The 144,179-nt window shown below is 39.9% G+C and overlaps 4 protein-coding genes across 5 annotated transcripts in view; 3 read left to right on the top strand and 1 right to left on the bottom strand.

Moving 5' to 3' along the window:
* LOC140226016 (UDP-glycosyltransferase UGT5-like) overlaps positions 1–6,145 on the top strand; it is a gene marked incomplete at its 5' end in the record, with an annotated part of 7,654 nt that extends 1,509 nt beyond the window's left edge. Inside the window, 1 exon segment of the mRNA XM_072306249.1 lies at positions 5,832–6,145. Coding sequence (XP_072162350.1) covers positions 5,832–6,120 — 289 coding nt within the window.
* A 1,036-nt stretch (positions 6,146–7,181) lies between these two features.
* Positions 7,182–15,463, top strand: LOC109036144 (UDP-glycosyltransferase UGT5). 2 transcript variants are annotated; one of them, XM_019050114.2, is made up of 6 exons: positions 7,182–7,200; positions 8,907–9,218; positions 10,194–10,783; positions 12,465–12,681; positions 13,308–13,527; positions 15,152–15,463. In XM_019050114.2, the coding sequence occupies exons 2-6, from the start codon at positions 8,966–8,968 to the stop codon at positions 15,438–15,440; spliced, it is 1,569 nt and encodes a 522-aa protein (XP_018905659.2). In that variant the 5' UTR covers positions 7,182–7,200; positions 8,907–8,965; the 3' UTR covers positions 15,441–15,463. The 2 variants fall into 2 exon arrangements, with proteins under 2 accessions (XP_018905659.2, XP_018905658.2); XM_019050113.2 differs by lacking the exon at positions 7,182–7,200 and adding an exon at positions 7,207–7,560.
* Positions 15,464–56,677: 41,214 nt separating this feature from the next.
* Positions 56,678–107,607, bottom strand: LOC109036146 (homeobox protein six1b). The gene is made up of 3 exons (XM_019050117.2): positions 106,247–107,607; positions 60,363–60,534; positions 56,678–57,489 (listed from the first exon to the last, which is right to left on the bottom strand). The coding sequence occupies exons 1-3, from the start codon at positions 106,843–106,845 to the stop codon at positions 57,259–57,261; spliced, it is 1,002 nt and encodes a 333-aa protein (XP_018905662.1). The 5' UTR covers positions 106,846–107,607; the 3' UTR covers positions 56,678–57,258.
* A 16,324-nt stretch (positions 107,608–123,931) lies between these two features.
* LOC109036147 (soma ferritin) lies at positions 123,932–127,537 on the top strand. The gene is made up of 3 exons (XM_019050118.2): positions 123,932–124,304; positions 125,454–125,678; positions 127,261–127,537. Exons 1-3 carry the CDS (start codon positions 124,038–124,040, stop codon positions 127,489–127,491), a joined length of 723 nt encoding a protein of 240 aa, XP_018905663.2. The 5' UTR covers positions 123,932–124,037; the 3' UTR covers positions 127,492–127,537.
* Positions 127,538–144,179: the final 16,642 nt, after the last annotated feature.

Genomic DNA, 144,179 nt, shown 5'->3' with positions numbered 1-144,179 from the left:
AGTTTGTCTTGATGTAGAGGTGGACTCTCAGGATAGCGTGGGATACCCCTCCATTTTGGCCTCAACTTGAGAGCTTATTTTGAGCTTGGGAGTTGATTTCAGAGCAAACCAGTGGCACCATCGTGTTTCTCGCGAACTTTTACAGAGGAATCAACAGTCAAATCACAAATTCCTCACTCATGCAATATCTCTGTTACCAAACCATTATGTCTCGATTTGCGGCATTACAAATCATCAGTTGCATTTCATTGTTCAAAAGAGGCGTAATTGGATCGCATTCAGCAAAATGGAACCAGCGCGATTAGGATGTTGTAAAAATATTGCCTCCGCATAATTATCTAAACAAATCTCCTGGAATATCAAATCGTTTTTGCTCCCCACCAAAAAATTATGAATTTCAAAGGTTTTTAAAAGGAAAGAAAAAGTTGCACGATTTTGAAAACACTGTAATTTCACTGGATCCTTTTAGCTGAATCCGATCCAATTAACATTTTTGTTTAACGTATCGTTTGTTTTTCTTCATTTGTTGACGACATTTTCCAGAGGAATTTGTTTCAAAAGGTCGAACAGTATTTTTATGAAAAAATGAAAAACGAGTGAAAAATTTAGACCGAAAAATCTACCGTATTAAAAGTTCCTTGATCCTTGATTAAAGGTTCCTCGTCGCGCTTTGATTGTTAAGTACCGGCAAGGTGCGCGGCTCGCAGCGCATCGTGCTTTTAAAACCACTGAAAAAACCTCTCTCGAGATGATCGTCTGGGGAAACTGGCATGGGATCGTTATACAGCTTTCGCTGTTTCCCGATGAGTTGCATTAACTCCACTAACAGCAAGTTAAGATCATTTACGGATCGACCTACCAAAAATTTCCATACAAAATTCACTGAAAATTCCGCGCTGATCCAGATAGTCAACTGGGAAAATTGGTATGGGATCATGCATTTCCCGTTCACGGAAAAAAATCTTTGGCGCTAATAGCCAGATAGTAGGGGACATTTACCATCTTGGATTCCCAGATTCGACCCCTGAGAACAATTTTGCTACGTGCACAAATGTATGATGGTTAGAAACCTCAAACCGCGATCAGGTAGGCGTTGACAACAAAGATGGTAATTCGCACCAACACTGCCGGGCGGGCGCGCCGTCCTCCGTAGACGTCCCGCACAACGTTGCTGAGATAGCAGATCTTCAAAGATGGTAAACTGACCCATCCGGATGTTTAGTGTATCAATCATGAAAGCAAGGAGAACCTAATATTTTGTGTTTTGATCCATAAAGAGGAGTATTTTCTTGTGAAACGTACAGCTAAAAAAATTGAATACAAACGTGTGCAATGTCGGGGTTCGCAGCTAGGGGATGGTGGAAAAGGGTTAATCGCGTAAATAAATTTCGAAATCGAGTAAAATGAGACTGAACTTATTGAGAGGTGCTGTAGTCATATCCGACCTATCAAATTTTTATGCCTACCGCGGGGATTGAACCGGGGACCTATCTAACCCTAGGCGAAGACCCTAACGATTGAGATATAAAGTATGATGAGAATTTTGACCGAAAAACCTGTACATAGCTTCGATTTGAACGGAAAACCAGGATATTCAATCTACATACTTAGAGTGGTTAATTCATTTTTCCAATTTTTGTATTTCATTTTATTTTGTAACGTTATTTCAATTTTTTACTTTACTTTATTCCGTTACTTCATTTTAAATTTTTTGCTATATTTTTTTCTTTACGTAATATAATTTTTCCTTGATTATTTCATTTTAATTTATTTACTTTATTTTAATTTTTTTCCTTTGTTTCTTTACTTAATTTTAATGTATTTCTTTATTATTTTTTCTTTACTTAATATTATATTTCTTTGCTTATTTATTCTTTATTTCTTCCCTGTATTTTACCGTTACTTACTTAATTTTATTTCTTGCAATTTTTTTATTTTTATACTTTAATTCAGTCACTTAATTTTAATTTTTATACTTCATTAAATATCTCTTCGTTGTTATTTATAACTGCATTTTATTTATCTATTTTTTCTTTTTTTCTTTTTATGTCAAGAATCAATTCAACATTTTCAAACTAAGATTATTTTTATGATTGGCTAAAGTGCTTCTAGCACTTCTAGCATTGGACAAATAAGCCCAGGCTGCTTACTTGAACAAGTGAGATTATGTAGAATAGATAATAAAAAAATTACCCCTCTAAAGTACTGAAGCCTTGACATGGTGTTAAATATAGTGCATGCTTAGCCTACTGGTAAACCTGGGATGTTTAGCTGAACGACAGCATTCAATTGACAAGAAACATTGTTAAAACATTAGTAACAATTGATAAATTCCTGCCATTTCCTTGGAATTTTTAATGTAGAAAAAAATTGATTTTGAAAACTATTATTAGTACCAGGGGCCTTTGGCCGCTACACTGCCGACAACCAATGCGGAAGAAAACAACATACGTAAAAAGTCGTAGAACAACCGTGTTCAAGTTATCTCGGAGATTAATGGATTCAAATACCGTCAATGTTTTATTTTTGATCAATGTTTTTAAAAGAATACACACTGTTATTCTAATGAGTTTCCGCAAATTTTCCTGAGTGATTTAAAATAGATAAAAGAAAATTTGACTTAAAACGCATAATATCCGAAATCTAAGCTCAGATTCGGCTTCCTCGTGAAAAATCGATGCAATTTCATGTATCATATGTCACCATATCATGAAGGAGAGAGATTAACGTAGGCGTGTAGATTCTAACATATCCGTCCGACGTGGCAACATGGGTGATTCGGAGTAGGTCAGCTGATGAGTAAGAAGAAGTTTGTTTTCTCGGAAACAGACGAACCAAATGCTTGGCGCCGGCGTCTGGCGGCGTAGCTCAAACGTTTGAATTCTGTGCCTACTTCCGCATACCGGCCGGCTTTGAAAGAATCTTTACGCCTACAATTACCCTCTTTTCTTTATGCTATGGTAACATATGATACAAGAAATAGCATCGATTTTTCACGAAGAAGCCGAATCTGAGCTTAGATTTTGGGTATGATGCGTTTCAAGTTGAATTTTCTGAATTTGAAAATTTAAGACGGCGGACGTAGCCTAAATTGATACATCGGCTCCCATTCCATCGATTAAATTAGAATTTTTAGTCTAATTTCGGAAATTCAAAAAACCAAGGAGGCGGGAGTGGCCTAAATCGCTATCTCGGTTCCTGCTCGTCGGATTTTCGTAAAACTTGGTGCCAAGGGGAGGGGGGAGGAAAGAAATTTTCAAACACTGCAATCGATATGTCGCAGGCAAATAGTAAAATTAGGCATGTTGTCAAATGCCTAGGCAAATAATCAAATACTATGGGGTATGCCCCCTGACCGCTACGCGGTCCAACCCCCTGAAGGCGCTCCGCGCCATCAATGGGCCGCTTCGCGGCCCTATTTTTACCTCCTATCAGTGTTAGTTTTATTTTTCCCCTCAAAAATTACGATATGAGGTATACATTACTTTTAGAATGAAATAATTTTTGGTTTTGATGAATATTTTAGTTCATTTTAATCCGTTTTTTTTAAATCAGTGAAAAATTTAACATCGTCCGAGTTTCTGAATTGTTGTAATAAATGCCCTTTAATTATCATTAAAACCGAGCGGAGTCAAGAATAATTAATTGCGCGAAGTCATATAGTTTTGCGGCGACCTTACCGTCGCCCGAGCCAGGGACGGGAGAAGGAGTACGCTCCACGAACATATTATTACACGCTTATCAGTCACACAAGGTGGGTTGAATATGAATTCTTGAAAATTTAACAACATACTTTCCCTAATCAGCCCATATCTGATTGCTTTCTTTGGTGACTCAATGTTGGTAAAGCGTAAAAAATTGACGGGGCAGACTACTAACAAAATACTTTAATTGAGTTATCTGAGATGGTGACCTTCATAATCAACAAGTTTATAATTTGCACTAACGCATTCTGTAGTTCAATGAGCCCACTTAACCGAGTAGCATCAACCAAAAACAAGTTAGGTGAAGCGCAAGCGCACTCTTTGGTGCAATGAGTCAACTTGATGGAGCAGTTTACCATCAATTTTGTCTTGGTGAACAGATTTTTAATAGTTAGTAGCAACTAATTGAAAATGATTGATTTCCCTAAAGACGTTGTGGACAATACAATGCCGATGGTTATTCTATCAATTTTTTCATGTATACGGCACCAACTTTTAATTAACAAAACCAAGATGGTTATCCGCGCACAGTCATTTTTTTCCGTGTTGTTCTCCGACCGATTGAATCGACTCCATTACTGCCGTGCTAAGGAGGAGCGCCGTATGTGCATTCAAGAGTTGCCAAAATTCCTGAAATAAAATATTTATTTCCGACGACAGTTATGAATATTTGCTCTTGTTATTATAAAAAAATTTAGATCCGTCCCTACTCTGTCCCTCTTCCGTCCCTATTCCGTCCCTATTCCGTCCCTCCTCCGTCCCTACAACCAGTCCCAGGCGACCATTGTTTGAGACCATCAAACTCGGGTCGCCTGGCCGGGAATCGAACCCGGAACCTCCCGATCGTAGAGCTAGCGCTACAACCACTACACCACAGGAGGTCGACAAACAATCGACAACAGGTCGACAATTTGCCAACGTCTGATGGCATATACTGTGTTTTACCTCAGCACGACAGCTTATTGCTAGTGTTTTTTTTTTTTTTTTATCATTCTCGGATCAAACTTCGGAAAATTTCCATAGGCGAGGAAATATCCCTTGAAAAACCACTGAAAATTCCGCGCTCGAGATGGTCATCTAGAGGAACGGGTAAGGGATCATGCATTTATCAGCACGTCGCTCTTCTTGTTTTCTCATCTTCTCTTCCGATATTATGCAAGGCACTCCAGATACTCGTTGTGTCTTAAAAATAACTTGTTATCATAATTGACATCATTGAATTTTCTAGTGGTGCGAAATTTTAGATTAAAGATCAATAATACTCAAGTGACAAATATATATTCATATCTTCATCGATTTACACTGAAAAAAAAGCAAATTTTACCAAAAGTATGATGGTTACTGTATTGAATCTACTTGCTTTTACTGTAGGATGAAGATTACCAGAAATCTGGTAAAATTTAGCATAGGATAAATGCTATAAGAATTCCGGTATTCGCTAAAATATATAGTCTGTTGGTGATTACCATATTCATATTACTGTAACATAAAACATACCTCAAACCATACTTTTTTTCAGTGCGGCTTCTAGTCGCCCATTTCAATACAAGGATTTATTTAAAAAGACTATATTTTAAATGCTAAATACATCCTTTCAACAAGGTGGAGAAATGGTTCTGGGTCCACACCATTTCGCGGGGATATCAAAGTTCCATAAATTATAATTAGAGTCAAAAATAAATCAATAAAAATAAATAAATTGTGCGGCATGTTAAGCTGGGTTCACTGACGAGTGTGATCTGCTGATGAGGTCTAAAAAGGCTCAAACCGGTATAGATCTAGTCTCGCCGTGACTCCAACTTAATATTCCAATGCAAACTGCCTGAGCTGAATAATCTCCTCCCTTCAGTTTTGCACTGGTACTCATTAGAGTTAAAAAGATTTACTTTTTACTTTAATTATAATTTTTGAAACTTCTTGGCTTTGATTTCCCCGCGAAAAGGTGGGGACCCAGCACCATTTCTCCACCTTGTTCACATACAGTATTCGGGCTACTTCTCAGTGTTTTTTTCTCACATCGGTTTAATTGATGTGAATTTTGAATATAACATCTCACAGCAATGCAATGTCGATTCCACATCTTTTTCTTGGAACTTTCCTGAGTTAAATTGTTTTACTTCTTTCCAGTTTTATGGAGAATGCTAAGCGGATAGCCGAGCTTTACCAGGACGAGCCTCGATCGAGGCTAGATAATGCTGTGTACTGGGTCGAGTACGTGATTCGTCATAAAGGTGCCCATCATTTGAAACCCGCCTCCGTCAAAATCCCTTATCATCAATATTTACTTCTCGATGTCATAGCTTTCTTCATATTGATATTTTGTGCCATCATTTACTCTGGCTACTATGCCATTCGTAAGATTGCATTGTTTCTTGCTGGTACAGAATATAAGCCTGAGGCAAAAAAACAACTTTGAATAAAAATGTTTTTTGACTTAAAAAGTTCAATTCGGTACGCGGATAACACTGCGCCATTTTCGTCCAAAATTGCCTAATATTTCGGTGAAAGTTGATTAAGAAGTAATCAATACAGTAGAGTCTCGATTATTCGCGTCTCGGTTATCCGCGATTCGGATTATTCGCGGTCTGTGGAGCGGACTTTTTTTTTTATTTTTCCTGTTTCTTTTGATTCAAATCCATGATTCAACCTTCCATCAAGAAATTCTTCAAGAAATAAAGTTTAATTTGTTTAACAGGTAACGTTTATTGATTCATAGTTAATAATAATTATATTCTTTTCTAATTCATGGTAAGTGTCTTCTTTGATTCCTTTAAAATACAGTCTTCCCGATGACTTTTTCCAGCCGTCTTGCGTGGATTCGGATTATCCGCGATTTTCGATTATCCGCGGTATTTCCGGTCCCAATTATCGCGGATAATCGAGACTCTACTGTATTTACTTCTCAATGTCATAGCTTTCTTCATATTGATATTTTGTGCGATCATTTACTCTGGATACTAGGTCATTCGTAAGATTGCACTGTTTCTTGATGGTACAGAATATAGGCCAGAGGCAAAAGAACAACTTTGAATAAAAATGTTTTTTGACTTCAAAAGTTCAATTTGGATAACACTGTGCCATTTTTGTCCAAAATTGTCTAATTTTTCGAAGTGGTCGGAATAAAAATTGTGAAATTTCCAGTTAGAGCCTTTCTAGTGGTTTAGAGGGTTAAGGGTTTTCTAGTTCAAACACAATATGCGACGTAGAAGTGTGGTTTCCGTTCTTTCGTACGGAAAAGTACAAATTATGGTGACGGCTAGTGATAGATATTTAGCGATTTAAATGAGTTGAGATCTGGCAAATGTTATTAGCTCATCATGAAGTTTGAAGAAGTATTGATAGTAAAAGTTGGTATCTCATCAGACTTGTCTCTCACACCTCAGTTGTTGTTGATCCAAGCAATCTTATCTGAAAAATAGAAGAAGTTCAGTGAGCAAAACAATGCAATCTCTACTTTCATCTACCAGTATTACTAGGATTTATACTCTTGCCCAACGTGGGTCATTCATGCACCTATTTAAAGCAACTTTAAAGTCCATTAATGCACTTTTCAGCGACATTTTTCTCATGTCCATTAGTCCATATTAGAAATTTTACACTTAATCATGATTTTATAGAATCAGTATTAGTGAAAGGTTCATGTGAGTTTCATCAAACAGACATCGAAACAAAAACATCGATCAAAATCTCAAAACATCTTGGGGTAACTTTTTCTGTGTAGAAATGGAATGTAACGTTTGTGGTGAATATAAAAAGAAACAATGATCATGAGATGATGTGAACAATTTTCAATACTATGAATGGAATCTTGGCCTCAGAATTAAAGTAAAATCGGAAGTAATTAATTCTACCCAGTGTAAGTAAATTTTAAATATTTTTCAAATAAATCCATGAAGATCCTAATTAATAGCGTTGATTTCTTCTCCTTCTCAGTAAAAATAGTGCTTGGCTCAAGCTTGACGATTCTTGAATTTGCCGCCATGAGTTTTTTTTTCATCGTGATTCAAGCGGAGTATCTCTTTGAACAAGAAAAAACTCTTTAGTTAAGCAAACAAGTGCCTTAAATTAAGCAGCATCGCTCTTGATTCGGAAAAAAAGATTCTTGGTGGAAAATGTAAGAATCGCGTTTTTTCAGTGTTCCATAAAATAAAATGGGAGCGGTTTCAGAGACTAAAAATGACACCCATCATAACTGAATCGGTTCCTTTCTGTTAGACGGACGTAAGTACAAAAACTCAGGAGCCCTAGCTTTCTGCGTGATCAGCAAAGCCAGGACTCTTGATTTTTTGGATTTACGCTCGTCTAGCGGAGGCCCACTTAATCATACGATACACTTCCTTTACTATTGAAAACAAACCACAAAAGCATCTCTAGTTATTAAACTCAATTGGAAAAAGAGGAAAGTGAAAATGTCGGATGCATAGCGTCTGTTACGTTGTTTTTGCTTATTTAAATAAACTGCGACACTCGACAACAGCCATTTGTGCCAGTCGTACTTTTTGAGCCACCAGCAGTAAAAAATCGTAGGAAATCCTATGGAACCTTTTGAGAAGTCGTAATGAGCCGTAGAAAGTAAGTTTGCTTTTCATCCTGGTAAAATTTTAAATTTTAAAATTTTATTTTTTTTTGGCCATTTTACCGATGAGCGTCGTTACGGGCTGCTCCATTCTAGTATATTTCTAGAGGAAGTGACAAAATGTAACCACCTCATAAGTTGTATATTACTCATTGTACATTACTCTATAGAACGTATTATAACCTCCTGCAGAGAAAAATGTCTTGACGGTAATCAGCAAGGATAATCAGATTACCTCAAAGTATACCAACACTCGTAAAAAAAAAAAAAAAAAAAAAAAAAAAAAAAAAAAAAAAAAAAACTGTAAACTAATAAATTTGAGGACCGAGTCAAACATTTTCTAAACCTCGGGCTGCATCTAAAATCGCAGTCTAAAAGTGACGCAAATTCATAAATGGGGAGATAATGAAGGGAAGTCACTCGGGTATAATAAAACAAAGCACAGATTGGTGACAAAAAACACCAAATTGTTTGTGTGTTTTTTTTCATAATTTTCAATTTCAAGTGCAATTGTCTGACTGTGATATTACACGAACTCCAAGGTTTAGAAAACATTTGACCCAGTTTTTGTTCATTTTAATTTTATTTTTTTACGATGATACTAGCCAAGATTTTTTCTTTAACAGCGCACTCCGCATCTGCGTGAAACGTGAAATAGAGTTGAGTCCTTCCATTGAACAGAAAGATGAACACTGCAACAGCCCTTTTAGCAGCGATTATCCTTTTAAGCAGTACAGAATTGGCATCGCCTGCAAAGATTCTGCTTCTATATCCGATACCGTATCCGAGTCACTGGAAGGCATTCAAGCCATTATTCGAGGAGCTGGCTAAACGGGGTCATCAAATCACAGCGTACACAACTCTCCCCGGACTTAAATCTTTCAAGAATTTCGAACACATTGCAATCAGTGCAGACACAAGTAAAGTTGATGTGATGGGTAAGTGCTGCTCTCAAAAGTAAAATTTATCCCAAGCCTCAAGTAGTTCCCTTCAAGTAGTTCAAGTAGTTCAAGTAGTAGCCTTTTCCGAAGTTCCTTCCGATATCGTCAGCTTCCAGCCAAAGTATCAAAGGCGCCATGCGACGTTTAAAAATTTCCGCCACCTTTATATCTTTTTACAGAAAAATTTTTCAACGAAGCTGTCCGAAAATTTCATTAAATTTTCATTGTGCTGCCGATAAAATTAAATGAAATTTTCAAACAGATTCAACCAACAATTTCTCTGAAAAAAATAAATTGGCGGACGAAATTTTGAAACGTCGCATGGCGCTTGTAATACTTTGGCCAGAAGGTGACGATACATAGTTCCTAAAGTACTTCAAAGAAGGAAAATAAGATTTTACATGATAAAGCCCAGAGACTCCCTTATTCTTTTTTTTTATAAACAAAATTATGTCTAATTCTTCATTCTGTCGAAGCAACACTTTCTGGAAAAAAAACTGGGGAAGGTAAATACAGCGCCTTTCCGCGTCCAACAAATTGGTGGTCTTCTTAAATTTCTTGCCTTCTTTTAACCTAGCAGGCAATATGGGTCACGAGCGAGCCAGGAGTGCGCGATGTTTACCACGTTACAATGATGGCAGTGTTGCGAACACCCTGTTCATCGATCCTTTTCCATAGATTTAAATTGCAGATCAATCGATATTCGAAATATCGCAAAGCATATCGCGCCACTGAATGATGACTGCCACAAAGCTTGTTCGCAAAACCTCTTATCGATAGGTACCACTAAATAAGCTTTTAAGAGCTCATGTTGCCTACTTCGCTAAGGGAAGGCAAATCATGGTTAGGCTGTCTTTGAAGAGAGGTTTTAATCAGCCTTGATAGCACCAAGGATGAAAACAAATGGGGAACCAAAAGGCAACAGCATTTATGCATATTTCTATCCCTCACTCATTTGCTTACTTTTCACAGGTTTTGACCCTGTCGGATGTAGATCCAAGACACTAATTTCATATCTCTATGGGCTTTGGGGATATTTTTCCGCGATCAATGAGGCGGCTCTGGAATCCAAAGAGCTGCAGGCACTAATGCATTCCGATGAGAAGTTCGACTTACTGATGACAGAGGCCAACTTCATGGAGGAAAGCATTTTAGGGTTTAGCCATAAGTTCAACGTTCCTGTGGTCAGTATGTACCCGATTTTTATCACACCTTGGATGGCGCAACTCGCCGGGATACCCCACTCATACTCCTACATCCCTAGCACTTTGCAACCCTTCACCGACCAAATGAGTTTCTGGCAAAGGACGGTGAATACATTAACTGGTTTGTCCGAAATTCTGTTGGGTCATCTGCATCACTTGCCGAGTCAAGAGAGGATGATGCGCAAACATTTTAAATACCCTGGCTCAGAAAATATACCTCCACTAGGAGAGTTGATCGCTAATATTTCGTTGCATTTAATCGATTCGCATCAAATTATGAGCTTCGTTCGACCATATCCCCCGCATGTTATTGATGTTGCAGGAATGAACACCAAATCGGCTGGGAAACTACCTCAGGTATGTTAACAAGCTCATACGGTTCGGTTCCAGTGGCGTGGCGTGAATGATCGATTATCGATATCTCGCCGTTTGAAGCTATGGTAAAGAATCGATTACTGAGGTGTTCGCTGCGAACAGCCTGATAATCGATCTTTTTTCACAGGTTTGAGTGATGTATCAATCGATATATCGCAAAGCACGCCACGCCACTGTTCGGTTCGGAGTATCGAATGAAAAGTAAGAACTTTTCGAGTTCAAGCAAGAAAGGCAAAAACATGTAAGCTTGCAAAAGATTTTCGAGTTTGGAGTTTTACAACGAGCTGATTCTGAGTATGTTTTTGGTATTTTCCCATTATTTTCAATCTTAAAGAAAAAATATTCGATTTCGCCCGTACGGGTTTAAATGTCATATGCATTTATGCATTTAGAAAAATTTAATTTTTTATTGAAATTTTGTTTTTGTACTGTATGTATATATTTCAAGAAGAGAATGGCTTCGAGATATCTTAAAAGATAAAACGATTTTATGATCAAAACTGATCGAGGAAAAAAAGAACTTAGGCCATTTTTGGATCGACATCAAGTCTGAAAATGGCGTATTCAGCCTTACTGCCAAGTACTTTTGCCATACCTACTTGGATACAAATCGAGACACTTTTATAGTGGCATACTAATTATTTACCAATGTTTTATAGACGTGATGTAAAGTTATTACAAATCTCACTGGATGCGCCGCGTCACCCAACTAATGTCACCGAGACTTTGATCACAATAATTTACCTTCATTTTCAAATGATGCAACAAGTCTTTCTGCGGTATTACTTTTTAGCTTTTATCATTCAGCGTTCATATATAAATCCATGCATGTTGAGCTTTGGCTTCAACAGATCCTAGACCAAATCGCTCAGTCATTTTTTCATGATATCGTGTATTTGTTTTTATTATGACTTAAGATCATGATTTGTCATATCGAAAGTGGGAAACCACGTATCTCCATTGTGGGCATGGTGGTGTTTTGAAATTTCCGGTCCTTTTCTATTTTTCGGAGAAAAACAAGACAACTTTGAAATTTGAACTTTATACAGAATCACCAGAGAAGAAATATGAAGCAGGTTTTCAAAAAATTAGGTATTGTTTAGGTTCCCAAAAGAAAATAAAGTATGTGTCAGGAAGTCTGCAAAGTCGCAAATGGATATACACTTACTCGTTTTGCACTTTAGCCATCGATATTTTTCGTACATGATCAATAAAAAGTTGTGAATAAATTCGCAAAAAGCAACAAATATCGACGGTGTAAGTCGGCAATCACATAACTCGGTTTGCGACGTCGCAGACTTCCTGTCATACTTTATTTTTTAAACGGAAAACTACTCAACGGCAATTCTTTAAAACTGCCGTGATTTTTCTTCTCTGTGTGAGAAAAATTCTCCGAAAGCTTCAAGGAATGATGTAAATTTATGTTCTCCTTTAAAAAATGACATTCAGGCGGAGATTTTCAGACACCGCAAACGAGATATATGATTGCGGACCTACGCCGTCGATATATACCAATTAAAGATTTGCGGTAAAACCTGCTGAAGTATAGCAATGTTTGATTAGAAATCAATACATGATCACATGTTGGTCTTGGAGCGCCACTCAAAATTCACATCGTAAGTCAAAAGTATTTAAAAAAGTATTCTCTTTTTTTTCTTTCAAGGATTTACAAACGTTCTTGGACGATGCAAAAGATGGGTTTATATATGTTTGTTTTGGATCATTCATAAATAAAAAGGCATTTTCACGACGGTTTGAGAATGTGTTGACCGAAACTCTGAGAGGGCTCAAATGGAAAGTCATTATGAAATCCAGTGATGACATTGAAGGAGCACCGCATATAATGACCAGACCTTGGTTGCCGCAGGTGGAAATTTTGTGTAAGTATACTTGTTTTGTATAGTTGTTCGTTGTGTTCGTATTTTGTGTCAAAATTTTAGCACAGTTCCTCATCCACTTAGATAATGGCTATTTCCGTGCTATTAGTATTTCCGTAGTGCGTTCAAACATAATACGCACCAATACTTCACTATCGCCACAATATTTATTCGAGAGATGAACTGGATAGTTTGGTAGAATTCGGAAACCGGATGACATTTTTGAAATATTGTACTAAAAGAGAATTTGCAGGTGTCTGAAAGTTGATGAATTTCGTGTTTAAGTGGAAACTACTGAGTGAACTGAACACGAGGATACTCTTGGATTATGAATTGATCAATTATCGGAAAAGATATGGCAAAATGATCTAATCTGCTAAAATACGTGTGTTTAAATGGGAAATGTCGCCGGATGACGTCACTAGGCGGTGCATTTTTTCACTTTTAAATCGATTTGTAGACTATTTATTGTAGAAACAATTACGAAAAATACTGCGAAATCAGCTCTTTAAGTACTCTCAGACAAAGCAATAAGAAATTTGAATGCACGTTTGAAACTTAAATCGACATTCAATGCGGAATAATTTAGCTGTGCATGAATTAAAAAACTTTACTATCATTGCTTTCAGCGCACCCAAACTGCAAACTGTTCGTTACGCACGGCGGCTTTAACAGTCTGATGGAGGTCATGAGTATAGGAGTTCCCACCCTGGGCTTGCCATTCTTTTCGGATCAGTTCCAAAATGTAGCCTGGTATGAGCATAAAGGAGTTGGCTTGAAGATCGATTACGACACTGCAACGGTCGCTGATCTGACGGAAAAAATCAATAAAATTATTAACACTCCTTCGTAAGTTTACTTTTCACACAGGATTAATCGATTTTAACTCATCATTTGGACCACATTTTGCATTAAGGACTTATATTTCCAGCGCATTCACGAACGCACCTATACTTGCATAGCAAAATTGATAATGATTCCCAATCGCAAAACGCTGACCATCTGAGTTCGCCTTCAGTTTTCCGTATAGGCAACACTCGTGCCTCCCGAGGACCAAGAATATTAGCCATTACGGAAAAAAATTAAATTGCTGATTTAACAATTCAATTGCTAAAAAAAAGTGACTGCAATGTTTCAATGCAGCAAAAATATGCTACTTTAACCACCCTCGTGGTTAAATTAGCTTACAATAGTGGCTAAAGTAGCATTTTTTTTGTTGTGAAATCTACGTTGAAATATTGCAGTAACTTTTTTTTTTTAGCAATTGAATTATAAATCAGCAATTTAATTTTTTTCCACGGGAAATACATGTAATTACCTCACAGCACTGAACCAAGATTTGACTCGTGATTTTGTTGGTAAAAAGTAGATGACGCTCCTCTCGAAATTTCTGGGAACAGTCAAAAAATCTACATGGGCATGCAAATAATATAAAATAAACTTTCCATTTGAAAGCTTGCAAATAATGCCACTCCATATAAGCTTTGACTGAGCCGAAAAACGATGATGTGCACCTACTGCCCACTTGTGGAGACATTCCTTGAAGTTCGCCTGCGCTTCAGCTACTTAGGCAACAAACACAACGAATGGCGCAAGTACAACTTGTGTCTCACTCCATACACACACCGACAAAAAAAGATGCTGATTTGGACGTATTTCTGTCAAACGGAACTATGTGCATTATGACGTGAGCCCTGCTATGCATACATTCTTATGGGTCTCAGGGCTCATGTCTTAATGCACATAGTTCCGTTTGGTAGAAATACGTCCATTTAACATTCTAGATGTTAAAGTGTGCGACAACTAACATACGCTGAATGAACCGCTACAACAGTTACTTAAGCAAAGTCAAGATGTAAAATTAACTGCTGTCGGCGGTTAATTCAGCGTTTTGTGAGTTGTCGCACACTTTTTACATCCAGAATGTTGAATCAGCATTCTTTTTTTTCGGTGCTTTGATGGACCGAAAGGCAATGCGCAAACCTGCTTACTTGTAGCTATTTTCAATTGGAAGTTCACCTTCATTTTTTCTGCGAAAGCAATACATACCAGGGAGCACGAATAGATTTCTACTCGATAAACACATTTTCTTTCTCGCTTCATAGGAACTTTGATGGAACCAACAGACAATGCGTACGCTTACAGTCCATTTGATGTTCGCCTTCAATTTTACTGCATATGCAACAAACATACTAGAACACGCACAGCTGTCTTCTCAAAAACGCTCGTTTAATTCGTGAATCTTGAGCTTTGAATGTACTCAGAAATTAAATTACAAAAATGAGAAATAAATTAAGACTGAGACTAAAAGTGAACATGCTATCATGCATAGATCATAAATTTTAAAAAAATAAAATAATAATAATATATTTACCCCTGTTATTGGACATTATTTGTTTCGTCAGGTTCTTTTAAAATATTTTTACTTTTTCTACCCTGAGAAGTAATAATAAAGTTAACTATTCGATTACAGATTCATGGATAATGCAAAACAAATAGCTAAGCTTTACCACGATGAGCCTCAATCAAGATTAGCCAATGCAGTCTTCTGGGTGGAATATGTAATACGTCACAAAGGCGCTCACCATTTAAAACCGGAATCCGTCAGAATGCCATATTATCAATATCTTCTACTTGACGTAGTAGCATTTTTAGTGGCCGTGCTGTTTCTCGCTACATACATCGCCTATTATCTTGCCCGGAAGTTCTTGCGATCATTTTTAAGTACAAATAATGCATTACATGTAAAAAAACGGAATTAAAAATACAATGTCTTTCATCAAAAGGCATTGAACTTATTTTGCCGCCTTATGAACTAATGCAAGGTCCCTATGTTCAAATGTTTGAAAATCCCCTCTTTTATTTTATTTTTTGAGGGAGCACAAATCAGTATTCCTTGAAATTTTCACAGAGTGTTCTTTGCACAGAGTAGGCAAATCACGGAAATTTTATGACGGAAAATCATTCCACGGAATTGACGTTGAGTTGTTCTCAATTTGAAAAATTTCACCGTCGATACAGGACGAACGCGAACGTAACTCTGCCGTGCTAAGGAAGAACGCCGATATGAACATTCGAGGGTTGCCAAAAATTTTTCCATAAAATGTTCATTTTTGAGGATAATTTTTAATATTTTTCCTTGCAATTTTCAGTAAATTTAGGTGAAATTGCGAACAAAATTTACTGTAAAATTGGAACAAAAATATTCATAAGCTCACCGAGAAGTACGCGTTTTATCAAAGTATATTTGGCATCGCCTGGAGGATCATAGGGTGTTTTTCCTTAGCACGGCAGAACTCGCGGTGTATCTGATGGAGGACGCGCCTTTCGCTTCCGAGGGAGTGTACGAGTGTAAGACGTATGGCCTATCATAACATTTGTGGGCGTTCCCATGAACACAGGTACTTGCGTTGTGTTATTACCCGGCGCACGGCGGCGACAGTCCATTTTTCGATAGTTGCATGCAGATTGCAGTCGCAGTTACAAGTCAACAATACAACAACTGGAGCAGTTGTCTAAAGATTGGCTGGCCCTTTGAAAAGTTTGCAGACACGAATCAACAATACAAAAACTGTAGCAGTTATCTAAAGATTAGCTGTTCCTTAATCCTTCAGTGAGAGGTATGAATTTGTTTGGTATTTAAAGAGTCGTAAGTGCCTCCCTATGAAAATTTTGAAAAATTGATGGATGCCCTTTAAGGCTGCTCCGATTTGAAATTCGGTCGAGCTTGTAAGTTATATGCAAGCTTCACAACTCCACGTACGATCTGTGTAAATAAAACTTTTCAAAGTTTTCGTTTTCCTCATCTAATAAGGCACCGAGGGAAGAAAACTTGCAAAGTTGAGGGTTATTTTCTATCGGCCAGATGCAATGGGGGAGAGATGGATCACCGTTGCTTCCCACTATGAGCTACACCCATAGTCTACACGGAAGCGAATATTCAAATATAAGAGCAAATAATTAATGATTTTATTTCTGCAGTGGAGAATTTGCACGCATATTTTTTATTCCATCATCTGAGAGTACTTAAAGAGCTGATTTCAAAATATTCGTTTGTCTATCAATTGTTTTGTCTATGAAATTCAATGATCAGCCCGCTGGATCCGCCTATATGAGTGAACAACTGGAACACTGAAATTAGGACGCATTTTGTTGAAACGACATTTCTTACAGTGCTGTTGCCGTCCGAGCGGAACCCCAAATAAATTGCGATCTTTGATTATTTAAAGAGTAATAATATTAAAATAAAGCGGAACGTAAAAATTGCGGTCAGTTTGCGGTACCTACCCGACGGGCTAAGTGGGAGTGTCCAGTAGGAGAAGAAGAAAAAGAAGACAAATTCCACTCGGTCCGTAATCATACTCGCTGCCCGGGACCTGGAAATGAACGCTTTATCCGCTAATAAAGTACCTTCCGAGAACAATCTCGTAAGTTTTAAGGTAAACAATCGGGACTTAAATAAAAAACCACCGACAATCATAATTTGACGGTCAGCGAATTAGGAATGAGATAAACTTCTTGTAATAAAACGACAGCGTCGTTGGTGGTAGGCAGAGGCGAATGCGTCAGGTGAATGTTGTTGAAATTTTCCTTTTCACTTCCATTCAGCTGAGCCATAAACCAACACGTTCAAACGGTGTTTGAGTGCTTTGCAATGATTAGGGTTTCCGAGAACCCCGCGAACGGAGACCAGCAACCTATAATGTGGGTCTATGCGTTTTAAATATCGTACCCTCCGTTTCCGCCATAATCATGTCCCCGGCAATTTTCCGCCTCAATGACGATCATTTCGGATTTTCAACGCTTCTACTCAGCAAGCCTGGGGAGAAAGAGCGAGAGAGAGGTAGCATGCTTACTTGCGAGACAAAGAGTAAGCATGGAACAGTATTGAAGTTGCAGAGTAAACTGGCGCAAAGTTTATTTTCCGACGGAGGGTATGGATTCGAGACGAAAAATCCGACGAAAAACCAAAACGTGAACCGATCAACATGAATCGATCGAAACCGATTCGATCGACTAACACGTGAAATGATCGACAAACCCCTGAAATGATCGACAATCCCGTCAGCCGATCGACAAACCCGTGAATCGATCGACAAACCCGAGAATCGATCGGCAAACCCGAGAATCGATCGACAAGCATGCAAGTCGACCGAATAGGTGTTGATGGAATCACGTCGATCGGTTCACGTTTTCGTTTTTTGATCGATTCATGTTGATCGAATCGACACAGGTTTTATTAGTAATTTGTCGATCGAATCGGTGTCGATCGATTCACGTTTTCACTTTTCGATCGATTCATGTCTATCGCATCTACACCCTCCTTTTCGGACGAACTATTCGTACTGATATGCCGGAGTTGAAACACCGTACGAAAACTCGGACGCTTTAAAAGTCTCCGCTCCTGTTTTATTTTTTCAGAGAACAAACCAACATCAATACTTGAAAAATACCAGAGTTTGCTCTGCACGGAGAGGGAAAGCACGGACATTTTTGAGAATTGACGCGGAGCAGTTCTCCATTTAAAAAATAAAATATGACAGGAAGTCTGCAACGTCGCAAATCGAGACGCGTGGTTTGGGAATTACATCATCCTAGTGCTTTTTGTTACACATTAGATGAATTCATTCGATAAAACAAATAATCAGCTATACCCACTAGATAAGGTAGGAATTTAAGCATTCTGAAACATGTTTGTTATTCAGAATATCATACGTAGAACACGATTCATGCATTAAGAATTACTGAAATCAACTCCTAACTAAGATATTGACTTTTTAGTTCTACATTTTCTACGGGAAATTTGAATTGCCCGGTCCCAAGCGACACAATACTCTACGTGAGTCAAATCGCGCACTACAACGGTTTTGGCAGGCTCCTCAATCAAACATTGTTTATTTCCCATCCTTTATTGTTCATAGTGTAAACACTTCGCTATAGCTGAGCCAAAGCGTCAAGATTGAGACTGTCATATTTCCGTATCGCAGAGACTGCCACGGATAACGTTTATTTTGCGATCTAACGTATGTAGACCATTGCGTTTCTATGAGCGGGAGGTTTAAATTCACGTGTCAAGAAACATTTAATATCTTGGTTAGGAGTCAATTTCAACAATTTTCGTCACACGAATCGTTTTTTACGTTAAATTTCGACTAAGAAACATATATCAGAATGCTCGACTTCGTACCTTGTTTAGTGGTTCATTACAAAAACTAACAATAACCAACCGATTAATCAAGGAGCTAATGCTTGGAATACTGCCGTGCTAAGGAAAAACGCCGTATGAACCTTCAGGCGTTGCCAAATTTCGATTGGTCAAAACACGAATTTCCTGGTGAACTTATGAATATTTTTCTTCCAATTTTTCAGACAATATTGTTACTGATTTTACCTAAAGTTTCTGAAAATTTCAAGGACAAATATCCACAGCTTTCTTCAAAAATAAACATTTTATCGAGGGAAATTTGGCAACTCTTGAATGCTCATACGGCGTTCTTCCGTAGCGCGGCAGAAAGTGCGTGCGAGTGTTTGGGTGTTAAGGATACATCTAGATCAGTGGCCTGGCGTCCTTTGCGGTATATCGATGATCGACCATTTAAACCTATGGAAAAGTATCGATACGAAGGGTGTTCGCAGCGAACATCTTAACAATCGATTATTCACCACAGCTCTAAATGGGGGAATATCGATAGATCGCAAAGCACACCACGCCACTGATCTAGATCGCTTACACCGCGATATTGGTGGGTATCGATGTAACGAACAGTCCTCGAAAAGATGATTCGAGGGTGAAGTATCGAAGCGGATCGCAATTATTAACCGCGGTGAGGAGAGGACTTCCGATCTGCCGGGAAGGAAACGTCTTCAAATTTTAATTACAGCGTTTAATTAAAGACTTGTAGAGGCCGTGACGACAACGGTGGGTGGATGAATCGATTTCGTCGGCTATGAAAACGCCAGGTAATAGCGCCGCGCCGCGCGCCGCTGTAGCCACCATACACCCTCATCGCCGATAACCAGCCTAATTTCCGGGTTCGGCCACGCTCCGGAAATGAGCTGGAAAACAATAAAAGCTCCGTAAAATGGCTCCATTTCCTATTTATTGGAACGGCTCGGCAATCAAGATGGATAGATTGTCGATTAAGTCGATTGCCTCCTCATAAACACTCCTGATCATGCTTGCAGTTGCACGTGCTGTATAGGTTAAATCTATATCGACGGTGAAACTACCAAACCACGTATCTCGGTTTGCGACGTCGCAGACTTCCTGTCATACTTTATTTTTTAAATGAAAAACTACTTAACATTCAGTCTTGAAAATTTCTGTGATTTTCCTCTTTGTGCGGAGAAAATTCCGTGAAAATTTCAAGGAATGATATTGATTTGGTCTACTTCGAAAAAATAAAATGCGAGCGTAGATTTTCAAACACCGCAAACGAGATACGTGGTTTGGTAGTTTCACCGTCGATATGCACATGAATCAGTTGTTTTCATAAGGGAACAGGTCCATTTAAATAGCATGAGCCTTGGGTTGCCTAACAGAACATGTTAACGAAGGCTCATCGAGGAATAGAACTATTCCCTTTTGAAAACAACTGATTCACATATCGCTGTTCCTCTGACGTTTGCGTCTTTTTATTTCGACTAGCCTCAGAAGGCATGGAGGCATACGGAAGACAGCGGCTGAATATTGACATTGATAGGCAAAGCTGTGGACAAAGAGGATAAAAGGTAAATAAAGCGATCCTATTCGTGGAAGCTGGTGGTTGCAGTGGATAAAGGAGGTAAGTAATAGACTAGCTAACAGAAATCCACGAGAGACCCTGTAGTCAGTCCACCATTTTGGTCCTTGATTTTATGTAGTGACCATCCGTTTTAACCAATAAGATCGCTCCATGTTCTTCTTCGTCTATCGCTTTGTCTATCAATTTCAATAAGCAGTCCGCAAAGCTCATCTCAAAATGAAGCTTACCCTCGTGTCGGATGAATGACTATATGGACCGCTAAGCAGAAAATGACACACGAATGGAGAAAATCCCAACGCAAGGATCGAATTTCGTTTTGTGTACATAGAAATTTTCCGTTCAGGTAACTGAAGTTGTCGGTGAATAATTGGTGAAAACAATTTTCCAGTACACCCGTAGTAGCGACGACTGTTTAAACAACTTCTGAAAAACTCGTGACTTTTAAAAATATAACTCATAAAAAAACTAGTATGATTTATTTGTTTTTGATACCCAAAATTAAGTGTGCATCACTAAATGTATGCTTTTTCTCGCAGCAAGGAGTCTGTATTGGGGAATATCAGTGCGGTTAAATCACACTCAATTCCCCGCACTAATTTCGAAAATAATCTCTATCTTCATCGACTAACGAGGTTTTTTTTTCAAAGAAAGTAATTTTTTTTCCTTTGAGCCGTGGCTTTTTCTGGAAAATTCCATTTCTCAGAGAACTGGCGCATAATGGAGAACATTTTCATATACAGCAGCAAAAATACTCAGAAGCGTGAATCTGTACCCATGACGTGTGCTTAAAAAGTTTTCTAGCTCTCTATAGCAACGGGGTTGCTTTGGTCAAATGACGTAATCACACCTTTGTACCACATTACAAGGCTCGCCCGATTGTTTTGCCCCTGAAAAGGAGGGTACAAATTGCTTCTCAGATATTAGACGCCACCTGCACCATGCACGCACTTTTTTCTTTTGAAGCCGAAAAGAACCTCAGTTTTATTCCAGATCCTACAGTTTTTCGGAAAATTGAAATGTCATAAAAAAGCGATTTTTCGCTTGAAAAAATTCAACCTGTTTGTCGAATAATCTTGGAGTTGTAGATGAATTATAGAGCACAGAACATCAGAGTCTTGTTTTGCCCTGTTTTTTCCTAAAAAAAAGTTCACTTTTCAAAGCTTGAGCTGTTTGAACGTACCTATGCTAAAGACACTATGTTGCACGAAAACACGTTACACATAGTTCCTCTCAGAATAAATGCGTCATGCGTCCAATTGACCGTAAGAGCAAAGTTTTGGAATTCTGGTATACATCATCCATTAAATGTTCTTTAAACACAATCCATGGAAAATAAAGCAGGCGACTTAGCGCTCATGGTCACTTTGCAACACCTGTGATGAGAAATTAGTTTTGTTCAGCTATTTCCTGGCATGAAGGGATTTTCGATCAACTTTGGCAACAAATTCTACTATATTCATCACCTTCAAAACTTAGCTGGACCTAAAGTAATGAATAAAGAATAAATTTAGATGTTATATCGCCACTTGGAAAATCATTTTGGGCACTTTAAAATATTTTGCGATTTCCGGGCTTCATTCCAGTAGGATTCACGACCCAAGTAGCATTTTCGAACGGGAAAATCGCGATAATTTGAAAGTTAGTTGCGATTTCTTTACGATTTTTTGGCAATAAAATCGTTTGGATCATCAACGTCTGAGCAATTATCCTCGATCTTGTCGCAATTGTATCTCTATAAAATCGCGTACGATAAAATAGAAATTTTATCTCAATTCATCTCAACTTTTTGTTCGATAATATTTCTATAGATAGCCGTTGATAAATTCATAGTCTTATTGCAAATTGATGTAATGAAATCGCAATTTTTCAACTGCTAATATTGCAATAAATTGACGTGGATAAAATCACGATACATTTCCCGCTCAAATCGCAACTCATTCCGATCACTGCTACTTGAGTAGCTAAAAATCGTCATTTTTGCATAACCTCCTGTAAAAAAAAGTCTGAATACGATGCTCCTTTGTTGTTCGAGGATTACAGAAAAATACTGGATACGACCGGGCTCAGATACCCCTACACTGACTCTTTCCACGACTGAAAACGATGGTATTACACGCAACGACCATTATATGTGGAACGCAAGGATAGCATATTAAATAAATAAATGAATACATTTTACGTTGCGTGTTGACTCTTTAGTCGATATGTAGTTGAATACTTTTCCTTTCTCGGTCAGTCCAAGTCGGGTTGGAGTCGGCTCGTTTCACCGGAAGCGCATCGATTATCGATATCTATGCATTTGAAGCTATGGTGAAGAATCGATTATTAAAGTGTTCGTTGGGAACACCCTGTTTATCGATCCTTTTCCATGGGTTTAAATGACAGATGTATCGATTTATCGCAAAGCACGCCGCGCCACTGGCCGGAAGTTGTGCATCGAGCCACGTTAACAACGTGGAAAGTGTAATGGTGAGTAAAACGCTTGCTAAATATGCAACATTCTGTGCAACGTAGACCCGCCCCGGGTCATACAGTAGGCACTTTGAATTTTAGTGGCGTATTAAGTTGGCTTTTATGAAGTTACATCCTCGCAGGTAATGGTGATGTCCCTAGGTATGAATGCCAAAAAACCTATCGTATTAGAATGTCATGGTGCTTGAGCTTTATGGATATGGAAAATGGTATTCTTGCCCACTATCAAGATAATTATTGTAATTATGGGAAGCAGAACAATGTAGGGCTTGATCGCCCTCAGTTTTTCAAGACGGATGAGGGGGTTCACAATTTGCTTGATACTTTTTCGCACGATAAAATATGAAAGAGAATAACATGAGAGGAGGGCAAAAATAAACAAATAAACCAAACTTAGCATGAAAATTCGAACACCAATATTTGATCGCTTCCAAGATGCGTCTTGAAATCCAAAGGCGCAATATACTAATCGGCTCATAATACATTCAATTCTTCTCAGACCCCAGTAGAACGAGGTTTCTGGTGGGAAGCATATTGAAGTCATGAATTTTTTAAAAAGTAGTACTAACCAATTTAGTCCTATCTCTTATTTAAACTTAACTGAAATTTTTCGAAACAATTCTGAATTTTGCCCAGGGACGTTGCGGAGGTGAGGAGGTCCACCCTCAAAATATGAAACTTGATGCGTGGAGAAAAAACACTCAATGTGCATTACTGAGTCAGCGTGGTGAGGAGACATCTCAAACAAAAATGGTTTGAAATTGGGGGTACTTTTCATATGGGAGTATTTGGGAAAATGGATTGATCTAAGGAATGCAATAAGAAGGGAACCAGTGACGAGGCGTGAATAATGGATTATCGATATTTCACCATTTGAAGCAATGGTAAAGAATCGATTATCTAGGTGTTTGTTGCAAACACCTTGTCTATCGATCCTTTTCCATGAGTTTAAATAGCAGATCAATCGATATATCGCAAAGCATGCCACGCCACTGAAGGGAGCGTAACTCAATTTCTGCAAAAAAATGGTTTGATTTTTGGGATGAAATAAGAGAGGAAACATTTCGTTGGGATGTACGCCAAAAAGTTGAGGAATTGCCTCAGAAATACATATGAGACAGTGTTGGAACAGCATCAGCATGCTCCAAAGACATGCTAAATTTTCCGGAGGACGGTCACCTGAACCCGCCTTTCCATTTGTGTGTGAGTGTGGGGGGGGGGGGGGGGGTCCTTTCACCTCCTCTAGGCACTGTACCCTTTCAAGCCTCCCAAATACTACGCCCAAGTGCCGCACAGTGGATCGAGTAAATCGGAGAGGTCGGACAAAATTTGGAAACTTTAATCGCTTATATCTCCGTTTATACAAAATTTTAAGGCTCTAAAAGTGGTTTCATTGGTTTCCTTGTGAAAGTTTCATTCATTATCGCCCCTTAAAATTGAATGTGTGACGAAATAAACATCAAAATTTGCAGTTTTAGTCAAAAATTTCGTGTCTGACTTCTCTTATTGACTCAATCCACTGTGCGACGCCTAGCCAATGCCAATTTGACGAGAATGGAGATGTTACATGTGTGAGGAATTTGCGATTTGACTGTTGATTCTTATGTAAAAAGTTCGCGGGGAACACGATGGTGCCACTGGTTTTCTCTGAAATTTACTCCCAAGCTCAAAAAAGCTCTCAAGTTGAGGCCAAAATGGAGGGGATATCCCACGCTACCCTGAGAGTTCACCTCTACATCAAAACAAACTCTCCATGCAAAGATAGGGAGCAAATACATTAGCAGTGATGCCGTGTTCTCAGTTTTAGAGCCCTCAAATAAAGTGGCAGCCCTGTCAATGTATTTGCTCCCTATCTTTGCATGGAGAGTTTGTTTTGATGTAGAGGTGGACTCTCAGGGTAGCGTGGGATATTCCCTCCATTTTAGCCTCAAGTTGAGAGCTTTTTTTGGGCTTGGGAGTTAATGCCAGAGAAAACAAGTGGCCACATCGTGTTTCTCGCAAACTTTTACATAAGAATCAACAGTCAAATCGCAAATTCCTCACACATGCAACATCTCCATTGGTTCGATTTCCCTCTGAAAAAATAGAAAAGGGAGGGGGAGGTTGAATAACCGCGATCAAATTGCATGATTTTCAAACTTACCCATTGATATCTGATTGCTCAATCTCTTAATTTGACGCTCATGATTGTAATCTCAGTGGCCACATCCGAACGCGAAGATGATATTCTGAAAAGGGAGGGAAAATGCTAATGAGGTCGCGGAGCAGTGACGAAGCGTGAGTCATGGGCCACGATAATATCTCATCTGAAGCTATGGTAAATAATCGATTATTATGGAGGTATACCCTGATAATCGATCCTTTTCCAAAGTTTTCAACGGCAGTCAACCGATCCATCGCAACGCACGCCCCTTTAATCTGCCGGGCTGAGTAAAAACGTCGTACAAGCATTCAAATGTTGCCTAGTTTCCTCTTTGAAAACCTTTATTTTTGAAAAAAGGTTCTGAATATTTTTCATTGAAATTTTCAGACTTTTTAGATCAAATTACGAACGGAATCTTCTGAAAAGTCGGCGGAGAAATAGTCACTAATTTCCCTGAAAATTCGCGATTTGTCGAGAGAAATTTGGCAACGCTTAATGGCTCATACGGCGTTTTCACTTAGAACGACAGTAATGCGAAGGGTTGTCGCGGCCGGCGGTGACACGACGCACCGTGGATCGAGTCAATGGGAGAGGTTGGACAAAATTTGGAAACTTTAAAAGCTCATAACTTTGATAAATCTCAACTTAAAGATTTTAAAAAAGGTTCTATATCCTAGAAGTACCCCATGTAACTTAAAATGTGACGAATTAAACATCAAAATTTGCAGTTTCAGTCAAAAATTTCATAAACATAAAACAGCAGTACGTCCACTTTGTCCTCAAACTTGGAGATTGGCACCACATCATAAAACGGAATTTGATCCCGTTCAACTGTGTTAACGACACGGCGAAATAGATACAAATCAATGCGCTGCCAGGTCAAGAAATTGCCTACCCGTGAAAATTGAAGGCGTTTAGTCAAACGCGGTGGCGGTTTGCTCTTGTTTCAAAGTATCGATTCGAACAGGATGACTTCATTGAAAGAACAATCACCGCACTTGATGAATCCTAGGGTTGCCAAAGAGCAGTAAAAGCGTGTAAGATGCTCCTAAGGTTCGTGCCTTTTGGATGAAATTCATTCTTTAACATCAAAACAAGATTATGTAACATGCACAGCTGATCAACTGGACTGCCATTTGCAATTTGGAACTATAAATTCTGGCCCAGTTTAAAAACAACGTACGTGCCATTAGTTTCCCTATGCACATAGGTGTTCCTTCAGATGAGCCAGAATTTAAGTCCCAAATTGCAAAATGCAGTCCAACCTATGGAAAGGCTCAGATGTAAGAAGACCTCTCTAATGGAGATGTTGCATGTGTGAGGAATTTGCGATTTGACTGTTGATTCTTATGTAAAAGTTCGCGAGAAACACGATGGTGTCACTGGTTTTCTCTGAAATCAACTCCCAAGCTCAAAAAAAAGCTCTCAAGTTGAGGCCAAAATGGAGGGGATATCCCACGCTATCCTGAGAGTCCACCTCTGCATCAAAACAAACTCTCCGTGCAAAGATAGGGAGCAAATACATCGACAGGGCTGCCAATTTATTTGAGGGCTCTAAAACTGAAAATACGGCATCCCTGCTAATGTATTTGCTCCCTATCTTTGCATGGAGAGTTTGTTTGATTAGAGGTGGACTCTCAGGTAGCGTGGATATCCCTCCATTTTGGCCTCAACTTGAGAGCTTTTTTTGAGCTTGGGAGACGATTTCAGAGAAAACCAGTGGCACCATCGTGTTTCTCGCACACTTTTACATAAGAATCAACAGTCAAATCGCAAATCCCTCACACAAGCAACATCTCCATTTACTCGATCCACTGTGCGACGCCAGCCGTTGGCGCAAATAGAGTGGTATAATATCAGTTAGTGAGTGTAAATACAAAGTGATAAGGTAACTTTTTCGCTCCCGAGGGACCACTTGTTTAACAGTAATGGAAGACAACCGAATCCCTGGCGCATGACGGAGGGGTCCGCGTCGAGGTGGGGACTCCGGGTCCCCTCTCCCTCCGCCGACAATATGGCTACATTCAACTCTCCCTCCGCCGCCCCGCGCGGGATATTGTCAAGTGAATGCTTTTCCCAGCCAATCATCATCCCATTCAACTCCGAGCATCGTCTACGCATAAAGCATTTTCCGTTCCGCGCTTTGATGCGCTCTCTCGCGGTTTTGCGCCACGGTGCCCCCCCCCCCCCCCGACCCCGGTGTTCCTGCCCCTCCCCGTACTCGTCCCGCTCCGCCCCTCCCCCTTTCGGGTGCAGTCCCTTTGATTTTTCAGTACCTCCAGATTGCAAACCGACGATCCATCAAAGTCCCATTGTTACACGATCGGCGTTATAGTTTTCGACTCGCGTGGATATGCTCAGGAGGAACGCCGTATGAGCCTTCAGACGTTGCCGAATTTCTCTCGGTAGAATGTGAATTTCCAGGGGAACCTGCGAATTTTCCCCCGACGATTTTTCAGCGGATTTTATTCGCGACCAGATCTAAAGTATTTGAGAATTTCAAGAGAGGGTATTCGTATAACTCTCCTCAAAAATAAACATTTTATCGGAGGAAATTCGGCAACTTTCGAATGTTCATACGACTTTATTCCGCGGCTCGGCAGATGTCCCCTCGCGTGTTTCTGCTCCTTTTGTGATCGGTGCATCCCGCAAGTTTTGCAGTATGACGCGGCAACATAAAAAACCCGCGTTTTTTGGACCTGAAAGATGGGCCATCCTTCATGAATTCCGGAGAGAAGCTCTTAAATCATCTTTCCTTAAAGTGCCAGACAATTAATCTATTTTTGGTGTATCCTATTCTTTATTAGTGGGCTAACGCTCTGTCGGAAGAAGACAGAGTTTGGGGGGTTGAAGGCTTGTAGGCACTAGTACCACCATTTTAGGGGATAGCCCCTAACACTTTTTTCCGTACAAATATCCACGATGAAACTCCCAAAGCATGTGCGTATATCGGTTTTCGGTGTTGCGGTGTTGCTGCCTTCTGTTATGTTTCATTTTGTAAATTGAACATACTCAACGACAATCCTTAAAAACCGCTATGATTTCTCCTCTCTAAGCAAGGAAATTCCCATGAAAACTTCAAAGAATGACAGTGGTTTGTGCGACACCGCAAATGAAATCCGCGGTTTGGGAGTTTTTTTGTGAACATGATGTTAAGAGAAGCGCAAGTATCTAAGGAAATGTATATTGAAAATAGTCGAGCCAGAGATGCACCAATAACTGAATCGGTCTCTGTTGGACGGCCGTAAGTCGAAAAACTCATGAGCCCTGGCGTCCTGCGTGATCAACGAAAGCGAGGGCTCATGAGTTTATGGACTTACGTCTGTCTAACAGAAAGCGATTCGATTGACAGGATGAAAGATTCGAAGTTAAAACAAAAGGGAGAGACATGGATGGACGTGGCGCGAGAGTTGAGTAAAAAGGGTAAGCGAGAAATCGAAATGGGAACGCAGGGACACGGTGACAGTTCGTTGTCGCTCAAGCTCCAAGGTCTGGCGACAAAATGATTTCTGATCAGCTCCAATTTACTGAATTGAACGAGAAATCACATTGCTGGTCGACATTACCATGGGATTAAAACACTTTAAGAGGATTATTGCGGAAGGCATTAGGCATAATTTCCGGTTTTCCTTTCCCCAACCCCGGGCCCCGATGGATGGTGACAAAGATTAAGATCGACCCAACGGACGCAACGAATCGAAAAAGAATAGAAGGAGAGCGTTGGACGTATTATCACCCTCTGTCACTGCCGTGCTTAGGAAAAACGCATATCGACGGTGAAACTACCAAACCACGTATCTCGTTTGCGGTGTTTAAAAATCTACGCTCGCATTTTATTTTTTTGAAGTAGACCAAATCAATATCATTCCTTGAAATTTTCACAGAATTTTCTCCGCACGAAGAAAAAAAATCACAGAAATTTTCAAGACTGGATGTTAAGTAGTTTTTCATTTAAAAAAAAAGTATGACAGGAAGTCTGCGACGTCGCAAACCGAGATACGTGGTTTGGTAGTTTCACCGTCGATATGAACATTTAGGCGTTGCATAAATTTGTATTTTTTTTTCTAAAATCTAAATTTTACGGAACATTTTTTAACGTCTCCCCTCGATTTTTTTCAGAGAATTATTCTACATGCAATTTTCTCTTGCATACCCCTGGAAATTTTAAGGAGAAATATTCATGGTAACTCTTAAAATGTAATATTTTATCAGGGAGATTTGGCAACGCTCGAACGCTCCTAGGCGGTTCCTCCACAGCAAGGCAGATCTACAATGCCGTGCTATGGAAAAACGCCGCATGCACATTCGAGGGTTGTCAAATTTCCTTCGTTAAAATTTTCATTTTTGATAAAAGTAATGAACAATTCTCCTTTCAATTTTCAGGAACTGAAGGTGAACTTGCGAACAAAATTATCTAAAAAAATTGAAGAGAGATATTCTTAAATTTATCAGGAAATTCGTGTTTTATTAAAGGCAATTTGGCGACGCCTGAAGGTTCATACGGCGTTTTTCCTTCACGGCAGCACAGTTCTTCGCCTTACTCACTTTAAACGGTGATTCCCTTGCTAGGCGTAGGGAATGTAGGATTTTTCTGGAAACGGACATTTGGAAGCCGTCCGAGATAAGCCCTCGAGTGCAATATCGCCAGGACGGAAGTACACAGACACCATCATTTATAAAAATAAAGGAGAATTCTCTCAATAAGTGTTATCTTTGATGCACATATTCTTGCATTGGGCCTGTTGCAAGGTGCGAGGATTTGCGAATTGATAACAGATTCTACGGTGGCAAATTTTACGAAAAAACGATGACACTTTTAAAAAATCTTGAAATCACCTCCCAAACTAAAAAAAGCTGTTTCAGGGACCGACCCATTCAAAAAGGTCACTATTACGCGCGAACAGATTCTATACACTCGTGACGTCACAGCACATGGGAAACCTGGTCCCTTTATTAAGCGGCTGGCCATTCCTTATGGAAAAATACATTGTAATGTAAACGATGTAGAGACCAGGTTTGTCAACTGTGACATCACGAGTGTACCGGATCTCTTCCGCGTACGATGTCGTGACCGTTTTGAAAATCCGAATTTGGGGCGTCTTTTAGTTGATTTTTTGGGGGTTTCCGGTAGTCAAAAAACTCCGGGAAAATTCATTTAACATCAGGATTCTTGATGAATTGATGATAAAGGATTAAAGTCGCGTATTGAAGCCGCAAAGCCAAAGCTGAGCTCCATTATATTGTAAAGTTTCAGAATTTTGTTTGAAAATCGCAGTACTTTCAAGACTCTCTGAATTTTCCTTTTTTGTTGTTCTTTCATCTCGAGAACATCAGTCTTTCGCAGAAAATCTTTAAGTTCATTTCGTGACGACTTTAAAACTGCAAATTCACGAATATAGATTCGCGACGCTGCGGATTTTCTGTCATAATGCATTCCTTGAATGGGAAAATATTCAACGACATTCTTCGAAAACTTTCATGATTTTTCTTCCCTCTGTTAAGAATGATCCATGAAAATTTTAAGCGAGAATTTTGGTTTATGCCTCTTTGATGAACTAAAATCGGATCGGAGATCTTCAAACATCGGAATCGAAATAAGTATTTAGTTATAGTTTCACCGACGATATTGAATTTTTCTGTATTTTACAAGTAACAAGAGGCACAAGAATAACCCTTAACATTTTCGCGCCTTGTTTTTCAAAGTTCTGTTTTTTTTGTGCTGTTTAGTGTCTAACCTATCAACACATCTCGCTTTATGAATTGTAAAAACTGGGAATTTTGGGTCTATATTACGTCGGTGCATGACCTTTGCGCAGACTTTTCCTGCCGCTAACTTTTGCGCACAATTCACTATTAGACAACGTTGCACAATACGGAAATTTAGATGGTGTAGAGGGCAAGGTGAAAGGATGACAAAGTAAGTTAAGGAAATTACAATTTAAGTTTCGCCAAAGAGCATTTTTTGAACGAATCAGAGCATTTAATCCATCAGTATGACTAAGCGGTTCGCAAAAAATAGTGTATGTTTTTGGTACAGGCCGAGCCCGCCTATGAGGCTGGGTAGGCAGTGTATCCTTGTGGATGGGTTTGCCTTCATTTGAAGAGGTAGGCAAAGTGATCTCCGATGAGCAGTAATAGTGGTATCTAAATTACGAAAGGCGCTCGTTGAAAACGAGATTCACATTCATGGGTTCACGACGCGTCGTCTTGATTCGAATGAGCCTGCTGCTTTCTCAGGTCAAAGACATTGGATTCCTTTGTCCCGTGGATGCATAAAGTTGGATGAGGTTATGAGAAGTAAGTAGAGGTAAGTAAAACTTATGAAATAGTTACATTTGGTTTCGGATTGGAAATTAAGTGAACGGTCTTCAAACAAAATCAGTTAAAACAGAAAGAGAGGCAAGTACTGCATTAATAAGCATGGATATGACAGATTTTCATAAAAAATCCAACAGGTAGCTGTCGAACAATTTTTTCTTCATGATTTGTTCGAAACGATCGACCAAAAAGTATATCTATTACGCCAAAATGCACATTTAAGCTGTATATCTCCGGTAAGTGTATTCCCAAAAAAATTAGTGGATAAGAAAGAGAGACCCTGAGTAAAAATAATCCAAATATAGATTTTGCTGTTCATTCCAATTGGTGCATAGGTACTTTACGCGTTTCGGTTCGATGATTTCAGTTCTAATGAAATATTTTTAAAATCCTAACTTGGATAGTGGACGATGAACTATACAATCTGTATGCAAAAGAGTTTTTAAATTTCGATTGAGACGAAGGGCTTTTAAAAGGCCCGCAAAAGAACCTCACGTTCCCACGTTGGACGTATTTATACCAAAAGGAACTATGTCGCACGCAATCTCCATGCACATCGGTCCTTTTAGCATAAATACGTTCGTATAAGAAGCATATCATAAGGGGATAACAATCGAGTCAGCGAGGAAAATAAGCAACGGGAGAGCTAATGATGGAAGTTTGAGAGGGGAGAGGGGGGGAGAGAGAGAGAGCGCGCGCAAATAAAATGATGAAAAATATACATATTTATTGTCATAATGTACCTATTATATTTGGGAAAGACAATGTCCTGAGGGAGAGCTGTGTGGTACATTGATGGAGAGTTGCTGATATTATGATAATTTGTCATGCCGGGGTCTCTGGGAGGTGACAATGAAACGTAACACCATCAGATAAAACACCGTGTGTGTCCTTCGAGCCAGTCGTAAGGCTCGTAAGCTGCCCTGCTGACTGCTGAGTTCTCGCTCCGTACTTCCAGCGCCCAGTCCCGCCGGGATGAGCAAGAACGCCACATGCGTATTCCGATGTTGTCAGAATTTTCCTGCCATGATATTTATTCTATATATCAAGTTGTGACTTTTTTTCTCGAAATTTACGAGTACATGCACCATAGATTTAAAGCGTGTGAAATTCTCTGGAAAATTCCAAGGAAAATATGCACACCCTATCCAGATAATCAGTATTTGATCAGAGGAAATTTGGCAACACCCAAAAGTTCATAGGACGTTTTTGCCGAGCATGCTAGTGTCCGAGAGCCCCCACTGGGCCGTTCCGAACATGCCGACACTAGCGCGTTACTCCGAATGAAAACTACACGAGGATGCGTCGTTTTTGCTTAGCCCACCCTCGGTACTGCGCGGCCCCACTCGATTTTTTATTCCCCTCTCGACCGCCAAGCTCGGGCTCCAAGCTTTGAGTCGTGCCCCGTGACGTCACTTCTAAACGCCCGAGTGACGTAGATATTCAAACGCTGATCGGTGGCGATTTTTCATTGCCCTCGAGTGTCATTTTTCATCGGGGTCGTATGGTTTTGCTTTACCGCGATAGCGCTGCGTTCGCTATCGTTCCGTGACAGTACGTGCTTAATACACCCGGGAATCAGTGGCGTGGCGTGAATGGACCACTAGACAAGGTACGAATTTAAGCATTCTGATACATGTTTCTTAACCAGAATTTCACGTAAAACACGATTCGCACAACGAAAATTACTGAAACTCAACTCTTAACGAAGATATTAACGTTTTTATTTCACATTGGTTCGAGGAATTTGAACTGCCCGCTCACAAGAAACTCAAAGCTCTACGTGAGTCAAATCGCGCACTGACAACGGTTTCAGTAAGCTTCTCAATCGAGCAATGTTCATTTCCCACCATGGGTTGTTCAAACTATTAGCAATTTGCTATAGCTGAACCAAAGCGCCAAGATTGAGGTTGCCAAATTTTTATATCGCAGAGACTGTCATGATAACGTTTAGCGCGCGATGTGAATCACGTAGAGCATTGAGTTTTCATGAGCGGGTGGTTTGAATTCACGCATCAAGAATCATTAAATATCTTCGTAAGGAGTTGATTTCGGTAATTTTCGTTGTGCGCATCGTGTTCTACGTGAAATTTTGGTTAAGAAACATGTATCAGAATGCTGAAATTCGTACCTTGTCTAGTGGTCCATTACGATATATCGATTGATATGCCATTTAAACCTATGGAAAAGGATCGATAAATAGGGTGTTCGCAGCGAACACCTTAATAATCGATTCTTTACCATAGGTTTAAATGGCATAACAATCGATGTATCGCAATTCACGCCACGCCACTGACGGGAATGGGTGCGTTTCGGCGGACGACTCAACCATGGGAGGGCATCCCCAGCGTGTAAACTTCGTCTTCTTTTCAAATTCAGTTGATCGGAAAGGAGAACTCCATCTGAGGAGTCACGATTTATGATGCTTCGATTTTAAGTTGAAAACTTGCCAAAACCTAAACTGGTTGAACAGGAACTTTGCAAAATATTGTTGATTTTGAAGGAAATTAATTATGATAATTTTAAAACTGGACATAAAATAAGTACTCTTAAGAGAAAAGAAGAAGCTGCGCGATTTTGAAAACACTGCAATCGCGCTGGTTCCTTTCTGCTAAAAGCGATCCGATTGGAGCCGTCCTCATCAGGAAATCAGGAAATAAGGATCCGATTGACGAACGACAATAAGCACAACTCGCGATGACACTGGTCGGGATGACGCACATCCTCAGGTTTTATTCACACTAAGGAGTCAATGATGAAGTGTGAAATGACCACGAGTGAAGCACAATAGCACAGCGCACGCCCTCGCTTCGGGCCGTAAAATAGCCTCGGTGATTAGGCGCCAAGAGGTATTTGATTTGCTCTCAGCGCGTGCTGCAGGTTGCGGCAAGAGCAGATGATCCTGAGACGGGGTGCGGGTCCCCGAGTGACCAATCTTCCAGTGGCCTTTGGGCGGTTCGGAGAAACCTCCATGGGGTCGGTCGCGACGGTGGCGAGTGGTGACAATCGGAAACATCGATTCGAATGATAGATTAACAGTGGGGCGCATGCGGACACAGCCTCGATCCGCAAAGGATGACAGTTGTTTGTTTAATTCCTCTCGGCGAAAAAGATCCATCTACATCGCTGCATGAGCCCTGGTGGATGTTCTATCCGGCGAGGGATAGGGCTCGTGGCAGAATGAGACTAGGACTCGGCCAGTGGCGTGGCGTGCTTTGCGATATATAGACTGGTATGCCATTTAAACCTATGGTAAAGGATCGATAAACAGGGTGTTCGCAGCGAACACCTTAATAATCGATTCTTTACCATAGGTTTAAATGGCATAACAATCGATATATCGCGAAGCACGCCACGCCACTGGACTCGGCATGATTTTATTTTTTATGACTAGGTACTGATCGTGGTATACTGGCCGGGCTAAGGAGGTTAGGAGCCAGGGGGCGCGGAGCTGCCCGTTCATTAGGCAATCTCGATTCATCGCTCCCGATTCTTCGAGACGCTGAGAGGCTCCATTGATCGAGGCATTTGTCGAGGAATACAAACAGATGCCACCTCGGCCGGGGTCGCGCTATTCACGGCGCGCCCCCTCTTTTGTGCTCGTGCACATTGCACAGGTGCTCCATTCGGTGTAATCCGCTTTTGAAATTAACTTCTCAAGATGATCGTTGTGAACGCTATTATCTGTCACGCTGCGACCACTTGGCTTTTTGAGTTGATGGAAAATTAAACACTCTCGAGGAGCCGATGATAGACATGGGTGCACTGAAAAAAAAGTTACGGACTATATGGATTGCATTTTTCAAAAAGAAACCGCAAGCATTCCAATGTCGCTCAGGGCCGGATTAAGGGGGTGGCCACATGGGCCACGGCCCATGGCGGCAAATCTAGAGGGCGGCAAATTTTGCAATTTTTTTAAATGAAGGTATAAAAAAAATAGAATTTAGAAAAGAAATTACAAACGAGAGAAGGCGACAAAATCTCTCATTTCCTGAGAGTATAGTAATTTTAAATTTTGTCGTCGCTCAGTGAAACAAGAGAAAGCACCTTTAATTAGTCGAGTTAAGAGAGAAACCATACACGCAATTTGGCCTGGAACGGCGCGACTTGGAGAGAAATGATGACGAGGACTTGAGATGAAAAGGAGAAGCCCTCGGCGCGGCGATCGGCATGTAACACATATTAGCGCCTACAAGACTGCATGAATACTTCACGCATTGCATCAAACACAGAGCGGTCATTGCGGTAAGCGTGAAACGGATAGCGCCTACAAGAATGCATGAATACTTCACGTATTGCGTCAAACACAGTGCGTTCAGCAGCGGTCGCGTCGGCGTGAAACTCATAGCGCCTACAAGACTGTCTAAATACTTCACGCATTGCGCCAAACTCGGTGCGGTCTGCGTGGCGCGGCGACGGAAGTTAAAATCATTAATCCACATGTATGTTTGTTCTTTCATAATTTTTTCGTTCATTTCTTATGAAAGGAAGGCCTTGTCCACACAGAGATAGGTTTACGAAACTTAACTTTCGCGCAAAGTTCCGTGAACTTTTGCTAGTATTGTTGACAGGGCTTTCCCGAAAAATGTGTTCAACACGAGTAAACGCGTCTTATGCACCCCTCCTCCGCTGGCACGTTCATTTGATGGTTTTTATTGATGTTTCAAAACGAATGAGAAGGGGGCGGCAAAGTACAGGCGGCCCATGGGCGGCATGTAGATAAATTCGGCCCTGATGTCGCTAAGATTCTTTTTTCACCTTGCGAATAGAAACTGATCATCTAAAAAAGTTTTATTTTTACTTCCTATAATAAATTATGAAATTCAAGACGAAAATCACCTTGGTAAATTTAATTTTTTCCATGATTTCTGTAATTTTTTGCAAATAATTTAAGTTGTTCAATCCTAGCAACATTGGAATGCTCTTGGTTCCTTTTTGCAGAATGCAATCCATATGGACATACTGTCTGTTCCGGGCTCAGAGGCCGAAAATTCCGGGTGCTGGAGCCGTACCTTCGACTGCTTCGGTGCTATACCTGAAACTCTCAGCCTCTGAGATCGGAACGGACGGTATGTCTATATAACCCGTAAGTACGGCCTCCACGGCCGGAGTTTTTTTTAGTGTGTCATTATGGTTAAATTTTAAGGTACAGCAGGTAAATCTCATTCGGAGGAAGTAAGTTCCACTCTCAAAGCGAGTGAAATTTCGAGAAACTCGGAAATTCTCCAAAATGTTGTCCATATTTCGTCATCCCCCTTCCGAAAGAAAGTAACTAGATTTTAATGTTGCCTGATTTTCCCTCGCTAATTGAACTTACCAGGAACACTTTGGAGATTCCTCACTGAAAATTTCGCCGATTTTTTTTCTGATCGGATGCTAAAATCAGAAACATCCAGGACAAAAATTTCACCGGTACAGCCTCGTAAAAATTGAATTGTTTGAGTCAATTTTGCAACTTTGGAATGGAGTTACGTTCCTTCGTGCGAAAAGCGACAACTTGACTACTTGAGAAGTATTTTCCACTATAGACTATAGCATTGTATATTCTCCTGTTGCCCTTTCGAAATTGGCTGATCCCGGAGGATTCCTTCTAACAACACTACAATGTTTTTTCTTTCGTTATCTTGATCCCGTCTTTCCACCCTGGATCAATCACTCTCCCTAAAATATAATATCTCTCAAAATTATTGTAGATCTGTTCGCGCCGCATCCTCTCTAAAGTTTATGAAAATCATAGGTTTTTTTCTGCTGCGTGTTTTTATTCATTGTAGTAATTCTTTGTAATTCCAGTCAGGTTGGCCTAACAGCGGTTCGCGTATCTCACTCAAAGTTAATAAATCTCGGGTTCGAATCTCTGTGGTGGCGACAACGGATCTGGTGAAAACTACAGTTAACTTAACCCTCTCATGCATAGGGTTACTTATTCGTATAACAACGTACTTTTGAGGATCCTAAAAATTGAATCCTTCCTCTGCGGCATGATTTCGAAATTTTCATTCGTTTTTCCTTTCTTGGATTAATGATCCCAAATTTAAATTCTGAAAAACTCCTGGCGATCAGTGCAGTCTTATTCCGCCAGTTACAAAATAGATAGTGCAGGATCTGACTAAAATCAATTCATGCCGTAGGGAGTTAAAAGGATACGGATATTGTTAAGGGGCCGTCCCTGAATTATGTAACGCTCTAAGAGCGAGAGGGAGGGTGAGGAGAGCAACTCCATTTTGTATTTACGTGTTAAAGGATGAAACGTTCACAAAAGCGTCAGATGGGGATAGGGGAGGGGGTCAAAACGCTGAAAAAGTGCGTTACGTAATTTACAGGGACAGTTCCTTACATGAGCTTCGATATGATCATAAATGAACGCATTTATGTCTCACGAAAACCCTATGCACATAATAGTTCCTTTTAGCATAAATACGTCCAAATGTCCAAAAAAAGCTGCAGGAACAACTCGCGCTCATCCGCTGTACCAAAAAAATGGTGCTCAGTGGAAATGTCCAACGGAAAATGTCCAAGAGACAAAATGTCCTGGTTAAAATGTCCAATTGTCATAATGTCCACGACAAAATGTCCAGAAGCTGAAATGGCCAAAATTTAAAGCATTTTAGCTTTTGGACATTTTTTCGTGGACATTATGACAATTGGACATTTTAAATAGGACATTTTGTTTACTGGACATTTTTTGTTGGACATTTCCACCTGTCACCAAAAAAATATATACTAATTTATTTTTAAGGACGGATTTTGGTGTGGTGTTTTTTCCTTATGGGTCGCTGACCGCAGGGGCGGACGACGATGCTATCCGGACCGTTGCGTGCGTCGCGGTGATTCTGAACGAGCGTTTGGTGAAGTTTAAAGGGGTTCCGTGCACAAGATGTCAGTGACGGGTGCCGCTGCTCCGGTGAGGTCCGGGGCCTTCATCCAGCGAGACGCTCCAACCGCCGCACACCGGAACCAGGTATCAGAAGAGCTTGGATATGAAATTTTATAGATTGAAGTTGTAAATTTTTCTCTTTATTCCGTCCTACTTTCAATTTCAAGGAAGGGGCTTGGAGGACAAGGCGCAGAGGTGCAGTTTTTGCTATTTCGAGAGTGTGGAGTGTGTGTTATTCAAGTTTCGAAATTACACGGATCCTTTTGCCGGAGAGAGAGCTCAAACTGACTTTTTGATGCTTAAAAATTGGAATTTGGAAGCGAATTTTTCACCAAATATGCTTTAAGACTGATTTTACTTGAAATCATAAATGTCTTATTTTTTTCAAAAACTGCACTAATGCGCATTGTCCTCCAAGTCCTTCAATGGATGTTGTGGAGGAGGAATTTCACGAAAAAACCAATGGCACTAATTTCAAAAATTTCAATTCCATATTTTCGAAGATATAAGCTTTCAAAGTTTCCGCATCTTGTCGGATTTTTGTCATCGACTTGTCCCATCGAGCGCCGCTGGCCACGGGCGGGAGCGGGGGGAAGGGGGTGATGGGGGGGGGCGGGGGTGAGCGAGGGTGTAGTATGCGAGTCCTGAGTCCTCCTCAGCGACGCGGGTCCATAAAAATACTCGCGGGCCTCATGCCGTGCCAAGCGGGGACTTAGCAGCGATCGCCTCACGCCTCACACGCTCTGCCACGCTAAGGAAAAACGCCGCAAGAGCTTTCGCGAGTTGCCAAATTTCCCGAATAAAACGTGTATTTTTGAGGAAATTCATGCATATTTTCCCTATTGGAATTTCCCGATATTTTATATTAAATTGTGAACAAAATTGGTTGAAAAATTCTAAGGAAAATATCAGCAACTTTTCCAATAAAGTCGGCTTCCTGTGCTGCCGTGCAAAGGAAAAACGCCGGATGAACCATCAGGCGTTGCCAAATTTCCTTTTTATAAAACACGAATTTTCCTGTAAACTCATGAACATTTCCTCTCAAATTTTTCAGACAATTTTGTTCGAAATTTCATCTGAAGTTCCTGAAAATTTCAAGGAGAAATATTCATAACATCACTCAGAAATTAACATTTTATCGGAGGAAATTGGGCAACTCTCGAATGTTCGTACGGCGTTCTTCCTTAGCACGGCAGTGTGGTGCAGTGGTTGTAGCGTTGGCCCTGTAGCCAAGAAGTCTCGGGCTCGATTCCCGGCCAGGCGACCTGAGTTTGATGGTCTCGGACAATGGTCACTTGGGGCTGGTGGTAAGCGTGGGATTAGCCAATAGGGGCTATTTGAAGCTTGTAAAAAGAAAAAGAAAAAAAGTCCTACTTTGTCAAAAGAAATATGGCAATGCTTGAAGGCTCATACGACGTTCTTGCTTAAAACGGCAGCTCTAAGCTCGTCACCGCGTCGACTTCACTCGCAGCTCGCGACCACCCATTCTATTCGATTGCTGGAACTTGAAAACCCGGAGACAGCGTCAGTTTTAGGGCGGAGGAGGCCCCCAAAGATCCTCCCTAAAAGCATGAACCAAGCTACGAAACCACGTATCTACATTTGCGGCGTTGCAGACTTCCGCTCTTCCGCTCATACTTTACTTTTTCTTTGGCAAATTAGTCGACGTAATACCTCGAAAATTTCTTTGATTATTCCTCTCCGTTCGTAGATTATTTGGACGTATTTCTACCAAACAGACCTATGTGGAGGTGAGAAATATGGGGTGTGCTCGTTAGTTCTCTGGCCGTAAGAGTGAATGAGAATAATAAAGCGCCGGTGACGTCAGCGGCGACGATAGAGACTCCGAGCCGCGGATCCGCGTCTTTAACTCATGAACCCTGTCCACAACGCTCTCTTGCCATGTCCGCGGCTCATGAGTTCCGCATTCAGTTGGCACATAGGTCTGTTTGATAGAATGTAAAATCCCGCTTTTCCAATTCTTCAAAAAGAATCACGCCCACTTTTACATTGCTTCTTATGCAGCTTCGACGAGCACACCCCATATTTCTCACCTCCACATAGGTCTGTTTGGTAGAAATACGTCCATTTTACAGTAAATTTCATGCTTTGGGCTTATTTCTGAAGAAATAAAATAGGAGCTGAAATTTGGCAATCGACATGGACGACAGATTGATCCAGACAAGATTTGCACTGAGGCAATGAACCACTAGACAAGTTGCGAATTTAAGCATTATCATATGTATTTTCGGCAGAGGATATATATTATTTTTATTTTTATATTATATTTATTTTTCGGCGCGCTAGGGCGCTCTGCGACCTACCGTACCGCGCCGTAAAAGAGACTTAAAACAAATATACTATTTATTTTCTCATCAAAATTTCACGAGAACACAATTTCTACAACAGATGTTACTGACAGTGTCCCTTGATTATGAGAGCAACAATCCATGTGGACTAACTTACAGATGAACATCCACCAAACACATCGGTTTTTACACAATCGATGTATAATCGATTTATCGAAAGTGCAGTGTCAACGTTTGGTCGATCATCTGACGGAAGGGCGTATCTCTATTTCCACATGAGCCGCGGAGGGCATAAAGTTATACGTAGAACACACTGAAAAAAAAATCTCGGTGTATTTACTAAGAAAAGGGTAAAATTACCAAGAATTCAGGGTTCTATTTGATCCCAGTTTTTTCTTGGAAAAATTACCATTTATGGAATTGGTAATTTTACCGAGAAATCTCGGTAAAATTATTGAACTTTCTCGGTAATTTTACCGGACCTTGGTAAAAACGCCAATACTTTTTATCGACTGTGGTAGTATTACCGAGATAAAATGGCAAAGTTACCGGGAATTGATTACCAATAAAAGTGGTATTCTTACCTGGAAAAAAACAGTAAAATTACAGGTTTTTAGGTAAGCTTACCAGTCTGTCTTGGTAAAATTACCAATAATTGGTAAAAAAAGTGAGATGATAAAGGTACCAACAGACCTTGGTAAAAACGTCGAGAATTTTTTTTCAGTGTTTGACGCACCGTACGCGCCCGGGCGTTGACGACCACAGGCGAGTAAAAATGTCCGGAATGCCGTAACGATGCCAGTATAAGCTGATTTAGTGGCTACGTCATTCGATAAATCGCCTCTAAATTGCGCCGCTCGGAGTGAGCCCGGCAAAACGATCGATACGTAAACAGTTCATTAGCCCTGGTTGGAGCAATCGAATAAATCGAATATCGAATGCCGCAGTCACTGAATCACTGACCGTCTCCAACGTAGTTAAAAATATATCGTCATAAATTGAACATGCTCTTAATCGATCGGCCAAACTTCAATTCAATTTAATAGTAGATACAGTCATCGAAGCTCACATAGATTTTCCCATAGGATTTTTTTAAAATTTCAGATATTCGAGATCAAAGTTTGGGATATGTTCCCTTGTCAAAGGGAGCAGATTTTCGGACCTCCCAAAATTAGAACACATGCCATTTGACAATGAGGGCCCCAGACTGCGTTTTTTCGGTTTTGTTTTTTCGGATGCAATTACCGGTTTAAATGTATTGCCTGAGAGAGATTGATATACACACGTAAATAAAATAAGCCTCCAGCTATCGCCATTTCGAAATGGCGGTTAGTCAAAATTTTGTAAGCAAGTCATCATATCGAGTTCAACCTAGAAAAATACCATTCCGGGAAAGTTGTTGCAAATTCTGTTGATAAAAAATGCAATGTTCCCAGACACATGATTAGGATCATTTAATTAATTTCTTTATCGATTTATTTTTTTAGAGAGAAAATCATTTCTTTGCAAACTAAAATAAGTCTTCATCTAGCTAAATTGCCACCACCTTAAACATTAAGTAGACAGCTTCATTTGCGCCTTTTCTAGAGATACTAGGTATGTACCGCACGAGGCCGCAATCGCATTTAGAGAAAAAAGTTGGGGACTTATAATCTCCCTCAGACGAGTCCCCCCAAAATTTTATAGAGTCCCAAGATTACCACTATTCGATCTTCAATTCAACGAGAGAAAAAAGTTTCGGGAAGGTTTGCGTAGCTTTTGAAAATGCCCAGTATCTGTTACGTTCTCACAACCCTCTTTTCATCTCGCCGAGAGCTTTGCCACCTATTGACCCCTTCTTGATGCCCTAACTTGCAGACGAACGCCTGTTTTTTTTCCTCGCCCCTCCTCTACGCACACACGGACACACCCTCACTCACACACACTCACTTTATCTTCCATAATGAGTGGTCATTAGTCATTGGTGGAGGAAGAAGTGTCTGTGACATAACGGACTTAACAGCGGGCAGCTTACTTGTTCCGCTGCCCATCCGTTTCTTATCATGATTTTGGGTGGGCATGTATCATACACGGTCAAAATTTCTGACAGAGGTGTTGTTGTGTGAATAAATTACCAAAATTCCCGATCCAGAAGTATACGTATTATTGGAAGTGCTGAGTTCAGTTTGATTTGTGGTTGCGGTGGCTTTCGGTGTTTTGGTGGACGAGCCGAAGGAAACTTAATAGTATTTATATCGATTACCGAAAGTGGCAAACCACGTGCCTCCATGGCGGTGTTTCAAAATTTCCGCTCCCGTATTATTTTTTGTTTAATAGAAACAAGCCACTTCATAGCTCGAAATGTATACAGACAAAGAAGGAAGATAAAGGGTTTTTTTTAAGTATTTACGTTGCCAAATTGGACGTATTTATGCTGAATGGAACTATGTTGCTCGCAAATCCTATGGACATAGTTCCTTTTAGCATAAATTTGTTCGATTTTCCGAAGGACAGGAAAAACGTATGACAGATGTCTGGCATATCGCAAAGGTACGTGGTTTCGCATTTTAACCATCGCTGTGCATAAGAACGGAATGTATAACGCTCACATTGATACATCACCACTACCACATTACCAGTATACGACATTATCGAAATTTCATACTACCTAAGGCACATTTGTCCCAGCTGAGCATGTAGGATGAGTGTGGCGCCGCTACATCTTCGAAGATGCAAAATTCGATGTAATTTGATTAAATTAGGGTTGATGAAATTTTTTTTAAAATTTTTACGATGTAATCTGGGAAAGCTATGATACGCCCGAGGTGGCATGAAACGTAAGATAGAAATGAAAGATCGGAAATTTCAGTGCAAAATTTCAAGATATTTTACGAGTCTGTGAAATATTTCATATTTTTCAGGGACTAGACCTAGAGTATGCAACCCGCACTCGAACACACAAAAATAGAAGAAAGTTACAATGTTTACATTTTGCGAAACATGGAAAGGAACCGGCATTTTTCAATAGCTTTCATAAATTTCTGGAATTTCGTGAAATATTTCACGTGAAATTTCAAGATTTTATTTTTCATGAAACTATGCCACCCTAGATACGCCCTGAAAAAGCAAAAACTCAATTTTGAAAGTTTGCAAACAATTAATAGGATCCAAACTTTCTGAGTTATTCCTTGTCGAATACCGTCTATCTATGTTCCAAGTTGCGAGCTGGAAAAAAAATCGAAAGAGAGAAATTATGTACAGAGAATGAAGAGGTAATGACAACATAAAGCGGGTCAATAATTGCACCAAAAATCGCTGCCATTTAACATTAATAGATAATACCCCGTGTCATTGCCTCCTAGATTCGAAGAAATAAAAATAAAAACATGGACAAAACAGTTCATTCTCCAGCTTCCTATTCATGTGCGGGCCGCATGATCTCATGTAGAAAAAAAAGGTGAATCGTGGTATTAAATTTCAAACTGTGAATAGAAAAAAAGAGAGGGAAAAATAACCGAGGAAGAGACGCGATGTCAGGTGTTCCTCGAGATTTTTTTCTCCCTTTCCACCATTATTTTTCAGCTTTTTTATTTTATTTTACTTGATGCGTTCATAAGCTGAGGCATAATAGAACCCTTTCTGGTGTCACGAGAGGGAGCCTTTTATGCGGGCTACCGAATCGCTCTTCTGATACCAGTGGCGTGGCGTGCTTTGCGATGTATCGATCGATCTACCATTTAAACCTATGGAAAAAATCGATTAACAGGGTGCTCGCAACGAACACCTTACTAATCGATTCTTTACCACAGGTTTAAATGGGGAAATATCGATAATCGATCATTCACGCCACGCCACTGTCTGATACTTTGACGGTCCATCCTGCGACGAGGATACCGTTCTGAGTGGCTTATCGGTGGCGGTAGATCTTCCTTCGCAATAGCAGTAGCGCCTCCTTGGGCTCGCAACAAGCTGTATACCCGGCAGAAGTCTAACGAGGCTCTTAAGAGGGTGTTCATTTATAAACGCTTCATCCTTCAAGTGCCCCGCGTTATCATAACTCACAGTGCCTTGAATCTTTTGTGTACCATGGAGAAGAATACACTTCGCCTCTTGACTGGTTGGCCACTTCAGTTTTTTACTCTAATTCCTCGCCGAGCGAAGAATTACATTCCAGGGGCCTGGAGGACAAGGCGCATAAGAGCAGTTTTTGCTATTTCGAGAAATATGTGTTTGAAGTTTTAAAATTACATGGATCCTAATGGCAGAAAGGAAGTTTAAACTCACTTTTTGTAGCTTAAAAATTAGATTTTACCGGTGAATTTTTCGCAGAGTTTATTTCAAACCTATATTAAGTTGAAACCACTAAAAAAATATTTTTTGTGAAAACTGCATTCATGCGCCTTGTCCTCCAAGCCCCTCATTTAATCGTATTTAAGCATAATTATCTTTGGCTCTCTTTCTCCTTTTTTTCTTGATCATCTTCATCGCACGATTGATGCATGTCACTGAGAATAATCAAATGGATTACATTTTGCAATAAGGAACCACTATCTCAGGCTCTTTCATAAAAACGCATATCCGCATAGGGAAACCGATGGCACATATGTTGTTTCTAAAATGAGCTGGAAACAGTAATTCCTAATTGTGAAAACGTACCCAAAACTCCTTCAATTTGGCGTATATGCAACATGGACATCCATCGAGTACGAATGATTGCATCAGGGAGCTGCGTTGCATTCCATGGCCGAGATGATAGCTGAAGTGGTCCATCTTTGTTGTATTCATACTCGCAACGCAAAGGTGCTTCCTATTTCGTGGTTTTATTATCTTATTATTTTAAAATTTAGGACATTTTCATCGAATATATTTTCATTCAGAAAAAAAGTAGGTACTAAGTTTGGGGGTTCCCAGTGCATATCGTGACAAAAACTAGCAAAAGACATCATTGATTCAAACTTCCTGAATTTCAATCACACGGGGTATCTCCTGCATGAACACTCAATTTCACGGTCATTGCAAACCTACTGAGATATTTCACCTCAGAATCGCCGCTGTCTTTCACTGGTAAAAAAAAGTCGCTTGGATCTAGAGTCCAGACTTTTAAAAACATTGACAAGAAAAAATACTCTTGATTCAATCGGACTTTCTGCTCGAATCAAAAAGAAATCTGCTTAAATTAAGAGGCGCAGCTCTTCGATTCAAGAAAAAATCTGATTGAATTAAGAGTATTTTTTCTTGTCAATGTTTTTAAGAGTCTGAACTCTAGATCCAAGCGACTTTTTTTCTCAGTGTTAGATTGAAGTGCCAGCTGGCTGATCATTGAAAGTTAGCCCCTCCCAAAATATGGTACCTTTTTGGCGCTGATATAGACCCGAGTTGTGAACGTTGACTTGTGGGGGTGCCTGCCGGCATCAGCTGGCTGATTATTTAAATTCATAGACAAAGCAATAGACGAGGAAGACAAAGAGAAGATGGAGCGATTCTATCTGTTGAGACACGTAGTTATAGACAAAAGGAGATGAGTAATACATCAAGTAACAGCAACCCACGAGGAAACCTATAGTTAGTTCATCATTTTCCTCATTAGCCCATATAACCATCCGTTTCAACCAATAAGATCGGTCCATTTCTCCTTGGTCCTTTTTGTCTGAAAATGTTAACATCAGCCCAATATTCGGATGAGAGGAGGAGCGGGCAACGGAGGGTGCGGCTTATTTCCGTCATGTCGGAAAATCGACGAGGTCCGGGTGGCAATCGGTTCTATCTATGAAAATGAAAGGCTGTATAAAATTTGAGCCAATTTGAAACTTTTTTAGATGATGTTCAAAGGGATCAAAACTACGGGCAAAATTACATTGGTGTAACTGGGCGGGAAAAACGCCTGATCTGCGAAAATGCGTTTATTGAATCTAAAATGCGCTTAAATGAAGAAAACTCGCCAGCTCTTAGAGAGGCATCTAGGGGCCCATTCGAAACAAGAAAATCACACTTTTGACCCATGTGTGAGGGTAGGGGGGATCACTCGAGTGCAAGACAAAATATATACACCAATTTCGTTCCAGGCTCGAGAAATAGTATGGGAGGCAACATTGTTAAGGGCCAAGTATAGTTCTTAAGGGCTAAAACAACTATTATACATTATTCCTCATCAAGTTGTGAAATACATTTGCCTCCTCAACTTCGGAACACTTATTCTAGGTTCGTTCAGAAAGTCTCAAAAGCGATCACTTAGCTGCGGGCGCGGCGCCTCAAAACCGGCTACACCGTGACCCTCCCTGTCTCCCCTCATGGATCAAAAGTGTGATTTTCTTGTTTCGAATGGGCCCCTAGATGCCTCTCTATGAGCTGGACAAGTTTTCTTCATTTGAGCGCATTTTAGATCCAAAAAACGCATTTTCGCAGATCAGGCGTTTTTCCGCCCATTTACACCAATGTAATTTTGCCCGTAGTTTTGATCCCTTTGAGCATCACCTAAAAAAGCTTCAAATTGGCTGAAATTTCCTACAGCCTATTATTTTCATAGATAGAACCGATTGTCACCCGGACCTCGTCGATTTTCTTACATGACGGAAATAAGCCGCACCCTAGCAACGGCAACGCATGTACATTTTTGGGGACTTTAACGCATGGGTACGAAAGTTAGGGGAAAATGAGGGATTAACTAAAGGGTCTCTCTTGTGTTGCCGTTAATGAATCAATAATTTTGTCCGATTTGTACCATTGACCCGCACTGGAAAAAAAACACATTAGATCTAGAGTCCAGACTCTTAAAAACATCGACAAGGAAAAGTACTCTTGATTCAATCAGAATCTAGCTTAAATCAAGAACCAAGCCTCTTAATTTAAGCGGATTCCATTTTGATTCAAGCAAAAATCCGATTGAATCAAGAGTATTTTTTCTTGTCAATGTTTTCAAGAGTCTGGACTCTAGATCCAATGTGTGTTTTTTTTTTTGTTTTTTTTTTTTTTTCCAGTGCGCCCCACCGTGCGGAGGTGGGAGCGCGGGAGCGGGCAATATGCCGGTGCTCCGGCCGGGGCAGAAGAAAGAGACGGCAACGACAAGAGCCGAAGAGACACAGTGTCTGCGAAACCCCGATCTGGATCCCGTCGACGGCGCAGGCGCGGTACTCCCGAGTTGCCGTGTGCGCATGCGCAGTCGTCCCCGGCCGCGCCGCCGCCGCCGCCGACTTCCAGGCCGGGTCCGTCGCCCCAACCCGGCCGGGCATAAACTAGTTTTTGTTGCTGGTTATTTTTCGTCGATCGTGATGAAAATCATATTAGATCAGCGTCAAGCGCCGGTGAAGCCAAGCGTGATCCGTAAGACTGCGCCATTGTGCCGAGGTCGCCGACGCCGCCCGGGCCGGGTCCCCGGACGGCGATGGGGCTCCGGGAGTCAAGAGGGCGCCAGAGCCGCCGCCGCCGCGCCGGAGAACCAAGAACAACAGCCGGCCAGCATCCAACAATGAGGCTCCCCCAACTCTGATGCAATCAGTTTCTGCAACGTCGCGCAACATCTTCGCATCCTCTCCTGACGTGTCTCCCGGACCCCAAGACCCCTCCTCTCCCGTCCTAACGAAGAACGCCGTATCGACATTCGGGAGTTGCCAAATTTCCCTGGATAAAACATGTATTTTTAACCACATTTACGCATGTTTTCCCTTGAAATTTCCTGATACTTTACGTTAAATTGCGTACGAAATTATCAGAAAATTTCGGAAAATAGTGTTCGCGCAATTTTCCCGGTAAATTCGGTTTTTATCGGAGGAAAACTTGGCAACGTCTAACGGCTCGTAAGACGTTCTTCCTTAGCACGGCAGTGCTCTCGCCCCCTCCCGCTCCTCGGAGGGCGCTGACTTTCGTATTGTTCCCGAAACTAACAAAACGGAAAATTTTTAAATAAACTAAAATCGATACTCTGAGAAAATGACCATTGTTCCGCCTTCGGGGCACTCATCGGATTTATTATTAGTTATTTTAACCACCTCGCCGTCTTATTCTCCTCCAGAGATGTTTTTAGATAACTCCACGCCACCCTCCATCCCCTGTCTGGATCCCTTCAGACAGAGTCAATGCTCAATGACCATGCCGACCTCTTATTCTTCCCCATATGTTGCTTGTCGTGTGTTCCCTTTCTTCTTCTTTTTTTTAGCCTTTTCCTCGATTTTCTCATCCCATTTTTTTTTCATCAAAGGTACATTTGGACGTAATCGTAAAATCTATATTAGTATGATCAAGACCTATTTACGGTTCATAGAACTGGCTTTGACATTGGCGTCGACACGAAAGAGGACTTCCTACTTGTTTATTATTGCTTTGGAAGAGAAAATAATTCTCGACCAACTTGAGGAGTTACCTATCCCCATGTATTTTACAAAGTTACAATCGCAATAGTTTCCAAACATTTGGTCATAATACCTACTACGATAAAGTTGCAACTTTTGACAATATATGGTCATTTTCTACAATTTTTGGCGATTTTGTAGTAGACTTTGAGGGTTTCTTAAATTAAGGAGGTATGCAATCTGCGCCACAACCAAAAATTCCAAATTATTGACCCCGTATTCCAATTTACTGCCATAATATTCCAATAAATCTCTATAAGTTCGCACTTCCGGAGATGAGGTAAAGCAAGTCATACACATCTTGCCACAAAAGTATTGCAATAGTTTGACAATATTCTTGCAACTTTTGGCGATCTACTTAAGCATACCAATGATTTTTGAAACTTTTTTTTCGCCTCTTGATCTGTTCTGATCTCTAGGACGCATCAACGCGGATAGCGTCTCTCGCGCCGTGTCGCGTCGGTACGGGAGATGAGCAGAGCTAAAATCGAAAAGTCAGGCAGATTAATACCCTTGTTTCCTGTTTTGCGTAAGTACTCGAATAAATATATCAGGCGTAAACGGACGACCCTCGAGGCGTCAAGGAATTCCGAGGCGATTACAACTAAACGACTCCGATGAACGAGTCCCAGGCCTATCCGAGCACCAAGCCCCCCCCCCCCCCTTCCCCCCTCCACCCCCAACGGACGTTCCAGACTAGTGTGAATCGACCGTAAGGCGCAAAATGAACGGGCTCCATGCCATGGCGTCGCCGCGGTCGCGGGCCTTGGCATTGCCGAATACAGGAAGTTGGCAACAATGTTTTCTCTCTATATAAACTTATGGAAAAGTATCGATTCTCGGCGGGGCTAGGTGCTCCGAAAAGAATCGATTATTCAATACAGGTTTAAATGGAGAGCAAACGGTGCTGAAGTCTTTCTGGATCCCCGAATTGCTTCTTACTCTACCATGCCAAGGAAGAACGCCGTATGAACATGCGAGAGTTGCCAAATTTCCTTCAGTAAATGTTTATTTTTAAGAAAAGTTATGAATAGTTTTCCTTGAAATTTTCAGGAACTTTATGTGAGATTGCTAACAATATTATCAGAAAAATTGCGGAAGGAAAATATTCATAAGTTAACCAGGAAATTCGTGTTTTATCAAAGGAAATTTGGCAACGCCTGAAGGTTCATACGGCGTTTTGCCTTAGCACGGCAGTACTGTCTTAAGTGACTTATACGGCAACTTGGATATATATTATTTCACATATCATGAAATGAGCGCTTTTGATGATATGTTATAAGCTACCTGATTCGAAGGCTCAGGAAGTGTATCGCCTATTCTTAAACGGAAGGTTTTTGGGGACAAAGAAAAAGCTTGGTCGTTTTAGGTGATTTTAAGGTTAAAGTTGCGATTATTGTATACATCACAGTGTCATTAGAACGCTCTAATGCGGGATGCGGGAAAAAACTAAAAGCATCCGTTTGCGTTTTTTAGACCATAGAATAACGATAGAATATAGCTGTATAGAATGCAGCAAAATTGCTGGCTCATTTTCGCCAAAATTGTTGCGCAGTATTGTTCTTTGGCCCTAGCTACGATTTTTTGCATTAAAAAGCGAGATAATAGAACATTTGAGGGTTCTGAAATGCGATGAGTTTCATTCATAAATTGAAACATTGGAGCGAACTGAGCACAAGGATATCATTGCGATTTCTGCATTCAAATTTATGAGGATTTGTTAATGTTTCTGATATTGCAAACCACTTATAACGCCAATTAATGATTAAGGTGATATAGAATTTGAGCCGATTCGGCTCCGTTGTGTAAACGAGATCATTTTTCAGAAATCAAATTGATCCGGTTGTAATTTCGTAAAATAATCTACCTCTTGTATTCCTGTTTCACTGTTTTTTTTTTTTTTGTTTTTTGTTTTTTTTTTACATTATTTTATGTGTCCCATCAGCTTCGTGTGATTTAAGTTTAAAAAAAAATAAGATAAGGGATTAAGCGGTAATCGATTTAAAATGATGTAATGGTCGAATTCGTTAGATGGTTAAAATAGCTGTGTCCGTCTTAGGGAAAACATGCCATAAAAATGATGGCACTGAAAGCAATTTGGAATAAAAAAGAGAGTAGGAGATGATTAGCTCGATCATGCAATTTTTGTAATTACACGGGTTCGGCAATCCGCTCAAAATGCCAAGTGCTGGCCCTATTTTAAGTAGATAGTTTGCATTCAGGCGAGGTCCATGTGAAATTGAGACAAATCATTACATTACATGCGTTCATAACAAAATAACCCCTCGGTAAGCTCCGAGATAATTGCAGTCTGATAAATCCACTTTGGTCCATTACCTATCTCATCGCTCAATTTATTCCGTAAATTCTCAATTTTGTTAATCATCAGTTACACAGAAATCGATGTTTTGACTCCATCAACGCAGAATTCGACAGACTCAATTAACACATGTGGGACAGTGTTGCTCTTATTGTTTGCTTCACGTAGAAAATAAGGGAAGGAGGGATTGATTATTTTGTAATTTTTTTCGAGATCTTTCCCTGAATTGTTTTTCCAATAACAACATTTTTGAATTATTCAATCAAAACCAGTAGGTGGTCGATGAAATTAGAGATTTTTCTGCATGAGTGAAATAATAAAGGAATCGGCACAAGAAATTAAAAAGTGTGGAATTTCCTTTATTTTTGTTTTCATTCTTTTCCTGCTGCTTTTTTATTGCTGAAAACATATCCTGCGTTCAATACCCAGAAAATCTGCAAATTGCGCGAGTACTTCATGCCTCGCAGCAATTACGGTCGAACTTCGATCATGTTTGCGATAGAAGTACCGATGTCATTTACAATCTTAACATTTTCTGATTGCACTCTGCATTTGGCGTCTTAAAATATTTCGACGACTCACTTTTTAATGAATTTTATACATTTCTCCTGCTGCATCATTAAAATAAATTGAAGAAAGCCACATAAATTTTGCTTGATTAAGGTGAATGCCACGAACTCACGTGATATGATTTTTCTACTGCTCTCCTCGCTATGATTCGTCCACCAATCAGCTTGAGTTTTGAGGAAAAGAAAAATAAGAGGATGTGGAAGTCAACATTTGTCTCCTCGTACTGCTTTGCAATACATAGATTGATCTGTCACTTAAACCTACGAACAAAGATCGATAGATAGGGTGTTCGCAAATAAGGTGTAGGCACACCTTAATAATCGATTCTTTACCATAGCTTTAAATGGAGATATATCGATAATCGATCATTCACGCTTCGCCATGGCAGACGTAAGAGACTTAAACGCACGGATAGAAAGGTATCCTTATGTTAACAGGTACTTCTTAGGAGCAGAAAATGTTCTCCAAAGACCACTACTCAAGTGAGAAAAATTTATTTGATTACTTTCTTAAATCATTGGAATTTTACCGCACCACTTTAAAAATAACGTAGCCTTGATTTTTGTTCATTTTGACAAGTTTCTACGGCTTCTTGCTGTATGCGCTTCAGCAAATAAAAAATAAAACCAAGAGCAGCCGTTATTGTGGTTAGTTACTGACATGAAAAAAGTGTAAAAAAGATAAGTGTATGAACGATACTGCTGGATTATCCTTCATAAATTAAGCCGTTTTGACATTAAAAACTATGCGCTAGCAAAGCATGTAAATATATCCAGACCACACTTAGCCGTGAAAAAATTAAACTTTTGCACCAACTGAAACTCTACTAAGGTAAAAGGTAAGCGAGAAATTGTGAAAAGTAGAGAACACTCCAATCCAATGAATCATGACTTTTATTCATTAGTTATTTTACTATAAATTATGAAAATTCAGTAACATCCAAGTTATCTTTGGTAGTGACGTAAATTATGAAAAACCTCATTAATCTCTAAAGACTCACAAGATAATTTTCTTTGTCTAGTGTACATGTTTACATTAACTGTATATGATCTTTGACCCTTTTGCTACATTTTTTAATTATTTACTTACAAACGAAGAAACAAATTATTTACATATTGAAGAAAGAAGATAAAAATAAAGTTATAACAAATTTGTTAATACTTCCAGCCGCAATCTTTGCACAAATTCTGATCAAATCTATGAAATGCATTTTGCTTGCTTTTATTTTGATTTTTTACATTTTATTGAAAAATTTTATCTTCTGAATAGGTATAACCGTGTTACAACGCAAATTTCTGATCAAATACTTGGCAAAGAATTTTACTATATTCCGATTACTCTTAAAATAAATGATCTCAAATGTTCTCCGAATGAATTGCCAGAAAATGTAAATCTGCATAGTGTTTTTAAAATTTCATTTCAAAATCGAAAGAATTACATAAAATTGCCCCGAAAAAGAAATTATGATAGTAAATCAATCACAGCACATACATCAGATAAAAAAAAAAAAAAAAAAAAAAAAAAAAACGAAATACATATTTTCTCTTTTTTCCTGTAGCACTTTTTCATTCAGTTTGTGATCGATTTGCTGGAGAGTTGCAAAAGAAGGCAGGCAAGCATAGGCTTTACGTCTTTACGTGTTTAAAAAAAACTTTCAAGGACGCTAACACAGTAAAATTACAATTTACTGAAGTGCTTTAAAAAATTTAAAACTTGACTGATGGTCTGCAGTTATGAGCCGAAAATTATGAATCATTTTTCCTAATGATAAGCAACAAGAAATGAATATCAACTGTAAAACTAGAAAAACGGGTACATCGAATGGCAACACTGCAAACTTTCTCTTAAACTTTACTTAATGTACGAGTTCAAGGCAATTTCAATTCTTGAAAATTTGCTAGATTTCGTTAAAAATATAAGTTTCTAAAAATTCTCTCTAATAGTTTCAATCCAAAAACTAACTAGTTGTTTGAAAAAAAAAATGAATGAATTTAGACAAAATTGTACTAAAGAAGGCGAGGCATCGCGCAAGATGAACGTGCACTCCTAGTTTTACGATTGATACAGTAAAAAAAACGGTATATTGAGAAATAGTACCAATTAAAAAAGATAGGGATAATTTGAGAGCATTATAGAATAACTAAAAATTAAAAAAAAGTCAGATAATGTGCGCCCCGTTTCGTACTGAATTAAAAGTCTCATTGTAAATAGACATCGTTGAACACGTTTATCGATGAAAAATTGGATGGCTATAGACATATTTCCTCTTAATATCCAAGAATCTATTTTAATGTTGAGCGTAAGACATGAGTTTGCGGGGAAAACAAAGAATTGAAAGTAATGTAATAATGTGTGAGATAACCGTAAGATACAACATTCATAAAAAAAATTTGGGAATTTTAAAGTACAGTTAACATATGTGTAAAGAAGTGAAATTCTTAGAAAAATGAGGAATTTAAAATATTTTAATTGCAAAAAACCATGGTTGAAAAATTAATAAAAGACAATAGATAGGGGGCGAGGGGTAATAAATCAAGTTTGAAATAATGTATTTCCGTCGTCACACGTAGAATAGATTGAAAAGAAAAACAGCTAGGCCGGTAAAATGTGACAACTTCTAAACATAAGGTGTCTTAGCAAAGAAACAAAGGCGCATGAAGAAAAAAACTGGAAGAATAGGGTATGCCCATCGACGACACGAACTTTCCTGAAAAGGAACAAGGTGTTCTTGAAAGAAAACATCATCTTAACTCTTTTATGAACTTATCTTGATCAAAATACTAATCTAAAACATATTTAGTGCACGATATTTGTGTTGAGAGGGTCCTAATAGTAGCAAAAAATTACAATATATGTACAAATATAAATCAAATATCACATGAATTCAATTAATTGAGCCTGGCCTACTTCGGATTTTTGGGGATATCTCATTCCAAATATGCATAAATTAAAAAAAAAGTTCACAACAAAAATGTTGTTTTGGTTAACCATCTAAGTTTCAGTATCAATCAAATTTCTTCAAATGTAATAATTTTTTCAAGAGTAGACGTTGAACAGGAAATCAACTGAGCAAAGTCTTTTCTACGTCTATAAATATGGTTTAATTTTTTTCAACGTGTTGTGATAATTCCAAGCGAATTCCCTTTTTTGCAAAAATATGAAACTAAAGACAAGTTTCGGTTTTTCGTCCAGCTTTCGGTCCAGAGACTTCATAATTTGGACAGCATTTTGCAAATTGGCGCTATAAATTCCGGTTCATCTGAAAAAAAAAAACTCATGTGTATAGAGAAACTAATGGCACATACGTTGTTTTTAAACTGGGCCGGAATTTATAGTTCCTAATTGCAAAATGAAGTCCATTTAAGCCTTGTAGACATTTAAGAAACATTGTAATTCATTCTTTGCCAACCACTGTGGTTGATTTACAATTCCATTCTGACTTTCGAGATAGGAAGTTAACTCGTTAAAGGTAATTACATAAAAATGTTGGTTGAAAACACTGGGTGTATGAATATAGTTGAAGATGATCAAATATAATTTGAGCGCTGGATGGAAGTTTAAAAAAAAATCAGCAAAAAAATGAGCATGATAAAATACAATTTAGCGGCAAATAAGTACTAATTAGTGAATAAACAATTTTCATTCATAATAATTTCGTGGAGGGATTTCTTTTTTTAAAAAAATGAAATAAAAAATAAAAATAATTTCTGTAACCATTATTGCCTCACCTTGCATTTAGGTAGAAGCTTATTTTTATCCTCGGTGATCGCTAAAGAAACTTAAGATAAATAGCGTAGTAAAAAGTACGTTGAATTGCCGATCTGTGGATTTTCAGCACCAACGCAACGCCTTGATCATTATCTACTCATTAAGCTTTTATATAACACCTATTACCTTTAAAAATGCAGCGAGAAAATGCAATTATGGATCATGAAGTGTGGAGTCAATTACGAATAAAGAAAATTCCCACATTTCTAGTGTGACTTAAATGTAGCTGAAAAAAAAAAAAAAAAAAACTAGAAAGTTCATGCAGCAACATTGCTTTGGTACCAACAAAATGTGAGTAGTTTCCGACATAGAAATGAAAACGAGCGTCTATATAGCCTCATTTATACCTATTTAAACAAATTACAATGGAAATAGGTACGGAGTAATTGGTTAATGCCTTTGAGATTCAATCAATCAGCTATTTGAATTTATTTTTGCGAACATTGTTGCAAACAACACTTACATTCATGAGCGTTTTGCAAGAAAGTGCTTATCCTGAAAAATTCGAAATGTTTCGAAATATTGGCAATATTTGATACAAAATACAGTGTGGAAAACATTGCAGAAATGTTTTAAGGAGATTTTCTTTATCAAAAGTTTCAATATTGAAGGAAGGGATATTTTCAAAAGACGTTAATGTTATTTTAATTAAAATATTCCGAGTGAAATATTTTCAAAATATTTAGAAACTAACTAAAATAAATTCAAGGGGGGGGGGGGGTATGTAGGATTGAAACAATGAAAAAAAGCCTCCGGCAGTGGATACCTTACTTACGGGCTGTACACATAGACATAACATCCGCGTTCTGGGCATAGAGTTCCGGGCGTAGCACCCGGAGCAGTTTAAGCCACACGGCTCCAACACCCGAAACTTTCGGCCTCTGAGCTCGGAACGGACGCTATATATCTGCACATCCTGTAGTTTTTTTTTCCGAGGAATATTTCGTATTGAGGAAACATACAAAATGAAATGCGTGCTATTTTTTTAAAATAATATTTTAAGTTATTCAGTTCTCGATGGGTGCAATGGATCAAAAGCAAAAAATGGGTAAACAGGGCCTTAAACATGAAAACGCTAAAAAAAGCATTTGCTGGCTAACGTTCAGCACAAAAACTAATAAAATAGATACAATGTTGACTCAACATTTATTTATTATTTCATTTTAAAGTTTTTGCTGGTGAAAATGAGACTGTACAGCTCGAATCGTTCTGATTCGTGTTTTCATATGTATAGCCTTGTCCGCACACTTTTGTTTTTGTTTTTTTTTTTTAATCTATTGAATTCGTATTTCATGCTTTGTTTTCTTGTGCTTTATTTTTCTCTATGGGCAAGGTACATGAAGTGTGAGTTTGAAAAACAGAGTTAGAAAGAAAGGACCATGAATGACAAACAAACGAATGTAAACGTCCCCAACGCATCGTCCCGTTGCGTCCGGAAAAGTTCCGGGATACATCGGAAATTTCAAAAATTCCAGAAAAAGTGCCGGAAAATTTAAAAAATGTCGGGAAAAGTTCTGGAACTTTCAAAACACTCCGGGAATAGTTCCGGATTATTTAAAAAAAATTGAAAGTTCTAAAATTCGAGAGAAGTTCCGGAAAATGGGAGGAGTGTCTGAATGAAGAGAAGCTGAACGAGGACTCGGAATAGAACCAGAAAAGGGAAAGGATTAACAACTACTTCATCGGACGGTTTATCACACGGGGCTATCACTGGCTATGCGCATAGCCAGTGGCCCATTGTCACAAGGAGTGATAATCCTGGAGCATCGCAGTGTCGGATTGCATGTAGGCGGAGGTCGGGCCGGTGCCGCGGGAGAGCTCGGCGCCGATGGGACGAGCATTGACTAAATTGATTTGAGATTGATACGCTGCGGCTACCGCTGCGTTGGACATGACGGTCGCCGAGAGACTAGCAGGACTCGGCTTCAACTCGCTCACGCTCGAGAACAGATCGTGGTGCGATAAAGCATCCTGAAACATTACAAATCATCCCGTTAAACATGGAGTACCCTCATGGCAGAGTATGATCACTGGTCTCGTGGAGACTAAGTCCCTTATACTGAGAGTCAAGACAATTTGAATCCATTTCAAATTGGTTCCCGTATTTTAGCCTCCACAGTGTCACAAACGGAATAAAGATTACATTTTCACCATTGCAAAGAGTATAATCTGGAATGACCCGGGAATTACGGGTTCGGCAAGGAACAAACGGAATGAGAGGAGAGAACGGAGAAGGGCATTTGAGAAAAGGGCCGATCAAAGATTACGAAAACGTTCATTTCTGTAATCTTTAAATTCCCGTTTGTGTCATCCAAGAGCTTAATTGTCTTGACTCTCAGTATAAAGTGACTCTAGTATCCTAAGTGGAGTCATGAAGGATCCAAAATGGACCACTAGACATGTACGAATTTCAGCTTTCTTTCTGATACATTTACGTAACTAAAATTCACGTAGAACACAATGCGCACATAGAAAATTACCGAAATTATCTCCTTACGAAGATATTTTGATGATTCATGATGCGTGAAATCAAACACCCGTCTTCATAAAAACTCAATGCTCGACGTGATTCCATCGCGGCGCTAACGTTTTATCACGACAGTCTCTGCCGATGTAACCATCTGCTGGCAACCTCAGTCTTGATGCTTGGGCCCAGCTATAGCAAATTGCTTATAGTTTAACAAGTGGGTGGGGGGGGTCACATGGTGGAAAATGGAAACTTGCTCGATTGAGAGGCTTGCAGAAAACACGTTGTAGTGCCGATTTGACTATCGCTAGAGCTTTGATGTTTCTTGTGATCGGGCAGTTCAAATCTCAATGTGAGATAAAAACGTTAATATTCTTCGGTTAGGGAGTTGGTTTTCCATTCAGTAATTCCCGTCGTGTGAATCGTGTTCTAAGTGAAAATCTGGTTAAGAAACATGTATCAGATTGCTTAAATTCGTACCTTGTCTAGTGGGCCATAATGTAGTGGAGGCCAGAAACACGAACTCTCCCTACTCGTATATGGTCAGAGACAAGAGACCTCCACTGGTATCTTGGCCATGGTGGAATCTTTTACTTTCGGGACTTCAGCATTCTACTGTTGACTTACTCATATGATTGATATTCAACAACGTGTTGGCAGTTTCGTTTCGCAAACTAGCCAAAAATAGCCCAAGTTCGGGAAACTCGTTTGGCTCAAGACTTCACCCGAAGCTCATCATCCACCATGTAGGTAGGTCAACAGCCGAAATTAGGGTGATGACTGTTGCTCCCTAATAATTGCCCATAAAGAACTGTTGAATTCCCGAAAGGAAAAGCTTCCACCTGTCGCCAAGAGGCCAGTGGAGGGTCTCTTGTCTCTGGTGGTGGCTCTGAAATGGAGGAGATGGGAGCGGGTGAAAAGGGGTCACTCCCAACGAGAGTAGCCATAGACAGAGATGGAAAGTGGAATTTCACAAAATTTGAAATTTATTAATTTTTTTCGGAATTACAATTTGAACCTTCAAAGATCCGAAAGCGTTTCAAATAGTATTCCTGTTGAAGGGGAGTTTGGAGAGAAAAGCCCCAACATAGCCTCTGAACCAAACGAAGACAAAGGCTTGGGGTGAAAAATGTCAAAATCTAGAATCACTGTTTCTATTCCTTTCTTAGCCTTCTGAATGCATCCCTAAAAGTTTAAAAAAATTTCGTGAAGTTTCATGAGAATGAAATTGAATCAGTGAGTTCGAAAACACACCAACTCGGAAAAAACATTGTTCAAGAAACACCTAAAACTGCGCAGCGGGCGAAGAAGTTAGTTCAAGAAAAACCTTTTTGGTACAAGTACTTAGAGACTTTGTAAAGCACCAAGTTTAAATCGATACACCATGTTTGATGACAGCGAATTAGGCGTTTAAAAATTTCCGAGTTGGTTTGTTTTCGTTCTCACCGACTTTCAGATACTGATTTTTCATAGTCTGCCCTGAAAAATGTATATTTTTCGACCGGAATAACGCTTGAATATTTATATAACTTGTTGGTACAAGGTATACTGAACCGAAAAAAGAAAACCGCAAGATCAGATGGTCACCCGTTACCCTTGAAATGGCCAAAAATTGGTATTTCCAATGAAATACTTCGATTTTTCCCGTCGCTGTTTCGAGCACTTCCGATTGCAATTTCGAAATTTCCTTTTGCGTGCAGATGCTTCTATCCATAAGTGTTACTGAACCGTAAAAAAGTGAAAATCGAAAAAAACCCGAGTTGGTGTGTCTTCGAACTCACTGATTCAATTGTGAGTGTGTAGAAAACAGTGAAGCGCGCAAGTCTTATGTGGATAGTAATGATTTTGAAACACCGCAACCGAGATACGCATTTTTGCAATTTCACCGTCAATTTCTTGTGTATTTTTACCAGGTGTCCGACTGTCCGGTCATCTTTGCCGTGTCAAATGCCAAAAAACCTTATGATGGAATGCACCACAATTAATTCTGATAAAATTTTCTATAATTTCTTTTTATTGTGTGATAAGCACAACTGACCCATTCTCTCGTGCTAAGGAATAACGCCGTAAGAACATTCGAGAGTTGCCAAATTTCCCTCGATAAAATGCTTATTTTTGAGGAAAGTTACGAATATTTCCTTTACATTTTCAGAATCTTTAGGTGAAATTGCGAACAAAAGTATCTGAAAAATTGGGAGGAAAATATTCATAAGTTTACTAGGAATTTCGAGTTTTATCAAAGGATATTTGGCAACGCCTACGGGGTTTTTCCTTAGCGCAGCAGCGTTGATGCGAGAAATGGTTAAGTTTTCACGATTTCTGGAGATCCAAAGCCTGCAATGGAATCTACTTAACAACGTTGTTTGAGTAAATTTACCTGAGATGAGACCATATTGTGATTTGGAGGGATTGAAGTTTTCATGTGATGGTGAAGATCGCCGTCGATGGACTCCGAGGACTCATTGGAGTCGAGCGTTGAGTTGGGACCACCTAAACAGCCCATCTTATCACTACCATCGCCCACTCCAGACGGGCTCCTCACGGATGACCTGAAACAATAACAAGCAACACAATTTTAATTAATGCATCTTTTCCCATTTATTCATCTTATTTGTCCTCCACTACACCGCCGCGCCGCGTCGCACAGTGGAGCGGACCTTTTAGAAAGGTCGCACATGACATTTTTGACTAAAATTGCAAATTTTCATGCTAATGTCGTCACATTTTAAATTGCACAGGGGTCAACTTGAAGGAAAGGAGGAGTATTGATGAGAATCGTTTTTTGGGCCCACCCATGCATTTCTTCAACCCCATATTTTTTACTCATTAAGGGTCTATCGTGCATGGGATGCATCATCAGTAGCATGGCTTGCTTTGCGATACATCGATTGATCTGCCATTTGGACTGCATTTTGCAATTTGGAACTATAAATTCTGGGTCTTCTGGAAAAACACTTATGTGCATAGGGAAACTAATGGCGCATACGTTGTTTTCAAACCAAACTAGAATTTATAGTTCCAAGTTGCAAAATATAGTACATTTAAACCTCTGAAGAAGGATCGATAAAAAGGGTGTTCGCAACGAGCACTTAAATAATCAATTGTTTACTATGGTTTCAAATAGGGAAATATCGATAATCGGTCATTCACACCTCGCCACTGAACACATCATGGTCATTGCTGGTGTCCTTTAAGGCATATAATACTGATCTAAACATAGGTCTGAGGACCGATTTTGGCGAAAAAATGCGAAATTTGCAGGTTTGCGGTCGAATGCCAAAAAATCAGCATTTTTCGCCGAAATACACCTTTGAACCCATGCTCAGGTTAGTATTAGACCTAAAATGACCATGTCATGATGCATTCCGTAAAATATAGACCTTTAATAAGCAAAATAATTGCAGAGTTGAGGAAATTCAGTTAGGATGAGCCCAAAAAAAGCCCCTATCGATACCCTGCCTTTTGATGCTGATATCGCGTTATTTTAAATTGTATGGGATGCTTATAGATGGAAATTTTACGTAAAAACCATTGAAGCCACTTTTGAGACTGCTATGATTCGAAATAACGTTATTATGAGCTTTTAAGGTTTCCAAATTGTATCCGACTTGTTCCATTGTGCGCCGTGTCAGAGACGGAGAGCAAACAGGCCGCGACAACCAGCCACCAGAATCGGCATCACTACTTGGTGACGACAATTTGTCCATCAAAAGTGATTTCAAATCAAATTAATTCGATGTCGATATGAGATAGCGACGCTTCGTACAAAAATTCCCGACAAGGGTCCTCCGTGTCGAGAGGCAACGAAAAATCTCAGTCTCCGTACCAAGTTGCCGCACAGTGGATCGAGTCAATGAGAGAGGTCGGACATAAATTTGTTTCCCTTGAGTGCAGATTTTTACTGTTTAATTCGTCAAATTTTGAATTTTAAGGGGTCTTCAGGAGGAACATTTCACAAGGAAACCAATGGAACCACTTTTAAAACCTCAAAGTTTTGTATAAACGGAGTTAGAAGCGTTTAAAGTTTCCAAATTTTGCCCGATCTCTCCTACTGACTCGTGATCCACTGTGTCGTGAAAAAAATTAACGGACCTCCATTCTGACCGGTTTTTTTCATCGGTGTTACCCTTTCTGGACCCCCCTCCCCTAAATATACCTGATGATCACCATTTGAAGCAGTTTTTTCATTATGGTTTTTAATAAGAAAACGATATCGTCGCCTCCCTAACATTAGAGCGTAACTACAGTCTGAAATGAACCCTGTCCGCCACACACTTTTCTGGACAAATCTCAGTGTGTAGTTCAGTGGCGAGGCATGAGTGATGTATTATCGATATTTCCCCGTTTGAAACTATGATACCCCTGTTCATCGATCCTTTTCCATAGGTTTAAATGGCAGATAAATCGATTTATCGCAAGACACGCCACGCCCCGGGCTACTCTCTCAAGTATCCTCCAATGCCTTGGAGACTTAAACGCTGATGGAGAAAAAACAACAAATATAACAAACTGAAAAAACATCACATATGAAAGGAAACGAGCAACGTCTTGTTCTGTGTGCTGGTGTGCAATACTGCCGGGATGAGGGAAAACACCATACGAGCGTTTAGACGTTGCCTGTTTCCTCCGATAAAACCGAAGTAAAAACCGAATTTATGAGGAAAGATTAAACATTTTTCTTCAAGCTTTCCATACGATTTTGTTCGCAATTCAATCTGAAAAATCTAAAAATTTCAAGGAAATATACATGACTTCCCTAAAAAATAAATATTGTATAAGAGGAGTTTTGGCGACGTCTGAAGGCTCATACTGTGTTTTTATACAGCACGCCAGAATGGATCAATTATTGAAACACTCATTGAAAATAAAAAATTGCTGTAAGAGGCCCTGTTTCACTTATGTTAAACAGCAATTTCAAGTCTCGGAGAATTATTTCTGTACGATTCAAAATCGTAATTAAAGGTATAAAAAATGCGCTTCCTACACTGCCGTGTTACGGAAGAACGCCGAAGATCATTCAGTAGTTGACAAGTTTCCTTCGATAAAATGTTTATTTTTAAGGACGTTATGAATACTTTCCATGACATTTTTAGGAACTTCATGCAGGCGGTATTGCGAAAAAAAAAAAACATCTGAAAAATCAGAAGGAAACTACTCATAAGGTTACCAGGAAATTCGTCTTTTTTAAAAGGAAATTTGGCAAAAGCTAAAAATTCTTACGACGTTTTTCCTTAGCGCGGCAGTGCAGTGCTTGGCAATTCTTGCAAGTTGTAACAGTGTTGCAACTCCATTTAAACCCATTAAATATATCGATTCTATAGATGAGGCAGGCTGCTCATCTAGAATCGATTGTTTAACATTGATTTAAATGGAAGAAAAACAGTGTTGCCAACACTGAAAAAAAATTCTTGAAATGGTAATTTTACCAAGAAAAAACTGGGATCAAATAGAACCCTGAATTCTTGGTAATTTTACCCTGTTCTTAGTAAATACACCGAGATTTTTTTTTTCAGTGAACTTCCAAAAAATCGCACCTGCGGCCCGATTATTGAAATTGATATAGACAAAGCTATGGACAAAGAAGACAAAAAGGACATGGAGAGATCGTATTGGTGGAAGCGGGTGGTTGCAATGGACAAAGGAGGTGGGTAATAGACTATAGCTAATGGCAACCCACGAGAGATCCGACAGTTAGTCCATCATTTTCTCCCTTAGTCTATAAGAGCCACCCGTTTCAACCAATAGGAACGCTCCTCACTCTCTATGACTTCTTTGTCTATCGCTTTGCCTATCAATTTCAATAATCAGCCTGCAGGGTAGAATACATGTCTGTGCCAAGGGATAAAATACCCATAAGAAGTAACTATTCTCTAAGAAGCAGCTTTTCTAAAAGTATATGATTTGTCTCCATAAGTTACCAATAGGAACGCTCCTTACTCTCTATGTCTTCTTTGTCTGTCGCTTTGTCTATCGATTCCAATAATCAGCCCGCTGGGCAGACGATGGCGGCTAATCGAGGTTAGACACGGTCGGCGCGGCGTGAAATATCGTGGCTCCTCTAGCGTAAGGGCGAATCTTAATTTCCTCATGAGCCGCGGAGAGCATGGATTTATATGTAAAGCAAGTCCCACGCGGAAACTGCGATGCGCCCTTCCGTCAGAGGGGCAAGGATACAGCGTTAAAAAGGGGCCGGAGGAAGAGCGGGCATAAGTGATAGGGAGATAAAAGATGGGCGGAGTATCCTCAGCGAGCGGCGAGGAACTGAATTGGGGTGGTAAAAACTCCCATTTATCTTCAGTAAAAGCCCCTATTTGACAAACGATTATCTCATGATTGCGCCTTTTAATCTCTTTTTAATCCACCCTTTTACTCACCGTATGATGAGCCATGTTTGGGCTCCCTTCAGGGTGGATCCTCAACTTTGGCAGAAAGCATTCTGGGCACGATCGATATGTTTCAAAATACTGGGGGCTGTACCCCCTGGCCGCTAAAGGGCACAGCTGGTGCAACAGCTCAGACCTTTCGGGGTTCATGCAGCCACGTCAAAATAAAATTAAAAGGCTTTCCGCGAGTTTTTCAAGGACTGTCGACTGAAAATTCAAGGACTTTGTCGTCGTTTTAAGAAAATGTTTCATGGATATTCAAGGACGTTTATCACAAAAAATAAAGAAGCTTCTTCCCTCCATATTTTCACTCCACCGAACCGCATTATAGCAAAGTTGGAGCTTTCATAATAAGGAGCTCAAACAAGTTAAAGTTACAGCAAATAAAAGTCGAAATTGTTTCTTCGTTTCACACATATTATTCACTAAAATCCAAGCCTAAATCTCATAATTCAAGGACTGGCAAGTACTTTCACGTATTTCCTAAAAACTGAAGTATTTTCAAGTAAACACGAAATTGAGGGGAAAAAATCAGGGATATTCAAGGACTTCTCAAGGCTGCACAAACCCTGTCCTTGTGCCGTAACGTCTCCACAGCTGAATCGATTACACGATGGCCACTCCCTTTGAATTAGAAGAACTTTTTTAACTCCCCTGAAATAAAATTGCATACGCAACGAAATAAAGGATCTTAGAGAGTCTCCGTTGATTCGCGGAAATCATTTCATTCGAGGGCGCTGCCTATTAATGCAGACGTTTTCTTTACTCTACAGTTACTATTTCAAATTCCCGGTCATCAAAATGATAACTATCCGATTAAGAAAAAACTCTAGAAATATTGCTGGAATATAGTGAAGAAACATGATGTTAGGATAGTGCTCGAACGCTGATGTGCTGGGTCCATTAATACCATTGTTCATTCACTGAAAAAATAGTGAAGTTGATTTAACATTCTGGATGTCAAAAAAAGTGTGCGAGAACTTACAAAATGCTGAATTAACTCTTACAGCAGTAATTTTAGCAATGTCAAGATGTGAAACTAACTGCAGTAACGGGTAATTTAGCACTTCGTGAGTTCTCGCACACTTTTTTTTACATCCAGAATGTTAAACCAACTTCACTTTTTTTTTGGTGTTGAAGACATTGAACGAAGCGAAAATTAAGAAGAGCAAAACCGGCAGAAATAAATAATATTTTCTCTAGTATTTAGCCCTCCAAAGGTATTTTGGATGAAAAATTTCTGGCTATCCGTTGGAGCTGGGTTCTTTTCCGGAAATTTTGGATTTCATTACATTGACGAAATTAAGCCACAAATGACTGCTAAGACTGGATTTCCAGAGTTTCGGTGAACTTATTCCGCAGAATCATGAACAAGTTCATCGTAGGTATTATACGCGAAACGCTTTTAGGTTCTAGAAGTTATTTTGGTTTCACCTTCCTTATAAAAACTTGTGTAATATTTAAAGTACCGCGCGCATGTTTTCCTTACAATAGGATTTTTACTATGCGCATACTGCAGTATAAAACTTCATTCAGTGAACACACACCTGACAATAGCCGAGGAGAAATAAGTATCTTGAAATGCATTAGCATTCTAATAATAATAGCTCATGTTGATTCTGAATGCATTCCATAAATATTTTTGAATTACTCTTCCTCCTTAAAAACCTCCCGATCAACTTAGGAGGTGGCACAGGCTTTATGATTTTATCTTAGCGTGATGCTGAAAAATGGCCGAGAAAATTCGTCACCACTCAAATAAATCAGAATGAATTGGTCGAAGCGCGTCGTCGTTTCCTCATATACTGCCGTGCTAAGTGAAAACGCCGTATGAACATTCAAGAGTTGCCAAATTTCCTCTAGAAAAATATTTATTTTTGAAGAAAGTGATAGATGTTTGCCCTTGAAATTTTCAGAACTTTTAGATTAAATTACGAGCAAAATCCTCTGAAAAATCGGAAGGTACAATTTCATAATTGTTCCTGAAAAATCAGAATTTGTTGATGGAAATTAGGCAACGCCTGACGGTGCTTAGTACGGCAGCATATATGAGATGGAAAAAATATTAGCATTTGAAGAAGAATAAAAAAAGTACAACTTGACGCTCGTCGAGGCGGAATAAAAAATGTGGTTCAATCAAAGAAGAGCCAGCGGTCCAGGCTCCATACGTTCTCAGGAAGGTGTCGCCAGGAGAAAATCATATCTAAAATCGTCTCACATAGATTATTAGGGGGACACAAATTGATTTTATTCATTCCCGTGCTTAAAATATTAGAGGTTCTGACCTCTTCAAATCCTCCTCAACAGCGCAGCTCGGACGACTCACTTATCTCGTTTATGATTCCACTTTCCTCAGCCTTTATTGTTCATTCTTTTTCCCTTTTTTATTTCTTCATTGAATACCGGACGATGATATGGGCTTGCAGACGCTCCATGCATTGCGTATGACAGAAGAATATTTGCAGTGAGATACTGGTCCACTAGACAAGGTATAGTTGGGATTCTAAAACATTTCTGTGAAATTGTCACCTTTTTGTTGACGTACAGGCGCTTTATCATCCCCCTCCTTCATTCGCTATGTGTAACTCCCGCAGCAGCGATAGCCGGTTCGATTTTTAGACATACGCACTCTTTATAGACCTCTTGAGAGACCTTTGAGCATATTTCTTCATTTTCAAAATGACTATTAATTTGGACATATCATAGCATATCTCGGGCAAACTTAACCTTAATTTATTTCGAAATTCAAAAGAAGGAGACATCTAAAGTGTAAACGCGATACAACTATTCTCGCAAGATGGATTGCATATGAAACATGTAAGAGGCGATGGCGTGAGTCGTGAAGTCGCAATGCTCTGCTCTAGTTGAAAGCAACATTACAATTAAGACAAACGGAAACAAACACAACATGGAAATAGAGAGAGGGAAAGGATGCGCGTTAACGACGGCGCAGAGATACAACTATTCGTACTTGATGGACGTCCGTGCTGCATCTGAAAAATTGAAGGCGCGATGACGCGAAGCGTGAGCTCTCAATGCTCTGCTATATGCTGCCGATGAGGTGTCGCTCAGATTCGGGAGAAAAGTTTAAAAAGAGGCCCGAACACATCTCTCCTACCTCCAGCTGTGTTATTCACGTATGTAGCATTCGAATAAGACAAACGGACAACACAGGTGCAGGGAAAGGATGCGCGTTTACGACGGCGCAGAGATACAACTATTCGTACTTGATGGACGTCCGTGCTGCATCTGAAAAATTGAAGGCGCGCGAAGCGTGAGTTCTCAATGCCCTGCTATATGCTGCCAATGAGGTGTCACTCAGATTCGGGAGAAAAGTTAAAAAAGAGGCCCGAATACGTCTTCCTTGTCGTCGGCTGTGTTGAAACTCGTTCTTTCTTCTTTTTTCAGGTTCTTGTCTGATTCTTTTTTAGGATGGATTTTTAGACCCACGTCTTAAGCTCGTGTAAACCGCAGCACTGACGCGGTTCTTATGGAAATAATGGTGCTTGGATGCGTCTAGTGGCTTTAATTTTTTATGTTTTCTTTAATTTTAGAAGTCTGTCGGTCACTTCTATACGTTCAATTTTACAATTTTTACTCAGTGCAATAAATAAACTTTGAACCTGAAAATAGCGTAAACTTGTGCTGCTTTGCCAAAATTGTCTGAACCCTTCTCCACGAAGGGGATGCCCCATCAGGAAATATCACATTGCGCCCCTTTAACCAGCCAAGGGTCTACGCCATCAGATGCGAGCCAGTCCGACCCTGGCGTGCTTTTATAATTTTTGATCAGTGTACCTACTCTGGGAGTTTAAAAAAGTACCACTGGATAATTCGAGTTCACAGGCTGGCTGCCTTTTTGGGCCCCAAGAGCTACATGAGGTCATCAAACCTAATCTCCAAATGTTCGAGTTGTTCATACTCTCCCTATAAAATTACTCTACTGTCTCCGTTCCCTCTTTCATTCCGTTTGTTCCTTGCCGTGGTCCTAAATCCTCAGTCCATTCCAGTTTGTAATCTTTGCAATTGGTGAAAATTTTACTTTTTACCGGTTTGTGAGACTGGAAGCGTAAAATGCGGCAACCAATCAGAGATGGATTCGTATTGTCTTTAAATCTCAGTATAAAGGGGCTCTATTTTTCGTGAGCACGGCAGCATTGTGCGGCAAAATCGAAAAATCTAAAATTTTCCGAGGCGGTCTACAGCGGCGCGAGGCTGAGCGACCAGATGGGAGGAGTTGAGACTAGGAGTAGACTGGATCTGGTATCGGGTTTCAGGACAAATACAGCTTACTCCAGAGCACCCTCCCCCCGCGCCACCGCAGCCTCCCTCTTCCTCCCCTCCCCCGGGCTGCTTTGGGTCATCAACGTACAGCAGCTAGGGCTGAACGCTGGAACACGCTATCATCATTTCACAATCCAACGATAAACTGTGATCTTCATCATTCATTCAAAACCAGGAGATCTGCCTCCACGATCGGGCTAATCTGCTTTCATTTGGCACTGTTCTATCGTATCCCGGATCGAGATCCTTATGCTTCCCTCTTTCTCCCCGTTTCGTCCGTATATTCATATCCTCGTATCCCTGATCTCATCTGAGGAAAAATATGCCTCCATTTACATGACGGACTCGAGCACAGTGGCGTGGCGTGCTTTGCGAATCATCGATTGTTATGCCATTTAAATCTATGGTAAAGAATCGATTAATAAGGTGTTCGATGCGAACACCCTGTTTATCGATTCTTTTCCATAGGTTTAAATGACATAGCAATCGATATATCGCAAAGCACGCCACGCCACTGCTCGAGCAAGTTCGAAACGTAAATTTCATCCATCTATGCAATGTATAAAGTTGAACGCTACGAGGAGAGTTTGTCGTTTCCCGGACGAAGAAACGTAAGTCCACTCCAAGATTGCAAAATTGACTCAAGCAATTTGACAATTTCAAGGATGCTCGGGAATGGTATCCTGGCGTGATTCGAACCAAAAATTTCAGCGGTTGTTGGTTAAAATGCACTTTCGTATTTTTCAAAATTTGTTTGTTGCAACTTTTTTTTTTGAAAATTCAGAGCGACCTCTTGATGCATGCTATTGGCTACAAGAATCGATGATTTGATATAGAGGAATACATTTCCCCATTTGAAGCGATGGCAAAGAATCAATTTCTATGATGTTCGTCGTGGGTACCTTAATACGTCGATTTTTTTTCATGGGTTTAAATGACAGACCGGTCGATAGATCGTAAAACGCGACACAAAGTGGCGAAGCGCGGGAAACACGATATTTTCCCATTTGAAGCTATGTCGAAGAATCGATCACTAAGCCATACTTTAGTAATCGATCTTTTTCCATAGGTTTAGATGGCAGACCACGATTGATCGTAAAGCACGACACAAAGTAGCGAAGCCTGAATCGTCGGCTGTCAATTTTCCCATTTGAGACTATGTCGAAGAATCGATCATTCAGCCATACTTTAATAATCGATCCTTTCCCATAGGTTTAAATGGCTGACCAGTCGATTGATCGTAAAGCGCGACACGAACGCGGGGTGATTATTGAAAGTGATAGACAAAGCTATAGACAAAGAAGACATAGGGAGTATGAAGCGATCCTATTGGTTGAAATGGGTGGTTCCTATCGACAAAGGGAGAAAATGACAGACTAACTGTCGGGTTTCTCGTGAGTTGCCGTTAGTTAGTCTATTACCTACCTCCTTTGTCCATTGCAACCACCTGCTTTCACCTATAAGATCTCTCCCTATCTCTTTTGTCTCCTTTGTCTATAGCTTTGTCTATCAAGTTTCAATAATCGGCCCGCTGGCGAAGCGGGAATCATCGGCTATCGATACTTTCCCATTTGAATCTATGTCGAAGAATCGATTATTGAGCCACACTCTGACAATCGATGCTTTTCCGTGGGTTTTAAAGGCAGATCAATCGATTCGAGGCTAAGCTCGAAAAGTCATCGGTGTGTACTGTCTCATTATAAAGAATATACTCCAGATGTGATTGTCTCCATGCTCTGCTATTGAGTGAACGGATTTTAAAGAAATGAGACTACACGAAATCTAACCGATGTGTTATCGATCTATCGATATATTTTAAATCCACAGGAGACGCAGATACACAACGCGGATGAGTCGGATAGAAAAACACGAGTAAGCAATGTAGCAACAAGGATGATCAACTTATTTCAACGGTGTCGACGCGTAGATAAGAGGTTGAAGAATTAATGAAAGGGCATGCGTAATGTGTTAACTCCCTGGAGGTCTGCGAGTATCAACTCCCTCCTTCCCCTAATTCGACCGAGGTCTGGATATCCAATTAGCACCCAATTTCACTTCTATATCTTCTCCCGCTATGTTCAGACTTGAGAGTGCTCTGCGCGCACCCACTTTTTCACGCGTCTGTGTGTACAGGGTGATCCAAAAGTCTCGCAACACCCTTGTAACCCTGAGGGTTCTCGCCCCTTTTTAGGGTGGTCCCTTTAAAGCTTGAGGGGCCAAAAAGTCGTTCCCTTTCACCTACGAGCACCCATTTTCAAGTCCGTATCGCAATTTTTGAAAAGTTACCGGAGTGATGCTTGCTGCTGGTGGTGCAAGACTTTTCGATCACTTTGCAGGTTTTTTTCTTCTTTTTTTTTAGAATTGCAACAAAGATTGATTTAAATGCGTCCACACAGAGACTGTGTTTTTCCATTCCATAACCCACAGCTCACAGCTGTGTTTGCAGATTCACAGACTCTTTTCTGTTTCACTGCCTCCCATGACATGTAATTGAAAGATTCGTAGAGATGCCATAAACCTAGGATTTCGTTCATTCATTTGTGGTTCTGTATGGATCTATCTTTGCGTGGAGCCGAAAGCATACTTCAAAAGGTGGCTCCGAAATTTTAAAAAAATTATCGTAGCAAATCAAGTTAGTAATTCAAAAGTGCGTCGGAACGAGGATCCAAGATTTAGAAAAATCATAGGAGTAAACCCACCGTTGTGTAGAACTGCATGAGAATTGAACAGATTTTTTTTTCCAAATCACATTAGCGCCAAAATTGCAAATGCGAGAAAAACAAGAATACCCGTTTTATTCGCTTTATTGACTACCTAAGAATTCTAAAACATGTATGTTCCTTTAGAAGGCTATTTTGAGATCAGACATGATTGATCACATCAGAGAAAACAAAGAAAAAACATCTCCTCTACCACCAAAATTGAGATTGACGCTTACGTGTAAGTATAGGGCCGCTTTAATAGCGCTCTCTGGCACTCTGCGACACCTAGCCGCCAAAGTCCCCTATCCTCCCAAGGCCCTTCAGGGAGTTGGGAAACCCTCATTTCTTCTAAGACCCCCTGTCGCCACCCTTTCACAGGGCGTCCCCTTCGTCTCCTCCTAGGAGGAACCCAATCAAGCATCTTCTTCGGCAGCCTTTCGTCCGTCATTCTATTGACATGACTATACCAGACAAGCTGTCTGGTCATGCCGTCGAATATGATGACATTTTCGACTCCTTGGATGGGCTATATGGCACTACCGTTCGCCTACGCGCTTGACGGCCGGAGTGCTACGTGCGGGGACGATGCGGATTGCTACGGACATGAAAACCGTAAGTCGCGGCCTCGAGCGGCATAGGCAGCTTGCGCTCTCCGCGCTACTTACGGGCTGGACGGCCGGAGCTCTGCGCGCCGCCGCTGTCCGCGACGTGGTGGATTTTTTCGGAACTACAGCTGAAAATTCACCTTTAAAGCACATAGAAAAGAAAAACTTCCCAGCAAAATTTTAAACCTTGAATGAATTATCTTGTGCCAATTTCTGAACAAGATTTCTTTTTCTTCCTTTCTTTTTAAAATAGGTACATATTTCTTTGTTGATAGTTCATAACAATTTAGTTTCAGGAAAGTGATGGATAATTCACTGACTGAGAGAGAAAAAGAGCATATGAACGTTAGCTTGTTGATCATGTTTCAGATATCAAGAGAGATTTGAACTCCTTGGCTGATAGTTCAGCAAGTCAATTTGAGAAAAGAGATGAAAATTAGAGAAGAGATGATGCGTATTGAGGAAGAAAATCAGCATATGAATGTTAGCTTATTCATCGTGTAGAGATATCAAGAGAAATTTACAAAAACCTAACTTTAATGTTGCAAGCCTTCCTAGAAATGAATAAAGCACTCTAATTTGTAGATAGCAGAATGAACTTTGGCTTAGAAGTATTCAACTGATTCTTACTTAGCTTTACAATAAATAGGTACCTTGGAACTTATTTTTAGGACAAAAATGAATAAAGTTCATAGATTTGAAGCAGTTGACTATAGCTTATTAAGTCTGCAGAATACTTGTCAATGTTTGATGGATAAAACAAACAAAAAATTAGATAATTCCTCTCATTTTAGCCCATATCAGGTTGACAATAACATTACTTCAGCTTTTGGGATGATAAGAACATTTGTACGGGTAGGTATGTATGTACGCCAGGGTGCAAAGATGTTTTAGGCATTTTCACGATCAGTTTGATCAGCCATATATATCCAATTGACTGGGTAGGTACAACGTTATGGAAATAGTCCAACCACCGAGACATGAAGGAACAAATGTAGATAGATCAAAAATTCTTGCTACCTATTTTAGATGTAGAACAGACTGCCCAAGGTATGATAAATTGCTAAAACTCATTGCAGCTAAATTGAAAAATCATTTTTATCACTTGGCAGCCCGTTCTCAATAAATGTAATTACTTTCACTCAATGAGAATTCAGCATTTGTCAAAAACAAAACCTGGTTCATCCCTCGATAAAAAATACGAATGCAAAGTAGGAAATCACCTAAATGATTAACAAAGGAAAACCACTGGCGTAGGTCTAGGTACTTACAGATTTTTACTCCTTACGACTAGAAGAGCTTCAGAATCTTGAAAATGAGGTTGAGAATATTTCAAGGTGTAAATTCAGTAGTAAAAGTTGACAAAACTTCAAGATATAACTCTCCGCAATAACTACCGGATACAATTTCCACAAAATATTAGCGAAGAAATATACCACCGAAAATTGTCACACTTGTTAAAATTATAGATCTTCTCTTCAGCAAACTGAAGCGCGATTCACACAAAATTTTACCACTATTACAGTAACACTGAGCTCCCTAGAATTGGGATATGGAATCAGAGAGATTATTCACAGCAACAACGATCGAGCTTGCTCTCACTACTAGATAATCTGCGCAGGATAGGTTCTACATTTTAAGGGTACAGTTTCCGCTGTTTTTGTAACAGAGAGGGGAGATGTCAGAGACTGCAATACTACTCACAGTTGAAAACATTTATGAGTTAGAGATTAGATCGAAATGGAATAAAAACTGTATCCTCTTACACAGGCAGAACAAAGCAAAAGTGACAGAATACATTTTGCAATAAACGGACATTCTCGTGCCTACATTATCAGTATTTTAGTGTGGCGGTAATTTACTCTGTGGGGAGATGCGTGGCAGGTAATTGATTGCTTTTCTTTGATTTAAGTTCTTTCCCTTAGTAGGGGGAAAATAAGTGAATTGCAAACGAACTTACAGGAGGAGAGAATATGAGCTCAGTGCGTAGGTACTACCAAAACTGACAATTTTCACTTAACTCTCGTCGCATTTCCGAAAGTATTTGACAAGCGTTATCACACAGAACTTTAGAATCAATCGTGCACCACACAGAATCAAGAAAATATATCGGAAACCTCCAAAATTAAACGAAAAACGAACACACGTAATGAGCAATGACCAAGCAATTTAGTGACTAGATTCTAATTTCTAACCTCAATAAACAACGCTGAGTGGTGGCTCCCGAATATGTTCAAGGCTGGCGGCAACTTTAAATTCACGCACTGAATAACATTGACGTAAAATATTATAATTTTCTGCGAATATACACGGAGCCGTCTCAATTTTAATCTGATGGTGACGCCATTTTCCGAAAACTGAATCTCACCTCACTGCCAACGGCCGTGGAAGCGGTTGGTTCCGATCCTGAAACCCGTAACTTACGCTATGATCTGACGCACTCTTTCAATGCGGACCCGATCTCTCCTAGAAATTCCTGCAGACCTCCTCCAGAAATCCATCTCCGCGGAGATGGAATCGCTCTTAGCATCCCCTATCTCCGTTCCCTCAGCTGCCAAACTTCACATCCATATGTAAGAATACTTTTGACTACAACGTTACGCGTTAACGCTTACGTGATTTGAAAAATAATCGGTTCAATTCTACTGAAGGAAGGGAGGAAAAGGAGGAGGGTTTTAGGCGAAGGGGAGGAACTGGTTTGGACATAGACATCGTCATGTCCTCCAGGGATTCAACGGCGAGATAGCTGTGGTTTGAGGCCGATAGCGAGGGACGAAAGGTGCTGGGCCGACGAGGTTTCATAGTAGCAACCAGACTCACTGGTGTCGTTGCATGAAGCTACTCGGTCACGACCAGGCGGAATGCACCTATCCTCATTTCGGGGTGAGCCGCGGTCAGCGTGTATATTACACGATCTAGGGATCAATCAGAGATGAAAACGACCGTCTTTCCCATAGCCTCAGCTGGCACTGTCATGCTAAGGAAGAACGCCGTATAAACATTCAAAAGTTGCCAAATTTCCCTTGATAAAACACGTATTTATGACGACATTCGTGCATATTATTCCTTGGAATTTTCAGATATTTTAGATTACATTGCGAATCAAAATTGTATGAAAATTTCGGGGAAAATATTCACAATTTGCACCGTAAATTCGGTTTAAATAGAAGGGAACTTGGCAACGTCTGAAGGCTGATACGGCGTTCTTCCTTAGCACGGCAGTGTATGAAACCGGAACCGGGGAGAAAACTGGATTAAAACAACAGAGAAAGGCGAGTGGTGGGGGAGGGGGGCGGGAGGCTGCGGAGGGGGGGGCGGGCACCGAGACAAGGTTTGACTTATTCTCCTATAGCATGTTAATGAATGAATTGATGTATCGGTGAATGAATGGGGAGAAGGACGAGCCGGAGTAGTGAGGAGTAGCGTGGCGTGTAGCACTGGCGTTGCAGCGTGGAGCGGTGGAGTTGGTGCAGAAGTGAGGCGGGTATCGAGTTGCATCGCTCATATCGAATGATGGCCACTCACGGATGAATAAATGCAGTCACAGTTGCACCTTAAAACTCAGCCACTGGAGCTTCGTGCAACTCGGTGCGTCCTTAAAAAAATAATTCTGACGAGATTTTCGAGGAAAAAACCATGCCCGCGCACCCCAGAGCCAAATGGTACCTAATAGGGTTGCCACAGGATTTAGAAAATGAAAGTCCCTGACATTTCCCTGATTTTCCTGACGAATTTTGGTGAAATTCCTTGACAATTGAAGATGTGACGGATGGTTAAGAGGACATAATTGAAAATAGTTTCGGGCAAAATTTCTTGTTCAAAATCTCAAACCCATTCTAGAAAGCAAATGAAGGTGATTTAACAAATTTTCTGCTTCATCTCGAAAACGGGCATACTGCCGTGCTGAGGGAAAACGTCGTATGAGCATTTAAATGTTGCCAAATTGCCTCTCAGAAAATATTTATTTTTGAAGAACATTATGAATAGTTTTCCTTGAAATTTTCGCGTACCTCAGATGAAATTATAAGCGACACCCTCGGAAAAATCGCAGAAAAATATTTACAAATTTGCCCAAAAATTCGTGATTTATCGAGGGAGATTTGGCAACGCCTGAAGGCTCATACGGCGTTATTCCATAATCCAGCAGCATGCTTCTCTGTAAAAAAAGGGTTCATTCTGAGTGACACGACGAAAAACAGTCGGAGGCTTTGACGGGACGGGGGGCTGGCAACAAGCTCCCGCGAACGCTGCGCAGGCCACGAAACTTCGTTCATGGACGTTGTTTCTGAGTTTGTGGTGGTAGTGGTAGCTATCTAATGATGCCAGCGGAACTGTTTGTTTTATCATTGGACAAACAAGGGTCATCCTGGCCGAGGACTCGAGCGCTTGAGATATGCCTCCCCCGACATGTGCACTACTACCCCATGACCGCTCCTCCTTCATCCTGGCCAACCTACGCTCCTGTCTCGCTTCCATCTCGCCAATGAACCACAACACAGGAAGAAAAAGTTACCAAAATCTTGTGTTAATACACAGAGGAAAAAAAGGAGGTGTTTGCATTTCGGGCATCTTGGAATTTTTTTGATGACGTAGGTCGGTACAGCGGCTTTTATCATCGATTTTCTTGGAAATGGTGTAAATGGAAAAAAGTCATTTTATAAAAAGTGCTTCAAATTATATTATGAGTTGATTTAAGCAAAAAAAATGGGACATTATGGTCCGTTTTTCATACTTCGAATTCCGGATTTTGCTGGCCAGGTTGTACCGACCTACGTCACAGGGTAAACAAACCTCAAGATGCAAACACCTCCTTTTTTTCTATATGGTGTTAATAGACTGGATAGGTCTGAACTCTGGAATGAGTCTCGGCTTTAACGCTTTGAACTATCCCTTACCAAAGAAGGCGCTCCATGGCCCACTATTTGATGGGTGAAAATCAAGATGGGGCTGGAGTGAAAAACTGTAGTTTTCTGCCTAAAACTATTTTACTGAATAAAATTACACATTCCGCCGTTTCCTAGACAAAAGAACGTAACCACATCTCAACGCTGCAAAAGCCCCACTCGCCGATTGTCCTTTTGCCTGGAAGCTGCTCGGCATGTCTGATTAAAAGTTACTGTAATTGGACTGCGTTTAGCAATGTGGAACTATAAATTCTGGCTCTTCTGGAAAAACACTTATGTGCATAGGGAAACTGACGACACATACGTTGTTTTAAAACCGGGCTAGAATTTATAGTTCCAAATTGCAAAGTGCAGTCCACTTATTCCTCTGAATACTGCCACAATGCACTGCTTTGATTTTACATCCTTTGTTAGTGAAAACGTTTCAAAAGATACCCAAAAGTGCATCACACATATTTCTGCCTGGGCCAAATTAGCCGTAGCGCCTTCAAATTTTTGCCAGGCAACACGGACATCCACCGAACACGAATAGTTACATCCAGTCGTAATCGATCCGCAAACAGCAGCAATGAACATAAATTGGACTGCAGGGCCGGATTTACCTACTTGCCGCCCATGGGCCGCCTGTATTTTGCCGCTCCCTTCTCATTCGTTTTGAAATATCAATAAAAATCATCAAGTAACCGTGCCAGCGGGGGAGGGGTGCATGAGACGCGTTTACTCGTGTTGGACACATTTTTTGGGAAAGCCCTGCTAACACTACTAGCAAAAGTTCACGGAACTTTGCGCGAAAGTTAAGTTCGTAAACCTATCTCTGTGTGGACAAGGCCTTCCACTCATAAGAAATGAACGAACAAATTATAAAAGAACAAACATAAATGTAGTTTAATGATTTTAACCTCCGCCGCGGGCCGCGCAGACTGCACTGTGTTTGGAGCAATGCGTGAAGTATTCACGCAGTCTCGTAGGCGCTAAGCGTTTCACGCTGACCGCACTGTCTTTGGCGCAATGCGTGAAGTATTCATGCATTCTTGTAGGCGCTATCTGTTTCACGCTGACCGCAGTGACCGCACTGTGTTTGATGCAATGCGTGAAGTACTCGTGCAACCTTGTAGGCGCTAATATGCATTACACGCCGACCGACGCGCCGAGGGCTTCTCCTTTTCATCTCAAGTCCTCGTCATCATTTCTCTCTAAGTCGCACCGTTCCAGGCCAAATTGCGTGTTTGGTTTCTCTCTTAACCCGACTAATTAAAGGTGCTATCTCTATAGTATCACTGAAAGACGACAAAATTAGAAATTACTATACTCTCAGGAAATGAGAGATTTTGTCGCCTTTTCTCGTTTGTAATTTTTTGTCAAAATCCGATTTTTTTTTTTTTAAAAAAAGTGCAAAATCTGCCGCCTCCTTAATTTGCCGCCGTGGGCCGCGGCCCATGTGGCCACCCCCTTCATCCGGCCCTGTTGGACTGCATTCTGCAATAGCCTGATTTAGTGACTACGTCATTCGATATAATATCAAACTCTTGGTCAGACCAAAACAAACTAACATAACCTCATGTGCGAATTCTTTATGAATTAATTGTGTTAACGTATTACAATTATGTAACTGTCTGATCATAAATCAATTAAGAACTCATTAAACACGAAAAATTTTGATTATAAGAAACACTTGGACACATGTCATCACCATGGTGCAAAGGGAGCGAATCAGTAACAAGGTTATGTAGTTATTTACATTTGAACCATGACGTAGCCATCAAATCAGCCTATGTGGGAATTAGGACACAAAGTAACACAAGCTGTTGGTTGACTTTTTGTGTTAGTTGCCCTTGTGTCAAATCGACCAAATCTTTGAGTTGTGGCGACCAAGTTTCCGTGTTGGGAATCTGCGACCTCTTCAAAAATTAATCGCCTACCTCCAGGATCGAACCTGAATCGCAACAGCAGAAACCCATACCTACGTTGCGCTAATCACTCGCACATCACGACCTCCAAGTATGTGGAGGAAAACAAGATTACGAATAAAATCAGCGAAGACTTTCTTCACGATCAGATGCCTCAAAGTAAGCTACGGTTTACGTCGATTCAACACAAAATTGTGTGTGCAACCAAGTCCTTTGGGTTAATCAAACGTCAAAAAAAGAATAACACGAAGTAACACAGAGTAACACCAAACATCGAAATTTTTAACTGCACTACCCCGTATGTACATTTAAAGGTAACCTTTCCCTATTTAAAGGTAACCTTTCCCTTTTTAAAGGTAACCTTTCATGAATTTGTGTTCTAATTGCGAATGAAAATAAATGCTCTGAAAATTGGAAGAAATGTGTTCAAAATTATCCCAGGAAGTCCGCGTCTCGTCAAATAAAATTTAGTGAGTCCCAATTCTCGGCAATTTTCCATACCGGGCAGTATGGGCCCCGAATCCCTCACGGTTAAAAATTTCGAGCGTGTGTGCTTATTTCGATTTTTGTCCAAAGGAACACATGCTGTGCTCCGTCTGTCCGCGGGTGGGCAAACGGAACACAACCGTTACGATCCAGTAACACACTCCTGTATCAGCGCTGCCTCTGCACCATCAGAAATCCGAACTTCATAATTATAACATACATTCTGATATCTACGATCAACACAATTTTTTGCAGGATACACAGAATTGTGTTGAAAAACAGAAGGAGTGATGGTTGCGTCAATCCCAAGACGAGTCTTTACACCACTTTCATATTGCGTCAATTTTTGAAAAGAACTTTCACGAACAAAAATAAAATGAAAAAGAAAACAAGCAAAAAAACTTAAAGTTGGAAAAATGGACGTGGGGATTTTCTGCGAATGGCGACTCCATTGAATCATCTTCATATCGCACTGTTGATATGGAACAGCGCATAAGTTGTATGCTGCTCCGTGTCAACAGTGCGATATGTAGATGATTCAATTGAGTCACCGTGTGCAAAACCCCAAATGTGTAAGGAGAAAAAAATTACTACGCGACTCAAGGAAAATTAACGAGTCCGTTTATAATGATAGTCGAAAAATCTGCGACAAGTATAGAGAAAAAATATTAAACATGATGAAAAAATGAAGGCAGAAGGATTTAAAAATTCGTCTATTGAATTGATCATTCTTAGAAATGTTTTTTTTTAGCTTTGGCTCTGTATATCTCTGTCATTTTCGTGAAAACTTTTTCTCTGAAATCAGATTACGTGCATGGAGGAAAAGAATTCGACTAATGTACTGGAACCCGATGGAGGGAATTGAATTATGATCTGATTTCAGAGAAAAATTCTTGACGAAGATGACAGAGATATTCGGGTGCAGAGGTTGAAAAAAGTGCAATTTCCAAGAATGTACCACAATAGACGAATTTGCGAATCCCTCAACCTTCAGTTTTTCATCCTTTTTTTCAATTTTTCCAGACTTTTTACAACTCCGTCGAGTTTCCAGATAAATGGACTCGTTAATTCCTTGAGCTGCAGTATTTTTTTTCTTTTCTTATTACTTGTTGATATTTCTCACTGCGTACCACGTTCCTTTTCAGTGCAAGAAGAGATGACTATTCAAGTGCAAAATTTATATTTCTATCACCGCAAATGAAGTAAACTAATAATTAAAACCTGATTACAGCCTCATTAAAAATTTGAAACTGCTCGTCAACTTTGACAAGCTGGAGCTGAATTCGTTAAGACGTATGCAAAAACTGTCAAAACAAGTTGAAGATAGAAATTTTGAACATTTCAGCGAAGTTTGCCATATTATTCACCAGCATAAAAATTATGTGCTGCACGACATTTAGACATGTTACATCGCAAGGCACTTCATTTTTACACATCATGTATTGCATGAACCTCAACAGTAACACATTAGGTATCTTTTCATTTGATTTAAAACCTGATTCCAACATAATTAAGCCTCCCAAAGCTCATGTCTATAGGTAGGAGCATTAGAGAGTAAAAGCATTGAATGGGTCATTTTAACGACTGAAATTTACGAGGTTTTCAAAGAAAAAGGAAGAAAATGAAAATAGTTCAAACAGCATCAAAATTTGATAGTAAATGAAGAGGTGAAGAATTGAATCTGAAGAAAGTAAGCTTCCAAATTGAAGCGCTGGGTGCAGAGACGATATTTCTTGGTTGCTGTATTTCAAAATCTCCGCTAACGGTTCATCCATTATGATTAAAACAAATATAAGTATTTCGTTGAAACTTTTACTGAATATTCTTTATGATTTTAAACTGCTGAAAACGGCAAATTTCAGAAAATTCACCCAATAGTTTCCTCTCTAAAACATAAATTAGAACTGAAGATTCTAAAACACCGCAACCGAGAAATTGTGGAAAGCACAGAGGAATATCGACCCCTTGACTAAAAACGGCCTCAATAATTAAATCCCTGCTTCATGAAACTAAATTTGGACCGAGTTTATCAGAATGGAACCAACCCACATTTCTTGTAAAAATTGAGTCGAGAATGTTTTTGGATTCCACTAGTACATTATTTTCTCCTGTCAAAATCTGAAAGTCGAAAAAAAGAAACTAGTTCGTGAAAAGTGAGGTTCAAGTACATTTTCTGCATTGAGCCTTCACTAAAAAAAAAGTAGCTTGGATCAAGCATGATAATTCTTGAATTTGCCGCCAAGAATTTTCTTTATCTTGCTTTAAGCTGACTTTTTCTTGATTCAAGAAAAATAATGCTTGGGTTAAGCAAAAAAGTAGCTTATATTAACCAGCAAAATTCTTGATTTAAGAAGAAACACTTCTCGGCGGCAAATTTAAGATTCTTTTTTTTCCAGTGTTATGCATGGATAAAACTTCCAACCTCTTTTTCTCAGTTTCAACTGAATATGGGTTGGTTCCTTTCTGATGAACTCGGTCCATTTGGCGCTGAGGCTTCCTGCATAACACGTGGCTGCCAGGCTTGGCTCCCGGCGGGTTGACGAGCGCCTGATGGAGTTGTGATAGGGTAAGCCACCCGCAATCAGGTTCCTGATCGATGCCACATCAGGGCACAGGGCACCTGCACCATCGCCTATTCTACAATCCACTCCCTCATCCTCTTTCAGCGCTAATTCACGTCTGGGCACGCCACAGGTCCCTCTTAGAAAGGGTTCTTGGAATTAATCCCTAGCCTCCTGCCTCTCACTTCGGTCCTTTTAAAGTTATAGGCTTGGATGAATACCATTGAGCACCAACATGATTTTATCCCCAAGTAGTATTTTTCAACGGAAACATCGCGATATTCTGAAATTAAGTTGCAAGCTTTTACGATTTTTTGGCGATAATATCGCGAGGATCATCAACGTCTGAGCGATTATCCTCAATCTTGTCGCAATTTTATCTGCACTGGAAAAAAAGGTCGCTTGGATCTAGAGTCCAGACGCTTAATAACAATGACAAGGAAAAATACTCTTGATTCAATTCGATTTTTCCTTGAATCAAACAGCCGAGCCTATTGATTTGGGCGGATTTCTTGTTGATTCAAGAAAAAGACCTATTGAATTAAGAGTATTTTTTCTTGTCAATGTTTTCAAGAGTCTGGACTCTAGATCCGAGCGAGTTTTTTCCCAGTGTGTTTTAAATCCCGCTCCAAAAAAAGTCGGAATTGTATATCACGATTTTTGGCTCGATAATATTGCAGTAAATCGATGTCGATAAAATTGCTCTACATTCTCCGATGCGACTTATCAAGATCTCTGCTACTTGGGTAAATGAATTTTGACAGGTCAATGATTTCTTCTCTATATTTTCTAGTTTTATAATACAGCCGATCGTTGTAACTCTCCAAAAATATCGAGTTTCAAAATACCTATTTTTTTATGATTTTACTTTGAAGCTCAAAAAAACTTTAATTTTTAAAGTTAAACATACAGCCCTTTTTTGCTTCACTTAATTGATTGAATCGATTCGTGCGAAAACGTCCGTTGTCCAATACAGGGTTTTTTAATTGTAGCGGTTTCATTTGCCTCACGACACTGATGAACAAGATCGATCTCTTTAGTAAACGTTCAATTATGTTTAGGGGACTTTTTAAATTGCTCTACATTCCTAACGTCTTAAACCATCTTTTGTCTGTAAGTTACAACAAAATCCACTCAAATTATGAAACTCTGTATTGGACATCGGACGTTTTTGCATGAGCCGATTAAATCGTAATTTAAACCGAATAGGCTACCCTGAGATGAGAGGTCTGTAAAAATAACGACCAAGACGTTACTCTTCGTCACTTTATGAAAGAGAAGATAGAGAATCAAGTGAAAGATACCCTCTCGCTTTGGTCTAAATTTACCTTTGATTTTTTTTTTTTTTTTTAAATTTGGAAGACTTAATGCATTGCATTCAAAAAATGACGATTGACAGGAAAAAAGTGCCGAAAATGTCGAAACTGACAACTGTCAAAACTAGCTTCTGGGCCATGAGGCACAACTCGACATAGACATGCGATCAATTGGGATGACGCGAAAATATTATCGATACCGGTAATCATACGTGTATTCACTTGTACATTGAATTACTGTTGATTTGTTAATTAGGGACTTCTTATCACCTTGGCCCTTGAAATCCGTTGACGTTAGAAACAAGTTTTTACGAGTTGAAAAACTTCTCATTTGGTTCACACTGACGCTCGGGTTTTTTGTGGCACGCTGTAAGAAGAAAAATAAGAAAAAAGCAGGGAGAAAAACATCGATCGTGTCAAAAATTTGCATGGGCCCGGCGCGTTTCTGAAGCTTTCTATTGTTATTTTTTTCAGAGCCAAGAGAAAACTAGGCCTTCGCAGATTTTATGCTTTCAGCGCCTCATCTTTTAATTGGAAAAGTAAAAGGAGAGAGTGCATATAAAAACAGGCGAGAAAAAATCCGAAAAATTGTTTTCTTTATCGCGTGGTTTGGTGACTCGAAAAAGCTCCTCGTGATGGAAAACTTTGCAGCTTTCTGTGGTAATGCTTCGAAAAAAGTGTTATAGGAAATATCCCCTTTCTGACGTGCAGAGATATGAATATCGCGAGGAAAAACTCTGACAAACGCATATTCCAAGAACGTGATGGAAATTCTAAAAGTCGGGGCAATAAAAGGAAAAAAAGGTGTCACAATCAATTTGCGGGATTGCGAGGAAATTTCCGAAAAAAAACTGAAGAGGAACGAGTCTCGTAAACCGAGAAACACTAGATAGTTCCAGACTCCGTCGTCTCCCGGACGAAGAGACGTAACTCCATTCCAAACTTGCCGAAGTGAATCGAACAATCAATTAATTTTACAAAAATGCACCAGCACAATTTTTAAATAAAATGTGTCTAATTTTTGCATAAAATCTGCGGAAAAATCAATCAAATTATCAGGTAGAGACGTCTCGGATTCTCCTGGTTAATATACAATTCCCGAGGGGAAATCCGGCAACATTGATCTGGAGTTAATACGTTTCTTAGTGAGGGAAACGACAACTTTCCACTTTACTGGATTTCTGATCTACTCCTTGATTGCGCATTGTCCGCTCCATTAACTTACTCAGGTTTTAACTCGTCGGCAGACGCGGGTGCATTAACCAGACACCTAATTGGATGAATTTCCATCAAAAGAGACTGCCTCCAATTTAACCTGCGCTCTGGGACCCATAAGAGGCCGGGCATAACATGATCCATGTCGTAATGGAGATGATTATTTTTGAGTTGACTGAGAGCGATTCATTCCAAAGAAGCAAAGCGGTAAAAAAAGGAATCGCACTCAATTTGCGGATCAGGGAGGAAATTTCCGACGCGTCTGCAGGGAAGGAGTCTTCAATGGTGAGAAATTGTCTATCGTTTGAAACTTTTTGTGCTTTTAAATTACTCATCTAATAACAAATGCTCATGGCATGATGTGCCTTAGGTTGTGCTTAACAACCCAGCTAGGTACAGGTTTATTGTTGACGACTCATGTCAGCATATCTCGACGTCCTACATCGATATGTCACAAGGTGAACATAGGGCAATGTCTTGTCGTATCTTATATCGACGTAGCGAGAAATAGTTACAACATTCGGCCCACGAGTCTAGTTTTAGAAAATGAGGTAGAAAGAGAAAAGATTTGACCAGTGAACGGACCAATGATCGTTGGCCAATCAGATGAAATTTGTCCCTACATAGTTCAAGTACATGTAAATAGGAACAGAGACCCGGAGATATTTTTCCTTCGACATTTTGCGCCTTCATTCCTACTAGACTGCACGAATACTTCACGCATTACATCAAACACAGTGCGGTCACTGCGGTCAGCGTGAAACGGATAGCGCCTACAAGACTGCGTGAATACTTCACGCATTGCGTCAAATACAGTGCGTTCAGCAGTATCGTGCGTTCATCGGCGTGAAACTCATAGCGCCTACAAAACTGTCAGAATACTTCACGCATTGCTCCAAACACGGTGCAGTCTGCGCGGCGCGGCGGTGGAAGTTAAAATCATTAAACCACGCATTTATGTTTGTTCTTTCATAATTTTTTCGTTCAATTCTTTTGAATGGAAGGCCTTGTCCACGCAGAGATAGGTTTACGAAAGTTAACGTTCGCGCAAAGTTCGGTGAAATTTTGCTAGTAGTGTTGACAGGGCTTTCCCAAAAAATGTTTCCAACACGAGTAAACGCGTCTTATGCCGGCACGTTCACTTGATGGTTTTATTGGTGTTTCAAAACGAATGAGAAGGGGGCGGCAAGTAGGCAAATCCGGCCGTGATTTGCTATACTCCGTTCAAGCGCAACTTGTATGAAGGAGGCAAATCACATTTTGCAGAAGAATTGAAGGGCTTGGAGGACAGGACGCATAAGTGCAGGTTTTGAAAAAAATGCGATATTCATTATTTCAAGTAAAACTAGTCATAATGCCAATTTTGTGAAAAATTCGCTCCCGAATTTCAATTTTCAAGCATCAAAATGTCAGTTTGAACTTCTTCCCCCCGTAAGGATCCATGTAATTTCGAAACTTCAAACAAGTATTTCTCGAAATAGCCAAAACTGTACTCATGCGCCTTGTCCTCCAAGCTCCTCAATTATATATCCCCAAGGAGCCATAGAGTTGAATGAAGGTTAGGATGGTTTTCGCGCGCTCCTGCTTCTTGCTTCCCGGTTGTCACGAGGCGAAATTTTTCCCCTTCTTTCACTCTTTTTCCCCTCTCTTTCTTCATATATTTTAAGTTTACGATGCCTAAGTATCTTTTGTCGAGGACATGACTCATGTAACAGCGAAGCGTAGATACATGCACTTATCGTCGTAAGATCTACTAATATTTTTGGTCGGTGCCAAAAGCAATTGAGTAGCATTCGAAGGGAAAACCTGAAGGCTGATAGTGCGCCAAGAATCTGTCTCGGATTTCCAACGTGGAAGAGAGAACGAGGACAGACGATGAACGTCAAACGACGAGATTTGAGGCTGCGCTGCCTGCGTGGACGTCACGGTAGACGGGAGCCACAGAACCAGGGATGCAAAATTTCATGAAACTTCAGAAAATTAAATTTCATGAAATGGTTTAGATTCTTTGCAAAAGCCAGTATAAACCATAAATCCTACTTTTGAATTTTTTAATCAAAAAAAAAAAGAATTTTCGAGTTTTCTACATCGAATTCTCGTAATTGTAGCGGGTTGCAAATGCTACCCCTGACAAATCGATGATATAGCAAAAAAAAATGAAATTTCGCTTTCCACTGAAATTGTGTACCTTGAAAATTCATTTTGCATCCCTGGATTGAGAACGTGAGAGGTGGCTCAGAATCAAATTTTATGAAACTCTAAGAAATGGAATCCCACCATGAAATTTCATGAAATCATTTGAAAGTTTTGCGTAAGACTCGGTACACCATAAAAAGCAAACAAACAGCGAGATCTTACTTTTGAAGAGACTCAAAAATCAGGATCGAATTGCAAATTTCTTTATCAAATTCTTGGATATTTGTGGCGGGTTGCATATTTAAGCCCCTGAAAAATTGATGAAATTTCGTTTTGTGTCCGTGGATTTGAAGCCGCGTGGACATCAAGATACACGCTCGCCAAAGAGCAGCCATTGGAAGGACAGAGAGACAGGTTGTCGTTATCCTCTTAAGAGAACTTAACTCTGTTTCAATGTTGCAGAATTTCCCCACGCTAATTGCATCGTTTCCTTGAGAAACTTGGGAATGTCTAACTAAATACATAACTGATTTTTCCAGGGATTTCATGCACAAATCAGAACATTTTGGATACAAATTGCACAGGATCATTTTCGTAAAATAAATTAATGAAGAATTTGCGTGCACATATTTATTGCTTCATCTGAAAGTGCTCAAAGAGCTGATTTCACGATATTTTTTATGATTTTTTTCTGATGTGGGAAATAGTACAAAAATAGATTTAAAAGTGAGAAAGTGCACCGCCTAGTGACGTCAACAGGCAGCATTTCCCATTTAAATTCACGTATTTTAGCAGATTAGATCATTTTGTCATATCTTCTCCAGTGATTGTTCAATTCATGAACCAAGGGTATCCTCGTGTTCAGTTCACTCAGTAGTTTCCATTTAAACACGAAATTCATCAAATTTCAGACACCTGCAAATTCTCCATCGGACGTATTTCTGTCAAACGGAACTATGTGCAATATGACATGAGCCCTGTTATGCATGTATTCTTATGGACCTCAGGCTTCATGTTTTGATGCACATAGTTCCGTTTGGCAGAAATACGTCCAATGGAGAATTTACAGGTGTCTGAAATTTGATGCATTTCGTGTTTCAGTAGAAACTACCGAGTGAACTGAACACGAGGATACCCTTAGTTCATGAATTGAGAAATTATTGGAGAAGATATGACAAAATGATCTAATCTGCTAAAATACGTGTATTTAAATGGGAAATGCCGCCTGTTGACGTCACTAGGCGGTGCATTTTCTCTCTTTTAAATCGATTTTTGCACTATTTCCCAATTTTGCAACTTTGGAATGGAGTTAGGTTCCTTGGTCCGGGGGACTCAAAAGTGAAGCGCCAGCTTGGAAATGCTCTCCTGTCTCGGATGACGAGCCGAAATCCGAAATAGACCCGATGAAAGAGACCCGGGGCGCTATTTTCGGGCGGAGCGCGTATCAAATTACGTCATAGTGCGTCACGGGGCGCGAGGTATCATGTCGGGAAATGAAATCTAGAGCGGGGTGCGGCTTAAAATAACCTGGCAACGTTATCCGGATCGGGTGAACGACGGCCCGCGAATCGACGAGCGGGCATACCGACCTGCCGACAAAAAGCTTCAAAAATAACCCCGGTCGCTGAGCCGCGCTCGCGGCTCTTGAAGTTCACGCGAGGCCAACGAGCGCCCGAGCTTTGAGACTTGACGGACTCCCGAGCTCGGTCCCCTGTCCGAGTGTCCCTGTCCCTGTCCGCCCGATCCAAGTTCAATGAATTGTCGCCGTCCGACTCGCCTCCCTACCGCACCTCCCGATCAATCGATAATCCAGTGCTACCATCGATAATCCTAGAGTACCTTAATGGGTCGTATTTGACCGCGGTCGGATGTACCGTTTGCTTTAAAACAATAGAACTTAACCGTAAACGAACATTTTTTTTTTTTTTTTTTTTTTTTTTTTGCTGGTTTAGTGGCTTATGTTCCGTTAGAACCTACAGCCATCGATAGACAGTATTTATTGTCCTTAGACATCATGGGATTTAGGCACATCCATGCTCCAGGCTTTCAAATTTTCAGGGATCTAGGCCGAGTGGAATCTGTTTCTGCAGATCCACTCGTCAGTTCCATGAAAAGTCGCCACCACCGTAATTCGAACCCGGGACCTATTGGCCTTGAGTCAGACGCGCTGACCACTAGGCCAACCTGGCCGGCAAACGAACATTGTAGGATTTCAGTTGGAAAAGCTGAAAATGAGAAAATTCCTGACAATTTCACTTTTCATTTCCATTTCGTACTCATAAAAATAAAAAAATAAATCACCAAAAATCTGCTCCCTCAGATTTCTCAATTGACTTTTGAGGCTATGTCTATGTTTTGAACCAATCGATATCGATACAATCTCACCCGTTTGATGTATCGAATACGACCTATAGGAAGGGTATGGACAACTCGAAAATTCGGAGGCTACGTTTGATCAGGTCATGTAGCACTTGGGGCACAAAAGGGCTGCAAACCTAAGAATTCAAGCTACCCAGTCGTACTAATTTTCATAATTCTTACTACCTACCCGTCGTTTTATAACTGATCAAAAATTATAAAAGCACGTATAAAACTTTAATTTCGCATAAATTTCCTCAGTTTCAAAGTCTTAATCCTTAAAGACGCTTGTTTACATTACGTTGTCGACCATATTAAGCAATCTTTCAAATGCATAAGTTGGCAGCGGCACTTTTCTAGTGATTTTCGTTTTACACGTTGTCGCCCTTTTGGGCCCTTAGAGCTAAATAAATCGAGTTGTCCTTACTATCCCTGAAAAGGTACTCCATAGATAATCTGTCTGATGAGTCGATTTTGTTCAGTGGCGTGGCATATGTACTTTGCGATGCATCGATTAATCCGCCATTTAAACCTAAAGAAAAGGATTGATGAAGAGGGTGTTCGCAGCTAACACCTTAATAATGGATTTATTAGCATAGCTGCAGATGGGGGAATATCGAAAATTGATCATTCACGCCTCGCCACTGATTTTAAGTGGGAAACGTCATTGGACGTATTTATGATAAAAGTAACTATATTACATGCAAATCCTATGCACATAGTTCCTTTTAGCATAAATAATCCAATTTTACTTTTTAATATTGAATCATGAGAGTAACGCATAACGCCTGAGACACGAGGCGCCTCGGGGGCGGTAGCCCCTGTGGGATATAAAAAATTTCCAAGAACGTATCATTTTCCTCAAGAGGATTATAGTGTTAATAGCTCTGGAAGTTTTCGTAATTTTTCTCAAGAAGTTGAAGATACACATTTTGAACATTTCAGCAAAATTTGCCATGTGTTTCGACGACAAAAAAATAATGTGCGGCAGGAAATTCAAACATGTTGCGCTTGAAAATCGATGACAACGCAACCTGCAACGCAATTTAGGTCGTTTTGGTGGATGTGGGTGATAAATTTACGCATTTTCAGGTAGATTCTCCTTCAAAGTGTGAGTAATCTCTGCATTAAAATATCCTCGCGCAGATTTGAATTAGAAAAACCTCAGTAAAATACTGTTATTTTCAGCACATGTATTTACTTGGAGCTCTTCGTCCAATTGTTTCGCACAGAGATTTGAAATTTCTGATTTTTATGACTCTACCACATAAAATAATCCAGAGTTTACCACGAGATGCAGCTCATATAATTGCTATCACGGTTTTTGAGGGCAAAATTGACAGTATGAGAGACATGCAGCGAGAAGAGTAGGTAATTAATTGATTACTAAATTGATCTAAACTAGTGCGTGCAGCGTACACTTATAAAATTCACGTGCTAAACTGAGTTCAACCAAATCCTATAATTGCTTAGCAGTTTTACGTTACCAACGCTCTTATTAGAATTTTTTGCTAAGAGTTTTTGTAATGCGTATTTAAACCAATGGGGGTCCCCTTTACAAAGCTCAAATTATCCTTTCGTTTTCCCCGTTTTTTCTTCAGTCGACAAAACGATTAGGATTTTTTTTTCCTCGACGAATTACTCATAAAAATTAGTACTTCTGTTAATTTGTCTAAATTCTCATGACAGTATAGGATCTACGAAAATAATCATTTCATGTGAACTTCCGAACGGTGACATTGCATGTGCGTGTCGGTCTCCACTAAAATATGTCAGAAACTATTCGCCGGGAAAAGTTTCAATGATTGAGACAAACAACTATAATTTTGTTACAAAATGATGTCATCAATTTTTTCTCGCTGCATGCCTGTTAGGTGTGAACTTTCAAAAACCTGGCTCTACAGTCGTCTGAAACATTGATGCTAATGAAACGGAATGTTATTTATGGTAGTTGGGGCTAATTAGGGCTGGTTAGTATGGTGTTATTCATGCCATCCTTTTGGCGTAACGTGTAACTTATAAGCTGTCCCTGCAACGCCTCATCATTGATAATGACATTTTCTATAACTATAGTCTGTGAGTAAGACTGCTGATAATTAAACTTATTAAATTATCGATTGAATTTAACAATCGTAAATATTTACTTTACAAACTCCTGCGAAAAAATGCTGAGAAAGTGTTTATTTCAATGCTTGCGTACCACATACAACTGACTTTTAATAATTGAAGAGGTATGATCAAAACTGGCTCAGTTTTCTTTTTATGATTCTGCACCAATTACATATTTCGAGAATAGGAACACGACAGAGTAGAGACAAAAAACATTAGCTGGCAGGGCTAAAATTTAACAAATAAATGAATAAAAAATAAAATAAAAGTGCAGGATGTTTCGAACCATCACCGACTCATTTTAAGTAGCAAAAACAATAAGGAAAATAAAAAAAAATTGCGTGTCGACTTTACCTTTTTCCTATACATCCTGCGTGATTAACAACTGGAATCCATTCGCCACTCAACTTTTTATCAATTTGTATTGTTTCTGTGACGGAGAATGAGTCTATGGCGGCTAGAAACGTCTTTCCTTTCTAGAGATTTTTTTTTTCATTTTAGCTTCGCGAAGTACCCAAGTTTTTAGTTTTTTTAGCTCTTACTTTGCACTGCGAGGTTGTGTAGTTTCATTCGACACCTCATTTATTTACCCGAACTTGACTTTTATTGTACTTATTTATACGCAGTTGATTTTTTTAAAATTTATTTCCAAGTTCAGGTACATATAAGGGCTATAATTGGCACTAAAATTCAAAGTGCTTGAAACAAGTTCCTACGAGGTAAATTTTCCTTTTTGATATTTTAACTCTCTGGCTCAGTTTTCAAGTTGTGTGATAAGGGTAGTATTTAGCGTCCAAACTTCGGATTTCTCGTATTTTTCCGCAAAAGAAGATAATCATAGCTGATTATGCATTTACTATAATAATCTAGCTGTAAGCAAGAAATTTCCTGTTCCTCTTTTTTGCTTAAGTCTTCCCTTAAAACATGTAGAAAAAAAACCAAGCAACTTTACGCTCATTGTTAAGTTACAATAAACGCATCGAAAAAGTGGCTAGTTTTAGCTACTGTGGCAGAACATGAGGAGATCCAACTTGTCCAATCTTAGGAAGCAATACACCGTAATCCTGAGATAGAATCTTAAAGTACCTAATGATTCCGACAAGTAAAAATTGAGGCAGAAACTTTTTTTTGATCACGTAAGATTTTTGTCAAATTTTATGGCAGAGAAAAAGCCCTTATGGCGCCAGTTTATTCTCTTTTTTGTAGTTTGCTTTGATACTTGAAGCAAATGTTCTGAAATTTTCAACGTGTAACATGCACTCGTGAATGAACAAAAACATGAATCGTCAAGTGTAATTTCAAAACCTTGCAATGCTATAAGTTCATCCGGCTCTCACCCTTTCAATTCATCATAGAAGTCATCCGGAATTTCATCATTTCAGAGTTGCTATTGTGCAAGAATGTTCGATCATTGCTCTGAATTTTTTTTACAAAGCTCTCAAATCAAGAACAACGGTCATTTTGCACACGGATTACTCTGCCGTGCTAAGGAAGAACACCGTATGAGCCCTCACGCGTTGCCAAATTCCCTTTGATAAAACTCGAATTTCCTATTGACCTCATGAATATTTTTCTTCCATTTTTTCAGATAACGTTTTTCGCAATTTTACCTACAGTTCCTAAAAAGTTCAAGGAAAAATATGCATGCCTTTCCTCAAAAATGATAATTTAACCGGAGGAAATTTGGCAACTCTCAAATGTTCATACGGCGTTCTTCCTTAGCACGACAGTACTAGGGGGAAAACAGTGACGTCCGCACTAACGTCATTATACTCGCAAATGCACGGTAGTTGCCGTCAGGAATCACCGTAAAATCTTCTTTTTTCTTTAACTCTGTCTCTAATGCGATTTGAAACTTGCGCATACGATGCTCACGAGATCTGAACAAGAGCAGTCAGGGCAAGAGAATCGAATGTTTCCTAGTTCATTATACATTTTTTTGATCAATTTTATCGTTTGAATGATCCTTATAAAGACAATGGACCACTAGACAAGGTACGAATTTCAGCATTCTGATACATGATTCGTAACTAAAATTTCACGTAGAATACGACGCGCACAACGAAAATTACCGAATTCAACTCCTTCCAAAGATATTTAACGATTCTTGATACGTGAATTTAAACCACCCGCTCATGAAAACTCAATTCTCTACGTGATTCACATCGCGCGTTGAATGTTATTATGACAGTCTCTGCTGTATAAAAATCTGGCAACCTCAATCTTGACGCTTTGGCTCAGCTATAGCAAATTGCTTACCTATAGTTTGAACAACACATGGTGGAAAATGAACATTGCTCGATTGAGAAGCTTTCTGAAACCGTTGTAGTGAGCGATTTGACTCACGTAGAGCTTTGAGTTTCTTGAGAGCGGGCAGTTCAAATTCCTCGTAACCAATGTGAAATAAAAACGATAATATCTTCGTTAGGAGTTAGTTTCAGTAATTTTCGTTGCGCGAATCGTGTTTTACGTGAAATTCTGGTTAAGAAACATGTATCAGATTGCTTAAATTCGTACCTTGTCTAGTGGTCCATTCAGATGTATTTTGTACCGTGGTTACACATTATTGTTGGGGTTTTTAAGAAAGATGGAAACGTTAAGAAAAATGCGATGACAATTTTTTTTTTTTTTTTGCGTTTTACGAAGTTTGCGTTTTAGAGCAGTCTATTAGTGTTGAAGGAATTATTTGGGTTATAAACATTGTCACGCCTGAAAAAAAAATTCATTTTGAAGCGAATGAATATTTCGTGGAACGCCAAAATTTTTCAATGCTCTGTTTCGTATGAATTTTGTTTCTCTTTTTCCTACCGTAAAATTTTCAAAATCTTCAAAGCTTATCATTTAAAAAAGGATGTGGCATTGTTGAAGAAACGTACACAGAAGAAGATCTTACGACACGAAAGAGGTAAAAAAGACGATTACTTTGAGGGTTTGCGATTCCGCAAGTGCTCTCTTAAGAGTATACTTCGAGGCCTTCCATTGAAATATTCAAGGATTTCGTTTAATCAACACCATTAATCAGTTTTCACAAGGAAAGGTATCTTGTTTGTTATGCGCTGACGATCTCCTCCATCTTGCTAATGTCCAATAAACTTTTACGATTTTCATTTATAATTAGAGGTGCCCGTCATTAAATTTTATATGAATACCTGTATGTTAAAATGATAAACAAATATCCTATTAGCTTCAGCATTGGGTATTCCGAAAGTGGTATTCTACAATGTTCAAGATAACACTCAGTAAGCTACAATGCTTTTTTATAGGTTAAGTGATATATTTGAGAGTAATATACAAGGGCGTTGAGGTGCATCATCATTCAAAACAAAGCCCCGGGAGAGTGAAGACAAGGCTGGCTCGTTAAAGATTCATTTTTTATGGCTATTAATTAATTATGCTAATCGCACGCCTCTGGGCTCTTGGAAGCAGTTGCGCGGGGGTATGGTGAGAATTCGGGCCTTTGCCTTACTGTCCGGCATAAACCAACCGACAGTTCTACCCACTCATAGTCAGTTTAGCACATCGACGAAAGAGACGAACATCAAATTCTATGGCCCATTCAAGAGAATCACCCGGCATATTATTAGAAATTATTATATCAACTGTGGCTTGCAAAATTAGGAGGAAAACACACCTGGGACGTATACTGCCTTGTTAGGAAAAAACGCCGTATAAACCTCCAGGCGCTGCCAAGATTTCTTAGATAAAATACGAATTTCCAGGGCAACATATGAATGTTTTTCTTCTAATTTTCCAGAAAATTTCATTTGTATTTTTAAACTAGCAGATCTAAAAATGTCAAGGAGAAATATTGATAACCTTTCTCAAAAATAAGCATTTTTTTTTAAGGAAATGGCATTGTCTGAATGTTCGTATGACGTGTTTCCATAGCACGGCAGTATACTTAAACGGCAACGATTATTTATTTCTCGATAATTTAATTTTTTTAAAACAAAATTAGTTCAGTGATGAAAACACTCAAACTTGGCGAAGTTGCCATCTGGTAATGAGCAGTTATTTAACATGTTTTATCGCTTCTCCCCTCTAGTATTGGCCGGTACTGGAGTTCATGAGATTGATTGATCTTCACAAGGATGAAATAGTCTTTCTAGGCGCGTTTTTTGGATGTGAAACGAACTGACTGATCAAAGTAGAAATAAATAGCAGTCAAACTGTGACCATGCAGACTGCTAAATGGACTAATTTTTACAATAAGGACCTACTAATCCTGGATCATTATGGAGACAACATATCATCGTTCCTTTCATGAAAGAACGTAACTAAATTTAAATGTTGCCAAATTTCCCTTAGCATATTACATTTTCACCGATCAGGATAATCTTAAGCATTTCTAACTGAAAATTTAACTGGTTTTTCCCCTGACCTCATGCAAAAATCATGACAATTTTGGACCACAATAAATTGTTTGGGTACATTCTTGTAAACATATTGAATTGTTTGAGTTAATTTTGCAACCTTAGAATGAAGTTACGTTCGTTTGTGAGGGAACTGACGATATAATTAATTAGTTTCTCTATGCATGCAGATAAACGGTTTGATGGACGAGGCAGAAATTTGAGATTCCAACTATAAAGTGTGTAGTCCAAATTGGGAAGCAGACATTGGTGAATCGAGGGATAATAGAGGATTCGCGGTAACCCTGCCCCCTCTTTACAGTAAAAAAAAAGAATAAAACTAAGTAGGTAATGAATATGAAAAGCCTTGCAGAATGCAGATGGAGTTAACTCAGATTGACACTTGCGTACTTCTTCTGTTCGACAATTTAAAGCCTAAACCAAGACACACTAAACCATTTGTATAAACAGTGGATATCGAAAATTGTTATTTTCCAGCAAGTAAAAAACCGAGAAAGCTATGTAAAATTACAAAATAATTTTTAGAAGAAAAGGAAAAATCAACACAAATTGTAACTTCTTAGGTAGGAGTTAAGCCGAAATGCTAAAAATGTGCAAGTAATAACTACCAGAAAACTGCTTTATTCGATTCAACTTCACGTGCTCAGTGATTTAGAAGCCTCTGGCGTGAACATCTTCACTTTACAGATACACAACATGCTTTAATTCCGCATTAATTGAAGTATATTCACATGATACCGCAGTGGGAGTAGAGCCCGCTCATTGGAACAGAGCCATCGTATGCTGAGAAAAATGTCAATCTCTGCTCAGTTCTGAATCAGCACTACTTAACAGGTTAATTCATGCAGTCAGATGGCACTATACAGGTACTGATGGGTGATGACATAAACAATACTTGACTTTAGTCTCAATTTGTGATGGCTTTTGTTCTAAGCCTATAACCGTGTATAATGCCCTTGATGAGAGTTAATCAATGCCTATTTGATGATGGGTGTAAATCTATCGGTCTGTTATGTTCTGTGTTCAGTCATTTTCTCACATTAAATCTAGTGTACTTCGGTGTGGTTTCTCCTTGAAGTGGCAGCTCTTTGTGTAGAAAAATTTAATTAAGGTGATATGTCATATTCTGGGGTGTTAAAACTGGCGTGCAATATATTGCAATGATCAAGTCAAATATCTTGGCAGATTTTGGGTTCCTAGCCAAAAAATAACAACAGCCCCTGGGCATGAGCCGTAAAAATAATTCAATCCATAAAATCGGCCAAATACAGAGAAATGAAAGCAGGATCCTTTTTGGAGAGAACTTTGCATCGAATACAGTTATTGCTAATTCCATCGAATGCAAGGTTTTTTTCTTTCAAAAAAGATCTTGCTTTAAATTCTCTGAGTGTTGCCAATATTTTAGTTTAGAATGATTCTTCGTGCGCAGGGGCAACTGTTCTGTTTTCAGGCGAAAAATTCGAGACGTGCCAAGATACTTGATTTACTCAATGCAATATTTCGCAGTCTAGTTTAACCACCCCAGAAACCATGACAAATAACATCAATTTGAGCATTTTCACAATCCTAGAGGTAAAGAGAATGAAAAACTTAAGTATCTTAAGCAGATTGCTCAATGTGCCTGGACACAGCTAAGAGAAGACACAGATTAAGTGATCGCTTTGACGATAACCATGAGTTTCTGCTTTCTTCATTACTCAGGCGAGTATGATTTTCATGGAAATGTAGGCTGAGATTGACTTCCGATACGGCTAGAATTAGGTGAAGCTGATAAGTGTTGCAATTTTAAGAGTCAGATTACGTAATGAGAAATGATTGGGAAATGCACGGAAAATCAAGGATAATGGTACCATATGTAGGTAATGTAAAGCAGGATCTGTAGTTACTCATCATCCTCATTGTATTAAGTTCTGCTCCATTGTATGATCCGTGGCAAGTAAGATGAAGAATGTTGAAATTACACCAGATCAAAATGTGAATGTCTACTTATCAATGGACAGCTGTTCGTATAAGATTTTTAACAGAATCTGACCGTTTGATCCAAACTCAAACCAGGCAGACTTTGTTAAAATTCATTTCGCAGTTGTTGAATTCATCAGCCTACTTCGCCTTTTAAAACCACTTTGAACTTCGCAGGTGAGTTGCATCATTTACCTATCCATTTTGTGTTGCATGTCCAGAGCTCGACAAGTTAATGTCTTCCGTCGCAGTGAAACCCATGGCATCAAGTATATTTTGAAAGCTCATGCATACCCTCCTAATAGAACAACATTTTCATCTTGCAGGTTTAATACGCAAGCCTTTAATCATGATCAAAAGTAGGGGTAAGGACCATTGAGACCATTCACCTCTTACATAGCCTAGGGAGGGGGCATTGTCCTGGAAATTTTTGAAGGGAGGGGGGTGGGGAGCAGGACCGGCCTACAAATTCCTAATACATCTTTTATAGGTATAAAATATATATTTATACCTATAATATATGTAGAATATAGCGCAAACTAATATAATCTTTATACCTATAATATAGGTAGATTATAGGTATAAAATATAATGTTTGGTCAAAGTTTTCGGCACAATTGCCATCGTCTAAATGTGCTTAAATGTCATAAATGTCCAAACGCAAATAAATTTGGCAACAAACCAATTGTATGAAAGATAGGTAAGCTGAACTCTGTGATTAATCCTTGAAACATCTTATACATATTTACATTCCTGCCTAGTCAACAAGTGCCTACCATAGTTGTTCATGTTAATTGAAAAATGCATATAAATTTAGTTTCCTCACTACAAAGGACATGACGATGGCAAATGTGCCAAAAAGCTTTGACCAAACATTATAATCGAATAAAACAGTTTCATGTAAGTTAATCCTTGCACACTGTACAGTATTTTGGCTACACACCTCCCTAACAAGTTCAATCAAGTGCTACTAACAATATGTTACAAAGTAACAAATTTTAAGTAGATATTGATTGGCTTTCTTTTAAAACGGCTAAAATGTTCATCATGCAGCAATGCCAATCATTTGACTTCCGCATTTTGTAAGGTTCGCCGTCAAAGTTTGTTGCAAACTTTAACGATTGTTGAGGACCAGTTTCCGCGCTGCGTGATTATACGACATAAGTGAAAAACACATCTCATGTTAGAAGGATATGATTCTCTCAAAAATGAGACTTATTGTTAGATTTTATGGAGTTGAGCAAACGCGGGAAAAATTTCTTCCCAATTTCCTTCTTAACTTAAGAAATATAATCTTTTAAAAAAAACTCCGTAGGTACGGATTTTATCTACCTCGGCAATGTGGAATTTTTCAACCATTTGTTTTGTTTGTTTTATTTTGCTTTCTTTTTTTATTTTGGAATGAGGCGGTGTGTCATATTTTGAACTGATGTATAACACAATTTCGGAAAGAAAGAAAGGAGTCACGTCGGTGATATTTTACCTCCATAGAATAAAATGATTGGCGCTGCAGTAGTGAGTATGACGAATCGAGAGAGTAACTGTGAACGCACTTCGGGACCAAACAACGTGATCCCATCATTAGTGCGAGCGCAGTCTTCTTATTTTTTGCCTCTTCCTCTGAAAGACTAATAAAAAACTTGTCGAGAATGAGTAAGTAGCCCCTTGACGTAATCCAATAAGTGTACTTTCAGACCAACTATGATTAAAAACCGGCAGGCTGACGTGAACACGACGGAGAAACATAAGAGTTTCTTTCTCGTGTCCTTACACTTCAATTTGATTGAAAATTACGGTGAATTTGGGGGCTTGGAAGGCAGAGGCGTTCAGTGGCGTGGCGTGAATTGCGATATATCGATTGTCATGCCATTTAAACCTACGGAAAAAGATCGATAAACAGGGTGTTCGCAGCGAACACCTTAATAATCGATTCTTTACCATAGGTTTAAATGGCCGATCAATCGATAAATCGCAAAACACGCCACGCCACTAGAGGCGTCGCGTGCTTTCCGATAAATCGATATTTCCCCATTTGAAGCTGTGGTAAATAATCGATTATTAAGGTGTTCGCTGCAAACACCCTGTTTTATCGACACTTTTCAATAGGTTTAAGTGGCCGATCAATCGATAGATCGCAAAGCACGCCACGCCACTGTTGGAAGGGCAAGGTGCGTAAGAGCAGTTTTTGAAAACTTGAGATATTAGCAATTTCAACTAAAACTAGTCTTAAAACATTCTCTGTAAATAACTCTGTCAAAAATATGAAATCGCATCAAAATTCGAGTTCGCACATTCGTTTTCCGTCTATGAGGCTCCTTGTAATTTTGAAACTTTCAACAAGTATTTCTTGAAACAGCAAAAACTGCCATTCTCATGTGTCTTGTCCTCCAATCTCCTTAATATATGGACTTGTGGGTGAGTAATATCTAAGTTTTTCAACAGTTGTCTGATGTCTCATTCCGTTTTGGATGTAAAATGCTGATAGATTGCAGCTGGAAAACACCAACATAATAAATTTGTGGGCATTTTAAAGTTATTTGTAGTAGCTTAGAAATGAGTATAACGGTAATGACTTTTAAACGGGACACGTAGGTACCGTGGACCTATACAATGAAACAAAACCACTTCATATAATAATACTCCCGAGCAGCAAAGTTACTTAATTCTGCAAAATTACTTAATTCTTCAGTATTAAAGCAGCAACTTATGGAGACAACTCATATACTTTTAGAAAAGCTGCTTCTAATAGAATAGTTACTTCTTATGGGTATTTTATCCCTTGGCACAGACATGTATTCTACCCTGCAAGCTGATTTTTGAAATTGATAGACAAAGCGATAGACAAAGAGGTCTTAGGGAGTATGGAGCGATCCTATTAGTTATAGTGGGTAGTTCCTATAGACTTAGGGAGCAAATGAAGGACTAAGTATAGGGTCTCTCGTGGGTTGCCGTTAGTAAGTCTATTACCTACCTCCTTTTGTCCATTGCAACCACCAGCTACCACCAATAGAATCCCTTCGTACCCCTTTTGTCTTCAATATCTATAGCTTTGTCTGTCAATTTCAATAATCGGCCTGCAGCTGAGGAAAAACGCCGTATGAACATTCGAACGTTATGCCAGAAGTCCATGGGTAAGACATGTAGTATTAAAGAAAATCATGCGTAATTTTCCTTGAAATTTTCAGACGTTTTATATTAAATTGCGAATAAAATTGTCTGAGAAAATTCAAAGACTATATTCACAATTTCACCGGCAAAGTCGGGGTTTATTGACGGAAAAATGGCAACGTCTGAAGGCTCATACGGCGTTCTTCATTAGCACGGCAGCATTAACGAAGGTTCTGTCACTTTTTCACTTAACAAGAGCATGGAACGCGAGTTCGGTATCCACGCAAGAATGAAAAATGACGAGTTTTTGTTTATATTATTTTCCTTATGAAAAAGGATTAAGTGATGATGGCATGTAGATGGCAAAAAATTAGTGTCTCTTTGTAAATTATGGCTCGTGCGTCATACCATGATACATTGACGACATTTTCTGCATGATATCCGAATCCGAAACGTATTATTTACTCGATATATTTTTTTTTTTTTTTTTGAACCTAAGTGAATTTTGCCTGCCAATAGTTTTTATTTGGAAGTTGATAAGTTGGAGGTCACAGACCTCCAGCTCAAATTGTTTTCGTCTTGTTTACATGGAGACCCCCCGGAAAATATCCTATTTTGGACTGCACATTTTCAGGTTAAGATTTATGGACTGAACGCACGCATTTCAGCTATATTTTTGAGTCGCTCCATCATTTCGTATTATTTTCTGTGCTTCTCGAGTTAAAAATGTCAATGGTGAGGAAAGGTAATGCGTCAGATGGACTATTGAAGTAAGAATTTAAACTTTTTAGGAATTTGAGAATTGTTGTGTCCTTCTCAAAATTTTACGTAGGCCACGATTCGTGCAACACAAATTACTGAAATTAACTCTTAACCAAGGTTTATATTAGCAGTGGTCACAGAAAATTCGATTTTCCCGCTTTTCTCGCAAAAAAGCAACAAAAAAACATGAGTCTCTTTAGACCGAATTGCACACGGCAACGGTTTTGGCAAGTTTCTCAATCCTGAAGCGATCCTCCCCCACTCTTGCGTACTTCAAAGTGTAAACAACATACAATAGCTGAGCCGGAGTGCCGAGATTGAGGTTATCATAGATTCAAACAGCAGAGACTGTCATGGTAATATTTTGTGTGCGATTTATTCCAAGTGAAACTGTGTTCTCTATGAGTAGGAAGTTTAAGTTGGTGCATCGCAAGATGTTAATATCTTGGTTAGGAGTTACTTGCAGCACTTTTTGCTCCATATATCATGTTCTACGTGACGTTTTAGTGAGAAAACATGTTTCACAATGCTTAAATTTTCACCTTTTCTCGTGGTCTAACACTAGAAAAAATTATCTCCGTTGCCAGCCCATGCTCCTTGTTTCTTCCACAGATCGAGTTTTCTTCACCATTCTCATACATACTTATAATTAAATCATTTTTTAACACGTAAAACTAACAAAAAGTTTTAGTCTAGTACAAACACCTTCTACTTGAGTTGATGTATCGGCTCTGTTGATACAGAAGTTAGCTCTGAGAATATTGCGAGTTCACTTCATTTTTGCAGCCGAAATGTAGATTTAGTCTTTAAAATTTGCAGCAGAGAGATTTAGGTGTCATTTTTACATGTCGTTTCCTTTCTTTTTGACTTCATTGAAAAGCATTTTCTGAAATCCACAAAAATCATAGCATCGCCTAAAACCCTTCCTCGTTCCAATTTTCAATGATAAAGAACTTCAAAAGAACGAGATCAGCTCGGGGCGCCTTCAATTTTCCGTGATACCTCACGCTTTGGCGCGAAGATAGTTTAGTTGCCGATCCGAGCCAAACCTAACTAAGGTTACTGATTTCATTTCTGACTAAAAATGAGTAAAAACGCTTCTTATTATCAGTAAAAGTGTCTGTCGTGGGGTTGATTTCAGTCCTTCACGACATCCTTCTTTGTATTTAGACGTTGATTTATGCTATGGATGAGCATTATCCTAAAGAAGGAAATTTAATCTTCTCCTTGAGAAAAGATGCTCCCTCAGACTTCCGAGACTTAGAAACTCTTTTAGTTATCCTTCACTAAATACAAGTGAAAAAAAACACTGACACATGGGTGTGCAAAGCGAAAAGTCAAAATGAACAACCCTCAGGATGTTCCGGGTCAATTACCTCATAAAATACGCTGATCTCAGCCTCGGCGATCCTCACGTCCACCACGACGTCATCACTACACTTGAGATTTTTTCGAGGAGTTCGTGCGTGAAGGAAATTTTGAGAAGAGACCTTAAGTTTCGGCCTCATGCTGCAAACTTAAAAAAACTGCGTCGCGTTGGATTTTTTGGGTGTTTCACATAGTTTGGATTTAGTTTTAAGGGGGTTACTTCAACAGACATTCTCAATTGAACGGATCCTCGTTGACTGAAATGTCGCGGGAAACATAATGGTGCCGGCTAATCTCTCTGAGATTAACCTTCAGGCTGAAAAAAGCCATTGAAGATGGGGCCTTATCTTTGCTCCTCTGACGTAAGGACGGCATCTGAATTTTCGCATGATCCCCAGAAACACCGAAAAAAAATTCTCCGGGCTTTTTAAACCAAGGTCCTTGGTAACCTTTTACCATCATCACTTTTTTTTACCTAATTATTGGTAATTTTACCAAACTGACAGGTAAGAGCTACTTAAAACCGGAATTTTTACTGTTTTTTTCAGGTAAGAATACCACTTCTATTGGTAATCAACTCCCGGTAGACTTGCCATTTATCTCGGTATTCTACCACAGTTGATAAAAAATATTGGCCGTTTTTTACCGAGGTCCAGTAAAATTTCCGGAAAGTCACTAAATTTTACCGAAGATTTCTCGGTAAAATTACCAATTCCATAAATGGTAATTTTACCCAATTAAAAACTGAATCAATAGAAACCCTGAATTCTTGGTAAATTTACCCTTTTTCTTAGTAAATACGCCAAGATTTTTTTTCAGTGTATGGAGGTTCCGGGTAACAAGCTCTTAAGAAGAAGTGCGTAAGAAGAATGATCTTTCGCGGGGGCCGACTACGAGCCCATTCGTCACCAAATTAATTTCGTCTTTTTCTTAGGAAACCTAATACAATAGGAAACTTTCCAAGCTTCTGGGGGTATCCACCAGACTCCGCCAGGGGCCAGGGGCCCGGGCTATAACTGCCCGTGCTAAGGAAGAACGCCGTAATGAACATTCGAGAGTTTGCCAAACTTCCCTGATAAAACATTATTTTAACAACATTCATGCATAGTTTCCTTTGAAATTTTTCAGATATTTTAGATTTAAATTGCGTGCCGCAGTTGCTGATACAATTTTGGAATAATGTTCACAATTTTCCCCAGTAAATTTCGGTTTTTTAATCGGAGGAAAACTTGGCCCCGTCTGAGGGCTCATACACGCGTTCTTCCTTACAATGCAGTATATAAGTCTCCTTTGCAGTGTGCATTGCATATGTATACTTTCTAGCCTTCCGTATCAAAATATCGGAAAATCGATAAAATGTTTGTCTGTAAGAGGTCAAAATTATTCATTTATTGATGGTGACGTCTACCCCCAGAATTAATGTCTTCTTGACCAGTCAAACGTTCATATTTTCGGGTGAGGAGTTTCAAACACGGGTAAAATGCTAACAAGGAAAGCTTTTGAAAAGGGGGCTCCCCGCTACCCAAGATATGTATAATTCAATCAATCTGCAGGGACTCTCTTTCATAATTGGACGTATTTATGCTAAAAGGAACTATGTGCATAGGGTTAGCGTGACACATAGTTCCTTTTGGCATAAATACGTTCAATTCGTCGTTAACCGAACAAAAGAACGTAATTCCATTCGAAGGTTGCAAAATCGACTCAAACCATTCACTTTTTTGCAACATTTTACTCTCGCAATTTTTGTACCAAATTTGTTCGATTCGGCATGAGAACGGTAACAATTCAGAGACATTTTCAGTAACAATTTCCAGGTTGTCCTGGTAAATATGCAATTTGCGAGGGGAAATTTGGCAACACAGAAATGTAATTACGTTCCATTGCAAGGAGAACGACGAATTGATGAAAATAAAACGGCACAACCATCAAAATGATCTCGGCGAGCATGACATGAGAGAGATTTTGCCAAGACATTATCTAGATGGTATCTGTGGTGTGCTTGTTCCCTGATTTTCTCTGCTTTTTCAGGAGCTCATCCCCTTTGAAGAAACCCAAGTTTTCTCCCAATTCTGTCGTGCTAAGGAAGGACGCCGTATGAACATTCGAGAGTTGCCAAATTTTCACAGATAAAATGGTTATTTTTGAAGTAAATTTTCGATAATTTTTCTTGAAATTTTCAGACTTTTTAGTTCAAATCACGAGCAAAATTACCTGAGAGATTGAAAGAAAAATATTCACAAATTTTCTTGAAAATTAGTGATTTGTCGATGGAAATTTGGCAACGCCTGCAGGTTCATACGCCGTTTTTCCTTGGCACGGCAGAATTCTCTAGATTTTCTTGGGGAAAACTACAAAATTCCCTCTGGTTCAAGGTATGAATATAGTTTTTCTTTCATTTTTCGGCCGTACCTTTGGCGCACATTCAAATGCTACTTACAAAGGCGTTCCTGATGTTAATATTATCTAGTCAACGGAACTTTTTCTAATATTCTGATGATCTTAAGATTCAAATATGTCACTCAAGAGGTCAATAATGGCGGCTCAGGTGCAATATCATTATATCTATTCAGTGCGTAGAAGAAGATATCTCTCGGTTTATTGAAGAGATTCCCTATTTCTCTCCCTGATTTGCTCCCTGATTTACCCTGGAAATCCCGGTTTTTCCAGGTCCTAGACACCATGGATTAGTATGGAATAATTCGTCGTCATTTCGTTATTTTGTGCAACTTTTGCACATTCGACCGTGATAACGTGTGCGGAAAGAGTGTAAAACCTCAAACAAGGTTCTGGAATAGAAATTACCAAGAGTATACTGCCTTGCTAAGCAAAAACGCCGTAAATCCATCGAGATTTTACCTCGTTTTTTGGAACTTGACACTTTCTGAAATAAAAACTATTTCACCCATGCACCTCAAATTTTCAGGTCAAGTTCTTGATAGTATCTGCAAAGGAATTCTGTAAAAACATTGTCCCAAGGTACACAAGTTTTTCTGCAGTGATACATGGATTGCGTTTAGCAAAAAGGAACCACTAGCATTGCAATGTTGCTAAGATTGTGCAACTTCTTTTGTCTTGGAGGAAAAACCCGATTATCCCTTAATAGTTTCTATTTTACTCGCTAAAAACTGTAAATTTAAGACAAAAATTACCATCTAAATTTCATAGTTTTTCACAATTTCCGCAATTTTATTGCAAAGGATGAAGTTGCACAATCTTAGCATCATTGCAATTTTTTTTTTTTTTTTTTTTAATTGCACATAATATTATACTGCACAATTTAACACTTTTAGACAAAATTTTTTGTCTTTTAAAAGCTTAATTTAACTATTAAGTTTAATACTTAACTACTAATACTACAAATTATAAAGTACATACTATCTCTAATGTATTGAGAAGATAATAAAGGCACAATTAATTCAAATTAAAAATGTCTTTTTGTTTTAATTGTTGGATTTTGGCGACCGGCCTCGGTCAAAGGCCAAGAACCTCCGATCACGTCCTAAACGACAGTTTTTAGCGAGTAAAATAGAAACTATTAAGGGATAATCGGGTTTTTCCTCCAAGACAAAAGAAGTTGCACAATCTTAGCAACATTGCAATGCTAGTGGTTCCTTTTTGCAAAATGCAATCCACATTGTTTCCAGAAAATGGAAAATGGCGTTTACGGCGTTTTCGCGTTGCACGGCAGCATAATGTCGTGAAAATGAAACCATGAAACTCACCCGTCCTTATTCTGTTCGGCGGCGCGATCTCGCTGCCTTCTATTTTTGAACCAATTCGAGACTTGCGTGGTTGTTAACCCGGTGGAGTCGGCCAACTCCCGCTTCTCTCGGGGACTAGGATACGGGTTATGAGTATACCACTCTCTAAGCACAGTCCTGGACTTTTCCTTAAAGCAATAACTGACCTCCTCCCCGTCCCAGATCGTCTTGGGCAGCGGGAATTTTCTCCGGACGCGATACTTCCCGACGGCGCCCAAGGGTCGACCCCTCTGCTTCTCCGTCTCCAAGTAGTGGGCTTTCATCCAGAGCGCTTGGAGCTTGGGGTGGTTGTGCGGGGAGAAGGAGTGATTCTCGAGGATTTTGTAAAGTTCCTTGAAGTTGCCTTTGTGGAAGGCGACCATGGCCTTGGCTTTGAGGACGCTCTCATTCTTGTGGAGCTTGTCGCAGGCCGGCAACGACCAGATGAACCTCCCCAGCCGGTCGATGTTCCCGGACTGCTGAAGAACCTCGCACACACAGGCGACCTGGTCTTGGGTGAACCCGAAACTAGGCAACAGAGGACTCATTCCTGGAGCATGCTGATTTTGACTCAACATCATTCGCGATTCGCCTATTATCACAGTCTTTGCATCCTCAAACTCGATCACCGCCCAGTAATCACAACACCATGCCGTACGCTATTACGATTGCAATTGACACTATAGATAAGTGCAGCACGCACAGGCGATCACACACGAAATTAGAACACCAATTCGAACCGGACCGTAAAGTTCGAAACGAATTCTTTTCGGAGAACACACAAGAGTATACGTTTCACGACGGAACTTAGTCAATCACAATACATCAGAACAGAGTGAAATTTGAGCAAATTTGACTGCACTTGTTTCGATTGACACTTGGGAAAAGGAATCTGAAAAAGCATGATATCCGAGGCCCGGCCGGAGTCTCGCGCGCTATCACTGTTGAACCGTGGGCTCTCAACCGATCACTGAGGGACGCACAGAGAGAGCTATAGAAAGCGTGGCTGTAGCCACTTGGAGGGGCTACCGTGCCGTTCTCGCGTCCTATTGGTCCCCGAGTCATTGCGCCGCCTGGGTGGAGCTTAACTCTCAAAGGCGGGTGCTAACTTTACTCCTCAAATTTATATCGGAGCAATTACAGTCAATTTATCTCATTTCTTGCGGGGGAGCCATCTACTACCCTTATTAATTACTCGAGCTTTCCGAACTCTTTTCCGTTTTTCTGCCGTGTGATTTGTCACTCGCCCCGCACGGCACGCCACTGTCTGGAGCATGATGATCTTAGATACGGGCTGAGTAAAAATGCCGTAAGAGACTTTAGACGTTGCCGTATTTCCTACAATTAAAAACTATTATGCTGGGAAAATTTTACAATAAATTTTTTTGATATTTTTTTTACATTACAATAAAAGAAATAAAGGTAAATTTCAAGAATAAATACGTGTAACTTTTCTCATTTCAATTTCTCGCAAAATTTTTCAGCAGAGGATGATTTGACAACATTTGAATGTTGATACAGCGTTCTTCGTCAGAACCACAGGATACTACTTTCAAGTGGATTCTTTCGTCTCGGTGCAAACTTATTTCGCAAAACAAAATGGAGTCTAGAGAGGACACAAACTAAATTTTGCGTCGATCAGTTTTGTGTTGGGATCTCTCTCTATTTCTTAATGAGCTTTTGCCGTCAAAAATAAGGATATAAAACCTAACTACTTTTGATATTTTTAGGAGCCGCGTCCATGGCACGGCGCCAGTTTTTCTATGAATTCATTTATTTATTCATTCATTCATTCATTCAGTATTACTTTTAAGATGTTTTTATCGATCATGTACCATTTCTCCTCTGACGTTTCCTGACTGGAATTCCGATGGGATCTATTAATTATAGGGAAGAGAAATGTCGAATCTTTTTGAGTAGTTCTGTGTGGCAAGATTCACTACATAATTTTGTGTTACATTAGTCATTTTTAAACATTTTTCTTGCATTTGGCAAATGCTACAGAAAATAGAAAAAAGAAAAAACAATTTTTCTTCAAGAAATTATTTGGAAATTTAAGTGGAAAACGCTACAGCAGGGCGATAAAAATTAACTGATCTTTTGCCACGAACCCGTTTTCCCTTTCTTTTAATACATTTGAATAGAAATTTTCTTTCGTGTATCAAATTTGTATGGAAATCGTATTGAATGGGCACTGACACATTTATCGACAATTTTAAAAAAGATGTATGTACTCTGCGTGCGGTGCGCTGATATTTTAAATGATTAATTTCGTGACGAAATTATTTTATTTTTTTCTCTATTTTCTTTTGTTAATAAAGTCTCTTTGATTCTATTTTTCTTTCTTTCCTTTATTGTAAAACACTCTGTTTTTGTAAACACCCTAACGTTAATTTTCCCAGAGGTGTAAATAATGACCTCCGATGACAAGGCACCTCATAAAAATAGACTCATTCTACTCCTACCACAAGATATTCTACTGACTGCTTCTTTTTGTTTCCTTTGGAAAGCAAACCACTGTCAATATGAATCCCCACCCTAGTGTATTATCGCGATTCAAGATTTCAGTGATGAATTAGAATGGGCATAATGCGCCTGTTAAAGTCTGTTGGGTATATGTGTATTGATCGAAGCCTCAATTCTACCCTTCAGTTTTACGATGCAATAAATTGTGGGAAAAAAACTTGCAAGTAAGTTGTGGTATGCCTTGCGCTTTTTGATCTGTGGACCTATATAACGCAATTTATAAAAGGAAATAATAATCTTCAGAAGGCTTTGCCTTGATCTCTGAAAGCACTACGAACAGGGTCATATTCATGAGCTCCAAAATTTTATAGTTCCCTCTAGAGAGTAATTTGAAAAGATCTTAAAGTTGAGGGGACTTCTGAATGCAAAAAAGAGAGTGATTGAAGTGTGGAAAAATTAAAAAATGAATGGCAATAATGTATTAGATGAGGCATCAAAATGAAAAGGAAATTCCCTGTTTTTTCACTTCTCAGTGAAGGACATTGAACTGTGGCATTTTGAATTTCACAACGCTTTTGCACCCTGCACTAACCGAGTCCTGCTGTGGCACTTTTGTTCCTGTTTACATCATGGATAGCAGAGGAAGAATCTTTGTAATTCGCGTCACCCCTGAGTCATCTCAATCGACGCTTGGACTCTCGCAAGCGCCGAAACCACTCCACTTTTTTGTTAGGGTAAATTTTCATCATGCGTCAATTTGCTTACTGCGAGCGAAAAAAAAAATGGAAAAGGCCATCATTACGCAAGTCTAGTCTTGTGTAAAATAGACGTAATTGTGCTTAAAGAAACTATGTGCATAAGGATTGCATGTAACATAGTTCTTTTTAGCATAAATACGTCCAAATAGGTATTTAATGAAGCGAGGAGACACTGCGTGATGTGTCTAGATTTTGGCGTTTAACTAGAACGTATGCAGGAACATCACGGAGATAGATACTTAAAAGGAGGCCCAAAAATTAACCTGGGCGCTACTTAGAAATATAAGACGTATGGTTCTTGGGTGAGAGATTGTCAACTACTGCCGTGCTAAGGAAGAACGCCATATGACCCTTCAGATGTTGCCAGATCTCCATCGACAAAGCACGAATTTTTTGGAATATTCATGTACTTTTTCCGTTCAATTTTTCAAGTCTAAATTCGGTCTAAAGTATCCAAACATTTCAAGGTAAAATATGAATTACCCCCTTCAGGAATGAAAATATTCTGAAAGGCAATTTGGCAGCATTTGAATGCTTATACGACGTTTTTCTGTAAAACGGGAGAATCAGTGGCGAGACGTGAACGATCGATAATCGAGTCCTCATTTGAAGCTACCGTAAAGAATCGATTATCACGGTGTTCGTTGCGAACACCCTATCTATCGATCCTTTTCCATAGTTTTAAACGGCAGATCAGTCGATTTATCGCAAAGAACGCTACGTCACTGGGTATTATAGTGGTAGGAGGAGGAGAACTAGTCCGAACTTTACGACCCAACCCTCATATCAGCGCGGAGCGCCCATTTTTTAAAAAAATCCGATAAAAAATTAATTATTAATATGGGAGGATATGAGGTCGAGCCCATGAACCTAACGAAATTTTAAGGAAAGGGCTCAACCCTGCCTGTTATGTTATTACGCTGCCGTACTGAGGAAGAACGTCGTATGAACATTCAAGAGTTGCCAAATTTTCACTCGATAAAATCTTTATTTTTGAGGAAATTTATGATTATTTTTCCTTGAAAACAGACGTTTTGGATCAAATTACAAACCAAATTACCTGAGAAATTGGTATTCAAATATTCAAAAATTTTCCTGAAAATTTGTGATTTATCAGGGGAAATTTGGCAACGTCTGAAGGCTCATACGGCGCTTTTCCTTAGCACGGCAGTATGTATGTTGAAAAATCGAAACGGAAAGTATGACGTCACTCGCGGACGGCTCCTTGACGTAAATTCATGACGAGTCTAAGCATACGCATACGATAAAAAGGCGGTTCATATTACGCACCAAAGTTTTTGCTGTCCATTCCAAGGCTCAGTTTTTTTTCTCTGAGACCTCGGTTATACGAACCAAAGTTAGGTTTCTGCATCAGAAACTTCGGGCCGAAAAATTGTGGGTGCCATTTATATCTTGAACGAAGGTTTTCTTTCGTTACGTATGCCGACATTCGTCACAGATTTACGTCAAGCGCCTGTAATAAGCACGAAAGTTAATTTTTCTTTTGCCAGTTTGCTGTCGTGCTAAGGAAGAACGTCGTATTAACATTGGAGAGTTACTAAATTTCCTCGAATGAAACATGCGTTAGTGAGGAAAGTTTTCCATAGTTTTCCATGAAATTTTCAGTTTTTCTAAATTAAATCGCGAACAAAATTATCTAAGCAAATTGGAAACAATTTTTCACAATTCTCCCGGTAACTTTGACTTTTATTGAAGGAAATAGGCGAAATCTGAAGGTTCCTACGGCGTTTTTCCTTAGTGAGGCAATATAACTCTACCGACGCACAGTGGATCGAGCCAATCAGGGAGGTCGGACATGAAATTTTTGACCAAAACTGCAAATTTTGATGTTTAATCCGTCACATTTTAAATTTAAAGGGACGCCTCTGCAAGGACATTTCACGAGGAAACCAATGGAACCACTTTTAGACCCTCAAAGATCTGTATAAACGGAGTTATAAGCGCTTTAAGTTTCCAAATTTTGTCCGACCTCTCCTATTGACTCGATCCACTGTGTGACAGTGCTGCTCTCGATATATTTCATCCAAGAAAAGGCAGCTACTTCAAATATTCAAGATAGATTTAAAAATTCCGATAAAATTCCTCGTATTTATTCTATAAAAATGCTGATCAGAGGTCATTTTCTGTGCAGAGCTCTATGAAAATTGATCTGGAGTAATTTTCACTCAATATTGAGTGCGGTCAGTTCAGTCAGTTGTTTAATTTTTCTCGAGAAATAGTATGCGGTTATAGCTATGATCTACAGTGGAAGCATCAAATCACAAACGCATCCAATTCCGCTGACTTCGCGGCTGACTTACCTCGGTCCAAAAAGCTCCTGTCGCTGTAATCAATAGTTTTAGCTCATAATATGCTGTCGCATGCTAAAAAAAACACGTCGTATACATACGATTGGATAATGGCAAATTTCTTCAGTCCAATGGATAGGGAACATTGATAAGAGTAAGGAGAGCGAGAATACAATCATGCTCTAGTATACCCACATATCGACGATGGAACTACCAGACCATGTTTCTCGATTTGCAGCGTCGCAGACTTTCTGTCATACCGTATTTTCTAAATTGAAAACTATTCAACGTCAATTCTTGAGAACTTCCGTGATTTTTCTTCTCTGTGCGAGGAAAATTCTGCGAAAGCTGGAGGGAATGACATGGCGTTCATTTTTTCTCCTTCAAAAAAATAAAATGGGAGCGGAGATTTTTACACGCTGCAAACGAGATACGTGGTTTGAGCGTTTCGCCGTCATGCATGTTCCAAGCGCATTCCCCGGTAAAGTTTTCAACTTTACCAACTTTACCGGGGAACTAAACTAAACCCTCGGATTAAAAATTTTAGCGAATTTAAATCACTAATATTTGAAACATATTATTTCATCGTGAAAATGAATCTCAGTCCAAGAGAATTTTTCTTAAACTCTTCGTCTGAGATGGAGAAAAATGCAAAAAATATGATACAGTTAAACGGGGTAACGTTTTTACCGAATCAACAAGCTAATTAAAGTTTTGCGGCCACATGGAGTCACTTGTTCATATTTAGAGATATTTTACTTCTGCACATTCTTTTCTACCTCATTTCATCTCCATTATGCTCATCATTGGTATGAATTTTAATGTATTTAACGGTAAATTTAAAGAAGAATCCTATTATTTCTAGGCTATTTTTACGAATTTTGCGCTGTATACTTTTCAAACTTGTAAACACACGTCTTTCTCATTTTTATTAGATGAGTAAGTTGCTTGAGATGTTTTAGATGAGATGTTGAAGCGAATTTTTGAAGCAAATGTATTTTATTACCTTTTTGCTCTTGTTCCTTCGAAATAGTCGAAACGAAAATATAGAAAAAGTGCGTCACGTAACTTATGAATATTCCCTCACTAAAAAGTTTAGCAATTTTGAGAATTTTTTTGGAACTTCTTGAAACCGAAGAAAAAATTATCAGAACGAGGATAAGACCAGTTGCGAAACCGAACCATGACTTAGAGGAGCCAGAACCAGAACTGAAATTCCCGGATCTTCAGAGCCAATTTCCAAATTCCGTCCGGTCCACAGCTCTGACCCTCAGGCATAACATAACAGCTTGACCATTCAAGAGGGCTAGAGATGTATCGAATTAGCTCGTGAGAAATGTTGGAGCAGAATCAGGCGCAGACTTGAGCGTGGGAGTCGCAAGCTGCTGCAAATTTTTTCGCGTTTATCATGACGGAAATGCTGAGTGAATCTCATTCCTATCCTATCGGGCGCAAGATTACTCATTGCTCAGTGCGGGACGAGTTGGGTATTGCAGCTGAGACGATCTAACGACGGCACACACACACCCTCACACACCAAAATCGTCGGTCCTCTGACATAAGATCGTATCTCAATTTTCACGTGAGACCTGTGTTCCGTATGACTCTATACTTTCCGCGGCTCATATAACAATGAAGTTATGCCCTTATGTCATGACGAAATGTACTTAGATCAGCAGAAAACCGAAGTTGCCAACTTACCACAGCAGGCTCCCGTGGTTGCCTCATTTGGACGTAGATTAGGATGTGCGGTCCCTTACTTCCTCAGCCGGTGTTATATTACATCATCCAGCTGTTTAATTTCAAAGCCTTCGTCATATACTTATACTAACCATCCACATTCTAACACTCGTTCAATTTCCTCAGCTTACCCCTCCTCCATTCTTATCCTATCCTCCTAGATCCTTCTTGCGTTCTTCCCTTTACGATGATGATTATATTCTTTCGTTAAACTCATTTTTTGTGAGATTATATTTTGCATTTTTTTAATTTATTTATTATTTTTAAACTGTTAAATAATTTAGATCTAATTAGAAGTGAAATTCTCTGAAAGACTGGAGGGAAAATTTTCACAGGTTTCCTGGAAAAGCGAACCCATGGAGGGGAGTAAGCTTAGGGGGCGCACTCGCACCTACTTTCCGTTCGCATGAAAAAAGGATAAAGAAAAAGGAAGGAAGGGGAAAAGAAGGAATGAAAGATAGATGAAGAGAGGACGCTTACATTTTCGCGTATTATTCTTGACGAAATTGACTTAAACTGCATATCACATGCTTTAGAATTTCGAAATTTTAATGTCGCAAGTCCCCGCTTTGCTTCCCTCGTTTGAAATGTCTGGATCTTCCTCTGCCGGAAAATTCGTATTTCATCGAGGGAGATTTTGCAACGCCTAAAGCCACATACGGCATTCTTCCTTAGTATATGTACGGCAGCCTAAGAAATGGGTCCGCTGCAAAATTTTGCTGAAACAAAGAGAAGAGCTATTTTCAGTACGAAATTGACTGAAGCTCACAATGAGCACATCAAACAAATTAGTAACTCCCAACTTCACAATCTGCGCATTTCTGAGCTTCACCATTCCCAACCTAAACAAATATACTATATATACTACTATACTCTACTATATACTTAGGCGTAGTTTGATACAAATGAGTCGCTTTAGTTTCACAACTTAACGCGACACTGAAAATTGTCGCCGTCACGAATGTGTGACAGCTTTCAATCGAAAACAAACAACGCAAGAAAGAACGCAATTATTCGACATCTTTGCTTGCTTCCTTTCCAAGTTTAGATTAATAGGTAGAGGTACTTTTCTTGTATTTTTTATTATTTAAAAGCCCTTACAATATACTGGCAACTATTTAGACTTTTTCGCGGTGTTTTGGAACCGAAGTGACTTGACACATCCGCATCTGCACTGCTCATTGTCAGTTTGCCTTCAGTTTCCAGGGTAGGCAAAACTAGCTCCCACGTGGTCGAATAGTGGTATCACTCTCAGATGTCACGAATCCTCGAGGGAAATCGAGTTTACGCTACTAACATTCACTAGTTGCTTTTATTTGACCTATACAGACTATCGCTTACAGATTATTGCTCACAAACTATTGATGTCAGACTATTTGATGGCCACATTTAAGGTGGTTTTTTTCACAACTTTTCAGCGCAACCCTCAAGTGCGGTTCAATTAACGTTAACCTGACATTGCTTCTTGAAACCGAGGTTACAAGCCTAAATTGCTACGGGAATTTTTGCTTTTTCCATATCTCACTCATATGCCCCAATATGGTTTTTGAAGGCAAACTGATTTGTATTTGGGGGTTATTTTATCCTCCCCGCTTAATGTCGGAAACGGACGAAGTATTTTTTGCGCAATTTGAGGAAAGATCAGACTCCATGACCCGACGTAAAGGCCAGCCTTAATGTTTACACCGTCTCTTTTCTGTTTTCATTTACGATGTTCAATTTTATAATATATGTATTATTATATTGAGTTTTTTTCACTGTGATTAAATTCTTGTTCTGTAGTTTTTTCCATGTGAATTGGAGATAAAGTCAATTTAAGTAATACAATACATATAATGGAATTAGAGCAGCAAAGCTTATGTGCAGCAGTGCGCATTCTTCTAGTTTCAGTTAGAAACATATTAAATCAGAAGGAACACAGCCATTCTGCCATGAGCCTTTAGATTCATTGAGTATACATGCATCGCAGGGCTCATGACTTAAATATGTCAATTTGAACTGCATTTTGCAATGAGGAAGCACCGTTTCTGGCTCATCTGTAAAACACGTAACCGCACCTAGTTTTTACGCATTTTTCGATGTTTTGTGAGGGGGGGTGTGTGTGTGTGTGTTTTGTTTGAAAAATATCAGGAGAATATTCGACCCAATTTAAACCCTGTAAAAAAATCAATTCACCGTGTCAACGATTTCACGCGAGTGTCACGAGCTCGCAAGGTAGCCGTGGAAATCCATTTGGAAATAAAGACACGGAGAAGGTGTGATAGGTGAGCAGGTAATGCTATAATCTCCCGAGATGAATGGGGCGCGTATTACAATATATCAGAGCGGTAGCAGAAACGCAGGCATCGAATGATTATACAATGATTGATACAACAAGAGGCTTGAATGAACTGATCAAAGAGTTAATAAAAGCTGATGGGTTTGGGTATACCGCGGAGAAGATAAATAGGCCAGGGCCCTTGCAAGATACCTTTTGAAAGAGTCATTGACTCGGTCGATGAAGAGCCCATTTAGCTCATTTTTGAAGGGCTCGTTGGTCCGAAGACATGTTGCCAGATTCCGCCACGGGTTATTTGTAAGATGAGGAGCTCTGCGGCGCTGAGTAAATACACAGTATGAGCATTCGAATGTTGCCAAATTTCCTCTGATAAAATATGTATTTTTTAAGAAAGTCATTGATGTTTTCTCTTGAAATTTGCAGAATTTTTAGATTAAATTACGAACGAAATCCTCTGAAAAATCGGAAGAAAAAAATTCATAAATTTGCCCGAAAATTCGTGATTTTTTTTAAGGAAATTTGGCAGCACCTGATGGCTCGTACGACGTTCATCCCTAGCACGGCAGAGCTTTGCTTCAATCGGCTATTTTTTGGCACGGCGTGAAGACGGGGATGCGAGGGTCGCTCGGCAAACACAGCTGATAGCGTGAGAGGGTGTGAGAAGGCCCAACTGGAGAGGCGTCGTCGCAGGGTGTTCTACTGTTCACGGGATGTCCCTTCGGCGCAAAGTCAACGAGACCGAGTCCTCACCAGGCCGCCTTTGTCAATGCTTCGAGAGATGGTATTTTGCCTGAATAACATCCCTAACGCGGCGGTCTCTCATGTGGATGTATTTCTGCCGAACGGAACTATGTGCATCGAGACGTGAGCCCTGAGACCCATAAGGATATATGCTGAACAGGGCTCACGTCATAATGCACGTAGTCCCGTTTGACAGAAATGCGTCCATATCTTCCCCGTTCGGTCGACGATGTTTGCTCTTCGTTCCGAGTTGATGTTTCTCCACTGTCGCAGGTCGTCGGTAAGACATAACAGAAGATGCCGAGCGCCAACGCCTCGAAATGAATCCTATTAAAAAATCCGACGTTTTTCTATGATTTTTCGGCCGATCTTTTTACAGTTGGATGTATTTCTGCCAAACGGAACTACAGGCATTATGACGTGAGCCCTGATATGCACATATTCTTATGGGTCTCACGGCTCATATCTTAATGCACACTATTTCGTTTGACAGAAATACGCCCAATTCCCGAGCTCGACTTTGGTTAAAGCGACGTCGTTCCAAAGTCTCAAATTTTCATACATTAATAAAAAAAAAATCTGAGAAATAATTTTCCAAAAAGTTTTGGCCTAAACTTTTGGTGGGCATCATATGCACCTCCTCCGCGTTTCGACGGTGAAACTACCAAACCACGTATCTCGTTTGCGGTGTTTAAAAATCTACGCTCGCATTTTATTTTTTTGAAGTCGACCAAATCAATATCATTCTTTGAAATTTTCACAGAATTTTCTCCGCACAAAGAGGAAAAATCACAGAAATTTTCAAGACTAGACGTTGAGTAGTTTTTCATTTAAAAAATAAAGTATTACAGGAAGTCTGCGACGTCGCAAACCGAGATACGTGGTTTGGTAGTTTCACCGTCGGTTTGTAATTATAAAGTGAAATATATTCGGGGCCGTCCCTGAATTACGTGATGCACTTTTGGTATTATTATCAAATTTATCCTAGACTTTATATAGGCTGCAAGAACAAGTTATGGATTCTAAGGGTTTTTAAAGTAGCCTTCCAGGCTTTCAGTGCAGGACTTCTTATGCAGGATATGGATGCTCCTATAAAACCGAGCTAGACTTAATACCGTCCTCCGAACAAAACAGTAGCAGAAGGCGGAATGTGCGAACATAACTATTATTTTTACCCGGTGCCAAGTGTCGCGGGCGCCTTGCAGTGTCGTCGCGCTTTTTGCGGAGAATCGATTAATCTGTCGTTTAAACCTACGGTAAAGCATCGATCAATCAGAGTGCCCTTTAATAATCGATTCTCCGCCATAGTTCCAAATTAGAGAATATCGATAGACAACGCTCCAGGCTTCGGTATTGGAGTCAGAGACTGCTATATTGTTCAATTTAAAAGCCATTTCGTGTAGCAGCTCGCCGCGTTTCGCCGAGCACGCGCACACACACGGCGCGGCAGTTCGATATCGACCGATGGCGGGGCGTGATAATCGAATATCGATATTATCCCATTAAAGCTATGGTAAAGAATCGATTATTTAGATGCTCGTTGCGAACACCCTGTCTATCGATCCTTTTCCATGGGTTTAAATGGCAGATCGATCGATGCATCGCAAAGCACGCCACGCCACTTATATCGACATGTTGCTGTCACGCTGCTGCCAAAAGGGCGTAACTGCATTTGGCATGAGACCTGTCGACTGTTAAACTCTGTAGTTTCCGGAGGTCAAGTCGAAAGAAGTTGCACCCTTACGTCAGTGGATGGCGTTATCCATTCGAGCCAAATTCCCATTCTTTTTGTCTCCACCAATTTTATTGCAAGTATTCGAAGCTAGGATGTATTTTTCAGTTCTTGCAGACTTCCTTTGCCTACCGGTCTTTACATCAATGGCTAAAGTGCAAAACCACGTAACTCCATTGCGTTATTAAAAAATCTCTGCGCCTGTTTTATTTTATCGAAAAGGAACAAGTCAGTTATACTGCTGTGCTAAGGAAGAACGCCGTGTGAGGCTTCAGAAATTGCCGAATTTCATTTGATAAAAATGGATTTTAAAGGAAATCTGTGAATATTTTTCCTCGATCTTTTTAACACTGGAAAAAACACATTGATCTAGAGTCCAGACTCTTAAAACATTGACAGAAAAATACTCTGATTCAATCGAATTTTGCTAAATGAAGAACCAAGCTCTTAATTTGAGCGGATTCCTTTGATTAAACAAAAATCTGATTGAATCAAGATTATTTCTCTATCAATGTTTTCAAGAGTCTGGACTCTAGATCCAATGTATTTTTTTCCATTGAACAAATTTATTCGCAATCAGATCTAAATTATCTGAATATTTCAAGGGGAAATATTCATAACTCTCTTTAGAAATAAACATTTTATCGGAGGAATTTCCGCAACTCTCCGATATTCATACGGCGTTTTCCTTAGCACAGCAGTATGTGACTTGAAAATGCGGAATATTCTGCTGATAGAGAAGAAACATTACGGAACTTTTCAAGAAATTGGGTTGACTAGTTTTCCAAAGAAAAAATCAAGTACGAGTATGATAGGAAGTCTGCAAAGTCGCAAGAGGGGTTACGTGGTTTCGAACTTTGGTCATCGATATGGGTCCTGAAGTGTCCTGTGCGTTTTCTCGCCTCGTTCCGTTTATTTCTACTACTCCCTAGACACTATACTATGCTTGAATTTAGTTTTCTTTCCTCCTTCTTTCTGTAAATTACAATGATTTAATTCTAAGATGAATATTGCTAATTGCTGCGAACAGGTGAAATCCATGTTTCCAGCCAAAAAAGAACAGCTTTTTATCATTTCTCTTTGCCTCCTCCACTCCATTCACCTAACTTCTCAGGCAAACTGAAAAGGAAGCGATTACACCTTGATCTTTCCCTAGATCCGCCACACAGTGAAACAAACTACTAAAAGAGGCCGGACATGCAATGGACGTATTTATGCTAAAAGGAACTATGTTACACGCAATCTCTATGCACATAGTTCCTTTTAGCATAAATATGTCTAAATCAGGGTTCGACTGGCTTGCATCTGAGGGCGTAGACCCTTGGCTGGTTAAAGGGGCGAAATGTGATATTTCCTGGTAAGGCAACCCCTACGTGGAGAGGGGTTCAGAAAATTTTGGCAAAGCACATTTTTACGCTATTTTCAGGTTCAAAGTTTAATTAATCGTACAGAGTAAATTGCAAAATTGAACGTATTGAAGTAACTGACAGACTTCTGAAATTATAGAAAACCAAAAATTAAAGCCAGGAGATGCATCCAAGCACCATTATTTCCAAAAGAACCGAGCCAGTGCCGCGAGCTTAAGACGTAGGTTTGCAAATCCATCCTAAAAAGAATTAGACAAGAACCTGAAAAAAGATGAAAGAACGAGTATCAACACAGCCGAAGACAGGAAAGACGTATTCGGGCCTCTTCTTTAACTTTCCTCCCGAATCTGAGCGATACCTCATTGACAGCATACAGCAAAGCATTGAGAGCTCACGCTTCGCGTCATCGCGCCTTCAATTTTTCAGATGCAGCACGGCCGTCCATCAAGTACGAATAGTTGTATCTCTGCGCCGTCGTAAACGCGCATCCTTTCCCTCGCTCTATTTCAATACCAGGTTTTGTTTCCGTTTGTCTTAATCGTAATGGTGCTTCAAGAACTACGCGAGTAACACAGCCGAGGGTAGGAGAGATGTGTTCGGGCCTCTTCTTTAACTGTTCTCCCGAATCTGAGCGACAACTCATTGACAGCATATAGCAGAGCATTGAGAGCTCACGCTTCGCGTCATCGCGCCTTCAATTTTTCAGATGCAGCACGGCCGTCCATCAAGTGCGAATAGTTGTATCTCTGCGCCGTCGTTAACGCTCATCCTTTCCCTCGCTTTATTTCCATGTTGTGTTTGTCTGATTCGTAACGGTGCTTCAAATTAGTAGCAAAGAGCAGAGCATTGCGTTGTGAAATCCTCCGAAATATCGGAAGAGAGACGCATTAAAAAATTTTCTTGAAAATCCGTGATTAGTCGAAGGAAATTTGGCAACATCTGATGGCGTGCTAAGGAAAAACGCCGTATGAACATTCGAGAGTTGCCAAATTTCAAAATTTCAAAACATGTTCATTTTTGAGGCAAGTTGTGAATATTTTTCCTTGAAATTTTCAGACTATTCAGATCAAATTACAAGCAAAGTTATCCCAGAAATTGGCGGACAGATATTTGAAAAATCTCCTGAAAACTAGTGATTTGCCAAATGAAATTTGGCAACGCCTGATGGCTCATACGGTGTTGTTCCTTAGCACGGGCATATACAGGTACTCTAGTCGAGGAGAGGATGCGAGCGGAAGATTGAGATGCTCGGCAAATCCACGCGTCCCGAATTACAGCGACAACACCTTGAGCAAACAAACGACAAAGCGAGGTCGACAATGGGACATAATAAGGAAGCAAAACGTCGCAGTTGAGTAGTTAATCCGGAGTCAGCGCCGGGGCCGGGGCCGGGGTCCCCGATTGATTATTTGACAGTGGCCGAGAGGCGTTTCAATGGCAATTCGTTCCGAGTCCCCCTCGCGGGAGCACCCGGGCGTCGGGGGTCGCTACCAACTGATTTGTTCTGCTCCGCGGGGAGTCGGGGCCGTGACAACACTCGCCATTGGGCCCCATCTCCCCGCGGCCTCAACCCATCTCCGCGACGCCTGTCTTCCCTGCTCCTCTTCGATCGATCGCCCGGGCAATCACCGATCGGAATCGACTTCCAGTACCGTTTTGCTCAACCACCGTGACATCACCAGCGGTCGGACATAATTCTTCGCCGCCCCCCCCCCTCCCCCTGCGCATCTCGCGGATTCCCCTCGATCCTGTCATCGTTTTCGGCCGGAACGCTCCGACTGGAACCGCCGCGGCTCCTGCCGCCGGGAAGTAAGAACAATGGCCGTTAATTCTCGGGAGGAACCGATAAAATATTTGTGAAATATTGCGCCTCGGCCCCAGTCGTTGCACAGTGGGAGTCGATAGAGTCCTTTACTGAGAGTCAGGACAATTCGGCTCATGGATGTCACAACGGGAATAAAGATTACAGAAATTGAACGTTTTTCGTAATCTTTGATCGGCCCATTCTCAAATGCGCTTTCTCCGGTTCCTCTCTCATTCCGAAGTTTGGTTCCTTGCCGAACTCGTAATTCCCTAGTCCATTCCAGATTAAAACTTGCAATTGGTGAAAATGTAATCTTTATTCCGTTTGTGACACGTGGAGGCTAAAATACGGGAACAAATACCAATCAGAAATGGATTCAAATTGTCTTGACTCTCAGTATAAAGGACTCTAGGAGTCGATAGAAGAGGTCGGACAAAATATGGAAACTTTCAACGCTTATAACTCTGTTTCTACAAAACTTTAAGGTTCTAATTGGACGTATTTCTGCCAAACGGAACTATGTGCATCGAGACATGAGCCTTGAAACTCATAAGGATATATGCATAACAGGGCTCACGTCATATTGCACATAGTTCCTTGTGGCAGAAATACGTCCAATTGTGGTTTCATTGGTTTCCTCGTGAAATTTTCTAGCAGAAGGACCCCTTGAATATGAAATGTGACGAAATAAACATCAAAATTGGCGGTTTCAGTCAAAAAATTGCATGCAACAATTGCGACGAACAAAATTTCACTGCCAAACTTAAGATTATAATTCAAACTAAGATGGCCAAGAATGTTCATAAGTGCCATGTCCACCCCCTGGCGCGAAGTGGAATCGAGTCAATATAGGATAGGTCGGACAAAATTCGGAAACTTTAAACGCTTGTAACTCCGTTTGTACAAAACTTTGAGGTTCTAAATGTGGTTTCATTGGTTTTCTCGTGAAATTTTCTTCCAGAGTGACCTCTTAAAATTTAAAATGTGACGAGATAAACATCAAAATTTGCAGCTTCAGTCAAAAATTGCATGTCTGACCTCTCTAGTTGACTCGATCCACTGTGCGTTTCCTGGACTAATGAACCTTTTTCAGTTTTATCACACTCTATAGAAGCATGCATTTAAGGAGAGAGACGATTTCCCGATATCCGTGCATAGGCAGATCAAGGGGAGGGCATAGGGGGTGCACGGCCCCGGAGAGAAAGAAAAAAAAGAGGAAACGGAGGACAGAAGAAGGGAGGAACTTGGTACTTATTCATGAAAAAATTGACTCAAACTGCATGTTGGATGCTCTAAAATTTCGACAATTTTCGGATGCAGCCCAACGGACTCTCATTAAGCCTCTCCTGTTCGAATATTGTCTGTATCTGCCCATGCATCCGTGATTATTCAATGACTAAAACGACATAAACGACACTAAATAAAGCAGGCAACACGGAAAAAAAGTGTCACGGGTTATTCCCCAAAATTGTTCTACTACCCAAATTTGTTGGATGATATGGACATTTCCAATTAATTTCGGTAGCACCGCAACTCAAGTTGGGGAAGTACCGCAACATTTGGGTTAGTAACCTAATTTATCGGGATATTACCACAATTAATCGGGGTATTACCACAAGTAATTAGGGAATGTTCATATCGTCCAACAGTTGGGACTTAACCCCTACCTCTTTTTTTTCCGTGAAGAATTGAATCAAAAGGGTAGAAGGTTGCATTTGCGCCTGCGCTTCATCCTTTGAAAGAGAATCATAAGAGGTTTCCAATCAGCGGTGGTTTACGTTTGAACTTTTTTCCTTTTCTTTAAAACATAATCAGCTGTCATAATTTATGAATAAGGAGGCCCTTTTGTGCACCTCTTACGTATTGATTTGCAGAAAGATAGTGGAAACATGCGAACATCACAATTTTGCTGGGTTGAGAGGCTCTATAATTCATTGCATCGATGAAAAATATATACATTATTTTTTTTAAAAAAAATCGAAAAATGCAACATGTGAAACCATTTAGTTTGAAGGAATTGATGTGTAACACATTCCATGCACTTTTTCCCATTTTTAGTGAAAAATCTCTCTCGAAATTCCTTAAATGAAGAACATTTGAAGAGGCGCAAGACGGAAATTCCCGGAAACTGTCCTGCATTTCGAACAGTTTCAAAAAAGAATTTCTCATTTATGACGAAAAATAAATTGGAACCCATTTACCCATTGCCATTCAATCTCTTCCAAACATGCGAGAGACGATTTTTGAATACACGTGAACTATCCTGGTTCTCGAGTTATAATTAACCATGATAGAAAACCCACTAATGTATTGCAAAGGCTTAATACTGCCCACACCAGCCAATTGCAGAAATCGGTGGAAGTCGTCAGCCAATCAGGGTAGACCTCTTTACCACCGGTGAAAGAGAGGATTGCTACGCGACTCGACATTCAAAGCGCGACTCTTGTTTCCTCTTTGTTTAATAACGAACATATGATCTCCATTGTATCTTGGAGGTTAGTGAGTATGTTCTGGTGATTAAGCTTTGGATTTTTGAAGAAAAGTAAGAAATTTCTGTTTAAGAAAGAAAAACAACGACATGGCCATGTTAAAATTATGCAAATTAGTAAACCCTCCTGTCATAAAATCTCTCATTCCTCTAAGCCCGTTTTCGACAACTACGACAAAATTTTACGTCGATAAGAAAGAATCTGGCTGCGGCTCAGGTTCGCACGCCAGACCTGGATCTAAATTTACAGCTAAAAGCACAAGTGTCCAACGTCAAAATTATCATCCAGAATGTGAAAAAGCAGTCAACAACCAAGTAAATATGGAGCTATATGCCAGCTACGTGTATCTGTCAATGGTAAGAGAGCTATCACACAGAATGTAAGTGCTCGCAGAGCTACATTTAGTATGCACTGATAGCAGTCTTTTAATTATTTTTAATTTTTTTATTTTGTACATCATTGTTTGTCGTCATTCCAGGAAAATCTCAAAGAGAGTAAGGGTGGGACAGAAGCTGTTGAGAGGAGGAACTATTTGTCGAAGGACAAAACTTTAAGACATCTCAAGTAGGTCCCCGAAAAAATCGATGAAAATTGGCCTTTGAAAAATTCAACCATCCGATGCCCCCCCCCCCCCCCTGTTCTTCCCAAATGACGCCCCTGTAGTTGGATCTTCATTTCGCCATAAAGAGTTACAATTGGTAACTCATCCATAAAAACACCCATCTGTATAGCAAACAGGTGGCACATTCGTTGTTTCTGAAATTAGAAACTGTAGTTATAGTTCTTTATTGCAAAATTGTGGTTCAATTGAACTTTAACTCTTAACGGTGGTGGTTGACCTTCAATACTTTCTCTTTCGTCTGATTGAGCTTAAATTCATCTGAGAAAACGCTGAATCACCTCTGCGGACTGATTATTGAGTTCATAGATAAATCAATAGACGGGGGAAAAATGGAGCTATCCTTGATTGAAATGTGTGGTTGTCATGGACTAAGAAGAAAAATGACGGACTAACTAAAAGATCTTAGGGTGGTTGTCGTTAGTCTATTACTTACCGTCCTTGTCCATCGCAACCACTTGCTTCCATCAATGGGATCGCTCTGTTTTTAATTAGTCTTCTTTGCCCATGTCTTTATCTGCATTTCATTAGGTGACCTACTGCTCAGTCCATTTATTCAGTTGAACAGTAATACCCCATTTCACTTCCTGAGACGACAATTATCATTTGGACTGCATTTTGCAATAAGAAACCACGCTTTCTGGTTAATTTTAGAAACCGCATATCAGCCGTCAGTTTCCGTATGAATACAGGCGCTTTTATGTATGAGCCAGAAATTGTAGCTCGGTCTTGCTAAATGTTCATTTAAGATTCCACAAAGCCGGCACTCTCACCCTCCATTTTGCAGATATTTCTCATGCGACGCATAGTCAACTGCCTAACCTTACGCAGCCTTGAACCCTCACACCTATAATATAAATCTCAACGAATTTTCTTTTCCGGTCAGGCCACACACTTCGATCGGGATGACGTAGCTTTGCCCGGTTTCCGAAAGTTCTTTCATGCAGCGCATTTGGAGGAGATTGAGCATGCCACGATGTTGTTAGATTTTCAAAACATGCGTGGTGGCAGGGCTGAGTTTTTCGACGTTTTAAAACCGAAAGTAGAAAAATGGGGTGACACTAAATCCATGGTATTAGCTGCACTTCAATTGGAGATGGAAGTAAATCAGGTCAGTAATTCAAAAAAATCATATTTCGTAAGTTTATATCCAAAGTTTGCAACCACATTTAAAATTAAGAAAAAAAACCTGTCATAAAGGAGTCCTGCTTACAGAGAGACGTCAAGCGGCGCCAGAATTAATCTCCTCTTCACTCTCCTTAACGCATGACGAAATTCAATGAAGATCCTTAATGACATCATTAATTAATTGTTGAAATTGATAGACTGAGCCATAGACCAAGAAGAAAATGGAATATGGAAGGATCCTATTAGTGGAAGCGGGTGGTTGCAATGGACAAAGAAGGTAAGTGCGCGATAGACTAAATAACGGCAACCCACGAGAGACCCTATTGTTAGTCAATCATTTTCCCCCTTAGTCTGTGGGAAGCAACCATTTCAACCATTGGGATTTCTCCATACTCCCTATATCCTCTTTGTCTATAGCGTTGTCCATCAGCTTCAACAATCAGCCCGCCGATCAGTATTTTCCGCGACGGGAACGTACCATCGTCCCATGAAGAAGTAGCGGGTGGGCTGGCGTTGACGAAGAGATATTTAAGTTGTTAGTTTTCCAATAACCTTTGGAAATATATAGACACACGTGTGGCATTTGGGTGTCGCAAAACGCCAGTGTGCGCCTTAGGATCGACCTATATGCACGTAAGAAGTCATTGATTCACTCTATAACTGACTACAGGGCCGGATTAAGAGGGAGGCCACATGGGCCGCGGCCCTTGGCGGCAAATTTAGGGGGCGGAAAATTTTGCAATTCTTTTAAATATAGGTGTAAAAAAAATCGGATTCAGAAAAAAAATCACAAACGAGAAAAGCGTCTTTCGGTGACACAAGAGTCGACCTTTAATTAGTCGAGTGAAGCGAGAAACCAAACACACAATTTGGTATGGAGTGACGCGGCGCAGAGAGCAATGATGATGAATAGGACTTGATGATGAAATAGGACTTGAGATGAAAAGGAGAAGTCCTCAGCGAGGCGGTCGGCATGTAACACATATTAGCACCTGCAAGACTGCATGAATACTTCACGCATTGCGTCAAAAACAGCGCGGTCAGCGTGAAACGCATAGCGCCTACTAGACTTCATGAATACTTCACGCATTGCGTCGAACACAGTGCGTTCAGCAGCGGTTGGCATGAAACGCATAGCGCCTACAAGACTCTAGGAATACTTCACGCATTGCGTCAAAAACAGTGTAGTCAGCGCGGCGCGGCGGCGGAGGTTAAGAGTATTAAACCACATTTATGTTTGTTCTTTCATAATTTTTTCGTCCATTTCTTATAGATGGAAGGCCTTGTTCACACAGAGATAGGTTTACGGAACTTAACCATCGCGCAAAGTTCCGTGAACTTTTGCTAATAGTGTTGACAGGGTTTTCGCAAAAAATGTGTCCAACACGAGTGAACACGTCTTATGCACCCCTCCCCTCCCCCTCCGGTACTTCACTTGATGGTTTGTATAGATATTTCAAAACGAATGAGAAGGGAGCGGCAAAATACAGGTGGCCCATGGGCGGCAAGCACGTAAATCCGGCCCTGGCTGACTATATATGCTTATCTTCTTTCTTTCCCTGCAGTCACTGCTAGATCTGAGCGGACTTGCTACGAAACACAACGATATCAACATGACCGACTTTTTGGATGACTTCTTGATGGAGCAAGTAAGGGGTCAGAAAATGCTGGCTGACATGCTGAAGAACGTCTCTCGAGTAGAGGAAGGTTTGGGAATTTACGAATTGGACCAACGACTGCTGAAAAATCCACAAGCTTATGCGCTCGTGACTTCGCATGAAATTAATAAAAGTTAAGCTATGTGTGATGGTATGACGAAATACAGTACATTTTCACTCTTTATTCGTAATGAACTTCAGCAGATAATTTTCCCACATCTCAGCATGAATCTTGATGTACAATCTCGTAAAGTATATGCACTGCAGGAATAGACCATGGTTTTTTTCATATTTTATCCCTTTCTTTTTTTTCTAACATCTGAAATTTTTTTTCTGGTGGGATGTAATATGAAAAAACCAGTGCTAATAATTATAAAACTTGAATTACTCGTGAACAATTACCTCGAAAATCTATCGCGAGAACCTATATTCTTTTCTAGTCAGTATGACATTTCCCGATGAAAATTTTGTGGAGGCACTTGTCGCGCCGTCTTCCAGAAAATCCAGAGCTTGCAATGCATTCAAGTAATAATTTGTCAACTTCTACGGTAACTTACCCCCTTCTTTTCTTATACTCTTCTCTTCATGCAACTCCCCATTGGATCTTCTTTTTTTTTAAACTATCTGTCCACCCGTGCTTCGCACGGAACGTGGATATTGAGGTAATGCCCATTTTTGATTTTTTTTTAAACTCCATTTTTCCGTTACTTCGATGATCAATGCTCTGTTCAATGTAATTTGCAGTTCTCCGCTATATTTATGTTTTTGAACATAAAAATGTTTCAGTTTTCAGAAACTTATTTCTCGATCGTAGCCATAGAGGTCATTTGAAAGCATCCATTATATGCTCTCAAATTTTTTAAAAAATGGCGGGAAGCTTCCATTTCCCCTAAAAGTAAAGTTTTATATAATACATACATATCAAGCCGCTAACTCAGCGCACTAGAGCGCTCTGCGACTCCAAATCGCCATCGGAATCGATCCTCCCACAAATCATCGGGCAGATTACACCGCCTGATCTCCCCCTCCACTCCCAAAGTTTTATAGAATAACCCGGTTTATATTTCCAAAAGCTGAAAAGAGCTGACTCCTTAGGAATATCATCCCTCGGTAGCCCTCAAAATAATGGAAAGTCTAGTAGAACGGTAAAATGAACTGAGACAAAAAATGAAAAATTAAGGGGTCAGAGAACTTGTACTGATGATAGCCTCGGGCAATTTTCTTATTCTTTTTTTGTGCCAAAACACGTTTTATTTTGGCCAATGGTGCGTCACCGTGACTGTGGTAATGAAGTGTGGAGGTGCGGTGGCGCGACGCGACGGTTCCCAGTCCCCTCAAGTTCAAAACCGACCCGACGAAGAAGCCTGTGGCATGAGCAGGGCTTCTCCGCCTTAAAGCCATCCTCCTTTGCTTTTGTCACCCCTAAGCTTGTTTACAGTCTCGTTACGGCTTCACGCATTTATCTTTCTAATTCATTCAGTAACGCATGCAGATGCCCTCTGTCAAAACGCACCTATCAGGAAGGTGTTGTACATTAAGGCGATTCAAAATGTGATCTGATATTTGATGATGTTCGTGGGTTTTTGTGCCTTTTTTAACCTACGAATCAAAAAAACTGAGATTTATGGTGTTACAACACCTACACTGCCGTGCTAAGGAAAAATGCCGTGTGAACCTCCAGGCGTTGCCAAATTTCCTTTGATAAAACCCGAATTTCCCGGTAAACTTATGAATATTTTCTTTCCAATTTGTCAGATACTTTTGGTCGCAATTTCACCTAAAGTTCCTGAAAATTTAAAGGAAAAATATTCATGACTTTCCTCGAAAATGAACATTTTATCGAGGGAAATTTGGCAACTCTCGAATGTCCATACGGCGTCCTTCCTTAGCACGGCAGTACAGGACGTATTTCTATCCAAAAGGTCCAAGACTTTGGTTTCTTTGTGAGCGGGAATATCGAACTGATGAACACAAAAAACACTAAATTCTCACTGTATCAAGTTAAATTTGGAAAATTTTAATGTCAGCTTATTTTATTGCAAGTAATATTTTGATACGGAAATATCTAATGGCATCTAATTTCATATCGTCTCTAGAAGCCTGTTAAGGAAAATTAATCAATACGGAGTCGCGATTTGTTTTATTTTCAAGTTGACTCGGATAGCCTCAGATAACGTTCGCATTGTCGAAAAATGATCTTCCTCGATTGAAATCATATTTCCGAATACTAAGGTTAACTTATTTCAGCTTGATTTTCATAGACTAAGGAAGAAGCACAACGGTAAGAAACATTTGGTAAGCCGTTTTGTTATTATCCTTAATTATACGTTTCTTGTAATGAACGATCGGCGTTCTTGTGGACTTTAATGTGCACATTTTACTTCTCCTTTTATTTCCAAGTCAGTCCAAGTTTCAATAGATTTCTTGCATGCAGCAGGGTTTTTAGATTCAACCATTTAACTCACAGTAAATTTTCGTGAGAGAGACAACAGGGCCACTAATTTCCTCTACAACCAACTCTAAAGCCCCAAAAAGCTCTGGAAGTAGAGGCTTTGATAGAAAAGCTGACCTATAATTGATAGAGACCCTCTCTATGGTGGGCTAAAAGTTATCATCTTGAAACTTGAAGGCTGTCTTGTGGGTGGTAACCCTAACCATAGTTACCAGTACAGCTACCGATACTCCCCTAGATTTGGAACCTAGTTAGGTGGAACGTCTCCATTCCTCTCTGTTATTTTAAACATTTTTTTATATGTATATTACTGAATTCGTTGAGGTTTTATTGTGTTTTAAGTAGGCTTTTTTATACATGTGAAAATTGAAAATAAGTTTAAGTTATTCAGTTAATAAATTCAATTGTACGTAACCCGGTCTTTCAATTCATTAACTACAAACGTACTTATATCCGAAAAGGCAGAACTATGTAATGAATTATAAATCAATAGGAATTATGAGGTTTATAAATCCTAGATACGACGGTTATCAAAAGTCTCGCAACCACTGGCCGATGCGGGTGTTGAAAAGGTAGCTCCATTTGAATTTTTTGAAGTTGCCCAAAGCAACCTCATCCCTTGGGAATTTCACAGAATTTGTCCGTACACAGAGGAAAGATTCCCACGAATTTTCAGAGGATAAAGTACGTCTTAAACGCAAATCGAAGTCATGACAGGAATCTAGCGACGTCGCAAACCGAGATACGTGGTTTGGTAGTTTCACCGTCAATATATCGGTGGAACAATACCACCTATCTGCAAACTTATGATTCTGCAGAACGAAGAAAAAACTTCGTCATTTCTGTAATTTTCAGGCTAGATTTGCATTAATCTCACACATTACAGCGTCATTGACGCGCTTCCCTAGAATTGGAAAAAAAACGGTAGCTAGACACTTCACCCAATTTATTTTACCCGATAACTAGTTTGGCCAACAAATGCAATCCAAGTTGCACTTTGGCTGTGTCGCTCACGTAACCTTTTACATACCGATACAAACAAGACAAACGGAGCCAGCCCAGCATGAAAACAGAGTAAGAGAAACGACTCGTTTTGTTAACGGCGCAGAGATGAAACTTATCGTGCTTGATGGATGTCCGTGTCGTATCTGCAAACTTGAAGGCGCGATGCATGAACTCGCAACGCTCCGCTCTATGCTGTCATAGTGAGGTGTCGCTTGAATTCGAGAGAAAAGGTAAAAAAAAAGCCCGATTACATCGCTCCTATCTTCGGCTGTTTTGCTAACATAGCCTTTGAAGTACTACTGCAAATAAGACAGACGGAACCAACACAACGTGAAAACAGAGCAAGGAAAAGGTCGCGCGTTGATGACGGCGCAGGGATACAACTATTCATGCTTGATGGGTGTCCGTGTTGCGTCTGCAAAATTGAAGGCGCTATAGCGTGAGAGGGAGCTCGCGATGATCCGCTTTTGGATGCCAATGAACTGGATTGCATTATGCAAAAAGGAACCAAGAGCATTCCAATGTCGCTCAGATGTGCAATTTTTTTACGTCGCAAATATCAACTGGTCATCTAAACAAGTTCCATCTATACTTCCAATAATCTATAAATTTAAGACGAAATTTACGATTGTAAATTTGATTTTTTGCATGATTTCAGAAATTTTATTTCAAGGAATGTATGTTGCACAATCTTAGCTATTGGAATGCTCATGGTTCTTTTTTTGCAAAATGCAATCCAACTCTAGAGAGAGCCACGCTGGCACCAATGTGTGATAGTGCCCAGGAGCAAATCGACGGTTTAAGTCGGCAGTGACATGACTCGGTTTGCGACGCGTCGCAAACTTCCTGTCATACTTTATTTTTTAAACGGAAAACTACTCAACGGCAATTCTTTAAAACTGCCGTGATTTTTCTTCTCTGTGCGAAAAAAATTCTGCATAAACTTCAAGGAATGATGTCAATTTGTTCTCCTTTAAAAAAATAACATGGAGGCGGAGATTTTCAGACACCGCAAACGAGATATGTGATTGCGGACTCACGCCGTCGAATGGTTTAATTGTAAAGCCTCGCCGCATGCAAGAACCTCATTCGGACTGTGATGTATTATTATACTAATAAGCATGGTTTGCGACTGAACTGGGGAAAGAGCCCGGAAAATGTCTTGATTACTCGCTGCATGGGAGTCGGGCTCGGGAAAAGGGAAAAACGGCTGGGAAATAAAATCGAGGCATCCGGGGGCGCGATCATTTTGAAGAGGGGAAAGAGGTGCGTGAATCACCTGCGGAACATAGCCACTCCGGCGCCGGCTCCACGATCAATCGACCCTGTCGCCATGGCAACGGGATAAGGGCGTGTACCGCTCTCGCTAGGCAACCTGCAGCACATGGTCGACGAGACGGCGACGCACCCGCACCCGAGCGGGGCGCCCGGAATAGCAGCAACACGCGATGCTTCGGAGCCTTCGATCCAACACGCCACGGCGCACAGTGGATCGAGTCTTCAGAAGAAGTCGGCCACGAAATTTTTCACAAAAACTGCAACTTTTGGTGTTTATTTCGTCGCATTTTATATTTAAAGGGGTGCCTCTAGAAGGAAATTTCACCAGGGAACCAATGAAACCACTTTTGAAACCTCAAAGTTTTGTATAGATGGAGTTATCAGCGTTCAACGTTTCCAAATTTTGTCCGACCTCTCCTATTGACTCGATCCACTGTGCGACGCAGCGCACAGACAGAGAGCTCAGCGAAAAACTCCTCCCAACTCTAAGCGTGAGCCGAATAAAAATGAATTTCCGGTGTTTCCCTCTAGCGAGAATAGAAAGTTATCGACTTAGTTTTCATAGACAAAGTAATTATCAATTCTTGGACTTAGTTTTCCAATTTCAGTCCTGATTTGTTGAATTTTTAGATTATATTAGACTAAATGTAAGAGACTATCTGGAGAGCCTAATCTAGACGCTAATCTAACAAATCAACACATTAGGATGTAAAATTAAATGAGTCTAAACATAGATACTTATCAACCTGATAATGAAATATTTCAGAAAATTAAGTAGAGTACAATTTTTATTGGCTATTCCCTTATATTTCAATGAAAATATGCCCGAACCGTCGTCTCATCACTATAAGTTCATCATTATTTAGGTTTGGCCCCGTTGACACAAGAAAAACCTACTTTTAAATAAATCAATTGTATTATGTGTTTCACTTTATTCTTTGTAGGTAATTTTTTATTCATTTTTTGAACTGTATCTTGATCATATAAATATCGCGAGAAAAAAAAAAAAAAAAAAAAAAAAAAAAAAAAAAAAAAAAAACACTGCAATTAAGGAATATCAATTTTCCTACAGAGCGACTTCAAATTGATGAGCAGCAAAATATCTCGCAAAAAATGAAAAAAAAAATAGAGAGGTATGGTCATCGCTCCACGCCATACGTCTCGGATCGACGTATTCCTGCTTCCCTCCGCGAGCAATCGTCACATCTGATAGTGATACCACTATTCGGCCACGCGGGAGCTCGGGTTGCCTACACTGAAAACTGAAGGCAAACTGACGGTGAGGTAAAGTCACCGCTCCAGGACACACTTGGTGAATTATTCTTCCTCGAGTAATCGTGGGACCTGAGAGTGATACCTTGATACCACTATTTTGCCACGTGGAAGCTCAAGTTGTCTATACTTAAAAACTGAAGGCAAACTGACTATGAGCTGAAGTCAGATCTATATGCTGTATCAGTCATTTGCTGATGTCGATTTCGGGGTCTGAGCAAGGAGGTTTGGGGGTCTCCCTCGGGAAAAATTTTAAAAAAATAGTCCCTCCAAAATCGAGTTTAAAGCAGTGTTAGCATACAATTAGTGCATTATTTGAAAGTTGAAAATTGACGAAAAATACCTCTTTTGGCGAAATTTTACCTAAATACGTGGACTAGACATTTCTGCGGAGTTGAGTGACCTTAGGTCTGGTAAACTTTTGCTATATCATTCTGTCTTACAACCATTTCAATGAATTAGAAGCCTCTATTTTCTCTCCCTCTTTCCTCCCTATTCTCTTTTTTCATTTTTCCTTTTTTGGGGGGGAGGGCACCGTGCCCTACCCCCTCCGACGCGCCATTGTAGCACCGATGAACAGTAGATCGAGTCAATCAGAGAGGTCGGACATGAAATGTTTGGCGAAAAATGCAAATTTTGATGCTTATTTCATCACATTTTAAATTTTGAGGTGGGCTTCTAGAAGAAAATGCCCCTACAAACCAATGGAATCACTTTTAGAACCTCAACATTTTGTAGAAACGGAGCGTTTAAAGTTTCCACATTTTTTCCGACCTCTCCTACTGACTCGGTCCACTGTGCAATGTCAGTAATGGAGAATTTGCATGCACATTTTTTATTGCTTCATCTGAAAGTGCTTGAGGAGCTGATTTCACGGTATTGTTTATAATTTTTTTCTGCTATGGGAAATAGTATACAAATAGATTTAAAGGTGAGAAAATGCACCGCCTGACGTCATCTGGCGGCATTTCCCATTTAAACACACGTAGTTTAGCAGATTAGATCATTTTGTCAAATCTTCTCGAATAATTGTTCAATTCATGAACCAAGGGTATCCTCGTGTTCAGTTCACTCAGTAGTTTCCACTTAAACACGAAATTCATCAAATTTCAGACACCTGCAAATTCTATATCCCAGACGGTATGCGGCCCGATTATTGAAACTATGTCAGCCCGATACGACAAGACATAGCCCTATCTTAACCATGCAATACATCGCAATTCGATGTCTTATCGGGCTTCTTTAAACTTTCAATAATCGGCCCGCTGGTCGGATTGACCGACGGATCGCGATCGCCCATCCGGTGCTGGATGCCATCGGAGTCGCGACCAGCGGGCCGATTATTGAAATTGATAGACAAAGCGATAGACAAAGAAGACATAGGAAGTATAGAGCGATCCTATTGGTTGACATGGTTGGTTCTTATAGACTAAGGAAGAAAATTATGTACTAACTGTCGGGTCTTTGGTGGGTCGCCGTTAGTTAGTCCATTACCTACCTCCTATGTCCATTGCCACCACCCGCTTCCACCAATAGGATCCTTCCAAATCCCTTTTGTCGTCTTTGTCTATAGCTTTGTCTATCAGTTTCAATAATCGGCGTGCTGAATCGCTTCTCATCTGCCGTGTGATGGAAGTGTTCCGACCGGAGTATGTCAGACCCGGGGTCGCGAAATGAGGATCCTCCATTGGCGAATCCAGCAAATTTTCAGCGCAAAAACAGCGTATTTTTTCCAATTAAACCGATGGAAATGTATCGATTCTTGGAGGGGTCAGGTGCTCCGACAAAAATCGATTATTTAGCATAGGTTTGAATGGAGGAAATCCGATTTCGCCAAATTGCTAGATCCGCCTCTGGGATCCTCTCGATTGGCGTGATAAGAAAACTATGACGCATCCGGGGAGGAATGGAAGGAGATTGCTGCCTTTTTTTCTCCGGGCAACTGGAGGAATGAAAGAATGAAAGGCGATACTCGGACTGATATCCAAACTTGAGGCAACCAACAATTGGTCGCTGAGGTTAAAATTGTGGTCGAGCAAATAACTATTGTTGCCGAGAGGCGACGCGGACGCGGACGCCACGCCAAGCCACGACGGAGCGGGTCTCCTCGGCGAGGCTTGCATTCCTCCATTTCCTCGACCCGGCCCCGGCCCAGCCCGGCCGCCGGGACGCGGATCGTATGTCATCGCTACCGTCCAGGCGTCCACCATCCACCGTCCACGTCCGCCGCTCCGTCTCCCGTCCATCTCGACCTCCCGCCAACGTCACCCGTCGCTCATGCGGATCATTCATCAATTCGCAAACGCCCACCATCCATATAGAGTACCTATATTAAGAGAGTATGGCCACTGGGCCCCATGGAGAGGCTTAGGACCCAAAAATGGCGGTGCTTTGTTTTGGTTTTTGTGGATGGGAGGGGGGTCATTGCCAACTTTTGACGGTTATCACCAACCGCACTTGCTGCCAACCTTACTACATCCAAGATACATTTTTCTCAAAAATTGCACACGATTAGTCTTAAAAATATGTAACGATGTCGCAATAGTGCATTTGAGTAAATTTCTCGTTACGATAAGCAAAGACAAACTACATTTTGAGTCATTTTGCATTACATTAACTTATGGCGTCCGCCATTTTTGGGTCCTAAGGGCTCCATTCAGCCTAAGATGGCTTAGCCAATCAGAGGTGGTAACCCCAGTGGCCAAACTCTCTCAATATAGGTACTCTAGCCACCATCCATACTAGAGTCCCTTTATACTGAGAGTCAAGACAATGTGAATCCGTTTCTGATTGCTTCCCGTATTTTAGGCCTTCACAGTGTCACAAACGGGAATAAAGATTACATTTTCACCGATTGCAAGGATTATAATCTGAAATGGACCGGGGAATTACGGGTTCGGCAAGGAACAAATGGAATGAGAGAAGGAACGGAGAAAGGAATTTGAGAATGGGCCGATCAAAGATTACAAAAAACTGCCAATTTGTGTAATCTTTATTCCCGTTTGTGACTCCATGAGGGGGTGTTGTCTTGACTCTCAGTATAAAGGGACTCTAATCCATACTACCGTGCTAAGGAAAAACGCCGTATGAGCCTTCAGGCGTTGCCAAACACTGGAAAAAAACACATTGGATCTGGAGTCTAGACTCTTAAAAACATCGACAAGAAAAAATACTCTATTGATTCAATCAGTTTTAAGCTTAAATCAAGAACCAAGTCTCTTAATTTGAGCGGATTTCCTTTTGATTTAAGCAAAAGTCTGATTGAGTCAAGAGTCCTTTTTCTTGTCAATGTTTTCAAGAGTCTGGACTCTGGATCCAATGTGTTTTATTTTTCTCCAGTGAATAGAGAATTTGCAGGTGTCTTAAATTTTGTAGATGTCATCTTTAAAATGGGATTGCCAGGGAAACTGAGCACGAGGATATCCTTGGTTTTTAAATTGGACAATTATTGTAGAAAATATGACAAAATAACCAGATAATGTGTTTAAATGGAAAATGCCGCCGGATGACGTCACAAGGCGGCAAATTTTCTCACTTTTAAATCTATTTTTCTAAAATTTCCCATGTCAGAAAAAACTTATGAAAAATACTGCGAACTCAGCTCATAACGCTCTCTCAGATGAAGCAATAAAATGTTTGGGTACAAATTCTCCATTTCCTTAGATAAAACACGAATTTCCCGGTAAACTTGTGGTAACTATTTTCCCCCAATTTTCTATACCATTTTGTTTGTGACTTCAACAAGAATTCCTGAAAATTTCAAGGAAATATATCCATAACTTTTGTCAAAAATGAACATTTTATCGAGGGAAATTTCGCAACTCTCGAATGTTCATACGGCGTTCTTCCTTAGTACGGCAGCATACCAGGGCGCGTTCTAATGTTTCTCACCAACAGAATCAATGAGTTCGAAAACACACCAACTCGACATTTTTTCGATTTTCTCTTTTTTACGGTCTAACGCTCAGAGATAGACGCATCTGCACGCAAAAGGAAATTTCGATAGTGCAATCGGTAGTGCTCGAAACAGCGACGGGAAAAGGGTAGTGAGTAAAAGACCACGCTCTATCTTTGGGCCTTGCTACTTCACGGGAGGGCAGGGTGGCAAAATTTCATGAAAAATAAAATCCTACAATTTCAAGTGAAATGTTTCATAAAATTTCAGAAATTTATGAAAGATTGAAAAAAAATGGTTCCTTTCCATGTTCGCAAAATGTACGAATTGTGACTTTTCTATTTTTGTGTATTCGGGTTGCATACTCTAGACCCTGAAAAATATCAAATTTTCACAACCTCGTGAAAAATATGAAATATTTCACAACCTCGTGAAATTTCATGAAATATTTCACTGAAATTTCGAATCTCTCATTTCTTTCTTACGTTGCACGCCACTCTGCTGGAGGGAGAGGGGAGGGGTGATGGACTTTTCAAGGGCCGGTAGCTCACAAGACACTTTTTGAAGATATTTAAAGCCATCAACTAAAATATTTGTCCGAATAAAGTACTGAAAAGAGAAAAGATTTACACAGTACTCGTGGTAATCGGAGTCATAGCCAGAAACTTAACTAAAGGAATCCCCTCTCTAATCATAGTTAATTCTTAGCACAGTTGTTATATATGTCAAACACATGGTGAAACGTGTCGCAATCCACGTTGCTTTTCAATGTCTTTATCGCAGCCATCGAAGATGACTTTATTAGAAAGTGCGCTGATCATTGTAAGTAAGGCTCGCATTCCGGAGTGCATGCCGGGCTGGCATTCTTTCTCTAATGCTCAGCTTGATATGAACACCCATTAAAAAACTGCTACAAGCAACTCTTACTGCTTTCAAGTGACTTACATCGTCTAAAAAGACAGAAACTGATGTTAGCGAGTGAAAAACAATGGGACTAAAGTATTATGTCGCTACAACTACGAGTAAATTCAGTGGACGTGGCCGAAATGCTGCGAGCAAGTATTACTGCTCCCTAGCCACTCACATTGCCTATCAAGATTTTGAAGGCGAACTGGTCGAAACAAGTTAGAGACAACGTAAGTAAAGTGTTACACCGCTACAGCTATGAATAAAAGAATTAAGCAACTTAATGCATAAATCCTCAATTTTACGTAGAATTCGAAGGGACGCATTGAAACTTACCAACCTCAACTCTTGTGTAAACGCAGTAGCGTTATTTATGTACGTAAATTCCCTTTTTTCGCTAACAAGAAACCAAAGCCCACTCGAGTCAAATCTAGTATTAAATTAATCTTTTTGAGGAAAATTTTTTTCTGTAAAGGCTGTTTTCTTTCTTTTTTCGTTGAGAAAATCAGTATATTTGCAAGAAAATGCATATTTTCGTGATGAACTTGCCGTTGGAAGTATCTAAACTCCTCGAACAAAATCAACACTGATCATTGCAGAACCCTAAATATGATGGAATCATTTTTTACCACAAATCCATCTTAATATGAAACTTAGTGGGATAGTCCTGCTAAGAGGATGCGCCTGTATTCTCTTATCTGAAACTTGGCGTAATTCATGGAGCTTTGGAATTATTCAACACGAAGATTTCAACAAAAATGCCAAGGATTGTAGTTGGATTACATTTTGCAATAAGAAACCACCATTGCTGGCCCATCTTAGAAACAACATTCATGCCTTTGGTTTCCCTATGTAGATAAGTGCTTTAATGGGAGAGCCAAAGATAGTGGTTCCTTTTTGCAAAATGTAATCCAGTTATCGAGTGGGTCAGAGACCCGCTCGATGGGAAAAGTTGCAAAATGGGCATCACAAGTGCGAATCCACTGTTACTGTATTTTTCTTATACTCCTCTACTTGTTTCCTTTTCAAGAAAAACAGACGAAAGTTATTATTTGAAATTAAATGGAATATTTACTGTAGGGTGATAAAAAAAATCCGCAATATCTCCAAGAAACAATGCTTATTAGTAATCCTGCCAGAAGAAAATCATAAAAAATCTGCAACATTCTAAATCGAGGTTTCTCATCCGTTCCGACCAGTTCGCCTTCAATATCTAGATAGGCAATATAAGCGACTTTGGAGCAGTAATAGTTGCTTGCTACTCACATTGTTTCTCACTCGTTGAAACCAGTGCGCCTGCAATATCTCGATAGGCAATGTGAGCGGCGTGTGAGCGAGTAGTAATTGGATTACATTTTGCAATAAGGAACCACTATTTCTGCCCCATTTTAGAAACAACACACATACCATTGGTTCCCCTATGCAGATATGTGATTTTGTTAAAGAGCCAGAGATAGTGGTTCCTAATTGCAAAATGCAATCCAATTATGAGAGGTGGATCCTCCAGTGGCCATACTCTGTCCATAAAGGTACTCAAGAATGCGAGAGTGCCCTGAAATGTTATAGATTTCTCATTTCGCCGTATGGAAGAAACAAAAAGCAAGGCACCAGAGCGGGAGCAGAGAAGAATGGCTCGTCCCTAAAGACTGTTCTTCCAACTTGAAAGAGAAGAAAGCCCGACTCAAAACTGTCGGGAGACAAACGAATAAAAGACGAGGAACACGAAAGAAGAAAGCCAAGGCAAAAAGCATGAAAGATGGAAGAGTATTTGAAGATATAGATTCAATTGTATAAATGTTATGTTAACAATAAAAACAGAGGTGTAATTCAATACATTAGGAGCAATCAATACTCGATCGGTCCCGTCCCATTGAGACGTTTTCATTATCTGCGCGTCGAACACGCCCCGAAGAACAACATAGAGTTTTCCTGGCGTTTATTTCAGCGATCCAGGAGAAATGTGAAAAATCATCGGAGCTTTGATCCGCCCATTCATTCCTCGATTCATTCATTCATTAGACGGTTCTCACGTGAGCGACACAAACACAGACGCACACGGAGGGGCTTCTACGCAAGCATGCGAGTATTACAAAAGCAGTCCTGGTCTTGAGCGGAACATGATAGGATGAGCAGCGTCGGGTTTCACGACAATTGGATGTCAGGGCGCATGCGTCACGGGGGCAATTGGTGCGTACTTCCTCGTTAAGTTTCTTACCCTCGACTTCGGTTACACCTGTGCGGCCGCACACTATGCCTCCGCCAACAGTCACCGCTTCCCCGTCGCCACATACCCACCAATCATCACCTCTCCACCGGCCCTCGACCCCTCTGTCACCGCCCAATTCCATCGACAGGGAACATCGCGAGTCGAGTACTCCCCTTCTGCGACGCGTCGCGCCGCGCCGGCGTCCCAACCAAAAACGCCGTATGACCCTTCAGCAGTTGCCAAATTGTCCCTTACCAAACTTCAATTTTTGAATCAAGTCCCGAGTGTCTCTCCTTGAAATTTTCACATCAATTCGATCAAATCTCGAATGATTTCCTCTGAAAAATCGGAAGAAAAATATCCAAAAGTTTCCTTGAATATCCGTATTTTTCGAAGGGAATTTTGCAACGCCTGAAGGCTCCTGGCTCATCCGGCGTTTTCCTAAGCACGGCAGAGCGGCTCAAACACAAATTCAACCGTAACGAATTTGCATGAGTCAATAATGAAACCGTTTTTATTCACCACCCGAGGGGCCCCAGAATGGAGGCTTTCTCATGGTGCTCAGGGCTCACCGAAAAATGAAGTTGGTGGCTTTTCACTTCGACTGCCTCAATTAGATTTTCATTACATGCTTTTGCCTTTATTTTGTTTTACGTTGACTCCCCCTCCTGATCTCCGTTTTTCTTTTGTTGCACCTTTGTGACGTATACGAGCCCTGGCTCACCCTCTCTCTCCCCCCTCCCTTAACCACCACGCGTTTCCCTCCCCCGTTGCTCTGCGGGAGACCGAATCGTATAGTGTCATCTTTCAACTTGCATTAACTTCCTCACCTCTCTTAAGAGCTTTTTCTTCTTTTCCCAAGGTTTTTTCAACTTTATTTTGGTTTGCCTCGACTGTCATTATTAAAAATATAGGTGTAATGCCCCAGTCAGTCGTTCTTTTGACCCCACTACGTTAAGATGAGAGCGTTTTAATATTTGGTGCTTAGTTGGCAAATTTGTATGATGATCGCAATTAACGCGGCATGATGTAATTTAGAATGTATGGTGAGGCACAGTGGCGTGGCGTGTTTTGCGATTTATCGATTGATCTGCCATTTAAACTTATGGAAAAAGATCGATAGACAGGGTGCTCGCAACGAAAACACCATTGCCTCAAATGGGGAAATGTCGATAATCGGTCATTCACGCTTCGCCGTTGATGGTGAGTTACGACCATTGGCTTTATTCTTTATTGAAGTCCATTTTTTATGAAGTTTTCTCTCTCAGGGATGAACTACTAATTAATAACTTTTGGTCAAATCAGCTACTAAAAATCTACGTGTTTGGCAAAAAACTAAAAAATGGTTTCACGCTGCTCAATTTTTTTCTTCTCTGATGAAAGACACTATATGGACTAACACGGATTCTAGTGCGACTGCTGAAGCTGTTTAGAAAAGAAATAATTATTTTTAATTTAGAATTTAGAAACTATACGGATTGCATTTTGCAAAAACGAACCACTAGCATTGCAATGTTGCTAAGATTGTGCAACTTCTTTTGTCTTGGAGGAAAAACCCGATTATCCATTAATAATTTCTATTTTACTCGCTAAAAACTGTGAATTTAAGACAAAAATTACCATCTAAATTTCATAGTTTTTCACGATTTCCGCAATTTTATTGCAAAGGATGAAGTTGCGCAATCTTAGCATCATTGCAATGCTAGTGGTTCCTTTTTGCAAAATGCAATCCATATATTAGCAAGAAATAATAAAAATAAAATTTTCGAGAGGACACTTAATTCTAGCTGGAGAGTTTATATGCATCTTGTACCCTTCCAGTTCCTTGCACCACGTTCCACGCCGTATAACCGCCACGTAAGCCGAGGCCTTCCTCTTTTCTAAAAAAGAGGAAAATATTTACCAGCTTACTTTTATATTAAAATCAAACGAGTTACAAATCAATGGTCAGTCAATCAAGGTGAATAGTTTTCAATGGAAAAAAAATGAAATTTCCAATTTAAAAATTAAATTGTTAAAAAATACCTATGTCTGATATGTTTCAATGTAGATTATACACTTAAAAAATGCTAATTTAACCATCCCCTTGGTTGAGCTAGCTATTCCACTATTGTAAAATGTACATTTGAAACATGTCGGACATATTTTCGTTTTTCGTAACAATTTAATCGTTAAATCAGCAATCCATTTTTCCGTGAAGTATATCAAAGATTACCTGGTTCGGTCGACTTCGATTTTCCGGATTCTCCCCTAAAAAAACATTCGCATCCATTTCGATTACTATTGGGACGAGAAACGGATGAGATAAAAAACCGGGTAGTGAGAAGATAATTGGTTTTTTGTTTTATTTATTAGTTTATGAAAAAAAGGAAAGGAGAGAATAGTGCCGGATCATCACCGCGGCCGGCCGTAATGGGACCCTCGAGTTTGGATTTAATAAACGGCGATGTTTAAAGGCGATAATTTAACGCCCGAAACGTGTTTGAATTAGTGTGGCGCGCGCGTACAGGTGTTAAAACCTTTAGAAGTTGGACCCCACCCGCTGCATGCACGCCCGCCGCCTCCCGTAACGCCACGCCGCGCCGCCTTTCAGCTTCGGGTGGGAGGCTAGTAGGCCACAAATCATAACGTTGTTCATATTCAATTACTTACAGCTTACGGGAAACGTTCCTTCGAAACCTCGTTGTCACGTCTCCGTTTCTTCGCACAGAACTATTCAGACGGTAAGAAGAAAACGTCCAGAGCCGGGGCTCTATGGCGCTTCACCGATAAAAATTTCAACAACAAAACATACGCCCAATGTTTTTTTCTGCCTAACGACTGAAAACATGGCGTCAGTCCTTTTCACTGATATTCCACCGCAAATAACCAAAAAAAAAAAAAACAAACAAACAAACAACAACAACAATAATAACAATAAGCAAACGGAGAAGAAGTTCTAGAATTATGACGAACTTTAAGGTGGAACCTGCAAAATTGCTCCTTTTGTATACATATTTAATATTGTAGAGGCTAATCATTGTAGTTCCTTGCAAGAACCAGAATCTGAATTCAAAGACTTATTGTTGAATTTTACTCAAGATTTGAAAGAATGCACTGGAAAAAAATTATAGCATATTTTACAAATCGCTTAATTTGTTTTCGTTTTTTACTCCTGCATGAGAAATAATCGCTAAGAAACGCGACCCGAACCGTATGTAACATGGTGATGAAATCGTACTGGGTCAGCACTATTTTGAGAGGAAAACAATGCCAAAAAGTTTAAAAATGTTATGCTCTATTGAGTATCAGTACAAGACTGAGGGGGAAAGTGTTCACCTCAGGCAGATGCATTGGAATATTAAGCTGAGGTGCATCCAAGGAGGTACAATCCAATGCATATTCCTGAGCTGAACACTCTCTCCCTCATTGTCAGTCTTGCACTGATACTCAATAGAGCTCAAAACATTTAACCCTAATTGAAATTTTTAACGTTTTTGGCCTTGTTTCCACCAGAAAATAGTGCGGACCCAGCCAGTGGCGTGGCGTAAATTATCGATTAACGATATTTTCGGATTTGAAGCTGAAGTAAAGAATCGACTATCAAGGTGTTCGTTAGGAACGCACCTGTTTATCGATCTTTTTCCATAGGTTTAAAAGGCTAATCAATCGGTATATCGCAAAAAACGCCACCCCACTGTACCCAGCACTATTTTACCACCTTGTCTATATCACTAGTACTTGATTTTTCACAAATATAGTGATATCGCAAGGTACTTTAAGATATCCAGCGACATCTGGTACCATAAGCCATACTTTTGATGAATGCGATT

This window comes from Bemisia tabaci, chromosome 1 (genome assembly GCF_918797505.1).
Source record: "Bemisia tabaci chromosome 1, PGI_BMITA_v3".
Taxonomy (NCBI): Eukaryota; Metazoa; Arthropoda; class Insecta; order Hemiptera; family Aleyrodidae; genus Bemisia; species Bemisia tabaci.
The sequence above is the reverse complement of the archived record's forward strand: the minus strand, read 5'-3'. Positions and strand labels throughout refer to the sequence as shown.

Coding starts and splice junctions, on each gene's coding strand:
- LOC109036144 (XM_019050114.2), top strand. CDS start 8,966: ATGAACACTGCAACAGCCCTTTTAGCAGCGATTATCCTTTTAAGCAGT. Junction 10,784..12,464: donor CGGCTGGGAAACTACCTCAG/GTATGTTAACAA, acceptor TTTTCTTTCAAG/GATTTACAAACGTTCTTGGA. Junction 13,528..15,151: donor AAAATTATTAACACTCCTTC/GTAAGTTTACTT, acceptor ATTCGATTACAG/ATTCATGGATAATGCAAAAC.
- LOC109036146 (XM_019050117.2), bottom strand. CDS start 106,845: ATGATGTTGAGTCAAAATCAGCATGCTCCAGGAATGAGTCCTCTGTTG. Junction 60,535..106,246: donor GCCGAACAGAATAAGGACGG/GTGAGTTTCATG, acceptor TTATTGTTTCAG/GTCATCCGTGAGGAGCCCGT. Junction 57,490..60,362: donor ACAATATGGTCTCATCTCAG/GTAAATTTACTC, acceptor GTAATGTTTCAG/GATGCTTTATCGCACCACGA.
- LOC109036147 (XM_019050118.2), top strand. CDS start 124,038: ATGGCCATGTTAAAATTATGCAAATTAGTAAACCCTCCTGTCATAAAA. Junction 124,305..125,453: donor GCTACGTGTATCTGTCAATG/GTAAGAGAGCTA, acceptor TTTTCCGGTCAG/GCCACACACTTCGATCGGGA. Junction 125,679..127,260: donor TGGAGATGGAAGTAAATCAG/GTCAGTAATTCA, acceptor CTTTCCCTGCAG/TCACTGCTAGATCTGAGCGG.